Below are 144,179 nucleotides of genomic sequence, written 5' to 3' on the forward strand. Positions count from 1 at the left end.
CACTCCTTCTGCTGCCTGCGCTTGATTTCTGCATGCTCTCGGCGATGAGACTCGAGGTGCTCAGTGCCCTCCCGGATGCAATTTCCTCCAATTAGGGCGGTCTTTGGCCAGGGACTCCCAGGTGTCGGTGGGGATGTTGCACTTTATCAGGGAGGTTTTGAGGGTGTCCTTGTAACGTTTCCTCTGCCCACCTTTGGCTCGTTTGCCGTGAAGGAGTTCCGAGTAGAGCGCTTGCTTTGGGAGTCTTGTCTGGCATGCAGACAATGTGGCCTGCCCAATGGAGCTGATCAAGTCAACTGTAGAGCAAGTTTGGCTTCAAGCTGAGCCAGCAAAGTCTGCCAAAGAGCAGACTGTTGCGGCGAAAGAGGAAACTCGGGCTTTGAACACAGCAATGCCCAACGAAGATGCTGTAGCCATTGTGGCCGTGAGCCCCCAGAGCTTTCTGACGATCGCCATCGTGCCATCTCCGCAGGGAGTGCCAACTGCCCCTGGCCTTGGCCACGCTGACCAAATGAAGGCCTCTGCTTCGCCTGAGCAGAGGGTGGGGAATACAAGGGTCGAAGCAAATGCCTGCATGGGAGAACTCCAAGCTGTGGAGGATGAAGGTTCTGTTGAATCATCTGGCCAATCCGTTGAGGAAGATGAAGGGAAGCTGAATTATGGCCAGGAGTTAGAAGTCGTCTTGGGTTCAAACGGCAGTGAGGTGATGGAGGTGGAAAGAGAAAATGCAAGAGTTATTGATGGCAACGAACTTGATGCAGCCGAGGTAATCACCAGCAGGGATTCAAACCAAATCAAAGCTGTACTGATTAATATAAATGAAGAAGTTGCTGGTATTGATGGAAAGATGGACTTTAACAGTGGCCATCTAGACTTTCAGAGCCAACAACATCTACTTCATGAATCTACTTTGCCAGGCTCTGAAGAGACTGAGTTAAAACTGGATTGTGGGTCTCTGACTCCTGCCATGGATGGTGCACCCGCTGAATATGTAATCAAAGAGGACAATGTTGCCCTTGTACCAATGTTGGAGGATCTGGAAGATCCCATAGGGCCTACTTTGGGATGTTGTCTCGAAGATGGGAGTTCCTCGGAGACCAATAGTGATGTGTCTAGAGAAAGTTAAGCTAACTATGTACGACTATTCCGAAGAGGGGGCTACTGAGGAATCTCCTCCTGATGAGCTTTGCCCTGAAGCACTTCAAAGCCAAGATGGCCAAGATCTTGTCTTCAAGCCTCGGAACCTGCTGGTGGAGACTGTGTGTGTATCTTGCAAGTCGGAATGTCCGGTTGAAAATGGATTACTGGCCCCCTGGAGAGAAACTTGGAATTTCAATGGAAGATTCGCGTGAAGACCAGGGTGTGTCCAAGTCCAGCATGCTGAATGGTCCTGATCTGGCGGGGAAAGCAGCAGCACCACCAGCACTCCCGAGGAATTGATGGACTACGACAGTAGCTCGGCTGTGGAATCGACGTCTGACGAGAAAGCGGAACCTGTCCACCTCTGCCTCCCTCAGACGGATGAGCTGAGCCCACTGGATGATCACCTGGATCAGGATTTCGGGATTCACTTAGAAAGGGGCGATGAAGAACCGGAGACATGCGCGGCAGATGACCTACAAGGTGATCCTCCAACCGAACCCCTTGTGTCTTCGGAGGATGAAGATCCCTCGGAGGCCGGTCTTGAACGTGTGATGACTGCAGAGCCGGTCCAGTGTGGACTGGAAGGGATTGACAACCCAGTATTTGAGGACAAAGCCACAATTGAATCCAAATCCGATGGGTAGCCCCTGGCTGTGTGTTCTCCCCATTTCAAGCCCTTGACTCTGCATGCGGTGGACGCGAGGGAAGAACTAGCAACTACCGAGATCCCTCCTCCCCTTGGATTTGGCCAACCAGACCCCGCTACTTCTGTTCCTCCAAACCACTTGCTGTCGGGTGCTGGGTCCTCACTGGACGATCCTGCCACCAGATTGAAAGCCTTCCCGTCCTGATTGGCCAGCAGCCCCGCGAAGTGAGCCCTTCCACTCGGGTGCTCAAATGACGTTGTCCCTGAAGTGACTTTTAGTTTTACAGTAGACACCTCAAGTCGCTGGAGAAATACCACCAACGATGTCTCCGCAAGATCCTACAAATCCCCTGGGAGGACAGATGCACCAACATTAGCGTCCTCGACCGGGCCAACATCCCCAGCATCGAAACACTGACCACACTTGATCAGCTCCGCTGAGCAGGCCACATTGTCCGCATGCCAGACACGAGACTCCCAAAGCAAGCGCTCTACTCGGAACTCCGTCACGGCAAACGAGCCAAATGTGGGCAGAGGAAATGTTACAGGGACACCCTCAAAGCCTCCCTGATAAAGTGCAACATCCCCACTGACACCTGGGTGTCCCTGGCCCTAAGTGGATGAAGTGCATCCGGGAGGGCGCTGAGCACTTCGAGTCTCATCGCCGAGAGCATGCAGAAATCAAGTGCAGGCAGCGGAAAGAGCATGCGGCAAACCAGTCCCACCCACCCCTTCCCTCAACCACTGTCTGTCCCACCTGTGACAGGGACTGTGGTTCTCGTATTGGACTGTTCAGCCACCTAAGGACTCATTTTAAGAGTGGAAGCAAGTCTTCCTCGACTCCGAGGGACTGCCTATGATGGTGATGATTTACCCCACGCCGTGAGCATGGCCTGGCGGAAGATTACTCCAGGTCTGGTCACCAACAGAAGCCTTGCAATGTGGAGGAGCCTGTGGCAGATTATCCAAGAGACTGCCTCGCTGGGGTCTTGGCCAATGACCTCCAGAAGTTGAGCGATCCCACCACTGATGCAAATGGAGGTCACGAGCAGCAACAGTACTACTCTGTTTGTGAAAAGAATGATAGCATATTGACAGGTAATGTATAGAGCTTGGTTAAATGCTTTTTTAAAAAAAAGTAAACACACCAGCAAATCTTTAAGGGTGAAGTCGGTGTGCAATAGATATTAGTACTAGATGCATAAGCCTAAGACTTGGACTGGATGTAACAAAGATATTCTGCACTGATAACTTGGATCGCACATCTGTGAATTCTTTATTTTTACCATAATTCGATGAATCTGTCTTTTTTTTGTATTTGTGCCACTGGATTCTTGGTAATGAACTTGCAGAAAATGACTAGAATTTATGTAAACCTTCCCATTTATTTTGTTTAAAATTGACTAATAAAGTGTTGTGTAGAACATTTTGGAACTGGCCGTTTTCATACAGGGTTTTCTTCAGATCACTGCATTGTGGTGGGTGGGTGCAGGTTCGTGTCTTTCCTGAGCCATGTTTATTTCCCCCGCCCTACCCAACTCCACCCCCATGTACTTCATGTGGAACTGCAGCAAGTTGCTAAAATGCTGGTTTAGAATGGCTTTTCTACATCTGTTATTCCCAGGCGGTCTCCCACCCAAGTACTAAACAGGCCTGATTCTGCTTAGTTTCTGAGATCAGACAAGATCAGGCACTTTTCAACTATTGTGGTTGTATGTGGAACGCTGGCTGCCATGTGTAATAAATTGGTTTTGGTCTGAAGAATCACGAGCTGGCTGTTTTTCTCATTCTTTGTGAATGTAGTACAGGTAAATGCAACCTTTCGAAGGGGAATGGACAATCCATTTGAGCCAGTAACACCTAATATTTTGGGGGGAAGGAGAGAGACTGTTGTGAAAATATAGCTGCATGGACCTCCAGAGAAAGCTAAATCACAGAAATTTTCAGCACGGAAGGAGGCCATTTTGGCTCATCGTGTCCATGCCGGCCGACAAAGAGCTATCCGGCTTAATCCCACTTTCCAGCTCTTGGTCCATAGCCCTGTAGGTTATGGCACTTCAGGTGCACATCCAAGTACTTTTTAAATGTGGTGAGGGTTTCTGCCTCCACCACCCTTTTAGGCAGTGAGTTCCAGACCCCCACCACCCTCTGGGTGAAAACATGTCCCCTCCAACCAATTACTTTAAATCTATGCCCCCTGGTTGTTCACCCCTCTGCTAAGGGAAATAGGTCCTTTCTATCCACTATATCTAGGCCCCTCAATGAGGTCTCCCCTCAGCCTCCTCTGTTCCAAAGAAAACAACCCCAGCCTATCCAATCTTTCCTCATAGCTAAGATTCTCCAGTCCAGGCAACATCCTCGTAAATCTCCTCTGTACCCTCTCTCGGGCAATCACATCTTTCTTGTAATGCGGTGACCAGAACTGCACACAGTACTCTAGCTATGGCCTAACCAGTGTTTTATACAATTCAAGCACAACCTTCCTGCTCTTGTATTCTATTCCTTGGCCAATAAAGGCAAGTATTCCGTATGCCTTCTCAACCACCTTATCTACCCATGTAAATGTGTTGCATGCAACAAAGATTTTGCGACTATACTTCACTACAGCACTTCTCAACATGTTTCCCTGGTTGATAGACATCGAGGAATGATGGATTGTAAAATTGTAGCGGTGTTGTTAATTCATAGACTAGCAGCTCAGTAAGACCTGAAGTTAAATTCGTGGTTTATGGCTTTTTCGGTCAGTACGAATCACGTAAATTGCCTTCTCAATAACACGCTTTACGCCAGGGCAATGAATGGAATAACATATTTTGGTCCCTCCGTTAGTGTATACCCGCTCTGTGACACGATTTCTGGAGCAGTATATCGAGAAAATGTCCAGTTACCCAGCAGATATTCAGCATTGTCTGGTACAATACAATGGTTAATTCTGTGACACTTTATTAATATAACACTCATTGGTGACTACATTCAGAATGGAACAGAAATGCTGCGCGTACAATTAATGGGGCATTTCCCTGATTTTATATTCCACACGCTTTTACACAGTTTTAAACATTGACTCATCAGACTCTTCGGTGTGCTATTTTAACTAAATTAACTGACAAATGACAGAAGAATGGTGCCAATATGGAAAGCTGAGAATTTTCCTGATGGTGATGAGATTGAAGAATTATTGAGTGTTTCTCAGGCACATTATAATACCTGCCCATTTATTACACAGGACAGAAACAGGCCAATCGGTGCAACCAGTCCATGCCGGCGTTTATGCTCCACTCGAGTCTCCTCCTGTCTTTCCTCATCTAAATCTATCAGCATAACCCTCTATTCCCTTCTTCCTCAAATGCTTGTCTAGCCTCCCCTTAAATGCATCGATACTATTCGCTTCGAGTTCCACATTCTCACCACTCTCTGAGTAAAGAAGTTCCTTCTGAATTCCCCATTGGATTTCTTGGTGACTATCTTATATTGATGGCCTCTAGTTATGCTCTTCCCCACAAGTGGAAACATTCTCTCTGTATCCACTGCAGCAAAACTTTTCATAATTTTAAAGACCTCTATTAGGCAACCCCTCAGCCTTCTTAAAAAAAAAATTAAAATCGGATATTTATTCCCCTGCTATAGTAAAGACCAGCGTCTACATGGTATGTGCCTGTTGCGATATTGGGAACATATATTGAGTATTATATTCATATATTGCAGAGTATGTCTTTGGTTGGTCGGGCGGTGATGTGCTTTGCAGGTAATAATGGGGTTTAAATCTCAGGAGAAATTAACCTCATCTGTGCATCTTTCTGTAATGTCACTTATTAATGCAATTACTGGCTCGTAATAATTGGTGTGATTTCAATTTCCAATTGTCAAGTCTATTACGCTGGCTATACTGCGGGCTGAGACCTGTGATGCCTTCTGGTAAACGGCATCACAAACTAATAAAAGTTCTCCAGCCGAGCCTCGGGAAGCGCTTCTTTGTCCCGCGTGTTGGTGATAATTTCACTTGCTGGCTGAGGGCGGCAGTCACATCCGCGACTGAACGCGCCGCTGTGGCTGTCGGTGTTGCAACTCTCACACAGACACTCTTCTCCCAGCAACGCCAGCTGCCCGGGGAGCCAGTGGTGATGGATAATGCTGCTTACGGTAAAATACCAGGGTGTTTGGGGAGATAATGTTGCATCTAACAGCCGACAAGCGCGACCGTTTGCTCCAGTCCTGTTAAAAGATCGGGCCATTGTGCTGTGGTCGTGGTTGCAAGGGTGGAATTAAATTGAAATGAGGAATTTGGGATTGGTGCCGGGGGAGGGAGCGCCGCCCAGCCGGATTTTGGAAACGTTTCTTTTTTAATATTGTTTTCGGGTCGTCTCTGAATCGCTGAAGCTCTTTCTCAGGTTCTTTTTTTTTAATCAACTGTAATCTGAAAGGGCTCGGCCGTTTCCCGAGGCTCAACCATGCAAATAATGCGATTAGCCTTCAATCCATTTAGGGAGCCCATTGTAATGGGCCAGCGTTTGGAGATCCGGGCTCAAATTAGTTTCAAAGCCGTCTTAAATATGAGTAGAATTAAATGCAATTCAGATGTGGAAAACTTGGAATTCTTGAAATTAGGATGGGATTTCAAATCATTCGTTTGGTCTTTCGTTCCTGCTAGTTTATGAAGCGAGGATTTCCGTGCAAACACATTATAGTAAAGCAAAGCAGCCAGTCTTCAATATTAATAATCTGCTGGTTTATGCAGAAAACTATAGTTGAAAGAATAGAGAACATATATCCGCATTGGACATAGATTGCCAATTATATCTCCCATGTATGCACATATTTCCCACATTACAACAGTGACTACACTCCAAAAATACTTCATTGGCGGTAAAGCGCTTTGAGACGTTCGGTGGTTGTGAAAGGCGCTATATAAATGCAAGTCTTTCCAAGTCTTTATATGTGTATATCAAATATATACATTAATAAATGCAAATAATACATGTAACGCAAATATATATATTTGTATATGCAAATTACATATACAACGCTACTATATACATTAGTATATGCAAATTACATATACAACGCTAATATATAAGTATATGCAAATTACACATGTAACGCGAATATACACAGTGGTATATGCAAATTACACATGTAACGCGAACATTCACATTAGTATATGCAAATTATATGTAACGCGAATATATACATTCGGATATATTAGTTATGTATGTATAGCAAATATATACATTTGAGTGTTTGCAAGTCTACTCATATATGTGTCTGTTAGTCTGTGCCTTGTATCGATGTCTGTCTGTATATAGGTCAATCTATCTTCGTTTGTCTGAACGTCTGTCTACCTTTGTCGTGATGTTAGATCCCATGAATATAAGGCGGGTGATATTTGCCACTGATCTCTATTTTCAAACCCGGATACCTTCAGCTTATGTGCGAATTCGCTTCCTCTCAAGCGAATGGGTTCACATTAACTCCGGCTGTGATCTGGTGAGATGTAAATCAGCCTCTGCCAGATTACCTCGGTGCCTTTTCCTAGTGGGAGTTATTCTGTGATGTCTCCTTTTCCCTCCATCACTGCACACCTCACTGGTTATTTTATTACCAGTGCCGATGTCATATCTCTGATCCCCCTGCATTGATACCCAGCTCCGAACCCCCTTTTCCCCAGACCTGATCCCCTTTCCCCCCGGGCAGCGAGCCCCTTGTTCCGGCTCAGGCTGAGTCAGTCTTGGCCAGTGAGTGTCCCACTTCTCGCTCGATGGCGGTGAGATCCAAGCCTTGACTCTATTGCCTCTAAATCTTCACTGTCTCTGTTTCGTTCTCACTCCACTCTCAGTCCAAGTGACCAAGGTGGCAGGGCAGGTAGAGAAAGCAGTTAAAATGGCTTACGGGGTCCTGGGCTTCATAAATAGAGGCACAGAGGCACAGAGTACAAAAGTGTGGATGTTATGATGAACCTGTACAAAACACAGGTTCGGCCCCAACTGGAGAATTGTGTCCAATTCTGGGCACCGCACTGTAGGGAGGGTGTGAAGGCCTTAGAGAAGGTGCAGAAAAGGTTTAAGAGAGTGTTTCCAGGGATGAGGGACTTCAGTTACGTGGATAGACTGGAGAAGCTGGGGTTGAGAGGAGATTTGATGGAGGTGTTCAAAATCATGAGGGGTTCTGGACAGAGCAGATCGAGACAAACTGTTCCCATTGACAGAAGGGTCGGGAACCAGAGGACACAGATTTAAGGCGATTGGCAGAAGAACCAAAGGCGACAGGAGGGAAACCATTTTACGCAGCGAGTGGTTAGGATCTGGAATGCACGGCCTGAGAGGGTGGTGGAGGCAGACTCAATCTTATCATTAAGAAGGGAGTTGGATAAGAATCTGAAGGGAGAAACAAATTGTAGGGCTACGGGGAAAGGGCTGGGGGGGGGGGGGTGACTAGCTGAGAGTCGGTACGGGTTCGACGGGCCGAGTGGCCTCGTTCCGTGCCTATGATTCCACGCGGAGATGTTACCCCGATTAAACCCGTTGGTTTCTGCGAGAGGGACGGGGCTGGACGAGGCTGTGCGACAGGGAGCTGGCCCTAGTCTCTCCTGGACACAGAAGGGAGAGAGAGCGCGAGAGAGAATAAAAGCCCACCTCCCCAATCTTTGCGGGAGATGGGAGTCCACTGGTGAACTGAGCGGAACTGGAGAGAGAGCTGTGTGTGTGTGTGTGTGTGAGAGAGAGAGAGAGAGGCGCCGTGAGTTGGGAAACACAGAGAGAGAGAGGGAGGGAGAGAGAGAGAGAGTCTGGGTTTCTGCATCCCCAACTCTGCACTGCCAGCTGTCAGAGTCTGGAGATGGTATCCTTTACCGGAGCTCAACTCGGCCTGTTCTTCATTCTGCTGTGTCCCACAAACAGCATCAGTCTGTGGTGGTAAGTCCTGGAGAGGGGAGAATAGCTCCTCTGTGATATTAGAGAATTAAAAAAAGCCAGATCTGATCACTTTGGGGGGGGGGGGGCTCTGTACAAGAGAGCGCGGGAGGGGGTTTGTTTGAGAGAGGCAGAGAAGGAGACAGTGGCTGAGAAAGAGAGAGAGAGAGAGAGAGGGAAATTATTGTACTGACAGCCTCCGAGAGCTGGTAGCACCTGTAGCGGAGATCACCCACAGAGAGGGAGAGTTAAACTAACTTTTAAACCTTTAAACTAACTCAGCTCACTCAAAGCGTCTAACCCCCTGATTTAATCGGCTTCAGAAATCTTTGCCCGTGTAGTCATTCGCCGTGGCGGCAGGTCTCGTTAGCAGCCAGACTTGGGTCAGTCCCAGTCCCGTGTGCCCCACAGTTCGAGCTCCAATCGCCCTTTCAGTTCTGGCGAGCGGCGGCGCGGTCTGCGAGAAGCCTCTCTCAGAGCTGGGGTGACCTGGCTGTGTCCGGGCCGCTATCCTGTGCTGTTTTTTTTTGGGGGGGGAGAGGGAGAGGGGGCGAGGGAGGGGAAAGGGATGGTTCAGCGCGCTACAGCAGCACCATGTTCTGAATGTCCCAATGTGTTTCTTTCCGCTGGGCGGCAAAGGGCGGTGGGCAACCCCTTGGTCCTGGACCCCAACAGTATCTGCAGGAAGACCACCCGCCTGGCCGGCAAACAGGCCGAACTGTGCCAGACGCAACCCCAGATCGTCAGCGAGGTGGCGAAGGGAGCCAGGCTGGGCGTCCGCGAATGTCAGTTCCAGTTCCGAGCCCGCAGATGGAACTGCACCATCCACAATCGACACTTCGGCAAGATCCTGCGACAAGGTAGAGGCTCTGGGTATGCCCTGTCTACTCTGTCTTTCTCTCCCTCCCTCCTCCCCGCCCCGCCCCCCCTCTCTCAGTCCACTGTTATTCAAACCATTTTGAAGAGCATTTTGGAGTATTTTAGCCACAGGGGGGCAATTCTGGCGGTCTGTGTCTGTGCGAGCCGAGACAAGGACCGCAGGGAGTGGGGAGCGATCGGAATTTCTGACCTGGAGGACAGAGCCGAATTCTGTTGCAGGCTACCTTGTTATGCGAGTGGGACTGAGAGACATCGAGACAGACTGGCGGACAGGCAGAGAGAGAGAGAGAGAAAATCCGAGGCAAATAGAGAGCCAAACAGTCGAGTACTGACAGACAGAGAGAGCGAGAGATCTGAAATAAACAGAAATCAACCGAGACCGCCCAACAGACAGATCGACAGACAGACAGGAAAACAGACAGACAGGGAGACAGACAGGGACAGGTAAACACAGACAGCCAGGTAAACACAGACAGACAGGTCGACAGACAGACAGATAGACAGGCAGGGAGACATACAGACAGATAAACACAGACAGGCAGACAGACAGGTAAACAGAGACAGACAGGTCGACAGACAGACAGACAGGTAGACAGACAGGCAGGAGATTTACGAGGATGTGGCCTGGACGGGAGGACTTTAGCTATGAGGAAAGATTGGATAGACTGGGTTCTGTTTTTTTGGAACAGAGGAGGCTGAGGTGTATTAAATTATGAGACGTCTAGATAGAGTGGATAGGAAGGACCTATTTCCCTTAACAGAGAGGTCAACATCCAAGGGGAATAAATTTGAAGTATTTTGTAGAATGATGAGAGGGGATTTGAGGGGAAATTTCTTCACCCAGAGGGTGGTGGGGGTCTGGAACTCACTGCCTGAAAGGGTGGTAGAGGCAGAAACCCTCACCACTTTTAAAAAGTACTTGGATGTGCACTTGAAGTGCCGTAACCTGCAGGGCTACGGACCAAGAGCTGGAAAGTAGGATTAGGCTGGGTAGCTCTTTGTCAGCCGGCACGGACACGATGGGCCGAATGGCCTCCTTCCGTGCTGTAAATTTCTACGATTCTATGAGACAGACAGACAGGTAGGCAGGCAGGGAGATAGACAGGTATTCAGACAGGCAGGGAGACAGACAGATAGACAGTCAGGCAGGGAAACAGACAGACAGGGAGACAGGCAGGGAGACAGACAGGGAGACAGACAGGGACAAGGAGACAGACAGGCAGGGAGACAGACAGACAGAGAGACAGGGAGACGGGCAGGGACAGGGAGACAAACAGGCAGGGAGACAGACAGACAGGGAGACAGACAGGGACAAGGAGACAGACAGACAGGGAGACAGACAGGGACAAGGAGACAGACAGGCAGGGAGACAGACAGTGACAAGGAGACAGACAGGCAGGGAGATAGGGAGACAGGGAGACGGGCAGGGACAGGGAGACAAACAGGCAGGGAGACAGACAGACAGGGAGACAGACAGGGACAGGGAGACAGACAGGCAGGGAAACAGACAGGGACAAGGAGACAGACAGACAGGGAGACAGGGAGACGGACAGGGACAGGGAGACTGACAGGCAGGGAGACAGACAGACAGGGAGATAGACAGGGAAAGGGAGACAGACAGGAGACAGACAGGGACAGGTATTCAGACAGACAGGGAGACAGACAGGCAGGGAGACAAACAGACAGGGAGACAGACAGGGACAGGGAGACTGACAGGCAGGGAGACAGACAGACAGGGAGATAGACACGGAAAGTGAGACAGACAGGAGACAGACAGACGGGTATTCAGACAGGCAGGGAGACAGACAGGCAGGGAGACAAACAGACAGGGAGACAGACAGGCAGGGAGACAGACAGACAGGGAGACAGACAGGGACAAGGAGACAGACAGACAGGGAGACAGACAGACAGGGAGACAGACAGGGACAGGAAGACAGACAGGGACAGGGAGACTGACAGGCAGGGAGACAGACAGACAGGGAGATAGACACGGAAAGGGAGACAGACAGGAGACAGACAGACGGGTATTCAGACAGGCAGGGAGACAGACAGGCAGGGAGACAAACAGACAGGGAGACAGACAGGGACAGGGAGACAGACAGGCAGGGAAACAGACAGACAGATAGGTAGACAGGGAGATAGACAGACAGATAGGCAGGCAGGGAGATAGACAGGTATTCAGTCAGATGGGCATTCAGGCAGGCAGGGCGACAGACAGGCAGGGAGACAGATGGACAGCGTGACAGACAGACAGGTAAACAGACAGGCAGGTAGACAGACAGGTAGGGAAACAGACAGACAGGGAGACAGACAGACAGGGAGACAGTCAGGCAGGTAGACAGGCAGACAGGTTGACAGACAGGTAGACAAATAGGGAGACAGGGAGACAGACAGACATGGAGAGGCGAGAAACAATTGTATGAAGGAGAGACAAGATGCAGAAAGAGATGGAGGTGTGGACTGAAGACAGACAGGCGGGTGAAGATAAAACACTGTCAGATAGTCTTAGCTTTGGCCAAGCACTGGCCGATTCGGAAACTGAGTACAATAACATGTCTCCTAAATGAAGAAATTTGGCACGACTAGTTTTTTTCGTGAATCAATATTAAAGTATGAAATATCTTCACGGTCTATTCGGTTGCTTGTACTGGGGTTTTAGTCTCCAGTATTGTCCTTATGTTCTATCCCCATGTATCCTCAGTCCCTTTCACACCAGCCTGGTTCTCTGCTTCCCCAGTCGGGACCTGGTCTTCAGTCTGGTGTTTTATATTGCGTATTTAGCAATAGCAAGAAGCTGTCAGTATTTCACTTTTCTCAATGCCTGCAGACCGCTTGTTTCCATTTTTTTACGCTTAATAAATGCCAGGTTTGCCAAACCCAGACTTGATTTTTTTTAACGGCCTCTCACCCATTCCTAGAAACCCGTTGCCCACACGACAAGCGAACAGATCCCTTGCAGCAAAGTGAATCTGAACCACCAATGGTTTGGGTCAAGCGATCTCTCAAAGACTGGGAGTTTGGACAGCAAAAAAACGCAGCAAAAGTTGGCAAAATCTTTCGCGCCAGCCTTGTCTATATGTAGAAAGCGCATGTGGATAGGCAGTAGAGGTATGTGTATATACCTAAATACACCTAGGGAATTCAGGAGAAACGTTTTAACCCGGAGAGTGGTGAGAATATGGAACTCGCTACCACAGGGAGTGCTTGAGGCAAATAGCGTCGATTACATAGGATTACACAGGATATACGGCACAGAAACAGGCCATTCGGCCCAACCAGTCCATGCCGGCGTTTATGCTCCACTCGAGCCTCCTCCCGTCTTTCCTCATCTAAATCTATCAGCATAACCTTCTATTCCCTTCTCCCTCATATACTTGTCCAGCCTCCCCTTAAATGCATTGATACTATTCGCTTCAACCACTCCCTGTGGCAGCGAGTTCCACATTCTCACCACTCTCTGGGTAAAGAAGTTTCTTCTGAATTCCCCATTGGATTTCTTGGTGACAATCTTATATTGATGGCCTCTAGTTATGCTCTTCCCCACAAGTGGGAACATTCTCTCTGTATCCACTCTATCAAAACCTTTCATCATTTTAAAGACCTCTATTAGGTCACCCCTCAACCTTCTTTTTTTCAAGAGAAAAGAGACCCTGCCTGTTCATCCTTTCCTGATATGAATACCCTCGCATTTCTGGTATCATCCTTGTAAATCTTCTCTGCACCCTCTCCAGTGCCTCTATATCCGTTTTATGACATGGCAACCAGAAATGTACGCAATCCTCCAAGTGTGGCCTAACCAAGGTTCGCAGGAAAGCATTTAAGGGGAAGCTGGATAAACACATGAGGCAGAAAGGAATAGAAGGATATGTTGATGGGGTGAGATGAAGAGCGGTGGGAGGAGGCTCGTGTGGAGCATAAACTCCGGCATGGATCAGTTGGGTCGAATGGCTTGTTTCTGTGCTGTCCATTCTATGCATATGTATTTATATGTGTTCAGATATAATCCATACATTATGTGTTAACATATATTCATGTGCAATGTTTCACATTTGATATTGAGGTTCCCGATTGCCAAAGATTGTGTCATATGTTTATCTCCTTTCCGAGTCAGCTGTGTGGGTAGCACCCTCGCCTCTGAGTCAGAAGGTTGTGGGTTCAAGTCCCACTCCAAGGACTTGAGTGCATAAATCTAGGCTGACACTCCCAGTGCAGTGCTGAGGGAGCGCTGCACTGTCGGAGGTGCCGTCTTTTGGATGAGACGTTAAACCAAGGCCCCGTCTGCCCTCTTGGGTGGATGTAAAAGATCCCATGTCACTATTTCGAAGAAGAGCAGGGGAGTTCTCCCCGGGGTCCTGGCCAAAATCAATCCCTCAACCAGCATCACAAAAACATTATCTGGTCATTATCACATTGCTGTTTGTGGGACCTTGCTGTGCGCAAATTGGCTGCCGCGTTTCCCACATTACAACAGTGACTGCACTCCAAAAATACTTCATTGGCTGCAAAGCACTTTGGGATGTCCTGAGGTAATGAAAGGCGCTATATTAATGCAAGTCAGTCTTTCTTTATCATGTATTATCTTACCCTATAAGGAGAAGGCATGGAATGCACAGAGACGTATTGCTGTTTGTGGGAGCTTGCTGTGCGCAAATTGGATTCCTACATGACAACAGTGACTGCACTTCAGAAAGTACTTCGTTGGCTGTAAGGCACTTTGGGACGTCCTGAGGTTGTGAAAAGGCGCGGTAGAAATGCAAGTCTTTTCTTTGTCCCTGTCTGCAGATATCAGGGAGACGGCCTTCGTTTACGCCATCACCTCAGCCGGAGTGGCGTACGCGGTGACCCAGGCCTGCAGCATGGGCGAGCTGTTGCAGTGCGGCTGTGAGAACACCCTGAGGCGAGCGGCCGTGCCTCCAGCGGCCGGGCCGGGTGCAGGCGCAGCCACCTGGGAATGGGGAGGGTGCGGAGACGATGTGGAGTTCGGCTACGACAAGTCCAAGCAGTTCATGGACGCCGAGAGCAAAAAGGCCCAAAGTGACATCAAATCCCTGATCGACCTGCACAATAACGAGGCAGGGCGGCTGGTAGGTTTCAGCTGCGAGAGTTAAACAACAGAGCCATCATTTATGGGATGCAAATTATTTAACGGAAATATGTGGGGAGGGTGGCGGGGTTTCCTCTGTGTGCAACATGTAATACAGTCACAAACCCGAGGGAGAAATCGCCTCCTTTAGTCTTTGTAACATTGTAACCTTTACTGGGAACGGTAGCATAGTGGTTAAATTACGGAACTAGTAATAATCCAGAGACATGAGTTCAAATCCCACCACGGCAGCTGGGGAATTTAAATTCAGTTCATCAAATAAATCTGGAATAAAAAGCTAGTATCAGTAATGGTGAGCATGAAATGACCGGGTTGTTGTAAAAATTAATCTAGTTCACTAATGTCCTTTAGGGAAGGAAGTTTGCTGTCCTTACCCGGTCTGGCCTATATGTGATTCCAGACCCACAGTAGTGTGGTTGACTCTTAACTGCCTTCTAAAATGGCCTAGCAAGCCACTCAGTTGTACAAATAAGTAGTGCTGCAGTTCAAGAAGGTGACTCACTGCCACCTTCTCAAGGGCAATTAGGGATGGGCAATAAATGCTGGCCTTGTCAACGATGTCCACATTCTACCTGCTTAGTGTGGCATTGTTGGAGGTGCTGTCTTTTGGATGTGACGTTAAACCGAGGTCCCGTCTGCTCTCTCAGGTGGGTGTAAAAGATCCCATGGTACTGCATTGAAGAAGAGCAGGGGAGTTCTCCCTGGGGCCAATATTTATTCCTCAATCAACATAACAAAAACAGATTATCTGGTCATCATCACAATGCTGTTTGTGGGAGCTTGCTGTGCGCAAATTGGTGTGACTACACTCCAAAAAGTACTTCATTGGCTATAAAGCACTTTCAGACGTCCGGTGGTCATGAAATGCGCTATATAAATGCAAGTCTTTCTTTCTCTTTATTCACCCTATCAAATACCCTCACAATTTTATAAAACTTCTGTTTAATCACCTCTGCTGCAGTGGAAACAGTCCCAGTATCTCGCCTCTCTTCACAAAATAATTTCTCATCTGACAAAGTGACCTGTTTAATCCCAAAGGTCTATGAAAAATCTAACATGTTCACTTTAAACGTAAGTATGTTTTTAATAGATTCTGTGGATTTCATTTAGATATAATTTTGTATCACTAGCCAGAGTTAGAAATTCATACAAACTAGTTGCATGATAAATATTGAGTGCACAATTTGAACTCTGCAAGATTCAGTGAACGCTATTGGTCTAAAGCACAATTTGTAACTCGCATGGTGCGAGATAACAATACTAAACACGACAGTAAGAGGGAATTAATAGCATTTTGTTCTTATTCATTCCTGGGATGTGGGAGTCGCTGGCAAGGCCGGCATTTATTGCCCATCCCTAATTGCCCTTGAGAAGGTGGTGGTGAGCCGCCTTCTTGAACCGCTGCAGTCCGTGTGGTGAAGATACTCCCACAGTGCTGCTGGGAGGGAGTTCCAGGATTTTGACCCAGCGATGATGAAGGAACAGTGATATATTTCCAAGTCAGGATGGTGAGTAACTTGGAGGGGAACTTGGAGGTGGTGGTGTTCTCATGCGCCTGCTGCCCTTGTCCTTCTAGCTGGTAGAGGTCGTGGGTTTGGGAGGTGCTGCCGAAGAAGCCTTGGCGAGTTGCTACAGTGCATCTTGTAGATGGTACACACTGCAGCCACGGTGCGCCGGTGGTGGAGGGAGAGAATGCTTAAGGTGGTGGATGGGATGCCAATCAAGTGGGCTGCTTTGTCCTGGATGGTGTCAAGCTTCTTGTGTTGTTGGAGCTGCACTCAGCCAGGCAAGTGGAAAGTATTCCATCACACTCCTGACTTGTGCCTTGTAGACGGTGGAAAGGCTTTGGGGAGTCAGCAGGTGAGTCACTCGCTGCGGAATACCCACCCTCTGACCTTTTCTGTCGCGATGCACTAAATAGTAGCCAAGTTTGCTGATGATGCAAAGATGGGAGGAAAAGAAATGTGTGAGGAGGACACAAAAAACCTGCAAAAGGACATAGACAGGCTAAGTGAGTGGGCAAAAATTTGGCAGATGGAGTGTTAGATCTCTTAATTTCCAATGAAATACGAACTCCGATGGTAGTTTTAACTTTTTAATCTTGGCAGAGAGCAACAAACTGCTGGCTGATTGCCAGTTCCTTTGTCTTACTGAAACCACATGGTCAAAATGGCTGTATTTCTGCCTGGATCAATTTACAGAAAAGAACTCGCCTTCTTTGACCTTATTGGCTCACTACCCAAGGGTCCTAAAATGTCAAGTTGATTGATGCCTTAATGCAACATGCTGAAATGCATGTAGCGTCTCTGACTTGTTGTCTCTGAATTTTCACAGCCTGTCTAAATGCAGCCTGTTTGAATTCTCTATCAATCCCCCCTTTGATTCTTTCACAAACTGAATCATAAAACTTCAGATATCACTGGTTAAACATTCTACAAAATAATTTCATACATGTTAATAGAGTTTCCTTCTAAAATTTGTTGATGTATTTCACCACATGTCCGGACTAGTAGCTTCCACACAAATTTACACCAACCCGAGTTCCATCGTGGCCACAATGGAAGTCTGGTTTTAGTAGGTTAATTAACCTTATTCCAATTTAATCCAAATCAATATCTTAATTCAACCAGTAAACAACCTCTCCTTAAGCATAACAGACCCTGTGCCATGTACAGACGGTCTGCTGGGACCTGCAAGGTGTCTCACCTGCGGGACAGCAGCTACAGCCGCCTGGTCGCAACAACATTTAATCAACATAAACAAATAATATAAAAGTAAAACAATTACAACAAATAGAATTAAACCTTCCACCAATGAAGTTCCTATTGAACCTAGCCATTCAGTGGCTCCACTCCACAAAGTGAATGATGGGGGTTGCTGAAGTTTTTGTACCTCCTTTTGGATATGCTCCGCTAAGTGGGTAATTTCTTCGGAGCTATCTGGGATATATGTGCAACACTCAGTTCCGAGTAGGGTGCAAGTACCTCCCTTTTCAGCCAGGATGTAATCAAGGGCTAGTCTATTCTGTAGGGCTACTGTGCGGATTGCTACCATTTCTGCATTGATTTTAACTAGGGCCTCTGAGGTATCATTGGCTACTCGTTCCACAATGGATGCCATGTTAATGGATTCTCTTGCCAGTTTGGCGGTCCCATATCCAGGGATCAGAATGGCAAAGAACCTCTCTGTTTCTGTGATAGCTCTCTTAGGACGGTGTAAATGTTCCGACAGTGACTTTATATGATACATATAAGGCACAATGTAGGCTAAATAGCAGGATCCCGTCCAATTCTGGGGCAGCCAAGGGTAGGCCTTGTGGCCACACAGCCAATAGGTGCCATTATATGCAATGAATGTTAGCTGTTTCTTTGTCAGCAACACTCCGGGGCCTGTCCAGGCTTTTCCATCTGTTTTATTCAGAATCCCCGTTACGTTAAAAACTCCCACATCGGCCCAGTTTGGGCGGTTTCGTGGCTTGATTATATTGTAATTCCGGGAGCAGTTACTATACCCCATATTTTGGCCTCCTTTGATGTTTCTAATCAGACAGACCGATTCCCCCGGTCTTCCTATCCCCGTTATATTAGTGATAACAAAAAATGGGGGCCGTTTGTAATTATTGTAGCACGGTTGGTATCCCCCTTCAAAGGTAGTCAAATTGTAACCTGCTGACTTCCATTTACGTGCCCAGTTTTCCGTATCCTGAAACGCATTGCCTGTTTTGTTTTGATTAATTATCCACTCAGCCATTTCCGAGATATTCAAGGGAACTGGCCTCAAGGGAATCCCTCCCTTTGAGTGAATAGGAATATGCGCACACACCCAACAACTAGAAATGTTACCTTGTTTGGCATAAATGTATGACATATATAAAAAGGTATTTACATGTAATTCCCTTGCTACCCTACTATTTCCCTTTGGTGCAGAAGGTCGGCTAGTAAGAAGTAGGCCTATGCCTAGAATACCTACAATCAATAATACACTAAATTTATACATTTTTGCAAAATGTAATTGTCCTTATTAGATTTCAGCTTCAATTACGGGTGCTCGTTTAACGTGTGAAGCGTGGATCCAGGCTTTCTTTCCTTGGACTTTAACAGCTGCCTGGGTGGTCAATAACACTTGATAAGGTCCCTCCCACTTGGCACCCAAAGGTTCTTTATGCAACTTTTTCACATACACCCAGACTCCCGGGATGATGTCGTGTCCTCCTTCGGGTGGATTACCCCAAGCTGCCGATATCTGTCGGGAAACAGAACTAATAGCATTGGTTAAGTTCTGACAGTATGATAACAAAGTGTCACTCATTAAGTGAACATCAGCTTTCCGTAAATCGATAGTTCCTGGTAGCGACATGGGTCTTCCTGTTATAATTTCAAATGGGCTTAGACCTGTAGTTCTGTTCGGGGTTGCCCTAATGCTACATAGCACTATTGGTAGTGCCTAGGGCCATGGTGTTCGTTCAATTCTTCTTTCTTCAAAGTTCTAATTGTCACCCGACCATCCTCAAAATGCAACGATGAATCTACTTGGATTAGAACGTCCATTCCCAAAAGGGGTTGATCTACTGGGCCTATCCAGACCGGCGTGGTTAGTTCATGTGGACCCAGCCCTATAAGTACCGGTGTTGTCCTTTTAATTTCCATTTTATGGCCTCCAACTCCATAGGCTGTACATGCCCTACCATCCAACGGCAAAAATTCTCCATATTGTAGGGGTAAGCATGTTAATTCCGCCCCTGTGTCTAAAAGACAGTCCACATCCTTATCGCCCACCCTCACAGTTATATATAGCCCATCTCCCCTTTGTTGTATTAGTGCGAGGAGGGGGGGCCAGGGTGGGCTTTAATCGTTTTTTGCTATCCCAAGTAACTCCTTCTGTTGTTGTATTGTCAGTCGCTTAAATGCTTCTATGAGGTCGTTATCTTGTGACAAGCCTGGCTTGTTGGCTGAATTGTGTCCCTGGCTGCGTCCTCTTCCCCAGCCACGACCTTTCTGTTTGGCCCTGCACGTCTTGGCCCAGTGACCTTCTTTCCCACAATAATGACATTTTCCGGGTAATTTTCCTAATAACTGTTTATCGGAATCCTGGGATTTCCATCCCATAGCCTGTACAGCTCGGACTGTAGCTCCCATATCCCGATCTAATTGGTTACATCGATCCACCAATGCTGCAAAGGTAGTTCCTCTACCTTCCCAGTCCGGTAACACTACCTTAAGCATTTTGGACAGTTCTGGCTTTAGACCTGCCACGAAAGCTGCTTTCAGGGGTCCAAACACTTGTTCATCCATTTCCTCATCCGTATTATTCATACCCGAATGTTCTAGCCACGTGCATCACAACCGCTCTTCATACTCCAGGACCTCCTCTGTTCATTTCTGTTGGCAGGCTGCAATTTTTCCCCAGTCTGTCTTAGCTGGACGGAAGGCTTGCAGCCAGTGTTTAATCGCCTCCCATCCTGCGTCTAATTCTTGCTCATCCTGCCCCAAAGCTTCATCTACCTTGTCGTGCAATTTTCTTCCTTGTGTTTTTGGCACCATTATGGTCAAAATTTGCACTCCGTCCCAGGGATGAAGTTGATATATATTTCTTCAGCGGTCCAATTGGTCCCACGTTTTTACTCCCCCTTTCTTTGGATTGGGCAATTCCTTGGACCATGTATCAATTTTCTCTGGGTCTGCCGGAGCATGAACTAAGTATTCTTCGTACACCCTTCTCTTTGTTTTTTTGGTTACGCCCTCATCCACAGTCTCTTCTGATTTGACTACAACTCGTCTTTTTTTAAACGGGGCAAAGCGCACCCCTAATTCATCATCCTCTGACGCTGTATCATCGGAGGATTCAGAATTCGTATCTATTCCTCGGTCGTGTCTTCGGGTTTGCGCTTTTAATTTATCCAAACATGGGTACCCTGGGAATTGATCAATACATTTTCCTTTTCCTATTACTGTCTCTTGACCTAATGATTTTTTCCATTCTTTAATTTCACCTTTAAGATCTTTAACTTCCGCTTCTAGCTTTTCAAGTTCAAGCTTTTTCTGTCGCAGCTGTGCACAAACAGCTTGCAATTGATCCTTTGTACTGGTCAGTTCTCGATCATGTTGGGAACGCATTATAATTTCATTCCGGTTTCGAATCTGGCCCATAACCTAGGGACCATCTAGTTCGCTCTTTATTTTTCATACGGGTCGTTTTTCCCCAGACCCTTTTAATCTCGTCCAAGGACCATTGTCCTTTGGAGGTTCCGTACTTTTGTTCGATCTTAATACAGGTTTTAGATAAGTTGAATTGTTGCTCTATGTATTCTTTCAACTGTTCGAGGATTTCATCTAGCGAAACTTCAGATGGTGCCTGCCCACCTTTAACAGTTGTAGGCAATTCTTTGCTCTTATCTCCTGCTGCCATTATACTGAGTTCTTTACTGGGGTCTCGAGTCGTAGGCCTGCTAGCCGATCAATAGGTCGGTGATTAATTAACTAACACACCGCCGAAGTTTAGACGTCAATGGGACCTCGAGCCGACTACCAACCGGAGGTTTCGCAAACCGGAGGCTTTCGGAATCGTGTAGAAGGAGAGGCGAATTTAGACTTTTGACCGAGGACTTTTTTTTAAAAAAGAGGTGTCCTTACCTCAGTATGTAGGTCCGATGTCCAAAATTCAGTTTCTTTCCTCAGCGATCCTGTTCGCAGTGCCAAAATTGTTAGATCTCTTAATTTCCAATGAAATACGAACTCCGATGGTAGTTTTAACTTTTTAATCTTGGCAGAGAGCAACAAACTGCTGGCTGATTGCCAGTTCCTTTGTCTTACTGAAACCACATTGTCAAAATGGCTGTATTTATGCCTGGATCAATTTACAGAAAAGAGCTCGCCTTCTTTGACCTTATTGGCTCACTACCCAAGGGTCCTAAAATGTCAAGTTGATTGATGCCTTAATGCAACATGCTGAAATGCATGTAGCATCTCTGACTTGTTGTCTGTGAATTTTCACAGCCTGTCTAAATGCAGCCTGTTTGAATTCTCTATCATGGAGTATAATGTTGGAAAGTGTGAGGTCATGCACTTTGGCAGAAAAAAATCAAAGAGCAAGTTATTATCTAAATGGAGAAAGATTGACAAGTGCTGCAGTACAATGGAACCTGGGGGTACTGGTGCATGAAACACAAAAGGATAGTATGCAGGTACAGCAAGTGATCAGGAAGGTCAATGGAATCTTGGCCTTTATTGCAAAGGGGTTGGAGTATAAAAGCAGGGAAGTCTTGCTACAGTTATACAGGGTATTGGTGAGGCCACACCTGGAATACTGCATGCAGTTTTGGTTTCCATATTTACGAAAGGATATACTTGCTTTGGAGGCAGTTCTGAGAAGGTTCACTAGGTTGATTCCGGAGATGAGGGCGTTGACTTATGAGGAAAGGTTGAGTAGGTTGGGCCTCTACTCATTGGAATTCAGAAGACTGAGGGGTGATCTTATCGAAACGTATAAGATAATGAGGGGGCTTGACAAGGTGGATGCAGAGAGAATGTTTCCACTGATAGGGGAGACTAGAACTAGGGGGCATAATCTTAGAATAAGGGGCCGCCCATTTAAAACTGAGATGAGGAGAAATTTATTTTCTCAGATGGTTGTGGATCTGTGGAATTCACTGCCTCAGAGAGCTGTGGAAGCCAGGACATTGAATAAATTTAAGACAGAGATAGACAGTTTCTTAACCGATAAGGGAATAAGGGGTTATGGGGAGCAGGCAGGATCAGATCAGCCATGATCGTATTAAATGGCGGAGCAGGCTCGAGGGGCCGTATGGCCTACTCCTGCTCCTATTTCTTATGTTCTTATAATAGCCCAGAGATTAAGCATTTGGAGAGATTCCAGTGGATTGTTCTGGTCCAAAAACAATTTAGATAGATAACCAGTTCCTCCCCACAGTTGTTAATCTCTTATCCCTTATATGAAAAGCAGTTAACCTAATGCCGGTTGATGACCAATTGAGGCTGCCTAAATGAATTCGACTTCGAACCCCAAGTAGTTGCCACACACAGGAAGCTTTTAATCCCATCAGCCTGCCCTGTACTGGAAGTGTTGTAAAACACTGCCGTTCCTGGTTAATTTAGAGTTCTGTTAAAACTTTAATATATTCGTTACAATCTCATTTCTTCAAAAAAGATTGCCTGTGCACATCGGCGTGTTTTTCTATGTCAAACCCAAACTTCGGTTCTTTGTAAAGTATGATAATTCTGATAGGAAACAGATTATCTGATCATAATCACATCTCTGTTTGTGGGAGTTTGCTGTGCGCAAATTGGCTGCTGCGTTTCCCACATTACAACAGTGACTACACTCCAAAAGTACTTCATTGGCTGTAAAGCGCTGTGGGACATCCGGTGGTCATGAAAGGCGCTATATAAATGCAAGTGTTTCTTTCTCTTTATTCACTCTATCAAAAAGCCTCACAATTTTGTAAAACTTCTGATAAATTGCCTCTGCTCCCGCGAAAACTGTCCCAGTATCTTGCCTCTCTTCATAAAAATCTTTCTTTTTTTAAACAGTCACTCATTTAAAATAAATTGGTTCATTCCTGTATTAAAATGGCAGAGGACGTCATAAATGCAAGTGTTTCTTTCTCTTTATTCACTCTATCAAAAAGCCTCACAATTTTGTTAAACTTCTGATAAATTGCCTCTGCTCCCGTGGAAACTGTCCCAGTATCTTGCCTCTCTTCATAAAAATCTTTCTTTTGTGTTAAGTGTTGGTCTGAAGATAAAAGCAATAGTAATTTCTAGGTTCAGGACTTATTAGTACAGGGTAACACAATTACTGAACATGGCAAAGTTGTTTAAGAGGAGACAACAGAAACACAAAATATGGCATAACCAGTAGTTGTTTGTTTATTTGAAGCCTTGTAATAATCCAGCATCATGATGGTTAAACAGAGACTTGTAGTGCATTTATAATCAGCTACTTGTGGGAAATGCTAAACTTCCAGCACCCTTCATAAGTGGCTTAACATTTGGGACTTTTAATGTCCAATATGTAATTAAACCTCTACTTTTGCGAATATTTACAGAGCTGCAGAATTTATAGAAATCAGGTGCATACATGTTCACAACTAATGCCTTGAATATCCGTAACATGCTTACTAGCTAAGCTGTTTGGCAATAAAAATCCTCCTGAAATATTTTAATCAAGTAATTTTCAATGAAACAAAAATTCAATTACAGGTATAGCAAACCTAGGTAACCTCATTGCAAAATGAATAACAGGTCTGAATAGAAACAATTGAAGGATAGATTGAAGTTACTGATGGACCTGATATGTAGATTGGGACACAGAAAATTCATTGTCTCAGGTCAGTGCACATGTCTACAGAATGAGCCAGCACACAGAATTTATGATTCTCTCGATTGCTGAATACAGGTAAAGTAATTCGATATAAATATTTGCAATGTTGGACTTTAAAAAGAGCCGATTTCCTGTGCTTATCGAGAGCAATCTTTTGCTGTCAACTGTGAGTGTGTGGTTGTTAAGGTAGTCAGCTCGTGTGGGGGTACGAATTCCTGTGGGTGCGATGTGTAGCAACATTCTAAATGTGGTGGTAAAGATTTCCTTTGTTTGCTACTTCTAGTGAAATCAGAAACATATTTTTAGAGCGCATTATTTTAGAACACAAACACATTTTTGGAACATATAACTGTTCGTTTAGGACATATAAATATGTACTTTTAGACCACATAAACACAATCTTTTAAAACATAACAAATAACATTCTTTAAGAACACATTATTTTGAATACATTTCTCTTACACAATCTTTTTGAACACAGTTTCTAGAACAGTAAACATATTATTTCACAACACATGAGCATGTTCTTTGAGAACATATATTTTTGTAATTTTAAAGACTCTTATGATGAATAAACACGTTCAAACTTTTAGGACGTGTAAACATAATTTTTTTAGGACACATTCTTTTGGAACACACATTATTTGAGAATACACTTTTTGAACATGTAAACATTCTTTAAGCGCATGTCATTCCTTTCAAACACAATCGCATTATCAAACATATAAACAGCAATGTGATAATGACCAGATAAGCTGTTTTTTAGTGATGTTGTTTCAGGGATAAATATTGGCCAGGACACTAGGGATAACTCCCCTGTTCTTCATCAAAATAGTGCCATAAGATCGTTTACATCCACCTGAGAGCGCAGACAGGGCCTCAGTTTAACGTCTCATCCAAAAGACGGCACCTCCGACAGTGCAGCACTCCTTCAGCACTGCACTGGAGTGTCAGCCTGGATTTATGTGCTCAAGTCCCTGGAGTGGGACTTGAACCCACAATCTTCTGACTCAGAGGCGAGAGTGCTGCCCACTGAGTCACAGCTGACACAGTGATTGATAGTTTCCATTATAAATCTGGATATAGGAAGTTTTAATTGGAAAAACGTTGACAGGAGGTGCACACAGACAATTAAAAATTATCTGTGTTATTAGTCGATCTTCCAGGGCACTGCACATGGGGTGTGCTGGCCAAGTGTAGTCTTTAGATGGAGCAGAGATAGAGAGTGGGGGTAATTGGACCAGGGTAGGCAGATGTAATTCCGCCCCATTGTAAAGTCATAGGTACTATTCTTATTTTTATATTTCATTATAAATTCATATGTCCTTGTTGACCTACATTGGCTTCTGGTTAAGCAGCACCTCAATTTCAAAATTCTCATCCTTATTTTCAAATCCCTCCATGGCCTCTGTCCTCCCGATCTCTGTAATCTCCTCCAGCCCTACAACACTCTGAGATAACTGCACTCCTCTAATTCTGCCCTCCTGAGCATCCCTGATTATAATCGCTCCACCACTGGTGGCCGTGCCTTCAGCTGCCTGGGCCCCAAGCTCTGGAACTCCCTGTCTAAACCTCTCTACCTCTCTACCTCTCTTTCCTCCTTCAAGACGTTCCTTAAAACCCACCTCTTTGACCAAGCTTTTGGTCACCTGCGTTAATTTCTACTTATGCGGCTCGGTGTCAAATTTCTTATATCATAATACTCCTGTGAAGCGCCTTGGGGCGTTTCATTATGTTAAAGGCGCTATTTAAATCCAGTTGTTGTTGTTGGAATGCCAATATAAACTTGTCATGCTGCAATTACACTCTCACACCAGTGGTACCATTGTAGCATCTGCACTGGTGGGGGGAGGGGGGGGGTACAATTTCAGGGACAAACTTAAGTAAGCAGTTTCCATTACAAATGTGGATATAGGAATTCATACTGAAAAAGTTGTAAGGAAGTGTGCACAGACTCAAAGTATTTAATATCAATAGGCAGGTATATTTGTGTGAGTTTGCACTTATGAATATGTGTGCCTCTATCTCCAAGCACGGGTGCTTGTACATATCAATATCTATATTTGTATGTGTGTCGGGGAACCATGTATGTTTTTTTTCTTTCTTAAATGGAAGCTCGTACCTGGCCCAACCTTTCCGTCGCCGGGTAACAATGTTCTCAACTACACATTCGGATCTGCTGTGTTTACAAAACAGATTCTAAAGCACTTCCAGTTGGCCAAGAGGATAGTGACGGTGATGCAGAAGTCAACTGTCTTCATCAACTGAGAGTTGAGCTGATGAAATAAAATCCAGGGTTATCCGCCAACCCACTGGCAAAAAGACACTTTTATTGAACATAAACTTAATTAATGGAATGCAAACTTTGAGAGCGTTACTTCCTTATTCACCTCTTCCAAGATCACCTTCCTCTTAAGTTGACCGTTTACATAGAACGACATAGATTTATAGCATAGAAAAAGGTGGGAGGAGGCTGTTGTGCAGCATAAATGCCAGCATCAACCTTTTGGGCCAAATGGAACTGAGTCTATGATCAGATCAGCCATGATCTTATTAAATGGCGGAGCAGGCTCGAGAAGTCAAATGGCCTGCTCCTGCTCCTATTTCTTGTGTTTTTGTGAATGGCCTGTTTCTGTGCTGTAGACACGATGTAATTCGGCCCAACATATCTATGCCAGCGTTTATGCTGCTCACGAGCCTCCTCCCACCTTAACTCTATCAGCATATCCTTCTGTTCCGTCCGACCTCGAACTGACCTAACTTTTACCACATCCTTTCTTTTAATGGAATTTCATCCTTGACAATTACCAGAATGTCAATACTACAGTCTGCTAACTGATGTATAAGATCAATTTCTTGCACGGATCAAGCTTAGACTGTCAGCCAGTGGCTCTGTGGGTAGCACACTCATCTCTGAGTCAGAAGGTTGTGGGTTCTAAGTCCCACTCCAGGGACTTGAGCACATAAATCTAGGCTGACACTCCAGTGCAGTGCTGAGGGACTGCTGCACTGTTGGAGTGTGTCGTCTTTCGGATGGGACATTAAACTGAGGCCCTGTCTGCTCTCTCAGGTGGATGTAAAAGATCCCATGGCACTATTTCGAAGAAGAGCAGGGCAGTTCTCCCTGGTGTAGGGGCCAATATTTATCGCTCAATCAACATAACAAAATAGATCATCTGCTCTTTGCTACTTATTGAATGCAAATTGGCTGCCATGTTTCCTACATTACAACAATGACTGCACTCCAAAAAGTACTTCATTGGCTGTAAAGCACTTTGGGACATCCGGTGGTCATGAAAGGTGCTATATAAATGCAAGTCTTTCTTTATCCTTTCCAATCAGTTAGTTAAATGCAGTGTGTATCTCAGTGACAGTAACCGTGTATTATCCCCATAGTGGTTATGTTACTGGACTAGTAATCCGGAGACATGAATTAAAATCCACCACAGCAGCTGGGGAATTTAATTTGAATTAATTAAATAAATCTGGAAGAGGAAACAAAAAAGCTAGTGTCTGTAATGAAACTACCGGATTGTTGCAAGAACCCATCTGGTTCACTAATATCCTTTAGGGAAGGAAATCTGCCACCCTTACCCGGTCTGGCCTATATGTGACTCTAGACCCACAGCAACGTGGTTGACAATTAACTGCCCTCTGAAATGGTGGCTCACCACCCCCTTATCAAGGGCAATTAGGGATGGGCAATAAATGCTTGTCTTGCCAACGATGCCCACATCCTGTGAATAAATAAATAAAGACTTGCATTTATATAGCGCCTTTCACGAACGCCAAACATCTCAAAGCACTTTACAGCCAATTAAGTACTTTTTGGAATGTAATCACTGTTGCAATATGCGCACAGCAAGCTCCCACAAACAGCAAGGTAATCTGTTTTAGTGATGTTGATTGAGGGATAAATATTGGCCCCAGGACACCGGGGAGCACTCCCCTGCTCTTCTTCGAAATAGTGCCATGGGATCTTTTACATCCACCTGAGAGAACAGACGGGGCCTCAGTTTAACGTCTCATCCAAAAGACGGCATCTCCAACAGGGCAGCACTCCACTGGAGCGTCAGCCTAGATTTTTGTGCTCAAGATCCTGGACTGGAAGTTGAACCCACAACCTTCTGACTCGGAGGCGAGGGTGCTGCCCACTGAGCCATGGCTGACACAGAAACAAATGAAGGTATACCTTTTTAAAGTGTTGTCTCTGTCTCTCGTCACTTTTCTGTTTAATTGCAGACGGTGAAGAATTACATGAGGACCGAGTGTAAATGCCACGGCTTGTCCGGCTCCTGTGCGGTCAAGACGTGCTGGAAGAAGATGCCGCATTTCCGCGAGGTCGGTGACCGCCTCTTGGACCGTTTCAACGGCGCCTTCAAGGTGATGGGTGGCAACGACGGCAAGACGCTGATCCCAGTGGGGCACAACATCAAGCAACCGGACAAGCAGGACCTGATTTACTCTGCGGAGTCTCCCGATTTCTGTCTGCCCAACAGGCGGACAGGCTCGCCGGGGACGCGGGGCAGGGTGTGTAACGGTACGGCGATGGACGTCAGCGGCTGTGACCTGCTTTGCTGTGGCCGGGGACACCGGGACCAGACCGTGAGCTTCCAGGAGAACTGTCAGTGTCGCTTCCATTGGTGTTGTGTGGTGCAGTGCAATCAATGTACTGTTCGAAAGGAGCTCAGCATCTGCGTGTAGCCGGAACGCAAGCCCAACCACAAAACAAGATGTACCTGGAACTTATGTCGGACTTAAACAAATAAAAACATGTATTATCCAAAGAGCAAAACATTTTGGATGGGAGGAGGAGGAACTTACAGCTCGTTATCTGCAGGAAATTCCCATCTCTGTGCAAAGATCCCAGGCAGAAATATGGACTCACAACAATGGGAGAGATCCTGGCGAATCCCTCCTATATTGAAGGATTACAAAGAGTCTGAAAAGGAATGACTGAGATCAATAACGAGAACATTCATCAATTTTGCAGAGTATAAACTATTGTGTCATAGAATCATAGAAATTTACAGCACGGAAGGAGGCCATTCGGCCCATCGTGTCCGCGCCGGCCAACAAAGAGCTATCCAACCCAATCTCACTTTCCAGCTCTTGGTCCATAGCTCTGCAGGTTACGGCACTTCAAGTGCACATCCAAGCACTTTTTAAATGTGGTGAGGGTTTCTGCCTCTACCATCCTTTCAAATAGTGAGTTCCAGACCCCCACCACCCTCTGGATGAAAAATCTCTAATCTACTTCGAATCCTTCTACTAATTACTTTAAATCTATGCCCCCTGGTTATTGACCTCTCTGCTAAGGGAAACGGGTCCTTCCTATCCATTCTATCCAGGCCCCTCATAATTTTATACACCTCAATTAAGTCTCCCCTCAGCCTCCTCTGTTCCAAAGAAAACAACCCCAGCCTATCCAATCTTTCCCCATAGCTAAAATTCTCCAATCCTGGCAACATCCTCGTAAATGTCCTGTGTACCCTCTCTAGTGCAATCACACCTTTCCTGTAATGTGGTGACCAGAACTGCACACAGTACTCCAGCTGTGGCCTAACCAGTGTTTTACACAGTTCAAGCATAACCTCCCTGCTCTTGTATTCTATGCCTCGGCTAATAAAGGCAAGCATTCCGTATGCCTTCTTAACCTTGTGGGGAGGGGAGGGGGGTTGGAGGTGCATATTACTTATAGCATAGAAGAACTATAAACAATTAAAGGAAATCATATATCATTTCTGACAACACATATAGAACTATTTTTGTATTATCGTAAAATGTCGAAAGGTTTTGCCAACCCGGCCCTGCGGGTTATTAGAAAGCGCTGCCCAGCTCAGTAAGTGCAGAGGAGGTCGAGTTGAGCATTGCAGCATGGCTTTCTAATGTTCGTAGAGCTCATGCTAAATAGCATTAGGTGTGAAAATGGGTTATTTAAAAAAATGTTTACTTTTTAGATCAACTGGTTTATTTTTCATTTATCCGGTATTTGTACAGGAAATATAGAAAATACTGCATAATAAATGGAATAGAAAATATTTCCGTGTTGCCCACCTTGTTGGGTGTGTCTGCGCAGAGTTTCTGTGTCTGCATGCACGAGCCCTGAGTGGGTACGAGAGTGAGCATGTGCACACGAGAATGTGTAATTTTGTGTGGCTGCATGCTTGTATGTATGGATGTGTGTATGTATCCATGAAGGTGTATAGATGTGTGTATGGTCTGCATGTGTGTATGAACGTGTGTATGGATGTATGGAGGTGTGTATGTATGTGTGCAGGGATGTGTATGGATGTGGGTGTGTGTGTGTGGATGTGTGTGGATGGATGTGTGTGTGTGTGTGTGTGTGTGTGTATGGATGTGTGTGTGTATATGTATGGTTGTGTGTGTGTATGGTTGTGTGTGTGTATGGTTGTGTGTGTGTGGATTGTGTGTGTGCATGTCGAGTGTGTGTCGATTGTGTGTTGATTGTGTTTGTATGTGTGTGTGTCGATTGTGTGTGTGTGTGGATTGTGTGTGTGTGTGTGTATCTGTGTATCGATTATGTTTGTGTGTGTTGATTGTGTGTATGTGTGTGTGTCGATTGTGTGAGTGTGTGTGTCGATTGTGTGTGTGGATTGTGTGTGTGTTTGTGTGTGTGTATGTCGAGTGTGTGTGTGTCGAATGGGTGTCGATTGTGTTATTGTGTGTGTGTCGATTGTGCATGTGTGTGTGGATTGTGTGTGTGTGGATTGTGTGTGTGTATCGATTGTGTGTGTGTGTGTATGTGTGTCGATTGTGTTTGTGTGTGTGTGTGTCGATTGTGTTTGTGTGTGTGTGTGTCGAGTGTGTGTGTGTGGATTGTGTGTGTCGAGTGTGTGTGGATTATGTGTGTGTGTGGATTGTGTGTGTGTGTGTGGATTGTGTGTGTATGTCGAGTGTGAGTGTGTGTGTTTGTGTGTGTCGATTGTGTGTGCGTGTATTGATTGTGTTTGTGTGTGTGTGTGTCGATTGTGTCTGTGTGTGTATGTGTCGATTGTGTTTGTGTGTGTGTGTGTCGATTGTGTTTGTGTGTGTGTATCGATTGTGTTTGTGTTTGTGTGTGTGGCGATTGTGATTGTGTTTGTGTGTGTGGCGATTGTGATTGTGTTTGTGTGTGTGTCGATTATGATTGTGTTTGTGTGTGTGTCGATTGTGTTTGTGTGTGTGTATCGATTGTGTTTGTGTGTGTGTGTTGAGTGTGTTTGTGTGTGTGTGGCGATTGTGATTGTGTTTGTGTGTGTGTCAATTATGTTTGTGTTTGTGTGTGTGGATTGTGTGTGTGTGTATGTCGAGTGTGTGTGTCAATTGTGTGTGTTTGTGTGTGTCGATTGTGTGTGCGTGTATTGATTGTGTTTGTGTGTATGTGTCGATTGTGTTTGTGTGTGTGTGTGTCGATTGTGTTTGTGTGTGTGTGTCGATTGTGTGTGTGTCGATTGTGTTTGTGTGTGTGTGTGTGTGTGTCGAGTGTGTGTGTGTGTGTGGATTGTGTGTGTGTGTTGATTGTGTGTGTGTGTCGATTTTGAGTGTGTGTGTGTGGATTGTGTTTGTATATGTCGATTGTGTGTGTGTGTATCGATTGTGTGTGTATATGTCGATTGTGTGTGTGTGTATCGATTGTGTGTGTGTGTGTGTGGATTGTGTGTGTGTGCGTCGATTGTGTGTGTGTGGATGTGTGTGTGTGTGGATGTGTGTGTATGTGGGTGGGTGTAAGGGTGTGGGTGGGTGTGGGGTTGTGTATGTGGATGTTTGTGTGCATATTTATATTGCACAGTAAACTCTCGAGTTCCCACTTTGTCGAAACCACAATAAGAAAAGTTGACGGTGGCGATGGCTCGCTAATCTGGGGACACCTTGAGTTGGGGGCGGTTGACTGTGGGGCTGGTCTCCAGTGTTTAGAGTGAAGGCTGTCTGACTGGGAACCTTAGGCATACTTGGAGCATTAAGATTAGAGATCGGTTTTCAATGATGATGGATAGCTCATTACTTTGGTATGGTGGTCCTCAACAGGTATTTCAGACTTAACAAGTAAGTACAGCTCTTTCGGATTAAGTGCGAGAGCCTTCCAGAGTTCTGACATTCTGTGTGCGCGCAGCACTCTCCCTGGCCCTGTAACTATCGTGGATTCAGTATTTGTGTCAAGTTGAATTGTTTGCACGCATGTCTATAACTAGGTGTGCATTTCCACTTGGGTTTAATGTTGGGGGAGGGGGGGGGCTGTGCATGCCCGGTCATCTGAGTTGGAGTTGATATATGTGCGAACAGCTCTCAAGCCTGTATATGTCTGCACCGATCTGTAGATCTCGGCATTTTGTCAGCAGGCCAGATAGGTGTTTGAAAGACTTTCACCTGCTTAAAGGACATTCACGAAAATTCACATTCTCACTTTGTTTGCTGCATTTGGCTAAAACATTGAGCCCAAATCAAGCCAGACCCGTCAAAATAAATCATTGGTTCTGGTTTATTTACTTGGGGACTTTAATTTGCACAAACTCCGCTCCTGAGTGCTGGCCTCCTGTGTGTGTGTTGGGGAAGGAGAGGATGCCCAATTCCATCATCTGTGCAACACAGCACACGTGGGTAGACCTTACCGTGAGCCCTGTTTATGGTGCACATGTGTAACACGCTCTTACCAAGTTCCTCTGTCCGATATTTGAGTGGCGGCATGAATCCATTTAGAAAGAAAGACTTGCATTTCTATAGCGCCTTTCACGACCACCGGACGTCTCAAAGCACCTTACAGCCAATGAAATACTTTTTGGAGTGTAGTCACTGTTGTAATGTGGGAAATGCGGCAGCCAATTTGCGCACAGCAAGCTCCCACAAACAGCAATGTGATAATGACCAGATAATCTGTTTTAGTGATGTTGGTTGATTAATAGTGGCCCCAGGACACCGGGGAGAACTCCCCTGCTCTTCTTCGAAATAGTGCCATGGGATCTTTTACGTCCACCTGCGAGAGCAGACGGAGCCTCGGTTTAACGTCTCATCTGAAAGACGGCACCTCCGACAGTGCAGCGTTCCCTCAGCGCTGCACTGGAGTGTCAGCCTAGATTTTTGGGCTCAAGTCTCTAGAGTGGGACTTGAACACACAACCTTCTGACTCCGAGATGAAAGTGCTACCCACTGAGCCACTGATGTCTACAAAGTTATGCCTCCATTAAAATAGTGGAGGGAGTAGTCTGATCAAAGCGTGTTAAGAGGTTGAATCATAAAAACCCCTAACAGTGATTTAGTTCTATAGTGAGCAAAGGAATGCTTACCCCTTGGGTTGTTTGTTGGTGCTGTGTGGTAAACGCCACCAATAGGTCAATGGACCGTGGATGTGTTACCATGTGAGAGACACATTGGGATTCTAAGGCGTCTCCGACAACGCCATAAAAAACTAGGCTAATGCACCATATTACATCATTGAAATGACTTAAAAATATGTTACCTTAATAACGCTTTGAACTTTGCTTTGAGCTCATCCAGCTGAGGGCTGTCAGTGCTGGGGAATTTCCACTACCTGGGGGCAACACAGGGAGCGTGCAGTGAATGTACAAAATAATTCCGGGCTGAAACAGTATTTCGCTTTTGGGAGTGGAAGTTTTGACCTCTTAGGCTCTTAAATTGGGCTTGAAATTCATCTCCAGCGGTGGCCTAAGCGAGCAGTGTCGGATCAAGTTCCCGTTATACCCAGCTCAGTGCCATTGACTACAATGGAGGCGTGCATGTGTTTGGAGTGTATGCATTGTGTATGTGAATGGTGGGCATAAAGGGGTATGTGCATCGAGTTTGTGTATATGTAAGGGGTGTATATGTAAAAGAAAGAAAGACTTGCATTTCTACAGCGCCTTTCACGACCACCGGACATCTCAAAGCGCTTTACAGCCAATGAAGTACTTTTGGAGTGTAGTCACTGTTGTAATGTGGGAAACATGGCAGCCAATTTGTGCACAGCAAGCTCCCACAAACAGCAATGTGATAATGACCAGATAATATGCTTTTTTGTTATGTTAATTGAGGGATAAATATTGGCCCCAGGAGAACTCCCCTGCTCCTCTTCGAAATAATGCCATGGAATCTTTTACATCCACCTGAGAGAGCAGACGGGGCCTCGGTTTAACATCTCATCCGAAAGACAGCACCTCCGACAGTGCAGCACTCCCTCAGCACCACACTGGAGTGTCAGCCTAGATTTTTATGCTCAAGTCCCTGGAGTGGGACTTGAAACCCACAACCTTCTGACCCCGAAGTGAGTGTGCTACCCACTGAGCCATGGCTGACATGTATGAAGGTATGTGTATGTGCAGGGGTTGTGCATGCTTATGGGGAGTGTTTTTGTGCATGTATGTGTGTGTGGGGGGGTGGGGGGTTGCACTTGTATTTATATGGCATGTTAGTGGGTGTTCGTGCATATGAGTGTGCGTGCATGTGAGGGAGGTTCTGCACCTGGGTGGGTGTGTTGTATGGGGCTGTGTAAGGGTTTCTCTGACTACGTGAATGGGTGTGTGCATATATGTGTTTACCTGCAAGAACACGTTCCCAGTTTAAAAGACAGTAGGGTCATTTTACTTTTGGCGATAGGTGGCCTCTCGTTATACACTTCTTTTGCAGTCAAAGGAAATCGGGAAAGATGTATACCGGGGCGCCTGGTCCGGTAGCACTCGTTTTACCCTCGCGCCAAAAGTTGAAATTGCCCCCATGTGTTGTATAATGCAGGAATCCAGAGCGTTGTCTGTGCGCAGAATACGTTGCAGTGAGGACCCGATCTGGGGGTGGGAAGACCCCCGGTCCAAGATCAAATTGCAATAGGAGGGGGAGATAAGTTCTGAATTTAACGAGGAGTCCGGCGCGACTCTTTGCGCTCTTTGGCGCTGGTCAATTTCCAATCAGTTTCAGTGCCCTTTCTACCCAAGGTCCTCATGGCCTGGGGAACTTCGCTGTTCTCCAGTCACAAAGGAGGACACGCACGAAACATGTGATCAGAGCTACTTGTATCGAAATGAAACAGGCACACTTTGCAAGAAAGACATTTATCACTTTGTGGTTCATATCAACTGCTTTCGGCTTAATGTCCCCAATGCAAATGGCAGGGACCACGTTGTGTTTGTCCTGTAATCGATCCGACTAATGGGTCCATGAATTGGCAATGATTTGTGGATCTCAATGCTGGAATCTAAAGCTTGCCATTGGTCATTTTACTTCGGCACTTGGATTTGAGTGCCAGCCGTGGGTCAGTGGGCAGCACTCTCGCCTCTGAGTCAGAAGGTCGTGGGTTCATAGTCCCACTCCAGGGACTTGAGCACATAAATCTAGGCTGACACTCCAGTGCAATCTCCATCACAGAAAGTTGTTGAGGTCAGTTTGTTAGATATGTTGAAAAGGGAGTTAGATGTGGCCCTTACGGCTAAAGGGATCAAGGGGTATGGAAAGAAAGCAGGAATGGGGTACTGAAGTTGCATGATCAGCCATGATCATATTGAATGGTGGTGCAGGCTCGAAGGGCTGAATGGCCTGCTCCTGCACCAATTTTCTATGTTTCTATGTAATGCTGAGTGAGTGCCGTCTTTCGGATGAGACGTTAAACCGAGGCCCCGTCTGCTCTTTCAGGTGGATGTAAAAGATCCCAGGCCAGTATTGCGAAGAAGAGCAGGGGAGTTATCCCCGGTGCCCTGGGCCAATATTTATCCCTCAATCAACATCACTAAAACAGATTATCTGGGTTCTTATCACGTTGCTGTTTGTGGGAGCTTGCTGTGCGGAAACTGCCGTATTTCCCACACCCAATCCACCTGAGTGGACACTGCACACCTTTCAGAATGAATGAGAACATTTGTACACACTTCCAAAGTGTGTTTTGTATGGAAGCATGTTGTGTGTGACCCCGCACTCCCTCTCATTCTCCATATTGTAACTTCAGGCATTATGGTGAAGCAGGTATATTTCTGCACAGCATAAAAGATTCCCGAGCTATCAAAGCCTTCGCAGAATGTGAACAAAGTTTTTCTTGTTGTGACCCATCAAGTGATGTAATTCGGAATTTCCCATTTATTTCAGTGACAAAAAGCAAGACATGCATTTATATAGCGCCTTTCACGACCACCAGACATCCCAGTGCACTTTACAGCCAATGAATTACTTTTTGGAGTGTAGTCACTGTTGTAATGTAGGAAACACGGCAGCCAATCTGCGCACAGCAAGCTCCCACAAACGGTAATGACCAGATAATCTGTTTTAGTGATGTTGATTGAGGGATAAATATTGGCCAGGGCACCGGGGAGAACTCCCCTGCTCTTCTTCGATAGAGTGCCGTGCGATCTTTTACGTCCACCTGAGAGAGCAGACGGGGTCTTAGTTTAATGTCTCATCCAAAAGACGGTACCTCTGACAGTGTGGCACTCCCTCAGCACTGCATTGGAGTGTCAGCCTAGATTTATGTGTTCAAGTCTCTGGAGTTGGGCTTGTACCCACAACTTTCTGGGTCATTTAAGACTAAAATTTCTAAATTTCCGGGTATTTACGCCAGAAAGCATCTGCCACAATGCAGAGATGCATATCGCAACAGAAACGGGCGTATCATTTATATTTTCTGAACCCGCTAAGATTTTGAATGTTTTGTGGAGAAGTCCCAGAACACCTCCCAAACACTGAGTCCTGCCACAACATTAGTGAGGCTGCTCACATGTTGAGGAGACATGGCACATCGGTGAACGCATCGATCGCGAGTCCCCAACGCAGATCTACAAAGCATTAAAACAAGCCTCTATAATAATACCACAATCTATTGTTTGTTCAGTCCGCTATACCCCAAAGTGTGTTTCATTCCTTCTGCACCTTGTTATCATTGCACTGAACAATATTCAGCATTGGAGCTTTAATGTGGCCATTGACAACAATCTCAAAATGACACATTGCTGGGCACCGCTGTTTAGACCGCCAGTGTCAAAATCACAAGCTACCCACCAATCCAATCTCTCTGCCTTGGCATCTGCAGGGGGGTAGCGGGGTACTTTTTCTGTCAACCTTGGTCGGCAAAGTTTGCTTTGTTCTGACACGCCATTCAAGGCAGAGCCAGACCGATATTAAACAGAAAGGTGTTGGATACTGGGTGAAGGACCATTCGGGAGAAGGTCAGTCAGCCAGCATAAGAGGCATGTGGACTGGAAAACTACACTCTGTCTGGGCGTTCTTTTCCTCATTTCTGAACCATAGCTATGTAAGGAATATATTTAAGGTGGGGATAGACAGATTTTTGAGCGATAAGGGAGTCAAGGGCTATGGAGAGCGGGCAGGGAAGTGGAGTTGAGGCCAAGATCAGATCAGCCATGATTTTATTGAATGGCGGAGCAGGCTCGAGGGGCTGAATGGCCTACTCCTGCTCCTATTTCTTGTGTAATACAGGGGGGGGGGGGGCGCGGTGAAATCTCACAGGTGTGGTAATAATCCCCCCTCCCCTCCCAAAACTGGGCTGAAGCCACGTTGCTGGGCATTTGCTTAGTATATGGCATGTGTTCTTCTAACCCAGTGGTGCTGACACTCGGTGCCAACAGTGGGAATAAAAGCTCCATCTGCCCCCCTCCCCTCCAAAAAAGAACAGCCATCAATCAACAAAAACAAATAGTTTTATTCATATAAATATCAAATGGATTTCGACTGTTAATGACTTTACATCGAGAACTTCCAGAAGCCAAATACTTGATTCACTTCAGAATAAAAAGTTTGCCAAAATCAATATTTGAATATAATTTGTGTTCGTGACTGATGATCCGAATGGCGATGTCCAACGTTGCAACCCTTCACGAGTTGTTACATTCTGGGAAGGTTGAGAGTAGTTAGGTTCGCTCTCAATCAAGATTTGCAAGGATGATACCAGAAATGCATGGGTATGCATATCAGGAAAGGATGATCAGGCTGGGTCTCTTTTCACTTGGAAGAAAGAAAGCTGGGGGGTGACCTAATAGAGATCTTTAAAATGATGAAAGATTTTGAGTGGATACAGAGAGAGTGTTTCCACTTGTGGGGAAGAGCATCACTAGAGGCCATCAATATAAGATAGTCACCAAGAAATCCAATGGGGAATTCAGAAGCAACTTCTTTACCCAGAGAGTGGTGAGAATGTGGAACTCGCTGCCACAGGGAGTGGTTGACGCGAATAGTGTAGATATATTTAAGGGGAGGCTAGACAAGTATATGAGGGAGAAGGGAATAGAGGGTTATGCTGATAGATTTAGACGAGGAAAGACGGGAGGCGGCTCGAGTGGAGCATAAACACCGGCATGGACTGGTTGGGCCGAATGGCCTGTTTCTGTGCCGTATATCCTGTGTAAGTAATCATGGGATCAAGTGGCCCCAGGAAGAAACAATAATCAAGCTCCTTCTACCCAGTCCAGCAAGGTGTCTCAACTCCCAACTTCAGAGGAATTTCTCACCGCCACGGCATCACTGCCAATCCTCACATTTACCAAATTTGTCAATTTGCTTTAAGCTGTGAAGGCCCCCTCCCCCGACCCCCCCCCCCCCCCCCCCGCCCCCCACGACCACTCCCTGGTGTTGAAATGAATCACAATCATTTCACATACACTGCTCACAGCCAGCAGAGAGAGAGAGAGAGAGATTATCATGCGATCAGTCTGGGCCTGTTTCACACCCAGGTTGCACAGACGAAAGGCCAGCAATTCCCAGGCAACTGCAGTACTGGCCCTCCCAGTTCAGTGCATTCTTGATACGACCGAATAAGATCATGTTAATAGAATCATAGAAAAATTACGACACAGAAGGAGGCAATTCGGCCCATCACGTCCGTGCCTGTCGAAAGAGAGTTACCCAGCCTAACCCCACCTTCCAGCACTAGGTCTGTAGCCCTGTATGTCTTTAAGTGCACATCCAAGTATTTTTTTTAATGTGGTGAGGGTTTCTGCCTCAACCACCCTTTCAGGCAGTGAGTTCCAGACCCCACCACCCTCTAGGTATTTTTTTTCCTCATCTCCTCTCTAAACCTCCCACCAACTACTTTAAATCTATGCCCGCCAGTTGTTGAACTCTCTGCTAAGAGACATATGTCCTTCCTATCCACTCTATCCAGGCCCCTCATAATTTTATACACCTCAATTAAATCTCCCCTCAGCCTCCTCTGTTCCAAAGAAAACAACCCCAACCTCTCCAATCTTTCCCCAGAGCTCAAATGTGTTAAATGCTGCCCGTTATCACATCTGTGGAACGGCCCTGGAATTCATTAGTGGGTACTGGTACTGATCGGGGCGGAGGAGCGGTGAGAGTCCGGGGCCCAGGAGCATTGTGATCGGGGCCCAGGAGAGGCGAGGGTTCGGGGCCCAGGAGAGGTGAGGGCCCAGGGGCAGCATGGCCAGCCCACACTGCGATCTATGGATAGTAGGAGCATGCGTGTGCACTAGGTCTGTGCAGCAGAGCTCGTCTCCAGTCGTGTTGGTTAACCCTTGCCACAGGACCAAGACCTAGCTCTGTCAAGCCCGTGTGGTGGCTGGTGTGCAACGGTCACCACATGTTAAAAAAAATCCACGCACAGGCATCTTCCACCCTTCAACATGTAGTTCGGGACCTAGAATGTCAGGTCCTTCATTGAAACACCTGTGAACTCATCCCTTTTTGGTGTGGAAGCAAGTCATCCTCGATACGAGGCACTGCATAATACTACACTATACTCGTTCTCATACTTTACTATAAAGCCCTCCCTCCTACACCAACTCTCCTATCTGGTCTTTGCCTCTCCCAGGAGATCACATGGCCCCGGTTGGGGTGGAGTGTAGAATGTTTCAGTGGAAGGGATGTCGCAGTTGTGTGGGGCGGACTGGTTGGGCTGGGTGCTCTTCGCCTTTCCGCCATTGTTCATTGTTCATCGGTTTAGATGTAACCTTCAGGGCTGCTGACCGAGGGTCGTGCGGCTCTTTGTCGGGCGGCGCGAACACGATGGGCCTCCTTCCGCGCTGTAAATTTCTAGGTTTCTACGTTGTGTGTGAAATCAGCCAGGAGTAGGTTTAGTGGGTGCAAATGCACACAGCACAAATCTGCCTCAGATCTGATCATGAAGGCACGAGGAGAACATCTGTATCTGTCTGTGTACCAAAAAGCAAGCCGAATTCACCAACACTGGCACCCCTAACTTTTATACAATGCACACACACACAATCAGTCTTCAAATACAATACCTTGCGTGTATGCAGACCATTTAGCTAAAGATAGGAGAGGGATGCTTGCAAGAACTGTTCACTGGCGAGCGGAGACGTCGGGACAGGAGCAAGGCTGATTTTATTCTGCTTCAGCCGGTTGAGCCATCTCTTAAACTCCCCGTGCCCCCACCCAAGTAGCAAATGCTTCGGGTGTTGCCCATCACAGCGAAGCCCCACTATTCCAATCACCTCCACCTCGACTTTAACTGGTCGATTGTTCGCCGCCGACATCGAAATAATTTTTTAAAAAGCATTTTGTGCGGCGCCTTGCTCGTCTCTCTGGGCGAAGAATCTCAAAGGGCTTGGCGTGTAATGAATTGCTTTGATTTGCAGCGGCTGTCAAGAAAGCAATAGGTGTCCTATGTTACGTTTTTTTCATGTGTTTTGAAACATGCAGCTTAAATAATGGAATCGGTACAAAGAAACAGGAGTGGGGTAAATTGAAATGCGAAGCGCATCCTATACGAGATACACTTCAGACGAAAGACACTTCTGAATTGATAGATACTTAGCTGGCAAATGCGCAAGGGAAGTCCAACGCTGTATTGCTGTTAATGGTTGGCTTGTCATGTCAACTGCTATGTTCCAAGATATATTTCAATAGGTGCATTGAATTTTGTGGTTAAACATGACCGAGAGTTGAGAGGGGAGGCCGTCCCATTACCGGCGGTCACTACGCCTGATCTTGGCGGTCGGTTAAGTGCCAAGTTTACGGTGCGTTTTTGATTGGCTCCTCTCTCTTGTCCGCCCGATATCTGGCCAAGTCCTCGTTTCCTCCAGGCATGCGCCAAGACAGCCAGCAGCAGAAGCCGGGCTGCATCGTCACAATTTGAGTTATGAAGTTTCATTTAAAACAAATGGTTAATTTACAGTACTTAAAAAGGAGGCACCTGCTGTACTTTTTAACTGGCAATTGGCAGTATTGAACAGAGCCAGCCAGAAGCAGAGGCGGGCGAATATGCGAACGTGTATGGAGGGCGAGGAGGAGATAGGGACAGTGAGGCACCCAGGCAGGGGCATGGAGACGGCCCAGGGATACCCAGGCGCGCACACTCCCAACACCGCAAACCACCAACATCGCTTGGCCAGCCCCACAGCCTCCTTTCAACTGAAGCACTTCAATTCACTTTTCTTCCCAACGGTCACCTGAACATTTATGATGCGCTTACCAGGATCAAAGATTGACAATCGGTTTGGTTCACCTGCGCTGGGAGGGAGGGGAGGAGAGGGAGAGAGAGAGCGAGAAGTAAAGGAGGGAGTGACGGAGAGTGAGAGAGAGGGGAGGAGAGGGAGCTGGACGGGAGAGAGAGAGGGGGGGAAGAGAGAGAGAGAGAGGAAGAGGGAGAAATAGAGGAAGGAGTGAGAGAGAGGGGAGGAGAGAGAGAGAGAGCGAGAAATAAAGGAGGGAGTGACGGAGAGTAAGAGAGAGGGAAGGAGAGGGGGCTGGAGGGGAGAGAGGGAGAAGAGAGAGAGAGAGGAAGAGAGAGAAATAGAGGAGGGGTGAAGGAGAGTGAGAGAGAGAGAGAGAGGGGAGGAGAGGGAGCTGGAGGAGAAAGAGAGGAGAGAGAGAAATAGAGAAGGAGGGAGTGAAGGAGAAAGAGAGGGGATGGGAGAGAGATGGAGAGGGAAAGAAAAGACAGGATGGGAGGGAGAGAAAGACAGAAGGGGGTGGAGGTTAAAGGGTGTGGAAGAGGGAAAGCTGGAAATACAGTACAAAGATAGAGGGAGATAGAGAGTGACAGAGATAGCGTCAGTGATCTGGCAAAATAAGACTGACTGATCTATCTGCAGTCAATCTGCCTTTGAACTGACTGGGGGCTTTTCTCTCTCTCCTTTCTGTGACTGTTTCTAAATCCTGACTGACTCAATCTAGCGGCTATAAAGAGGAGATGAAAGATGAGACTGAGGACGAGCTTGGAGTGATCCGGACACTCTCGCTGCCAGACCTGGTTTGGGAGATCATCCCGCGTGCCTTCCAATAGTCCCTCGCACCGACCTCTCTTAGCGTCGATCCGATCTCCTGCCATGGCAGCCTCCTCAAACTCGGGATGTGTCTCTCTGCTTCTCACCATCTCACTCGCCGTCTACCGGTAAAAAACCGTTCGCAGCGCAAGTCTCGCCAATGCGTGGCCGCCTTATCTCGTTCATGCGTAAAATTGCATTTCATTCTTGAAATAGCGCCGAGGACGCGTCTCATTTATAAAACCTGCTTTGCAATTTTTTTTTCGTGTGCAAGAAAGAGAGCCTGGCATTTATATAGCGCCTTTCACGGCCACCGGACGTCCCAAAGCGCGTTACAGCCAATGATGTACCCTTTGGAGTGCAGCCACTGTTGTAATGTGGGGAACATGAGCGCATTAATTTGAATCTTTATGTTATTATTACTAACCAGGCTGCTTGCCCCCACTTGTGTGTTATTTCCTTGTGGTTTTAGTGTTGCTGGGAATGAGATTTTGGGATTGAAGATCCCAGCAGACCCGATCCTCACCGCAAACACCGTGTGCCTGACACTCCCGGGACTGAGCAGGCGTCAATTGGGTCTGTGCGTCCGGAGCCCCGATGTGACCGCCGCCGCAGTTCAAGGCATTCAGATCGCCATCCATGAATGTCAGCACCAGCTCTGGGACCAGAGGTGGAACTGCTCGACCCTGGAGAACGGCGGCAAAATCCTGCAAGACACCGTCATCTTGAGCAGAGGTACGTGCACGCAGGGGACCGAGAGGGGCTCGCCGCCCCTGCCACCCAGGGAGGGGACACGCCACTGTGGGGCTTGGAGTAGAGGGAGGCGCCTGACCCTCTCTCAGCTAATCCAGAGGGATTTTCCCCAGCAACGCGTTGAGGCAATTGGATGTGCAGGTGCAAGGGGAGCAGCACAGGGAGGGAGAGAGGAACAGCATGGTAGGAAATCCCCCAACATAAACAGGGAGACAGAGAGAGAGAGAGAGAGAAAGAGATGTTTGCATTTACATAGCGCCTTTCATCACTACCCGCCCTCGACGTTTCAAAGCGCTTTGCCCCAATGAAGTACTTTTGGCGTGTAGTCACTGTTGTAATGTGGGAAACGCAGCAGCCAATTTGCGCATAGCAAGCTCCCACAAACAGCAATGTGATAATGACCAGATAATCTGTTTTTGTGATGTTAATTGCCAAGACACCGGGGAGAACTCCCCTGCCCTCCTTCCAACTAGTGCCCTGGCATCTTTTACATCCACCTGAGAGAGCAGACGGGGCCTCGGTTTAACGTCGCGTCTGAAAGACGGCACCTCCGACAGTGCGGCGCTCCCTCAGCACCGCACTGGGAGTGTCAGCCTGGACTTTTGCGCTTAAGTCCCTGGAGTGGGACTTGAACCCACGACCTTCTGATCCAGGAGAGAGTGCTGCCCACTGAGCCACGGCTGACGCTTCAGAGACAGGATAGATTGCAGGCTAGAATTGGGAAAGGGACACGCGCCATGTAAACAGGGGAGATGCGAAAGATGTGCGAGAGATAAACGAGGCGATTTCGACTGCGAGTTGTTTTTTGGAAGGTTTTGCATTTGAAAGTTGCGGCACTTTGCTAAATTACAGGAATGCATCCCCGAGTGTAGATGACAGGCAGCGGGTCCCGCCCGCCCGCCTGGGATTAATGCTGATGATCGCAGGTGAGAGGCTGAAGCACTGGGAGCCAGCCCACCGCTGCAGGAGCCTGATCTGACCTACTTTAGCGAGTTTTGACGCAACCCTAGTTATTGAGTGATAAAAAAAAAATTAAACACCCATGGTGACATTTCTATTCCTGTTTGATGTGAGTTTCTCGCTCAGAGGCGAGTTAATCACAGACTGCAGGGACCCGACTCTAATATTCACAGCTCACACTCTGATCAAAGTGAACTTCTCACTATTGGGAATTGCTGGAACAGCTGGAAGGAACTATATTGCTATAGCGCCTTTCACGACCACCGGACGGCTTAAAGCGCTTTACAGCCAATGAAGTGCTTTTTTGGGAGTGTAGTCACTGTTGTAATGTGGGAAACGCGGCAGCCAATTTGCGCACAGCAAGCTCCCACACACAGCAATGTGATAATGACCAGATGTTTTAGTGATGTTGATTGAGGGATAAATATTGTCCAAGACACCGGGGAGAACTCCCCTGCTCTTCTTCAAAATAGTGCCCTGGGATCTTTTACGTCCACCTGAGAGAGCAGATGGGGCCTCGGTTTAACGTCTCATCTGTTAGACGGACCCTCCGACAGTGCAACGCTTCCTCAGTACTGCCCCTCCGACAGTGCGGCGCTCCCTCAGTATCGCCCCTCCGACAGTGCGGCACTCCCTCAGTACTGCCCCTCCGTCAGTGCAGCGTTCCCTCAGTATTGCCCCTCCGACAGTGCAGCGTTCCCTCAGTACTACCCCTCCGACAGTGCAGCGCTCTCTCAGTACTGCCCCTCCGACGGTGCAGCACTCTCTCAGTACTGCCCCTCCAACAGTGCAGCACTCTCTCAGTACTGCCCCTCCGACAGAGCAGCATTCCCTCAGTACTGCCCCTCCGACAGTGCGGCGCTCCCTCAGTACTGCCCCTCCGACAGTGCAGCACTCTCTCAGTACTGCCCCTCCGACAGAGCAGCGCTCCCTCAGTACTGCCCCTCCGACAGTGCAGTGCTCCCTCAGTACTGCCCCTTCGACAGTGCAGTGCTCCCTCAGTACTGCCCCTTCGACAGTGCAGTGCTCCCTCAGTACTGCCCCTTCGACAGTGCAGTGCTCCCTCAGTACTGCCCCTCCGACAGTGCAGCACTCTCTCAGTATTGCCCCTTCGACAGTGCGTCGCTCCCTCAGCACTACCCCTCCGACTGTGCACCATTCCCTCAGTACTGCCCCTCCGACAGTGCGGCACTCCCTCAGTACTGCCCCCCCGACAATGCAGCGCTACCTCAGTACTGCCCCTTCAACAGTGCGTCGCTCCCTCAGTACTGCCTCTCCGACAGTGCAGTGCTCCCTCAAAGCTGCCCCTCTAACAGTGCAGCGCTCCCTCAGCACTGCTCCTCCAACAGTGCAGCACTCCCTCAGTAATGACCCTCCGACAGTGCAGCACTCCCTCAGTACTGCACTGGAGTGTCAGCCTAGATGTTTGTGCTCAAGTCCCTGGAGTGGGACGTGGAACCACAGCTTGTTGACTCAGAGGCGAGAGTGCTACCACTGAGCCACAGCTGACACTCTGATTGTTAATGCAGGCAGTTTCCCCGGAATGATGATGCTTCCCCCTGCCGAATATCAATTGCACTTTACAAGTAACCAGTTTTTTTCTGCACTGGGTGTGTGAGCATGAACTCACTCACTCGCCACCCATTCAACCCCCGCTTCCCCCAGAAAGACGCAGAAGTGCCCCCAGTGGCAGCCGGAGTATTTCAGGATCGTCTCCCTACCGCTTAATTACGACAATCCCCAGTGTTTGTTTTTCTTGGCAGACCGAATGAGCTTTCCTGCATCAAAATGCAGAACACAACGTGCGTCGATTTTTTTAAAAAAATGAAAAAGCTAAATATTTAAGACCCCCTCCGGACACTCCTGCGGCGTTCACATGAGTTCAGCATCTCCGCTCGATGCCTGATGGAACCATGCAGAGCTACAAGATGTTTCGGTACTGCTTACATAGGAAAGCGTGCATAGTATAAGCACGTCTTAACTCTGGGATTTGAAGGAGTCGGGGTTCTATTTCTCTGGCTTGTGGTGTACAGATGCCTTGATCGCAACTGAATAAACGGCGTGCTATTTGATATCTGGGGTGCAATGAGCCACACTGGACGGTAGTTTAGTGCTGTATCCAATTCTAGCGACCAAACAGATTGGTTACACAGAATACACACGTTTGGATAAAATGGGCGGAATTGGCAGCGTTATTTGCACACGTGACGATGATATACAACAAGTGCTTCACCCTGTGACAATCGGATTGGGACGTTTAACCAGGCGTCTGCTCTCTCAGGTGGACGTAAAAGATCCCATGGCACTATCTCGAAGAAGAGCAGGGGAGTTCTCCCCGGTGTCCTGGCCAATATTTATCCCTCAATCAACATCATTTTTCTTTCAACTCGACACAACCTGCAGTACGGTTACAGATTCTGTCCGCTCCAACCTGGATTGTGTCTGGAGAAAGTAATTTCAACTTTAACATAGAAACATAGAAACATAGAAAATAGGTGCAGGAGTAGGCCATTCGGCCCTTCGAGCCTGCACCGCCATTCAATAAGATCATGGCTGATCATTCCCTCAGTACTCCTTTCCCGCTTTCTCTCCATACCCCTTGATCTCTTTAGCCGTAAGGGCCATATCTAACTCCCTCTTGAATATATCCAATGAACTGGCCTCAACAACTCTCTGCGGCAGGGAATTCCACAGGTTAACAACTCTCTGAGTGAAGAAGTTTCTCCTCTGAGATTACAAAAGAACCACATTGATATAACCTCAAAGTGCAACAGAATCATTTTTCCTTTAGCATATTAGTAGCCTTACGACATCACTGGCTTATCAGATAAGTGCATATGAACCTTTAACAATCCTGATTTAGTATATGTGGACTCCACATGCCCCTCTGAGTCAGGAGGTTGTGGGTTCAAATCCCACTCCTGAGACCTCAGACTCCGAGGGTCGTGAATCTATGGAATTCTCTGCCCCAGGGAGCTGTGGAAGCTGGGTCATTGAATATACTTAAGGTGGAGATAGACAGATTTTTGAGCAATAAGGGAATAAAGGGTAATGGGGAGCGCGCAGGGAAATGGAGCTGAGCCCAAAATCAGATCAGCCATGATCTTATTGAATGGCGGAGCAGGCTCGAGGGGCCAAATGGCCTACTCCTGCACCTGTTTCTTATGTTATGTTGAGCACAAAAATCTCGGCTGACACTCCAGTGCAGCACTGAGGGAGTGCTGCACTGTTGGAGGTGACATCTTTCTGCCCCCTTGGGTGGATGTAAATAATTGCACAGCAGTATTTCGAAGATGAGCAGGGGAGTTCGCCTCGGTGTCCTGGGGCCAATATTTACCCCTCAATCAACATCACAAAAACAGATTATCTGGTCATTTATCACATTGCTGTTTGTGGGAGCTTGCTGTGCACAGATTGGAACAGTGCAACAGTGACTGCACTTCAGGATGTACTTCATTGGCTGTAAAGCACTTTTGGAGGTCCTGAGGTTGGTGGAAAGTGCTCTCGAAATGCAAGTCTTTTATACAGGATGCAGCTGTGTCGCAGTGTATCTTGTTATGCAATATCACGTCACGTATTGACTGCATCCTTCCCCAGAAAAGTTTCAACCACATGATTTCTTGGTCCCGTAAACACTGATTTTGTAACATGGCTCCGGATAAGACCATCGATACAGATAAACCTGCAGTGCATTTAAACCAATTATGGTTTCATATAGATGGTATCAACCATTTAATGGGAACCATTTCCTCGAAGCAGTATCTTTAAATGGGCTGTGAGGTATACACGGTGTGTTATTCTCCTGCACTTTCAGAAAATCTGCAGATTACATTCCTATAACCTCAGGCACCAACTCCATGCCCTGGCCTATGCAGTCACTCCGCCCCGATTCTATGCTGGACATTGGCAAGATGAGAGGGGAAAAGTCCTTGCATAAAAAAAATATACAAAATAACAGATGTTCGGGATGAATTACAGATGTGCGTGGGGCTGCTGGTTAGTTTGGGGCTTGATTGTGTATTGTGGCTGAATCACTCCTGCACGTAATGACCCCAAACCAGCTCAGCACCACAGAAACATCTGCAATTAACTCATACCAAGTGAATATTCATTATTCCATGCATGATACAATCTCCGTAATGTCAATCAGGGATGTTATGAATAATTGTAGCCAGTTCAGGCAATGTTCTCGGACTAGATTTCTCAATGTTTCTTTATTTCAAGACGTTATTTTGCAAAGAGTCATCGCTCGATGATTAAGTGAGTGGGAAAAACTGTGGCAGATGAAGTTCAGTGTAGGGAAGTGTGAAATCATACACTTCGGACCCAAGAGGGATAGATCAGAATATTTTCTAAATGGTGAGAAGCTAGGAACTGAGGCAGAGCAGAGTGATTTAGGGGTCCATGTATAGGAATTACTAAAAACTGGCAGACAAGTAAAAAATATAATTGAAAGGGCAAATGGAATGTTTGCTATCTCAAGGGCTGGAATACCCAAAGGGGTAGACGAAGCAAAGAAAGACTTGCATTTATATGGTGTCTTTCACAATCACTGGACGTCTCAAAGAGCTTTACAGCCAATGAAGTACTTTTGAAGTGTAGTCACTGTTGTAATGTGGGAAATGCGGCAGCCTATTTGTGCACAGCAAGCTCCCACAAACAGCAATGTGATAATGACCAGATCATCTGATTTAGTGACATTGACTGAGAGATAAATATTGGCCAGGCCCAGGGTTAACTCCCCTGCTCTTCTTCAAAGTAGTGCCATGGGATCTTTTACATCCACTTGAGAGAGCAGGCAGGGCCTCAATTTAACATCTCATCCTAAAGACAGTGCCTCACTCCCTCAGCACTGCACTGGGAGTGTTGGCCTGGGTTTATGTGCTCAAGTCCCTGGAGTGGGACTTGAAACCACAACCTTGTGACTCGAAGGCAAGGGTGCTGCCCACTGAACCACAGCTGACACTTGTACATTGCAGTTTTATAAAGCTCTGGTCAGACCCCATCTGCAGCACTACATTCAGTTCTGGGATCCGTACCTCAGGGAGCATATATTTGCCTTGGAGAGGGTGCAGTGCAGATTCACCAGAATAATACGGGGGCTAAAAGGGTTAAATTATGAGAACCGATTGCACAAACTGAACTTGTATTCCTTAATAGAAGATCAAGGGGTGATCTAATTGAGGTGTTTATTATTATTAAAGGAGTTGATAGGGTAGATTGAGAAACTATTTGCTCTGGTGGAGGGAGTGCAGAACAAGGGGGCGTAACTTTACAATTAGAGCCAGACCGTTCAGGAGTGATGTCAGGAAGCATTTCTACATACAAAGGGCAGTGGGCATCTACACAAATTTCAGTCCCATCCAAACGGTTGTGGATGCTGGGGCTCAATTGAAAATTTCAAAACTGAGATTGCCAGATGTTTGTAAGGTAAGGGTATTGAGGGATATGGAACCAAGGCGAGAAATGGTGTTAAGATACAGATCAGCCATGATCTAACTTAAAAGGAAAGAAAGACTTGCATTTATATAGCACCTTTCTCGACCACCGGACGTCTCCAGGCACTTTCCAGCCAATGAAGTACTTTTAGAGTGTAGTCATTGTTGTAATGTGGGAACAGGTTCGATGGGCTGAATGGCCTAGCCCTGTTCCTATGTTATTTGATTTTTGTTAAAGGGATGGATGAGATTCTGAAGTAACGTTTCAGAACTAGCCCAATAAAGTGTGTGAACAATGATTTAATTTTGTGGTTGAATGGTGGGGTGTCTTGTTAGGCAATAATCTCACAGCGATAAATCATCACATTGAACAATGATGGCACTGTCTGTTACAAGCAGGCTGATATAATGTGAGTTCCCCTTTATTGCAATCTGTGTGTGTTTACCATTCTGTAAGAAGCTTCTCTGCAGTATAACAATAACAACTTGCATTTATATAGCACCTTTATCGTAGTAAAACATCCCAAGGCTCTTCACAGGAGTATTTTTTAGACAAAAAAAATTGACACCAAGCCACATAAAAAGATATTGGGCCAGGTGACAAAAGCTTGGTCAAGGAGGTAGGTATTAAGGAGCGTCTTAAAGGAGGAAAGAGAGGTGGAGAGGTTTAGGGAGGGAGTTCCAGAGCTTAGGGCCAAGTCAACAGAAGGCACGGCCACCAATGGTTGAGCGATTATAATCAGGGATGCTCAAGAGAACAGAATTAGAGGAACGCAGACATCTCGGGGGGTGGGTGTTGTGGGGCTGGAGGAGATTACAGAGATGGGGAGGGATTTGAAAACAAGGATGAGAATTTTGAAATTGAGTCATTGCTTAACCGGGAGCCAGTGTAGGTCATTGAGCACAGGAATGATGGGTGAACGGAACTTGGTGCGAGTTAGGACACAGGCAGCCGAATTTTGGATGACCTCAAGTTTACATAGTGTAGAATGTGGGAGGCCAGCCAGGAGTGTGTTGGAATAGTCAAGTCTAGAGGTAACAAAGGCATGGATGAGGGTTTCAGCAGCGGATGAGTTGAGGCAGGGGTCAGAGACGGGCGATGTTACCGAGGTGGAATTGGCGGTTTTGGTTATGCCGTGGGTGTGTGGTTGGAAGCTCAATTTCAGGGTCAAATATGACACCAAGGTTACGAAGAGTCTGGTTCAGCCTCAGACAGGAGTTGGGGAGAGGGATGGAGTCAGTGTCTGGGGAACGGAGGTTGTGGCGGGGACTGAAAACAATGGCTTCGGTCTTCCCAATATTCAATTGGAGAAAGTTTCTGCTCACCCAGAACTGGATGTCGGACAAGCTGTCTGATTGTAATGCACCAACGTAAGACTGTAATGCACCCTTGAATTGCCAGCTGGTAACCCCCATCTCCTTGTTCCCGTGCAGGGTTCCGGGAAAGTGCATTCATGTTCTCCCTGCTGGCCGCGGGTGTCACCCACTCTGTGGCTACTGCCTGCAGCTTGGGCAAGCTGAACGGCTGTGGATGCGACCAGAAGCGGCGAGGCGAAGACGATCAGAACCTACGCTTCAAGTTCCGCCAGCTGCAGATGCAGGCCCTGCATCAGAGGCTCCCTGTCTCCATCCCCGAGCCCGAGGAGCGTTTCCCCGGGATCCAGGACTCCTGGGAATGGGGGGACTGCAACCACGACATCGAATTCGGCGAGAAATTCTCCAGGGACTTTCTGGATTCCCGGGAGACATCGAGAGACATCCACGGGAGAATGAGACTCCATAACAACAAGTTGGGGAGGCAGGTAAGCAACCCATTGTGAGCACGTCTGTTGGCCGTCCATTGTAAGCCTGACGCTCCGCACTTTCGCAAGAACACAAACAGGTGTCTATAAAAGGGATTTTCTCAGTACTTTGTACGTTATACTTTACAGAGGATTACATGGGATATACAGGCCATTCGGCCCAACCAGTCCATGCCGGCGTTTATGCTCCACTTGAGCCTCACTTAACTCCATCAGCATAATCCGCATGCTTTTATCTAGGCACCCTTTAAATGTATCCATACTATTCGCTTCAACCACTCCCTGTGGCAGTGAGTTCCACACTCTCACCACTCTCTGGGTAAAGAAGTTTCTTCTGTTTTCTTGGTGACTATCTTATATTGATGGCCTCTAGTTTTGCTCTTTCCCGCAAGTGGAAACACACGCTCTCTGTCGACTTCTATCATAATTTTAAAGACCTCTATTAGGCCACCCCTCGGTCTTTCCTTTTCAAGCAAAAAGAGACCCAGCCTGTTCATCCTTTCCTGAGAGGTGTACCCTCACATTTCTGGTATCATCCTTGTAAATTTTCTCTGCGCCCTCTCCAATGCCTCTATATCCGTTTTATAATATGGCGACTTTGGGAGAGGAAGGTTTAGGTGAAAGAGCAATATACTCTTTTTATTCTGATGGAAAGAGCTGTGAATTTTGGAACCTCTCCAACTCTGCAGGAATCAATATCCCACTCGCTTACAATAGAGCAATGGGCCTGTCTATACTGCATGCTTGTAGCTAACCGTGCGGATTAGCGGCGCTAACCTGTACGTAAATGGCGCTAAATTGTACGTTAATGGCGTTAAATTGTATGTTGGCGCTAAATTGTACGCTAGCGGCGCTAAATTGTACGTTGGCGGCGCTAAATTGTACGTTAGCGGCGCTAAATTGTCTATCTATGGGGAGATCGTTCTTGTTCTTGCTGTATTTATGATATGAGGATTTAAGAAAGAAAAACAAAGGGCCCAGAAAGTTGTAGCATCAGCAGTTCAGTTCCTCTGGCTAGGCATTAGGCGTTGAACACCAGGTGCAGGTGTGTCTTGGCTTGTTGCAGCTGTGACCGCGATCCTGATGTGGTTGCAATCTTCATTGAGTCAATGTCCGTAATTATAGTTGGGCTGTAATCCAGGCAGCAAGCTATCCTATTCACAAGAGCAAACGGCAAACCATGATTTATGTACCCGAGTGAGCAGGATGTGTAGAGGCGGAAAAATGTTGCGGGTCTTTGATTTCTGGTCACTTCACGCACTCCCAACTGAACCACTTTGTAGCAAAGAAATGACGGGCGAGAAATTCGTCTTGGGCACTGCTGCGATCAGATGGGCCGATACCGCCCTGCGTGTAACGGGCAGCCCAGCCAATTCCGCCCATTTTGCGCCACTGCCCGAGACGAACTTCTCGGCCAACATTATCGAATCCCCACAAAAAGCGCAGTTATCAGAAGTATTGCGATCAGTGCTTCTGTATACTGCAGGTGGACAGAATTTTAAGGGGCCGAAATTCCATTTCTACCACCACCCGTTACTGCCAGCGGCTAACGGGCAGCAACGGCCTACCTTTGACGTTAAGCGGCGTCCACGCCTGCGTAGAAATTCAGTCGGCTCTTTGGCAGAGGCGCCAAAAGCTAACGCTGCCCTGGCTAATACCACCCGTGTGCTGATGGCATCCAGCGTGCAACGCCCCCCTGTAGCTGCTCTCGCGATATTTAGTTTGAACGTCGGCCTTCCCGGCAGGCATTCTTACAGCCTGGAAAAAGTGGTGAGTAAACAGTGGAACTCGGGCGGAATCGGCAGGTAAGTTTATTTATTTATTTTATTTATTCATTTTTCATTAGTTTGTGTGTGGATCGGAGAAGTTTGAGGTTTTTTTTCATTCCTCCCGCTTCCCAGCTAGCATTGCGGCAACCTCCCGTGGGGAAATTCAGTCGGCCTCCTGCGCTCCTGCCCAAGGATGAGTGTGCAATGCCGCTTTTTCGCGACGCCAGGCGAAAAAACTGAATTTGGCAGTTTGCGCCTGTGCCGAACGGCTGGCGGTAAAATCAGCATTCAGGCGGTGACACCGCCTCAAAAACGGCGGGATCGAATTTCGATCCCTTGTATGCCAGGACTCCCGGCATAGTATGGCAAAGTATTCAATATTAACCTTTAACAATTTACACACCCGCGTTACAGCGAAAGCACACTAAAATAGCTATTGGTTTGTAAAGTGCCAGTAAGGTGGAAACATGACCCTACTGTAGCAATACAGTGAAAACCTGGAATATTCCCATTTTGACACAAGAGTGCAGTCATGCCCGGGTGACCATGTGGTGTCCATTGGTTTGCCTGAAGTCTCTCCAGTGGGAACTGCGGGATATTGGTTGCTTCATTGACCAAACTGTGCAAATTGTTGGTTACATTTACTGCCACACATTTTTAATTTGAAGAGGTTGTGTGATTTGCATTGTGTGATCCTTTTAGCTGTCCCGGTTACATTGGGCCTCTGAAGGAGGGCACACCTTTACGACACATCTGGGGGGCCATGAACTATGACCATGCAATGTCCACTGATTCACCTGAAGCCTTCTGTGACTGGTGGGCACTGCAAATGGGTAACTGTCTGACTGGAATCCATACTGCAGCATTTCTTCTTTAGAGGCATTCTTTATTGCTTGCACGTAGCATATGATTCTTTACTACTGAAACAATCCATTTAATTATTCATTTTCACAGGGGGTTATCAGTAAAATAGGAACATAGAACAGGAGGCGGCCATTCAGCCTCTCGAGCCTGTTCCGCCATTCAATGAGATCATGGCAGATCTGTGACCTAACTCCATATACCCGCTTTTGGCCCATATCCTTTAATACCTTTGGTTAACAAAAAGCTATCAATTTCTGATTTAAAATTAATTGATCGAGCATCAATTGCCATTTGTGGAAGAGAGTTCCAAACCTCTACCACCCTTTGTGTGTAGAAGTGTTTCCTAATTTCACTCCTGAAAGGCCTGGCTCTAATGTTTAGACTATGCCGCCTAGTCCTAGACTCCCCAACCAGCGGGAATACTTTCTCTCTATCTACCCTATCTGTTCCTCTTAATATCCTGAAAACTTCCATCAGATCACCCCTTAACCGTCTAAATTCCAGGGAATACAACCTTAGTTTGTGTAATCTCTCCTCGTAACTTAACCCTTGAATGCGGGTATCATTCTACAAAGAAACAGCTTTCGGACAACTTTTTGGCTGGCTCTTGTGACATTACTTCCTTCACTGAACAGAATGGAATAGCCCATTGTAATGTCACATAACAACATAAGAAATAGGAGTAGGAGTAGGCCATAAGCCCCCTCGAGCCTGCTCCGCCATTCAATAAGATCATGGCTGATCCAATCATGGACTCAGCTCCACTTCCCTGCCCGCTCCCCATAACCCTTTATCCCCTTATCGTTTAAGAAACTGTCTATTTCGGTCTTAAATTTATTCAATGACCCACCTTCCACAGCTCTCTGAGGCAGCGAATTCCACAGATTCACAACCCTCTGAGAGATGAAATTTCTCCACATCTCAGTTTTAAATGGGCGGCCCCTTATTCTAAGATCATGCCCTCTAGTTCTAGTCTCCCCCATCAGTGGAAACATCCTCTCTGCATCCACCTTGTCAAGCCCCCTCATAATCTTATACGTTTCTATAAGATCACCTCTCAATCTTCTGAATTCCAATGAGTAGAGGCCCAACTTACTCAACCTTTCCTCATAAGTCAACCCCCTCATCCCCGGAATCAACCGAGTGAACCTTCTCTGAACTGCCTCCACAACAAGTATATCCTTTCGTAAATATGGAAAACAAAACTGCACGCAGTATTCCAGGTGTGACCTCACCAATACTCTGTATAACTGAAGCAAGACTTCCCTGCTTTTATACTCCATCCCCTTTGCAATAAAGGCCAAGATTCCATTGGCCTTCCTGATCACTTGCTGTACCTGCATACTATCCTTTTGTGTTTCATGCACAAGTACCCCCAGGTCCGGCTGTACTGCAGCACTTTGCAATCTTTCTCCATTTAAATAATAACTTGCTCTTTGATTTTTTTCTGCCAAAGTGTATGACCTCACACTTTCCAACATTATACTCCACCTGCCAAATTTTTGCCCACTCACTTAGCCTGTCTAGGTCCTCCTGCAGCCTCTTTATGTCCTCCTCACACATCATCCTTCCTCCCATCTTTGTATCATCAGCAAACTTGGCTACATTACACACTGTCCCCTCTTCCAAGTCGTTAATATAGATTGTAAATAGTTGGGGTCCCAGCACTGATCCCTGCGGCACCCCACTAGTTACTGATTGCCAACCAGAGAATGAACCATTTATCCCTACTCTCTGTTTTCTGCTAGTTAGCCAATCCTCTATCTATGCTAATATATTACCCCCAACCCCGTGAACTTTTATCTTGTGCAGTAACCTTTTTTGTGGCACCTTGTCAAATGCCTTCTGGAAGTCCAAATACACCACATCCACTGGTTCCCCTTTATCCACCCTGTTCGTTACACAGATTTACAACCCTCAGAGAAGAAATTCCATATGAGAGATAATTACACAATGGCCCAACAAGCTTACCACACTCACTTAAACTGGCACCACAGAGGCAGGATTCAACTCTTTTTGCAATAGGACCTGGATGCACACATTTCAAGCTTTAACTAGCACGTTGAGAAATGTCCCCAATGCAACAGAAAATCACATCTAGCTTTCTTAAGGAAAGATTTCCATTCATAAGTTCTTCTGTCAACTCTTTCCGAGAGCACACAGCCTTTATACTGCTAACAGTTCAAGGGTTTTCATGTCATTTATAGCTCATTCAAATTATAGTGCAAATTGAGAATTGCTGGCTCATTTCTGATACTTTCGTGCATAATATTCTCACGGAATATACTCATTGGAATTCAGAAGAATGAGCGGTGATCTTATCAAAACGTATAAGATTATTAGGGGGCTTGACAAGGTGGATGCAGAGAGGATGTTTCCACTGATAGGGGAGACTAGAACTATGGGGCATAATCTTAGAATAAGGGGCCGTCCATTTAAAACTGAGATGAGGAGGAATTTCTTCTCTGAGGGTTGTAAATCTGTGGAATTCGCTGCCTCAGAGAGCTATGGAAGCTGGGTCATTGAATACATTTAAGACAGAGATAGACAGTTTCTTAAGCGATAAGGGGTTATGGGGAGCGGGCAGGGAAGTGGACCTGAGTCCATGATCAGATCAGCCATGATCTTATTGAATGGCGGAGCAGGCTCGAGGGGTTGTATGGCCGACTCCTGCTCCTAATTCTTATGTTTTGTTCTTGTATTCAATAATACAGAACCATAGAAATCACAGCACATGAAGCTCACCACACCTGATAATTGTCCCCATCATTCATTGAGTCTATCTATAATATTTCAAAATCAGTGCATGGGTTGCACATTCCACGTAATACTACAATGTAAACATTTCCTCCGAGGATTCCCATGTTAAGACGCCCACACTTGCCTGTTTGCCTGTGACGTTGGTGCCACTAGAAGAGGAGTTACAATGTGAGTTCTGACATGGCTGTCACATCACTCTCAATGCCCTGGAGCCTGCTGATCTGTTCTCACAGCTTCTATAGAACTCGGTCTCCTGTGAGTGAATTGTTTGTTTTTTTTCCTTTAAATTTTTTCTCACCATTGTTTTCGGTCCCCACCACAAACCCTGTTCCCTAGCCACTGACTCCATCCCTCACCCCGACTTCTGCCTGAGGCTGAACCAGACTGTTCACAACGTTGGGGTCATATTTGACCCTGAAATGAGTTTTTGTCCACATATCCGCAGCATAACTAAGACCGCCTATTTCCACCTCCGTAACGTCGCCTGTCTCCGCCCTTGCCTCAGCTCATCCGCTGCTGAAGCCCTCATCCATGCCTTTGTTACCTCCAGACTTGACTATTCCAACACATTCCTGGCTGGCCTCCCACATTCTACCCTACGTAAACTAGAGGTGATCCAAAACTCAGCTGCCCGTGTCCTAACTCACCCATCACCCCATGTGCTCGTTGACCTACATTGGCTTCTGGTTAAGCAATGCCTCGATTTCAAAATTCCCATCCCTATTTTCATATCCCTCCATGGCCTCGTCCCTCCCTGTTTCTGTAACATCCTCCAGCCCCACAACCCCCCCCCCCCCCGGGATCTCTGCGCTCCTCTAATTCTGCCCCCTTGAGCATCCTTGATTATAATCGCTCAATCATTGGTGGCCGTGCCTTCTGTTGCCTGGGGCCCAATCTCTGGAACTCCCTGCCTAAACCTCTTCGCCTCTCTACCTCTCTTTCCTCCTTCAAGACACAGCTTAAAACTGACCTCTTTGACCAAGCTTTTGGTCACCTGCGCTAATCTCTATTTATGCAGCTCGGTGTCATTTTTTAAAAATCTCATAACACTCCTGTTAAAGGCGCTATGTAAATACAAGTTGTTGTTACTTTAAATTCATTTCAATATTTTGTTGGCTTTCAAACATTCCTCCTCTTTGCTCCCAGCAAGTAATATTTTTAGTTGTGTTTTTAATTTTATCGATTTCATTGAATATTCTGCCATTAATTTCACCTTTAATGTATTTGCTTCACGGGTTCTTTGCTTAAGAATGCATAGCAACACATTGCTATTTAGAACTTGTTGGTTTATTAGCAAAAGGTTTAACAATCACACTATACATTACCAGTTCATCCACCTGCCTCATCATGGATCCCCCGAACCCAATTGGCTGGGGTTTTATTGAGTCTTGTGAACATCACATGACTGGCTAAGCCACTCACAACTCAACAGCTCTACAAACCGGTGAGCATCCTCACTGGTACATACATTACAACCTTCATTTCATTTCATTGTTTCCACTGCACCTCACTCTCCATGAACTTTACCCCACCTGTGTCTTTGTCACCCCACTGGCTCCAGACAGACCTTTCCACCATTAACCGACTCTTTTTCTTTTCTGATGTTCCTGTCCTATCCCCACCATTGCTCTCCGCCTTCACCACCTACCCAGCTTCCATCTCTTCCTCCACCACAATTCCCCTCGAACCCTGCAATCCTCGCTCCTCCGCAGCTACTCACCGTGATTTATCTGTAGTCCTTTCTTCTCGGCCACTTGCAACCCATCCTACCAGAATTTCCCTTCCACTCAACATAACAACATAAGAACATAAGAAATAGGAGCAGGAGTCGGCCATTTGGCCCCTCGAGCCTTCTCCACCATTCAATAAGATCATGGCGGATCTGATCATGGACTCAGCTCCACTTCCCTGCCCGCTCCCTATAACCCTTTATTCCCTTATTGCTCAAAAATCTGTCTATCTCCACCTTAAATATATTCAATGACCCAGCTTCCACAGCTCTCTGGGGCAGAGAATTCCATAGATTTACAAGCCTCTAAGAGAAGAAATTTCTCCTCATCTCAGTTTTAAATGGGTAGCCCCTTATTCTAAGACTATGTCCCCTAGTTTTAGTTTCCCCTATGAGTGGAAATATCCTCTCTGCATCCACCTTGTCGAGCCCCCTCATTATCTTATATGTTTCGATGAGATCATCTCTCATTTTTCTGAACTCCAATGAGTAAAGGCCCAACCTACTCAACCTATATTTATAAATCAAGGCCCTCATCTCTGGAATCAACCTAGTGAACCTTCTCTGAACAGCCTCCAATGCAAGTATATCTTTCCTTAAATACGGAGACCAAAACTGTACGCAGTACTCCAGGTGTGGCCTTACTAATACCCTGTACAGTTGTAGCAGGACTTCTCTGCTTTTATACTCTATCCCCCTTGCAATAAAGACCAACATTCCATTGGCCTTCCTAATCACTTGCTGTACCTGCATACTCACTTTTTGTGTTTCATGCACAAGGACCCCCAGGTCCCTCTGTACTGCTTCTTCTCGCCCTATTTAATTTTTTCCCCATTTGCCTTTTTTCACCTTCATCTCTCCCTCTCCTTTACCGCCCCCCCATTTTTTTTCTGGCTTTCACAATCTATGTCTCGCCCTACTTCATTTGTTCACTGCCCATTCACCTCCACCCCTCTTTCCCCAATTATGTTTTACAGCTCAGAAGATGATTTTTAAAAAATCAGACAATACACAAAAACAAATCATCATATGCAAAACCATTTATTGCAGCAACAACTTACATTTATATAGCTCCTTTAGCATAGTAGAATGTCCCAAGGCACTTCACAGGAACGTTATCAAATAAAATTTGACACCGAGCCACATAAGGAGATATTAGGCCAGGTGAACAAAAGCTTGGTCAAAGAGGTAGGTTTTAAGGAGCGTCTTAAAGGAGGGGAGCGAGGCGGAGGAGGGAATTCCAGATCTTAGGGCCCAGGCAACAGAAGGCACGGGCATCGATGGTGGAGCGATTAAAACCGGGGATATGCAAGAGACCGGAATTGGAGGGGCGCAGAGATCTACAGCGGAGAGGGGGGGGGGGCAGAAACTGGAGGGGTGGGGAGAGTGGAGGCGACTGGGGGGGGGGGAATTGGAGGGGACTGGGGGGGGGGAAGTGGAGGGGACTGGGGACTGGGGGAAAGTGGAGGGGACTGGGGACTGGGGAAAGTGGAGGGGACTGGGGGGGGGAAGTGGAGGGGAGGGGCGAAGTGGAGGGGACTGGGGGGGGGTGGGGGAAGAGGGGGGGTGGGGGAAGAGGAGGGTGGGGGAAGAGGAGGAGGGGACCGGGGGGAGGGGGGAAGTGGAGGGGACTGGGGGGGGGAAGTGGAGGGGGGCGGGGGAAGTGGAGGGGACTGGGGGGGTGGGAAGTGGAGGGGACTGGGGGGAGGGGGGAAGTGGAGGGGACCGGGGGGAGGGGGGAAGTGGACGGGACTGGGGGGGTGGGGAAAGTGGAGGGGACCGGGGGGGTGAAGGGGGAGAGGCGGAGACCCGGGGGTCCGGGGGTGGGGGAAGAGGCGGCGATCAGGGGACAGAGGTGGAAGAGGAGGAGACTGGGGGGGAAGGAGAGGAGACCGCGGTGGGGTGGGGGGGGGGGGAGAGGCAGAGACCCGGTGGGGGGAGAGGCGGGGATCAGGGGGGGTGGAGGGGGAAGAGGAGGAGACCGGGGAGGGGGGGTGGGGGGGCGGGGCAAGGAGCGAGATCATGGAGGGATTTGAAAACCAGGATGAGAGTTGTAACATTGAGTCAATGTAGGTCAGCGAGCACAGGGGGTTATGGATGCACGGGACTTGGTGCGATGACATAAATCGCATGTGCACATACAGAAAAAAAATCAACTAAAAACAGACACACAAAAGAAATCAGTAGCACAGCTGCAGACAATCATAACAAATATCATTTAACACATAGAAAGCTTCCGCGCAAACATTGTACAGCTAAGTCTACAAGTCCATACAAATTACTGTAGATAAATACACAAGGCACAATGAAAACATAAGATACAAATATCATGACAAAAATACACACCAGCTGAAAACAAAACTCCTAGCACAACAACAACAACAACTTGTTATATAGCCCCTTTAATGTGGTACAATGTTCCAAGGCGCTTCACAGGAGCATTATCAAACAAAATTTGACACCGAGCCACATGAGATATTAGGACAGGTGACCAAAAGCTTGGTCAAAGAGGTAGGTTTTAAGGAGCGTCGAAAAGGAGGAGAGGTAGAGAGGCGGAGAGGTTTAGGGAGGGAGTTCCAGAACGTGGGGCCCAGGCAGCTGAAGGCACGGCCGCCAATGGTGGAGCGATTATAATCAGGGATGCTCAAGAGGGCAGAATTGGAGGAGCGCAGAGATCTTGGCGGGTTGTAGGGCAGGGAGAGGTTTCAGAGATAGGGAGGGAGGAGGCCATGGAGGGATTTCAAAACCAGGATGAGAACTTTTAAATTGAGGTGTTGCTTAACTGGGAGCCTATGCACATTGTGACACAAGGCAAAGAGGCACCGAGAAATCACAATCTAGAATCTGAAAGTGACAACAATCGTACGGTGAGGTGATCCACTGCAAGCAACACCACAGATCTGCTAGTACTATATTAAAACCCTTGCATTGGTAACACTATAATGCCCCCAGTCCATTGAAATCAATGGGTGTGTCTGGAAGTATAATGCATGTTGTTCTTTGTTGCACCATAGGTGGCGCTGTAACCATTCGTAGCCTGTTACAACAAACACAGCTAAAAGACAAAAACAAAGATGGCTGCACGCCACAGACCTTATCCTGCCTTTTTCAATTATAGATGTGGACTGAACTGCGTATTTCCAGCTTTGGGGTTCTTTGCTCCATTTTTCCAACATTTTGGCAGTTCTCACTTTTTTAATGTCTTTTAGCTGGAAAATATCATGCCCCCCGCCCGCCCCACCCCCGGCTAACTCTGAGCATGACCACCGGAGATTTACAAGTACATCATAGATTGGACAGCTCCAAGAGACATTCAGTACTGGAAAGGATAGGTTTTAACCTGATAACTGAGGTCTGATCAGATCTTAAATATGGCTCCTTTTTAATTTGACTATTGTGTGATTTGACTGAAGGTGCTGGAGAGGGGTTAGTAGGTCTGTTCATCGTTCCAGTGCTTCCTTTGGTTTTTCTGTTTGATTGCTTTTCTTCTACTGAGGGAGCGCTGCACAGTCGGAGGTGCTGTCTTTCGGTTGAGATGTTAAACCGAGGCCCCGTCTGCTCTTTGCCTGTTGTAATGTATTTGCTTCATGGGTTCTTTGCTTAAGAATTCATAGCAACACATTGCTATTAAGAACTAGTTGGTGGATTAACAAAAGTTTAGCAATCACACTACACATTACCAGTTCATCCACCAGGCTCACAATCACCTGCCTCATTATGGATCCCCCGAACCCAACTGGTTGGGGTTTTATTGAGTCTTGTGAACATCTTGTAAGCCACTCCCAACTCAACAGCTACTCACAGGTGCATACATTACGCATGTAAAAGATCCCATGCCACTATTTCAAAGAAGTGCAGGGGAGTTCTGCCCGGTGACCTGGCCAATATTTATCCCTCAATCAACATAACTAAAAAAACAACCACATTATCTGGTCATTATGACATTGCTGTTTGTGGGAGCTTGCTATGCGCAAATTAGCTGCCACGTTGCCCACATTATATCAGTGACTACACTCCAAAAGTACTTCATTGGCTGTAAAGCGCTTTGAGATGTGTGGTGGTCGTGAAAGGCGCTATGTAAATGCAAGTCTTTCTTTTTTTTCTAAATTTCAGGCTGTGATTGACAACATGAAACGCAAGTGTAAATGTCACGGCACGTCTGGCAGTTGCCAGGTTAAAACCTGCTGGCGGGTGACCCCGGACTTCCGACGGGTCGGGGCTGTGTTAAAGGAGCGGTTCCAGAACGCGGTCCTCATCAAAACGCACAACAAAAACACCGGCCAGTTCAGCCTGAAGCCCAGCCGGAGGCGGATTTACAAGGACATGGTGTACTTCGAGAAATCGCCCGACTTCTGCGAGAGGGACGTGGGCGCGGACTCGCCCGGGACCCGGGGACGGGTCTGCAATAAAACGAGCCGAGGGATGGACAACTGTGACAGCCTGTGCTGCGGGAGAGGGCACAACATCCTCAAGCAGAGCCGCAGTGAGCGGTGCCACTGTCGTTTCCATTGGTGCTGCTACGTACTGTGCGATGAGTGTCGGGTCAGCGAGTGGGTCAACGTGTGCAAGTAATGGCCCGCAAACAGCAACTGGGACCACCTTTCATTCTTATGCAATGTAGATTTCTTTGTGTCGACATTTCTTTTTTTGTTACTGCATATTTTGATGGACAGGATGCACACTGAAGGGTAACACGACTTGGGCTCTGTGTTTATTTTTTGTAGCAGGGATTCTCATCTGATTGATTTACAGGAATCAGCTTGAAGTTCGAGGGGGCGGAGGGGAGGAGGAGGGGGGGGGGGGCGTGAAATAAAACACCAGTACGTTTGATGATGGTCCCTCCCACTTCAAATGACATCACCCAATCCTTCCAGCAACTGGTTGAGAATAGGAAATGCTCAGGAGGAGAAATGCTGGTCGTCTCAAATGCCTCGGGTTGACCTTAGCTGTGCTTGGAGGAGGGAATGTGGGGTGGGGATAGAGAATACGGCCTTTCTAAACTGCCAACCTTTGGATCTGTTCTCTAACTGCGCCTGTTGTTATCAGCACCAGCCCTCCCAAAGGCAAACGGGAACTCGGGCATGCCCCTGGTAATTCAGATTCTGCTCCCACACGCGGATGATCAGTGCCTGCTCCGGGTGGCACTGCCACTCTGCATGTTCTCTTGCCAGTGGCTGCTTCAGGTTAGGCCGGGCAGCGTGACCTCGCTGGCAAACCGGACGGCTAAAATTAAGATCTGTAGGTCTTCTCACTGCGTGGGCCCAGGATTGTTACTCTTGGGAGCTAATGGATGTCCATGTATTCCCACAGCAAGGATGAGATCAACAGAGACCTCGGCTACATTCACTGTCAACAACCACCATTAACGGATGTGAGGCAACAAATTATACTTGTGTAGTGTCCCTCACGTCAAAGAGCATCTCTTCGCACTTAACAGTGGGGCCAGGTGGGCACCCAGCAGGAGAGCAAAAAGGGCTACTGGCTGGAATGTCTAGAACTAGCGGCACAGTCTCAGGATAAGGGACCGGCCATTTAGGACTGAGATGAGGAGGAATTTCTTCATTCAAGGTGGTGAACCTTTGGAATTCTCTGCCCCAGATGGCTGTGGCTGCTGAATCATTGAGTATATTCAAGGCTGAGATCGCTAGATTTTTGGAGTCAGGAAATATGGGGATCGGGCGGGAAAGTGGAGTTGAGGTCGAAGAGCAGCCATGATCTTTATTGAATGGCGGAGCAGGCTCGAGGGGCCGAATGGCCGCCTCCTGCTCCTATTTTTTGTGTTACGGGGCAGGGATGAGGGGAGGTGGGAACCGAAGGCATCTTGCAAGAGAGATGGTTTTGAAGGGAAATAGCAACGTGGAGTGGTTTTGGAAGAGAGTTCCAAAGACCAGAGGCAGAGTGGCTGAATGATCAGCCTCCAGTGGTTGAGCGGACAGAGTGGTGGGACAAGCAGCGATCGAGAGCCAGGGGAACAGAAGGGCCTGAGTTGGGCCATTTTCTGGAGAAGGTCGCTCAAATCGGTTGGGGGAGAGGCCACGGAGGGATTAAACAAAAAACGCGGGTGAACTTGATTCCTGGGCCTCCGGGAGTTGGGTGCGGACAAAGGTGACGGCTTAGTGGCGGGGGAGAACTTGAGCAAAAGATGATCTGAGGATTGAAGGATGGAGGCGAGGGAGAGATGAGGAGAACGTTTGAGAAATCCATTCTCCAGGTCATCATCATAGGCAGTCCCTCGGAATCGAGGAAGACTTGCTTCCACTCTTAAAATGAGTCCTTAGGTGGCTGTACATTCCAATACGAAAACCACAGTCCCTGTCACAGGTGGGACAGATAGTCGTTGAGGGAAGGGATGGGTGGGACAGGTTTGCCGCACGCTCCTTCCGCTGCCTGCGCTTGGTTTCTGCAAGCTCTCGGCGACGAGACTCGAGGTGCTCAGCGCCCTCCCGGATGCTCTTCCTCCACTTAGGGCGGTCTGGTCTTGGGCCAGGGACTCCCAGGTGTCGGTGGGGATGTTGCACTTTATCAGGGAGGCTTTGAGGGTGTCCCTGTAACGTTCCCTCTGCCCACCTTTGGCTCGTTTGCCGTGAAGGAGTTCCGAGTAGAGCGCTTGCTTTGGGAGTCTCGTGTCATCATCTCCAGGTCACCATCATAGGCAGTCTCCAGGTACTGAAATTGTGGATAGGCAGAGAAGAAAGCGAGGTAAGCTGATAACGTTTTGGAAGCCGACGAAGGTGGTATTGGCCGTGGACGCTGGGTGTAGAAGGTTCAGCTCCGGGTCACGGTGCTTCACTGGGTTCAGCCTGAACAAGCAGCCAGGGAGGTTGCTAGAAGTCGGCACCAGAGGCACGTAAGCACTGGCGAAAGACGGACACGCTGGCTTTAATTTTGATAGAACAGTATATACGGAATAAAGCAAAGTGTAGCTGCATGGACAGGGCATTGCAACGTGAAAAGGGAAAGAAAAGATTGTTGGGGTGGATTTTTACTTTAGCCAAAGCCATCCCAAGTTCTCACATTAACAGTGGGAGCGGATCAAATACCAGTTGACATCAAACAATGACACTCGTGGGGGTTGTTTGAAATACACTGTTGGCAATGTTAGCATGAAAGCAACCCAAAGACTGTCTGTTCTACGCGGAGTTTTAATTTTAAATTCACTTTGATACATGGAGTACAAAGGATTTCCTACCAAATTACATATCGCTTGTTATTTAACCGATGTTGTTCCCCCATTATTAACTCGCATTCCAGCCCAGGAGACTCAGATGTTAAATTCTTCTTTACAAAGTGTTCACCAGAAAGGGAAGTGGTGGGTTGGCAGACCTGTGGCATGCAGTTCCTTGTTCGCCGTCAAGCGGAGGGGAGAAACAAAGGCAGCACTTGAACTTTTGAGAGGGAAAAAAAAGCTGTTTAAAGCAGTGCCTTGCGCTGAGGAGCCTGTGCCAGTACCTGTGAACTATTCCCAACTGGCCTAAATATTCCCCACCCCGAGAAGCGCTCTTTGAAATGGAAATTGTCTGGAACCGATGAAGAAAGAGGTTCCGTCTTCAAAGTCAGGTGTTCAAACTGTTCAGTGAACGACCTTAATTAACTTATTTACCAGCCCGGGGCCTAAGTCTTCGCAACCACATGGCAAACTCCAACGTGGTCAGCATACGCTAAGTGCATGTAAATGCTGCATCTTAAGAATTTGTGGGCCGGATTTTCGGTTCTGCTCATTTCGGGGCGGTAATGGCGGCGGGGCGGTAACGTTTGCGCCCGGGAACAGTTTGCGCCTCAGTCAGCAAAATTCGTCAGCCGGGCCGTGAGTTTGGGGCGGAGCGCTACGGGAGGCATTACACACTGCTTTTAGGCCGCAAGGCCGGCTGAGCAAGTGAAAATCCCGAGCTAAACAGCCGGCCTCGGAGCGCCCTGAGAGAGGCCTGGGGGTTGTGGAAAAACCTGAAAATAAACATTCCCAATACATAACTCACCCCCACAACATAAATCGCAAAAAAAAAAAGGAAAACAACCACACTTACCCGAGGTTGACATTACTTACCTCACTGCAGTCGCTGCAGCTCGGCCCGCCCGCTTTCACCGGCGGACCCACCAGGGGGCGCTCTAAGGGTCGGGCGTCGGGGAAAAAAAAAGGGTCGGGCGGCAGCCAAAAATCGAGCTGGTGTCGCAACCAGGGGTGTTGCACACCGGCTCGCCTCTCCCGAGCGGTAATGCTCCGCGCCCCCTCGAAACTGGCCCCGAATGTTCCGGCGGGGCGCAGGAAGCTGGCCGCTCGCCTGGAAGTGCGTACTGCCGCCATTGCCGCCCCTCCGGGGCGCAACCAGGGGCGGCAGAAGACCGAAAATCCAACCCTGTATGTTTAAAAAATATTACCGGCAGGCTTTTGGCAGTGACGTTGGAAATTATATTTGTGGTAATTAATTGTCGACATCCTCTTCCTCAACCATTCTATTTTCTTGTATTGTGCTCATTTCATCTGGAATATACGTTCATATTTTTAACATTTAAATTCATTGTGTGATTCCTTACGTGCTTCCATCTGCGCATGCGCATTGCTGCACAGCCAGTTGGACAGTGTCCACAATGCCATGTGCGGGCATCTCGACGGGCGAGGCGCCGAGTGAAAACGATGCCATCCGGACTGCGGGCGAGCAGCAGACGGCCAACACTCGATTGCAATTTTCTTTTCTTTCAGGATGCAATGACTATCGTACTCTGAACAGCACAGTATTCGCACACCGACACCAACAACAGGCCAAAGTAAGGCATACACCAGAGCTTCTCAAATTCTTGGGCGTGGCATATCCCCGTAGACTGTGAAGGCTGACTATTGTGGGGATACTACGTACCTCGAGATATGGTGCCATCCGAGACCTCTGCGTTCTTCCAACTTTGGCCTCTTGTACATCCCCGATTTCCATCGCCCCACCATTGGTGGTCGTTCCTTCACCTGCCAAGGCCCTAAGCTCTGGAATTCCCTCCATAATATCCACATCGCTACCTCGCTCCACTCCTTTTAAGAGGCTCCTTTGTCTTGGCTTTTGCTCACCCGTCCGAGGAGGCCAAATTGCCCCGTGCCCCGATTGGGGGCGATAATCTTTCGGTGCGGGGGCTTTTAGCGTCCGGCGCGGCAGTGCTGCCCCGCCACTGAATTGGGCGTACCGCCTCGCAAAGGGAGCGGCGCGCTATCTCCGGCGCTCCACTTGCTTTGGGGGCGGGTCCCGTGGCGCCACTGGGGCGAAGTGTTCAGCGCTACGCGGATGCTCCGCATGGCACTGACGCGCTTCAACGCCCCTTTGATTAAAGGGGAGGGCCGCTGCGCACTCTGCAAGGCCCAGGGCAGCGTGCGACCAGGCCAGGATGATGGCGCGGAACACGTTAGGGCCGCCATGATCGAGCCGACGCAAGAGTCGGCCGACAAAAAGATGCCGGTCCCCTGGCACCCTCCCCTTTAATCACCGCCCCGAGAGCGGATGTCCGCCAGCCTCGCGGCCTGCGGGGCAAGTTCCCCCCGTGGGGTGTTACGGGGTCGCCACGCATGGCGATGACGTCATCGGCGGTCCGAGGCGCTAATCACAGGGCGCGGCGCTGCAATGCCAGCGCCTCCACAAACTCCCGGGCAATTTCCCGGGAGGCAGTAGTGCCCCGCCTCCCCCGGCCGAAAACTGTCTTGCGCCCTGTTAGCGCCCCCTAGAGGTGCTAACTAAAGGCGCCTTGGGACAGTTTTACTATGTTAAAAGCGCTGTATAAATGTACATTTTTGTTGTCTAAGGACTGCGGCAGAGCTTTTGAGACTTGTTGGTGTCCGGGCCAAACAAAGATTCCGATGCAGCTAATTAGCCACAGGCCTAATTGCATTTATTCCGTATATTTAGTGCTAGGCCGAGAAATTCAAGGCATAGTCCCCACCACTGGCTTATATTTACAGAGGTATAGGTGAAATACGGTGTGAGAATTTGATTTGAATATATCATTCTCCAACTAATCGATGTAATCCTTTTGAGTATTTAGTGTTTTTATAAGTCTAAAATATGATTGCTTTCCATCATTTACAAATTCATTTCCCATAAATATATAATGTTGCATATTATTAATGTGGAAATAAAAGAAGTGGGTTGACATCCTCCACTCCCACCTCACCCCACCCTGATTTAGCTTTTACAAAGCAAATGGCGTGTGCCAAAAGGACAGGATCCACAAAAGTGAAAGATGCCCATTGCTATATGATGCCATTTCTGTTCTATGTGTGTGTGCACAGGGAGGTGGAGATTGGAGTTCCAGTAACATAGATGCAGAAAGAAAGACTTGCATTTATATAGCACCTTTCACGTCCACTGGACGTCTTGAAGCGCTTTACAGCCAATGAAGTACTTTTGGAGTGCAGTCACTGTTGTAATGTGGGAAACGCGGCAGCCACTATGCGCACAGCAAGCTCCCACAAACAGCAATGTAATAATGACCAGATAATCTGTTTTTTGTGATGTTGGTTGAGGGATAAATATTGGCCTCAGGACACTGGTGAGAACTCCCCTGCTCTTCTTCAAAATAGTACCATGGGATCTTTTACATCCACCTGAGAGAGCAGACAGGGCCTCAGTTTAATGTCTCATCTGAAAGATGGCACCTCTGACAGTGCAGCACTCCCTCAGCACTGCACTGGAGTGTCGGCCTAGATTTTGTGATCAAGTGCCTGGAGTGGGATTTGAACCCACAACCTTCTGACCCAGAGAGACTAAGAAAGGTTCAAAACAGTACATGGAACATGTCTAATTTAAATCAAAATAGTGGCTATATTTTTGGAATGGGGCAATGATTTAGTTTCTGATCACAGTCCAACAGAGCGCAATTAGGATTTTATAATTAACGTGGCTTTTTTTTTTATAAGGTATACTATTGTACCTGTGTATATGGTGTAGAAATATACAGCCTCCAATGTGGTATGAGGGACATGCATCTGATCTATATACTCCGCTATAGCCTCATTGTGCCTCTTCCAACCGGACTCATTTGTGTCCCTGTACTGCAGCCACAGAGTTAAAAGGAACATTTAAGAAACCCTATTCTTGCTTTCATTTTGCCATCCAAATTTGCTCTTGAAACGTGAAGGGTTTCAAAGGATTCTATATCGCTGGTGTTGTGTTTCGAGGTTCACTTGGTGGTCTGTGGGTCAGAGGAAGAGCATTACTAGGGTTGTGATTCTACTGTTTGCTGAGATCTAATCTGTACTAGTCATCTCTGACTTAAGTAGCAACTGGGAGGATCACATACATAGGATTACACAGGATATACGGCACAGAAACAGGCCATTCGGCCCAACCAGTCCATGCCGGCGTTTATGTCCCACTCGAGCCTCCTCCCGTCTTTCCTCATCTAACTCTATCAGCATAACCCTCTATTCCATTCTCCCTCATATGTTTGTCCAGCCTCCCCTTAAATGCATCGATACTATTCGCCTCAACCCCTCCCTGTGGTAGCAAATTCCACATTCTCACCACTCTCTGGGTAAAGAAGTTTCTCCTGAATTCCCCATGTGATTTCTTGGTGACTATCTTATATTGATGGCCTCTAATTATGCTCTACCCCACAAGTGGAAACATTCTCTCTGCACCACCCTTTCAAAATTTTAAAGACCTCTATTAGGTCACCCCTCAGCCTTCTCTTTTCAAGTGGCATGGCTACATGACCAATTCCTAAAAAACATGGAGGTATTCAACTTGGTTGGATGATCTGGTTGTGTGCAAGCCAAATTTTACGTGGAGATGTAAACATAGAAGACAGAGCCCTTGTGTATTGAAGGACGGGTCCATGACGCACTTTTACATTGGGTAACTCCAAAACTCGGCTGCCTGTGTCCTAACTTGCACCAAGTCTCGTTCACCCATCTCCCCTGTGCTCGCTGACCTACATTGGCTCCCAGTTAAGCAACGCCTCGATTTCAAAATTCTCATCCTTATTTTCAGATCCCTCCATGGCCTCGCCCCTCCCTATCTCTGTAATCTCCTCCAGCCCCACAACCCCCCGAGATGTCTGCGCGCCTCAAATTCTGCCCTCCTGAGCATCCCTGATTATAATCGCTCAACCATTGGTGGCCGTGCCTTCTGTTGCCTGGGTCCCAAGCTCTGGAACTCCCTCCCTAAACCTCTTCGCCTCTTGTTCCTCCATCAAATACATAAGAACATAAGAATTAGTAGCAGGAGTAGGCCATTCGGCTCCTCGAGCCTGCTCTCCCATTCAATAACATCATGGCTGATCTTCTACCTCAACTCCACTATCCTCATATCCCTTCATTCCCTTAATATCCAAAAATCTATCGATCTCTGTCTTGAATATACTCAAAGACTGAGCTTCCACAGCTCTTTGAGGTAGAGAATTCCAGAGATTCACCACTGAGTGAAGAAGTTTCTCATCTCAGTCCTAAATGGCCAACCCCTTATTCTGAGACTGTGACCCCTGGTTCTAGACTCCTCAGCCAGAGGAAACATCTACCCTGTCAATCCCTGTAAGAATTTTGTATGTTTCAATGAAATCACCTCTCATTCTTCTAAACTCAAGAGAATATAGGCCTTGTCTACTCAATCTCTCCTCATAGGACAATCCCCCCATCCCAGGAATCAGTCTGGTGAACCTTCATTGCACTCCCTCAATGACAAGTATATCCTTCCTTAGGTAAGGAGACCAAAACTGTACACAATACTCCAGGTGTGGTCTCACCAGGGCCCTGTATAATTGCAGTAAGACGTCTTCACTTTTATACTCAAATCCTCTTGAAATAAAGGCCAACATACCATTTGCTTTCTTAATTGCTTGCTATACCTGCAGGTTAACTTTAAGTAATTTATGCACAAGGACACCCAGGTCCCTCTGAACACCAACATTTCCCAATCTTTCACCATTTAAAAAAATACTCTGCTTTTCTATTTTACCTCCCAAAGTGGATAACTTCACATTTCTCCACATTATATTCCATTTGCCATGTTCTTGCCCGCTCACTTAACCTGTCTATTTCCCCTTGAAGCCTCTTTCCATCCTCCTCACAACTTACATTCCCATCTAGCTTTGCATCAAATCTTGGATACATTACAAATGAGGGTACGGAGCCCAGGAGAGGCGAGGGCCCAGGGGCAGCACGGGCCAGCCCACACTTCGATCTGTGTGCGCACTGGGTCCGTGCAGCAGAGCTGGTCTCCAGTCATCCTGGTTAACCCTTGCCACTGGATAAAGACCTAGCTCTGTCAAGCTCGTGTGGTGGCTGATGTGCAACGGTCACCACACGTTTAAAAAATCCACGCACAGGCATCTTCCACCCCCTCAATTGGAGTTCAGGACTGGAACATCGGGTCCTTCATTGAAACATCTGTGAACTCTTGTGGAAGCAAGTCATCCTCGTTCGAGAGACCGCCTCTGATGATTACATTTGGTCCCCTCATCCAAATCATTGATATAGATTGTGAATAGCTGGGGCCCCAGCACTGATCCTTGTGGTGCCCCACTAGTTACAGCCTGCCAACCCGGAAATGACCCATTTATTCCTACTCTCTGTTTTCTGTTCGTTAACCAATCCTCAATCTATGCTAGTATATTACCCCCAATCCCATGAGCCCTAATTTTGTTTAATAACCTCTTGTGTGGCACTTTATTAAATGCCTTCTGAAAATCAAATACACCACATCCACTGGACGCTCCTTAAAACCTAACTCTTTTGACAATTCGGAAGAACAGAGAGAAAGGAAAAGGAGGTGGGGTAGCACTGTTAATAAAGGATGAGATCAGTGCGTTAGTGAGAAACGATATTGGCTCAGAAGATTAAAATGTTGAGTCAGTTTGGGTGGAGATAAGGAATAATAAGAGGAAAAAGTCACTGGTGGGCATAGTCTATAGGCCCCCTAACAGTAGCTACACTGTTGGACGGAGTATAAATCAAGAAATAATGGAAGCTTGTAATAAAGGAACGACAATAGTCACGGGCGATTTCAACCTTCATATTGATTGGACAAAGCAAATTGGCCAGGGTAGAACATAAGAACATAAGAACTTAAGAAATAGGAGCAGGAGTAGGCCATTCGGCCCCTCGAGCCTGCTCCACCATTTAATACGATCATGGCTGATCCGATTATGGACTCGGGTCCATTTCCCTGCCCGTTCCCCATTACCCCTTATTCCCTTATCGGTTAAGAAATTGTCTATCTCTGTCTTAAATGTATTCAATGACCCAGCTTCCACAGTTCTCTGAGGCAGCGAATTCCACAGATTTATAACTCGCTGAGAGAAGAAATTCCTCCTCATCTCAGTTTTAAATGGGCGGCCCCTTATTCTAAGATTATGCCCTCTAGTTCTAGTCTCCCCCATCAGTGGAAACATCCTCTCTGCATCCACCTTGTCAAGCCCCCTCATAATCTTATACATTTCGATAAGATCACCTCTTATTCTTCTGAATTTCAGTGAGTAGAGGCCCAACCTACTCAACCTTTCCTCATAAGTCAACCCCCTCATCTCCGGAATCAACCTTCTCTGAACTGCCTCCAAAGTAAGTATATCTTTTCTTAAATATGGAAACCAAAACTGCACACAGTAGCCTTGAGGAAGAGTTCACATAGTGTATCCGGGATAGTTTCCTTGAACAGTACGTTGCGGAACCAACCAGGGAGCAGGCTACCTTAGATCTAGTACTGTGTAATGAGACAGGATTAATAAACGATCTCGTAGTGAAGGATCCTCTTGAAATGAGTGACCATAATATGGTTGAATTTCAAATTCAGTTGGAGGGTGAGAAAGTTGGTTCTCAAACCAGTGTCCTAAGCTTAAATAAAGGAGACTACAAAGGTATGAGGGCAGAGTTGGCTAAAGTGGACTGGGAAAATAGATTCAAGTATGGGACGGTTGATGAGCAGTGACAGATGTTTAAGGAGATATTTCACAACGCGCAACAAAAATATATCCCAATGAGAAGGAAAGGCTGTAAGAGAAGGGATAACCATCCGTGGTTAACTAAGGAAATAAGGGGTGGTATCAAATTGAAAACAAGGGCATACAATGTGGCCAAGACTAATGGGAGGCCAGAGGATTGGGAAACTTTTAAAAGCCAGCAAAGAACGACCAAAAAAATGATAGAGAGAGGGAAGATAGATTATGAAAATAAACTAGCACAAAATATAAAAACAGATAGTAAGAGTTTCTACAGGTACATAAAAAGGAAAAGAGTGACTAAAGTAAATGTTGGTCCCCTGGAGGATGAGATTGAGGAATTAATAATGGAGAACAGGGAAATGGCAGAGATGTTGAACAAATATTTTGTATCGGTCTTCACGGTGGAAGAAACTAAAAACATCCCAATAGTGGATAATCAAGGGGTTATAGGGAGGGAGGAACTTAATACAATCACTATCACTAATGAAGTAGTACTCGGTAAAATAATGGGACTAAAAGCGGACAAGTCCCCTGGACCTGATGGCTTACATCCTAGGGTCTTGAGAGAGGTGGCTGTAGAGATAGTGGATGCATTGGTTATAATCTACCAAAATTCCCTGGATTCTGGGGCGGTCCCAGCAGATTGGAAAATCACAAATGGAACACCCCTATTTAAAAAAGGAGGCAGACAAAAAGCAGGAAACGATAGACCAGTTAGTGTAACATCTGTCGTTGGGAAAATGCTGGAGTCCATTATTAAGGAAGCAGTAGCAGGACATTTGGAAAAGCATGATTCAATCAAACAGAGTCAGCATGGTTTTATGAAAGGGAAATCATGTTTGACAAATTTGCTGGAGTTCTTTGAGGATGTAATGAGTAGGGTTGATAAGGGGGTACCAGTGGATGTGGTGTATTTGGATTTCCAAAAGGCATTCGATAAGGTGCCACATAAAAGTTTACTGCACAAGATAAAAGTTCACGGGGTTGGGGGTAATATATTAGCATGGATAGAGGATTGGCTAACTAACAGAAAACAAAGAGTAGGGATAAATGGGTCATTTTCCGGTTGGCACACAGTAACTAGTGGGGTGTCGCAGGGATCAGTGCTGGGTCCTCAACTATTTACAATCTATATTAATTACTTGGATGAAGACCGAGTGTAATGTAGCCAAGTTTGCTAATGGTACAAAGATGGGTGAGAAAGCAAATTGTGAGGAAGACACAAAAAATCTGCAAAGGGATATAGACAGGCTAAGTGAGTGGGCAAAAATTTGGCAGATGGAGTATAATGTGGCAAAATGTGAGATTATCCACTTTGGCAGAAAAAATAGAAAAGCGAATTATAATTTAAATAGAGAAAAATTGCAAAGTGCTGCAGTACAGAGCGACCTGGGGGTCCTTGTGCATGAAACATAAAAAGTTAGTATGCAGGTACAGCAAGTAATCAGGAAGGCAAATGGAATGTTGGCCTTTATTGCAAGGGGATAGAGTATAAAAGCAGAGAAGTCCTGTTACAACTGTATATGGTATTGGTGAGGCCACACCTAGAGTACTGCATACAGTTTTGGTCTCCGTATTTAAGGAAGGATATACTTGCATTGGAGGCAGTTCAGAGAAGGTTCACTAGGTTCATTCTGGAGATGAGGAGGTTGACGTATGAAGATAGGTTGAGTAGGTTGGGCCTATACTCATTGGAGTTCAGAAGAATGAGAGGTGATCTTATTGAAACATACAAGATAATGAGGGGGCTCGACAAGGTGGAGGCAGAGAGGATATTTCCACTCAGGGAAAACATAGAAAATAGGTGCAGGAGTTGGCCATTCGGCCATTCGAGCCTGCACCACCATTCAATTTGATCATGGCTGATCATGCAACTTCAGTACCCCATTCCTGCTTTCTCTCCATACCCCTTGATCCCTTTAGCCGTAAGGGCCACATCTAACTTTTGAATATATCTAACGAACTGGCCTCAACAACTTTCTGTGGTAGAGAATTCCACAGGTTCACAATTCCGTGAGTGAAGAATTTTCTCCTCATCTCGGTCCTAAATGGCTTACCCCTTATCCTTAGACTGTGACCCCTGGTTCTGGACTTCCCCAACATCGGGAACATTCTTCCTGCATCTAACCTGTCCAATCCCGTCAGAATTTTAAAACTAAGGGACATAGTCTCAGACTGAGGGGCCGCCCATTTAAAACTGAGATGAGGAGGAATTTCTTCTCTCTGAGGGTTGTAAATCTGTGAAATTCTCTGCCCCAGAGAGCTGTGGAGACTGGGTCATTGAATATATTTAAGGCGAAGATGGACAGATTTTTAAGCGATAAGGGAGTAAAGGGTTATGGGGAGCGGGCAGGGAAGTGGAGCTGAGTCCATGATCAGATCAGCCATGATCTCATTGAATGGTGGAGCAGGCTCGAGGGGCCAGGTGGCCTACTCCTGCTCCTATTTCTTATGTTCTCTTTGACCAAGCTTTTGATCATCTGCTGTAATTTCTTCTGATGTTGCGCGGTGTCATATTTTTGTCTGATAACACTCCTGTGAGAAGTGCCTTGCGACGTTTTATATTCTATCCCCCTTGCAATAAAGACCAACATTCCATTTGCCTTCCTGATCATTTGCTGTACCTGCATACTAACTTTATATCATCATCATCATAGGCGGTCCCTTGAACGAGGATGACTTGTTTCCACACAAGTTCACAGATGTTTCAATGAAGGACCCGATGTTCCAGTCCTGAACTCCAGTTGACGGGTGGAAGATGCCTGTGCGTGGATTTTTTTTAACGTGTGGTGACCGTTGCACATCAGCCAGCACTCGGGCTTGACAGAGCTAGGTCTTGGTCCAGTGGCAAATGTTAACCAGGACGACTGGAGACCTGCTCTGCTGCACGGACCCAGTGCGCTCACATATCGCAGTGTGGGCTGGGCCCGTGCTGCCCCCGGGGCCCTCGGCTCTTCTGGGCCCCGTACCCTCATTCGCCGCACCTCCGCCCACGATGTCCCAGGGCCCAGCGCTCCAGCTCTATTTATAGCCCCGACCTGCAGTGGTATTCTCACACAGGTCGGGGTGGCCCACTAACTTCATATAGGCGATATAGAAATATAAGTTGTTGTTGGGTTGTTTTTCCATCTTTGCCTTCATTCCCCCGCTCCCTCATTCTCCATCAAAGGTTAAGCATCGTAAAGCACGATTTGTGTTTATATTATAACTTTTAGTCATGAAGTTATGGCATTGCTGCGCCCCAGCTTAATGGCAGCCCAACTTTATAATTAAAGCAGTCTGATCAGCTTTGCTTGCATTGTGAAAAGAAAATGAGAGGTTCTCCAAAACCATCTTCGATTTAATCACCACATTCGACAAACTCACCCTTAAACCAGATGCAGTCTGGAATAGTCGGCAAGACAAATCCCAGTGTACAGACACACGCAAAGGGTATTCCGCAGAACTCTCTGAGGTTACACCTTCCTGCAGATCAGAAATGTTAAATACACATTGCACATCCTGGCATTTCCTGATTACATTTGTTATTGCAGAATAGAATGACACAGAGCCGGAAGGAGTTTGTGGGTTACGGAATCATGCAACCTCCCACTCATGTCAACATTACAGTGCCTTCCAATCGAATTTTCCAAAATCTGGGGAGCGTATGACCCCGTCGACCACACAACTGCATCTTCTGCCAACAGAACCCGAGTACCATTCGCAGCTGGGTTGAGTTGTAAATAAATTCTGTTCACTTATGGTCTGCCATGACTTGCAAAGAGACACTTAACATGAGTTTTGATTGTTTAAAATGAAGATCTCATTTGCCACTGCACTTTTCCTCTTTTTGTGGGGGTGGGGGCTCTTTTGCACAACTGGCCCATGGCTGTGGAGGTTACGGGCTGAATGGGCCAAAAGGCCTTTTCTTCTTCCATTCTTTCTTATTGACTTGTTGCTGGTATATCATTTACCAAACTCATCCCTCACACTAACTACCCTCCCTCACACTAACTACCACCCTCCCTCACACTAACTACCACCCTCCCTCACACTAACTACCCTCCCTCACACTAACTACCCTCCCTCACACTAACTACCACCCTCCCTCACACTAACTACCCTCCCTCACACTAACTACCACCCTCCCTCACACTAACCACCCTCCCTCACACTAACTACCACCCTCCCTCACACTAACTACCCTCCCTCACACTAACTACCACCCTCCCTCACACTAACTACCACCTTCCCTCACACTAACTACCCTCCCTCACACTAACTACCCTCCCTCACACTAACTACCACCCTCCCTCACACTAACTACCACCCTCCCTCACACTAACTACCCTCCCTCACACTAACTACCACCCTCCCTCACACTAACCACCCTCCCTCACACTAACTACCACCCTCCCTCACACTAACTACCACCCTCCCTCACACTAACCACCCTCCCTCACACTAACCACCCTCCCTCACACTAACTACCCTCCCTCACACTAACCATCCTCCCTCACACTAACTACCCTCCCTCACACTAACTACCACCCTCCCTCACACTAACCACCCTCCCTCACATTAACCACCCTCCTCCCTCACATTAACCACCCTCCCTCACACTAACCACCCTCCCTCACACTAACTACCACCCTCCCTCACACTAACTACCCTCCCTCACACTAACCACCCTCCCTCACACTAACTACCACCCTCCCTCACACTAACTACCCTCCCTCACACTAACCACCCTCCCTCACACTAACTACCACCCTCCCTCACACTAACCATCCTCCCTCACACTAACTACCCTCCCTCACACTAACCACCCTCCCTCACACTAACTACCACCCTCCCTCACACTAACCATCCTCACACTAACCACCCTCCCTCACACTAACTACCACCCTCCCTCACACTAACCATCCTCACACTAACCACCCTCCCTCACACTAACTACCACCCTCCCTCACACTAACTACCCTCCCTCACACTAACCATCCTCCCTCACACTAACTACCACCCTCCCTCACACTAACCACCCTCCCTCACACTAGCCACCCTCCCTCACACTAACTACCACCCTCCCTCACACTAACCACCCTCCCTCACACTAACCACCCTCCCTCACACTAGCCACCCTCCCTCACACTAACTACCACCCTCCCTCACACTAACCACCCTCCCTCACACTAACCATCCTCCCTCACACTAACTACCCTCCCTCACACTAACCACCCTCCTCCCTCACACTAACTACCACCCTCCCTCACACTAACCACCCTCCCTCACACTAGCCACCCTCCCTCACACTAACTACCACCCTCCCTCACACTAACCACCCTCCCTCACACTAACCACTCTCCCTCACACTAACTACCACCCTCCCTCACACTAACCACCCTCCCTCACACTAACCACCCTCCCTCACACTAACTACCACCCTCCCTCACACTAACCATCCTCCCTCACACTAACCACCCTCCCTCACACTAACCACCCACCCTCACACTAACTACCCTCCCTCACACTAACCACACTCCTCCCTCACACTAACCACCCTCCCTCACACTAACTACCCTCCCTCACACTAACTACCACCCTCCCTCACACTAACCACCCTCCATCACACTAACTACCCTCCCTCACATTAACCACCCTCCTCCCTCACACTAACTACCCTCCCTCACACTAACCATCCTCCCTCACACTAACTACCCTCCCTCACATTAACCACACTCCTCCATCACACTAACTACCCTCCCTCATACTAACTACCACCCTCTCTCACACTAACCATCCTCCCTCACACTAACTACCCTCCCTCACATTAACCACCCTCCTCCCTCACACTAACTACCCTCCCTCACACTAACCACCCTCCCTCACACTAACTACTACCCTCCCTCACACTAACTACCCTCCCTCACACTAACCATCCTCCCTCACACTAACTACCCTCCCCCATACTAACCACCCCCCCTCACACTAACTACCACCCTCCCTCACACTAACTACCATCCTCCCTCACACTAACTACCCTCCCTCACACTAACCATCCTCCCTCACACTAACCACCCTCCCTCACACTAACCACCCTCCTCCCTCACACTAACTACCCTCCCTCACACTAACCACCCTCCCTCATACTAATAACCACCCTCCCTCATACTAACTACCACCCTCCCTCACACTAACCAACCTCCCTCACACTAACCACCCTCCCTCACACTAACTACCCTCCCTCACACTAACTACCACCCTCCCTCACACTAACCACCCTCCCTCACACTAACTACCCTCCCTCACACTAACCATCCTCCCTCACACTAACTACCCTCCCTCATACTAACCACCCTCCCTCACACTAACTACCATCCTCCCTCACACTAACTACCATCCTCCCTCACACTAACTACCCTCCCTCACACTAACCATCCTCCCTCATACTAACCACCCTCCCTCACACTAACCACCCTCCTCCCTCACACTAACTACCCTCCCTCACACTAACCACCCTCCCTCATACTAACTACCACCCTCCCTCACACTAACCAACCTCCCTCACACTAACCACCCTCCCTCACACTAACTACCCTCCCTCACACTAACCACCCTCCCTCACACTAACTACCACCCTCCCTCACACTAACCACCCTCCCTCACACTAACCACCCTCCTCCCTCACACTAACCACCCTCCCTCACACTAACTACCACCCTCCCTCACACTAACTACCCTCCCTCACACTAACCACCCTCCTCCCTCACACTAACCACCCTCCCTCACACTAACCACCCTCCCTCACACTAACCACCCTCCTCCCTCACACTAACTACCCTCCCTCACACTAACCACCCTCCCTCACACTAACTACCCTCCCTCACACTAACCACCCTCCCTCACACTAACCACCCTCCCTCACACTAACCACCCTCCCTCACATTAACCACCCTCCCTCACACTAACCACCCTCCCTCACACTAACCATCCTCCCTCACACTAACCACCCTCCCTCACACTAACTACCCTCCCTCACACTAACTACCCTCCCTCATACTAACCACTCTCCTCCCTCACACTAACCACCCTCCCTCACACTAACCACCCTCCCTCACACTAACCATCCTCCCTCACACTAACCACCCTCCCTCACACTAACTACCCTCCCTCACACTAACCACCCTCCCTCACATTAACCACCCTCCTCCCTCACATTAACCACCCTCCTCCTTCACACTAACCACCCTCCCTCTCATTAACCACCCTCCTCCCTCACATTAACCACCCTCCTCCCTCACACTAACCACCCTCCTCCCTCACACTAACCACCCTCCCTCACATTAACCACCCTCCTCCCTCACATTAACCACCCTCCTCCCTCACATTAACCACCCTCCCTCACACTAACCACTCTCCCTCACACTAACCACCCTCCCTCACACTAACCACCCTCCCTCACACTAACCACCCTCCCTCACACTAACCATCCTCCCTCACACTAACCACCCTCCCTCACACTAACCACCCTCCCTCACACTAACCATCCTCCCTCACACTAACTACCCTCCCTCACACTAACCACCCTCCCTCACACTAACTACCCTCCCTCACACTAACCACCCTCCCTCACACTAACCACCCTCCCTCACACTAACTACCACCCTCCCTCACACTAACTACCCTCCCTCACACTAACCATCCTCCCTCACACTAACTACCACCCTCCCTCACACTAACTACCCTCCCTCACACTAACCACCCTCCCTCACACTAACCATCCTCCCTCACACTAACTACCCTCCCTTACACTAACCATCCTACCTCACTCTAACTACCCTCCCTCACACTAACCACCCTCCCTCACACTAACCACCCTCCCTCACACTAACCACCCTCCCTCACACTAACTACCCTCCCTCACACTAACTACCCTCCCTCACACTAACCACCCTCCTCCCTCACACTAACTACCCTCCCTCACACTAACTACCCTCCTCCCTCACACTAACTACCCTCCCTCACACTAACCACCCTGCCTCACACTAACTACCCTCCCTCACACTAACTACCCTCCTCCCTCACACTAACTACCCTCCCTCACACTAACTACCCTCCTCCCTCACACTAACTACCCTCCCTCACATTATCCACTCTCCCTCACACTAACTACCCTCCCTCACACTAACTACCCTCCCTCACACTAACCACCCTGCCTCACACTAACTACCCTCCTCCCTCACACTAACTACCCTCCCTCACACTAACCACCCTCCCTCACACTAACCACCCTGCCTCACACTAACTACCCTCCCTCACACTAACTACCCTCCTCCCTCACACTAACTACCCTCCCTCACACTAACCACCCTCCTCCCTCACACTAACCATCCTCCCTCACACTAACTACCCTCCCTCACACTAACCACCCTCCCTCACACTAACTACCACCCTCCCTCACACTAACCACCCTCCCTCACGCTAACCACCCTCCCTCACACTAACCACTCTCCCTTATACTAACCACCCTCTTCTCTCACACTAACTACCCTCCTCCCTCACACTAACTATCCTCCTCCCTCACACTAACTACCCTCCCTCACACTAACTTCCCTCCCTCACACTAAGCACCCTCCTCCCTCACTCTAACTACCCTCCTCACGCTAACTACCCTCCCTCACGCTAACTACCCTCCCTCACACTAACCACCCTCCCTCACACTAACCACCATCCCTCACACTAACTACCCTCCCTCACACTATCTCCCCTCCTCCCTCACACTAACCACCCTCCCTCACACTAACTACCCTCCTCCCTCACACTAACTACCCTCCTCCCTCACACTAACTACCCTCCTCCCTCACGCTAACTACCCTCCCTCACACTAACTACCCTCATCCCTCACACTAACTACCCTCCTCCCTCACACTAACTACCCTCCTCCCTCACACTAACTACCCTCCTCCCTCACACTAACTACCCTCCTCCCGCACGCTAACTACCCTCCCTCACACTAACTACCCTCATCCCTCACACTAACTACCCTCCTCCCTCACACTAACTACCCTCCTCCCTCACACTAACTACCCTCCCTCATGCTAACTACCCTCCCTCACACTAACTACCCTCCCTCAAGCTAACTACCCTCCTCCCTCACGCTAACTACCCTCCTCCCTCACGTTAACTACCCTCCTCCCTCACACTAACTACCCTCCTCCCTCACACTAACTATCCTCCTCCCTCACGCTAAACACCCTCCCTCACACTGACTACCCTCCCTCACACTAACCACCCTCCCTCACGCTAACCACCCTCCCTCAAACTAACTACCCTCCCTCACAGTAACTTAACCACGATGCTACCATACCTGATAATTTGCAATTTGCTTTCACCGTTGTGCTTCAACACAAGAAAGTTGGGGTTAAATGCCGTGGGAGAAGAATGGTTGTTAATTGGCTTTAGGAGATAATTAACATGTCGGTTAATACTCACTGACTCCAAGCTAAACAGGATAACCGAGTATAAACTACAGAAAGAAGTCTGCCATTTGACATCAACTACCACACGAGTCATTTGTTCAAATGATAATTGTATGTATGGATTGGAAAACTGCAAATGTAACGCCCCTATTTAAAAAAGGAGGCAGACAAAAAGCAGGAAACTATAGACCAGTTAGTGTAACATCTGTGGTTGAGAAAATGCTGGAGTCCATTATTAAGGAAACAGTAGTGGGACATTTGGAAAAGCATGATTCAATCAAGCAGAGTCAGCATGGTTTTATGAAAGGGAAATCACGTTTGACAAATTTGCTGGAGTTCTTTGAGGATGTAACGAGCAGGGTGGATAAGGGGGAACCAGTGGATGTGATGTATTTGGATTTCCAGAAGGCATTCGATAAGGTGCCACATAAAAGGTTACTGCACAAGATAAAAGTTCACGATGTTGGGGATAATATTGGCTAACTAACAGAAAACAGAGAGTCGGGATAAATGGGTCATTTTCCGGTTGGCAAACAGTGACTAGTGGGGTGCTGCAGGGATCGGTGCTGGGGCCTCAACTATTTACAATCTATTTAAAGACTTGGATGAAGGGACCGAGTGTAATGTAGCCAAGTTTGCTGATGATACAAAGATGGGTGAGAAAGCAATGTGTGAGGAGGGTACAAAAAATCTGCAAAGGGATATAGACAGGCTAAGTGAGTGGGCAAAAATTTGGCAGATGGAGTTGAATGTGGGAAAATGTGAGGTTATCCACTTTGGCAGAAAAAATAGAAAATAGAAATTTAAATGGAGAAAAATTGCAAAGTGCTGCAGTACACAGCGACCTGGGGGTCCTTGTGCATGAAACACAAAAAGTTAGTATGCAGGTACAGCAAGTGATCAGGAAGGCAAATGGAATGTTGGCCTTTATTGCAAGCGGATAGAGTATAAAAGCAGAGAAGTCCTGCTACAACTCAGGGCATTGGTGAGGCCAATCCTAGAGTACTGCGTACAGTTTTGGTCTCCGTATTTAAGGAAGGATATAATTACATTGGAGGCTGTTCAGAGAAGGTTCACTCGGTTGATTCCGGAGATGAGGGGGTTGACTTATGAGGATAGGTTGAGTAGGTTGGACCCATACACATTGGAGTTCAGAAGAATGAAAAGTGATCTTATCGAAACATACAAGATAATGAGGGGGCTCGACAAGGTGGATGCAGAGAGGATATTTCCACTCATAGGGAAAAGTAAAACTCGGGGACATCGGGCTAGAACCTCCATATTTGTGCCCAAAAATGGGCGTTATTTCGGGCGTAGGCGTTAAAAAAAGGTTTTCTAATCGCCGGCTTCTCGCCCATTCTCAAAGCACCTAGTTTCCAGTTTTTGAAAATGGCCGTTACCGCGAGCGATATCAAATGGGCGGTTGCGTTAAATCTTTTTTACCTTCTGCCGTAAAGTGTGGCCGTCCTTAGCAACGGCATGGCAACATTCAATTCCCGTGATTCAGGAGGTCAAGGGTCGTCACGACATGCGCAGAAGAGGAGACAGAGAGAGAGGGATCTCAGAGGGACTGAAGGCGTATGTGGGTGTGGTGTGTGCTTGTCTGGCTGTTGTGGGAGGCACGAGGGAGATTAACCAACAGCAAAAATCCCACTAAGCACCAAGAACATAGTTGGCACTGAGTTTTTGTCCAACAAATAAGATATAACATGGAAGGGATGGAGGAGGCCCTGGAGCTGGTAGCCAGGAACACTTGTGGCAGAGGGCTCCCAGTGGTCCCGGAACACCACACTGCACCCCAAGGTGCTGCACCCCCATTGCCAACCACACGAGAGCCAGTAGCAACATCTTGCTTCTGGCTCGGAGCAGGTTCCCACCTCGGGACCGTCCTCTCCTGTATCCATCCAAGCAGCGTTTCAGCCGTCATTCCCCCCCCCCCCCCAATGAAGGATCGCCTGAGGAGCTCCTCGGCCAGGCGCGGCTTGGAGTCAGGAGGGGAAGGAGAAGGGGTAGAGGTGGGGAGGAGAAGCGGGGGAGGGGGGGCAGAAAGGGTTGGTTTGTACAGAAATACTGATGATTTCAGACTAATGTTGGGTTTAAATGTTTTCGATTTAACAAAACCTTGTAGCACATTGGCTCAGTTGGCTGCACCATTACATGATGGTGAATCCTTAACATCAAAGGGTATAATGACACTTAACTTCAATCAACTTAAACTTTAACTGTCACCAGGGTGATGGCCACCATTGATATATCACCTGCACACCCAGCAGTGTGTCAGCCTTGTAAATAATACCAACATTCTTTCAGGCAAAGCGATCATTGATGAGCTCCTGACGTAAGGCTCTTGCAGCTATCATGCCACCATGGGCCCTTTCATGCGGTCTGCAGGGGGGTGGGGGCATGGCTTCAGCGTCAGCCTGATTGTCTGGGCCGAAGTCGGCGTCCACCTCCTCATCCTCCTCTTCCTCTCTCTGGTGAGGTGGACTGTCAGACTCATCAGGCAATTCTTGTCCCCTCCTGATAGCCAAGTTGTGTAGCATGGAGCACACCACCATAAATTGAGCTACTTGCTCAGGGTGGTATTGGAGCTCGCCTCCTGAGTGGTCCAGGCATCTAAAGCACTGCTTCAGCACTCCAATGGTTTTCTCCACAATATTGCGAGTTGCTCTGTGGCTCTCGTTGTATCGCCTCTCGGCCTCGGTGTGGGTGTCACGCAGGGGGGTCATCAGCCAGGTGGTGAGGCCTTATCCTTTGTCACCAAGCATCCAGCATTCACCTTGTGGCTGATTGTTAAACAAGTCAGATACAGTGCTCTCACTCAGGAGGTGAGCATCATGGATCATATATAAAACGGAAGAGAGTGACTAAAGTAAGTGTTGGTCCCTTAGAAGATGAGAAGGGGGATTTAATAATGGGAAATGTGGAAATGGCTGAGACCTTAAACAATTATTTTGCTTCGGTCTTCACAGTGGAAGACACAAAAACCATGCCAAAAATTGCTGGTCACGGGAATGTGGGAAGGGAGGACCTTGAGACAATCACTATCATGAGGGAGGTAGTGCTGGACAGGCTAATGGGACTCAAGGTAGACAAGTCCCCTGGTCCTGATGAAATGCATCCCAGGGTATTAAAAGAGATGGCGGAAGTTATAGCAGATGCATTCGTTATAATCTACCAAAATTCTCTGGACTCTGGGGAGGTACCAGCGGATTGGAAAGCAGCTAATGTAACGCCTCTGTTTAAAAAAGGGGGCAGACAAAAGGCAGGTAACTATAGGCCGGTTAGTTTAACATTTGTAGTGGGGAAAATGCTTGAAGCTATCATTAAGGAAGAAATAGCGGGACATCTAGATAGGAACAGTGCAATCAAGCAGACGCAACATGGATTCATGAAGGGGAAATCATGTTTAACTAATTTACTGGAATTCTTTGAGGATATAACGAGCATGGTGGATAGAGGTGTACCGATGGATGTGGTGTATTTAGATTTCCAAAAGGCATTCGATAAGGTGCCACACAAAAGGTTACTGCAGAAGATAAAGTTACGCGGAGTCAGAGGAAATGTATTAGCATGGATAGAGAATTGGCTGGCTAACAGAAAGCAGAGAGTCGGGATAAATGGGTCCTTTTCGGGTTGGAAATCGGTGGTTAGTGGTGTGCCACAGGGATCGGTGCTGGGACCATAACTGTTTACAATATACAAAGATGACCTGGAAGAGGGGACAGAGTGTAGTGTAACAAAATTTGCAGATGGCACAAAGATTAGTGGGAAAGCGGGTTGTATAGATGACACAGAGAGGCTGCAAAGAGATTTAGATAGGTTAAGCGAATGGGCTAAGGTTTGGCAGATGGAATACAATGTTGGAAAATGTGAGGTCATCCACCTTGGGAAAAAAAACAGTAAAAGGGAATATTATTTGAATGGGGAGAAATTACAACATGCTGCGGTGCAGAGGGACCTGGGGGTCCTTGTGCATGAATCCCAAAAAGTTAGTTTGCAGGTGCAGCAGGTAATCAGGAAGGCGAATGGAATGTTGGCCTTCATTGCGAGAGGGATGGAGTACAAAAGCAGGGAGGTCCTGCTGCAACTGTACAGGGTGTTGGTGAGGCCGCACCTGGAGTACTGCGTGCAGTTTTGGTCACCTTACTTAAGGAAGGATATACTAGCCTTGGAGGGGGTACAGAGACGATTCACTAGGCTGATTCCGGAGATGAGGGGGTTACCTTATGATGATAGATTGAATAGACAAGGTCTTTACTCGTTGGAGTTCAGAAGGATGAGGAGTGATCTTATAGAAACATTTAAAATAATGAAAGGGATAGACAAGATGGAGGCAGAGAGGTTGTTTCCACTGGTCGGGGAGACTAGAACTAGGGGGCACAGCCTCAAAATACGGGGGAGTCAATTTAAAACCGAGTTGAGAAGGAATTTCTTCTCCCAGAGGGTTGTGAATCTGTGGAATTCTCTGCCCAAGGAAGCAGTTGAGGCTAGTTCATTGAATGTATTCAAATCACAGATAGATAGATTTTTAACCAATAAGGGAATTAAGGGTTATGGGGAGTGGGCGGGTAAGTGGAGCTGAGTCCACGGCCAGATCAGCCATGATCTTTTTGAATGGCGGAGCAGGCTCGAGGGGCTAGATGGCCTACTCCTGTTCCTAATTCTTATGTTCTTATGTTCTTATGCTGCCTGAAATTGAGCATTCACTGCCAGTATAATTTGCTGGTGGTCGACAACCAGTTATACATTCAGGGAGTGGAACCCCTTGCGGTTCCTGAAAATCTCAGCATCCTGAAAAGGTGCCCGCATCGCGATGTGCGTACAGTCTATTACTCCCTGCACCTTGGGGAAGTTTGCAATTCTAGAGAATCCTAGAGCCCTCTCACTCTGTGCCTCCCTGGTCATAGGGAAGCTGATCAAGTCCCTCCTGCATGCGTACAGGGCTTCAGTGACCTGTCTAATGCAGCAATGTGTGGCATGCTAAGAAAGTCCGCAAATGTCGGCAGCTGTGGCCTGAAAAGAACCCGAGGCATAGAACGACAGTGCCGCGGTGACTTTGACCTTGACGGACAGTGCAGTTCTGATGGTGCTGGCAGGCTGCAGGTCTGCCCTTAACAGCTGGCATACCTCAGTGATAACCTCTTTGTGGAAGCGCAGTCTCCGAAGTCAGGTGGTGTCGGGCAAGTCGAGGTAAGAATGCTTCTCCTTGTACTTGCGGGAGGTGTAATGTCTGGTCCTCCTCATCTGTCTGTCACTTCGTACATTGAGAACATAATGCAGTGCAGCGTTCCTTCGGCGATGTCGAGTCTGCTGCATGTATTTGGTCACCAAGAGAGGGTGAGAAAGGACAGGCCCCATTGCAGTAGCTCTCTGTTTTCCACCGATTGGTCACAAACAAGGAATGTCCCAACGAAGACACCTATTAAATTCCAATCGGTCACAGTATGGTTAAGATGTTTTTACAGATGTTCACATCAACTCCAACAATCTGCAGAGTACATCTGAACTCCCCCGAGGTTGAAGCACAGCAGCCTTTTAAACGCTTCGACATGTGATGTAGAACATGGCGACCATCACGCTGTGATTAGTTCCGGTTAGTTCCACTTTTTGTGGGTGGTTTTTTGGGCGAGCGATATTGTGGGCGATATGTGTGGGAGGTGGTGAAATTGACGATGGGCGATCCCCATGACCACTAGTTTGGGTAAATATGCTCTTTACGACAAAAAAAGGTGGGCGGGCGTTAATATTGAATCTCGCCGTTAATTCCATGTGGAAAGTAACGCTGGGCGATAATATGGGCATTGAATTCGCCCATTCTGCTGATTCCGCCCATAAAAAGTGGGCGGGCGATAATATTTTTTCTCGGCGTTAAGCACATGGGGAAAGTAACGCTCGGCGATAAGTTTCCTAAAAATGCTCGCCAGTTTCCATTTTGTGTCAAAATGGCCGCTATCTGGGCGTTATACGTCATTTCAGAGGTAAAATGGGCGTTAAGTGGGATTCTAGCCCCATAGTCTCAGAATAAGGGGCTGCCCATTTAAAACTGTGATGAGGAGGAATTTCTTCTCTCTGAGGGTTGTAAATCTATGGAATTCTCTGCCCCAGAGAGCTGTGGAGGCTGGGTCATTGAATATATTTAAGGCAGAGATAGACAGATTTTTGAGCGATAAGGGAATAAAGGGTTATGGGGAGCGGGCAGGGAAGTGGAACTGAGTCCATGATCAGGTCAGCCATGATCATATTGAATGGTGGAGCGCAAATGGCCTAATCCTGCTCCTATTTCTTATGTTCTTATGTTCTTATGTATATGCTAATTCTAGAAGTCTACCATTCTTACCTGGCAGTACCTCCGTAACATCGCCCGTCTCCGCCCTTGCCTCAGTTCATCCGCTGCTGAAACCCTCATCCATGCCTTTGTTACCTCTAGGCTTGACTATTCCAACACACTCCTGGCTGGCCTCCCACATTCTACCCTATGTAAACTAGAGGTGATCCAAAACTCAGCTGCTCCGTGTCCTAACTCGCACCAAGTCCCGCTCACCCATCACCCCCTGTGCTCGCTGACCTTCATTGGCTCCTGGCTAAGCAACACCTCGATTTCAAAATTCTCATCCTTGTTTACAAATCCCTCCATGGCCTCGCCCCTCCATATCTCTGTAATCTCCTTCAGTCCCACAAGCACCCCCCCCTCCAGATGTTTGCGCTCCTCTAATTCTGCCCTCTTGAGCATCCCTGATTATAATCGCTCAACCATCGGTGGCCGTGCCTTCTGTTGCCTGGGCCCCAAGCTTTGGAACTCCCTCCATAAACCTCTCTGCCTCTCTACCTCTCTTTCCTCCTTCAAGACGCTCCTTAAAACCGACCTCTGACCAAGCTTTTGGTCACCTGCCCTAATTTCTCCTTATGCAGCTCGGTGTTACATTTTTGTCTTATAACGCTCCTATGAAGAGCCTTGGGATGTTTCACTATGTTAAAGGCGCAATATAAACACAAATACAGGTAACTCTCGATTATCTGGGTCCCTCGGGGATTGGGCTATGCCGGGTAAACGATTTCTCCGTTAGAGCGAATTGACATTACAGTTAATGCAGGTGTGCTCTAACCAATCGCTGGAGCGTATCTTCTAATCCTTGAATTCTAGTCCTCTAGATCTAAAGATCATTAGGCTTGTTGATTACTTCCTGTAACTGTTCGTGGCATTTTAATGAATTATAAGAGGCAGTGGACCTGTGTGCGAGCGGCAGCGGGAGCCGAGGCAAGGCAAAGCGCTTAAAAGCAAGGCTCAACAGGCAACATTCGAAAGGAACATCAGAGTTTCAAAGTGACGTCACATACACACGGAATTTTAAATGCTGTTACAACGGTTTCCCGTTGCATCCGTGTGCGGATAATCGAGAGTTGCCTGCACATATAAATACAAGCTGCAGAGCTGGTCTCCAGTCGTCCTGGTTAACCCTTGCCACTGGACCAAGACCTAGCTCTGTCAAGCCCGTGTGGTGGCTGGTGTGCAACGGCCACCCCGCGTTAAAAAAATCCACGCACAGGCATCTTCCACCCTTCAGGATGTAGTTCAGGACCTGACGGTGTCATCTCCCTTGAGGACTGGAACAATTGGACTGGCCCACTCGTTGAATTCGATCGGCGAAATGATGCCTTCTCGTTGCAGCCTGTCCAGTTCGATCTCCACCCTCTCTCTCATCATGTAAGGTACCCCTCTCGCCTTGTGATGGATGGGTCACGCCCCCGGAATCAAATGGATCTGCATTTTTGCTCCTTGGAACTTCCCGATGCCTGGTTCGAAGGGAGGGGAACTTGCTTAGGACCTGGGCACACGAAGTGTCATCGACGGATGAAAGCGCTCAGACGTCGTCCCAGTTCCAGCATATTTTTCCCAGCCAGCTCCTGCCGAACAGCGTGGGGCCATTGCCCGGTGCCACTCCATCGTAGGAGACCTTTACGGTAGCACTACAACTTACGGGAATCAGTTCCTTTGTGTACGTTCTGAGTTTGGTACGAATGGGAGTCAGGACTGGCCTTGAAGCCTTGTTGCACCACAACTTATCGAAAGTCTTTTTACTCATTATGGGCTGGCTTGCGCCCTTGTCCAGCTCTATGGACATCGGGAGTCCATTTAATTCAACCTTCAGCATTATCAGGGGACACTTTGTGGTAAATGTGTGCACCCCATATGCCTCCTCGGTCTGAGGCTCTGGTTCATCATGATCCACCGTGGATCTGTCCTCCTCTGTTACATGGTGGTTTGCAGGATTAGCAGGGTTTGCAGCTCGCCTGCACATGCGTTGGAGATGTCCCATTGTACCACAGCCCTTGCAAACATATCCTTTGAAGCGGCATGAATGGAATCAATGATTACCCCCGCAGCGCCAACAAGGTGTTAATTGCCTTGTATTCATCACCCTTGATGGCGGACTCTGAGTCATCTGCAGACGTACAGCTACAGGTGTGTAAGTCCTGCCATGTATGTTTTGATTCGAAAACAACGTTACTTTGTTCACAGTACTTGCAGCAGCTGCTGAGAGATTTGTTTGGTATTGTCACTGGTGGAGATAAACACCTGGGCTATCGCTATGGCTTTACTCAAGGTTGGGGTCTCTACAGTCAGAAGTTTGTGAAGTATTACTTCATGGCCAATGCCAAATACAAAGAAGTCCCTGAGCATGTGCTCCAAGTGTCCTTCAAATTCACAATGTCCTGCAAGGCGCCTTAGCTCGGCGACGTAGCTCACCACTTCCTGCCCTTCAGACCTCCTGTACATGTAGAACTGATACCTTGCCATCAGAACGCTTTCCTTCGGGTTGAGATGCTCCCGGACCAATGTGCACAACTTATTGTATGACTTGTCTGTGGGTTTTGCTGGAGCGAGCAGATTTTTCATGAGGCCATACGTTGGTGCCCCGCAAACGGTGAGGAAGATCGCCCTTCGTTTGGCAGCGTTCCCTTCTCCTTCCAGCTCATTGGCCACGAAGTATTGGCCAAGTCGCTCCACGAAGGTTTCCCAATCATCTCCCTCCGAAAATTTCTCCAGGATGCCCATGGTTCTCTGCATTGTTGCGGTGGGGTTCGTTATCTGTATCTCGTCGCCAGTTGTTATGTCTTGGATAACGAGTCAGACTGGATACTACAAGCTCAAAGTAAGTGTGACGTAGTCCTTTATTGCAGATCTCAGAGTACCTCTCCAGCCTGTGAGGCCTCCTTATATACCTCCTTATATACAGGTGCTCCCAAGGGATTGTGGGATCCCTTGGGACTCCAGGGGATAAGCCCTCTGGTGGTTAGACATGGTAATTACAGGTTTACATAAATAACAGGGTCAAATTCCATGTTTAATGGTTTTTACCTTAAAACTATTCTGTTAATAGTGCGAGTTTTATAATAACTTATTAGAAGTTAATTTTATTGTCGAATCACTTCGAATGTAGTGTGAGCCACTGCAAATGCAGAGATCACTTTAATGGCTTTTTTCTATTTTTATAAGATGTAGATTTGACCTGGCTATAGAAGGGTTTTTCTCTTGCCATCTTGTAAATCATGTTAGCGGAGATTGAAGTTAAAAATTCTGGGCAACTATATATTTGAATAACTTGTCGTGGAGCTGATTAAAACTTAGCCATGATGCAGTAGGTAGCACTCTCCCCTCTGAGTCAGAAGTTTGTGGGTTCAAGTCCCACTCCAGAGACTTGACCACAAAAATCCAGGCTGACACTCCAGTGCAGTGCTGAGGGAGCGCCGCACTGTTGGAGGTGCCGTCTTTCAGACAAGATGTTAAACCGAGGCCCCGTCTGCTCTCTCAGGTGGACATAAAAAATCCCATGGCACTATTTTCAAGAAGAGCAGGGGAGTTCTCCCCAGTGTCCTGGCCAATATTTATCCCTCAACCTGTTTCAAAATATTGGGACTGTACAATATGGGATTGTTACCAAAGAAGGCAAATGGCCAAAGGACAAATAATGCAAGATGTAAGGCTAGTTGGTATGCTGGAGTTCTGGTTGATTTACCTTTGGGAGCCAGGGAGCAACTCACAGAACCTTTCCTTGGGAGATGAAATGTGTTGGGCAGAGTCCAGGTTGGAGCGGATTGTGAAGGGAATAAGTTTGATGAGCCAAATGGCCTTTTCCCATCCCATGCTTTTTTCTATTCTTCTGATCTTTGGGCTAAAATGCTTCACATGATTGCGTTCCTGATTTCAGTTCTCCTGTCAGTGGAAAGCACTGAGTCAAGTCAGTTCATTTCCCAGTAGGAAAGGGGGAAATATGGCAGGTGAGTGACCCTGCCTTGCTCTTATTCATCTCCTGATTACAAAATAGCGTAGACAAAGCTTGCAAACTAGTTCCCTGCCTACTTTCTCAGCTGGGAAATGCTACATGCCATCAGGGAGATTATATATATATATTTTTTAAAAGCTTTATCGGCAGATTTCCATTGATCAGGAGCCAAAAAATTTACTAACTATTCCAGAATGTTAGCCATTATCCTACATTACTAAAGTGTACGTTTGAGAAATCATTACGCTAACACGGGCTGGGGAAGATTTCCTCGTTACGCTCGATTAGCAAAATTGAAACTGTTCTCTATATACATTTTTTTGTGATTTTGCCAAATGTAGTACATAAAGGATTTCTTCCCCCATTGTGACTCAGTGGGTAGCACTCTCGCCTCTGAGTCAGAAGGTTGTGGGTTCAAGTCCCACTCCAGGGACTTGAGCGCATAAATCTAGGCTGACACTCCAGTGCAGTACTGAGGGAGGCGCTGCACTGTCAGAGGGGCAGTACTGAGGGAGGCGCTGCACTGTCAGAGGGGCAGTACTGAGGGAGCGCTGCATTGTCAGAGGTGCCGTCTTTCAGATGAGACGTTAAACTGAGGTCCCGTCTGCTCTCTCAGGTGGGCGTAAAAGATCCCAGGGCACTATTTTGAAGAAGTGCAGGGGAGTTATCCCCGGTGTCCTGGGGCCAATATTTATCCCTCAATCAACATAACAAAAACAGATTATCTGGTCATTATTACATTGCTGTATGTGGGAGCTTGCTGTGCGCAAATTGGCTGCTGCATTTCCCACATTACAACAGTGACTACACTCCAAAAAGTACTTCATTGGCTGTAAAGCGCTTTGGGACGTCCTGAGGTCGTGAAAGGCGCTATAGAAATGCAAGTAATTCTTTCTTTCAGTGCTGTTAGGGAGCGAGTTCCAGGGTTTTGATCCAGCGACGCTGAAGGAACAGCCGATATATTTCCAAGTCAGGATGGTGTGTGACTTGGAGGGGAACGTGGAGGTGATGGTGTTCCCATGCACCTGCTGCCCTTGTCCTTCTAGGTGATAGAGGTCGCAGGTTTGGGAGGTGCTGCCGAAGAAGCCTTGGCGAGTTGCTGCAGTGCATCTTGTAGATGGTACACACTGCAGCCACGGTGCGCCGGTGGTGGAGGGAGTGAATGTTGAAGGTGGTGGATGGGGTGCTGATCAAGTGGGCTGCTTTGTCCTGGATGGTGTCGAGCTTCCTAGTTCTACTCCCACGATTTTTTTGTAAATTTTCTATTTGTTCTTGGGTTGTGGGTGACGCTGGCAAGGTCGTCAATTACTGCTCATGCCCAGTTGCCCCGAGAAGGTGGTGGTGAGTTCTCCCCTTTCAGTCTGTGTGGGGGCTGGTGCTCCCATGATAGTGTTAGGTGAAGAACGTCTAGATATTGACTGAGCGATGATGGAGGAATGGTGATGTATGTCCAAGTCCGGATGGTATGTGACTTGGAGAGAAACTTGGAGAGGATGGTGTTCCCACATCATTGCTACTTGGCCTTCTCGGTGGTAGAGGTCGCAGGGGACTGAGGTGCTGTCGGAGTAACCTTGGTGAGTTGCTGCAGTACATGCTGTCGATCATACACACTGCAGCCACAGTGCTGCAGTGATGGAGGGAGTGGATATCGAGTCCAGTTGCAGATTGCTCTGTCCTACTATGAAGAGGAGCAGGGGAGTTATCCCCGGTGTCCTGGGATCAATATTTATCCCTCAATCAACAGCGCTAAAACAGATTGTCTGACCATTATCACATTGCTGTTTGTGGGAGCTTGCTGTGCGCAAATTGCCAGTCGCGTTTCCCACATTACAACAGTGACCGCACTTCAAAGGTACTTCATTGGCTGTAAAGCGCCTTGGGACATCCTGAGGTCCTGAAAGGTGCTGTATAAATGCAAGTCTTTCTTTTTGGGATGGTGTGAAGCTTCTTGAGTGTTGTTGGAGCTGCGCCCATCCAGGCCAGTGGTGAGTATTCCATCACGCTCCTGATTTAAGCCTTGTCGATATTGGAGAGTCTTTGAATAACAGCCTCGTGGAGTATCTGGCCTCTACCCTGCTCTTGTTGCCACGGGGTTGAAATGGCTGGTCCAAATAAGCAACTGGTCAATGGTGACCCTCAAGACGTTGATGGTGGGAGACATGCCAATAAGAACATAAGAACAAAAGAAATAGGAGCAGGAGTAGGCCATACGGCCCCTCGAGCCTGCTCCGCCATTTAATAAGATCATGGCTGATCCGACCATGGACTCAGCTCCACTTCCCTGTCCGCTCCCCATAACCCTTTATTCCCTTATCGCTCAAAAATCTGTCTATCTCCGCCTTAAATGTATTCCATGACCCAGTCTCCACAGCTCTCTGAGGCAGAGAATTCCACAGATTTACAACCCTCTGTGAGAAGAAATTCCTCCTCATCTCAGTTTTAAATAGGTGGCCCCTTATTCTGAGACTATGTCCCCTAATTTTAGTTCCCCTATGAGTGGAAATATCCTCTCTGCATCCACCTTGTCGAGCCCCTTCATTATCTTATCTGTTTCGATAAGATTACCTCTCATTCTTCTGAACTCCAATGTGTATAGGCCCAACCTACTCAATCTTTCCTCATGAGTCAACCCCCTCATCTCCGGAATCAACCCAGTGAACCTTCTCTGAACAGCCTCCAATGCAAGTATATCCTTTCATTAATATGGAAACCAAAACTGTACGCAGTACTCCAGGTGTGGTAACATTGAAGGACAAGGTTGATGGCTGACTGTGCTCTTGTTCGAGATGGTCATGGCCTGGCACTTGTGGTGGAAATGTTACCTGCCAGTTGTCAGCCCAATCCTGGAGGTTATCCAGGTCCTGCTGTAGGCTGGCATGGACGACTCCATTATCTGAGGAATTGTGAATTGAGCTGGACACTGAGCAACCATCAGTGAACAGCCCCATTCCTGAGCTTATCATGGCAGGAGTGTCATTGAAGCAGCTGAAGATGGTGGGCCAGTTTAACCTTTTCTATACACTGAGCAATCTTATAAACCTCTGTACGATTACCTCTCAGTCACCTCCTTCCCCAGCTGAAAAACCACAGTCTCTCCAGTCTTTCCTCATAACTCAGACCCCTGACACTGAGGGTCAGCCTTGTGGCTCTTCTGTGCTTGCATATCTCCCTTGGTGACCAGAAATGCATGCAGCATTCAGGGTGCCATCAGGCCAGCGCATTATAGTTTGATGCTCCTCTGACATATTCTACTGTTTTAGTCGTGTTGTTTAACATTCATAATGCTTTATGCGGAGCTCCGTCATGGTAAACGAGCCAAAGGTGGGCAGCGGAAGCATTACAAGGACCCCCTCTTCGAGTCTCAACGCAAAGAGCGTGAAGAGGTCAGACGCAGGCAGCGGAAGGAGCACGCAGCAAACCAGCCCCACCCACCCCTTCCCTCGACGAATATCTGTCCCACCTGTGACCGGGTCTGTGGCTCTCGTATCGGACTGTTCAGCCACCAAAGAACTCACTTTGGGAGTGGAAGCAAGTCTTCCTCGATTGCGAGGGCCTGCCTATGATGATGATGATGATGGCCTTGTTGCTTGCTGCTTGACATTGCTCACGCATGTTTTGCATCGAGTCGATAAGACTGCTCAGTCTCTTTCAGCTTCACCCTGAGCTATTTCGACACCATTCACGGATTCAGAACAACATGACGGAATGACAAATCGGCGCACGGAAATGTCACTCGAAGACAAAACACATTCCTCAAATTAGTCTCCGATGTCCCTCGGCTAAACTGCTGGAAGTTTGCTTCTTTGCGTTTGTCAGGAAAAATAATACCGCCCGCCTTCCATCCCTGGCACCTCTGCTCAGATTAAAATTGTCTGAGAAAGGATTGTTCAGTAATATTCATTCGGGATAGTTCATCTTTACTGTGGCTTCTGTATCGATTCTGTGGTATATTTTAGACCTCTCTTTAGGGGGGTGGTAGTGTAGTGGCTATGTTACTGGACTACTAATCTGGAGACACAGGTTCAAATCCCACCACAGCAGCTAAGGAAATTTAAATTCAGTTAATTAAATAAATCTGGAATTGGTGACCATGAAACTACTGGATTGTCATTAAAAATAACATCTGGTTCACTAATGTCCTTTTTGGGAAGGAAATCTGCCCTCCTTACTCAGCCTGGTCCAGGAGTGACTCCAGACCCACAGCAATGTAGTTGACTCTTAATGGTCTAGCAAGTCACTCAGTTGTACCAAATGGCTATGGCAAAGTCAGCACTGTGGGAGGACATTCACCACATGGACTGCAGTGGACACCACCTTCTCAAGGGCAATTAGGGATGGGCAATAAATACTGGCCTTGCCAGCGATGCCCACATCCCATGAACGAATAAATAAATAACACATTTCTCTTCCTCCACACCTTCCCAAATACTGGGTCAGACAGGGTTAGACAGCTTTATGACTAGACGCCCTGTGGCTAGAGTTTGAAACTCATCTGTGGTCATTTTGCTCACTGTAATTACTCATTAAAAATGACCCTGTTTACTGCAAATTTCTTCTGAATAATGGCTTGATGGTTTTGCTCTAACTAAAGCCAATTTTCTTGATTTGATCATTGCTATTGAAAAGCAAGTTACCGTGGCAACTTTAGGTTAGAATTAACAAGTTGAAAGCATCATGCAAACTGCACCGGCTATTTCCAGTCTTAATCTTGATATGTTTATTTTTATATGTGAATTAGGGGTAAGTTATCGCCAAAAAGATTTAAGCCCTAATTGATGATCTTGTTTCAGATATTATTTAGTTCTCCCCAGTGTCCTGGCCAATACTTATCTCTCAATCAACATCACTAAAACAGATTAAAGAAAGAAAGAAAGACTTGCATTTATATAGCGCCTTTCACGACCACCAGATGTCTCAAAGCGCTTTACAGCCAATGAAGTACTTTTTAAAAAGTGTTGTAATGTGGGAAACACGGCAGACAATTTGCGCACAGCATGCTCCCACAAACAGCAATGAGATAATGACCAGATAATCTGTTTTAGTGTTGTTGATTGAGGGATAAATATTGGCCCCAGGACACCGGGGATAACTCCCCCGATCTTCTTCAAAATAGTGCCATAGGATCTTTCATGTCCACCTGAGAGGGCAGATGGGACCTCGATTTAACGTATCATCCGAAATAAGGTCTTTATCACATTGCTGTTTGTGGGAGCTTGCTGTGCGCAAATTGGCTGCCGCTTTTCCCACATTACAACAGTGACTACATTTCAAAAAGTACTTCATTGGCTGTAAAGCGCTTTGGGACCTCCGGTGGTCATGAAAGGCGCTATAGAAATGCAAGTCTTTCTTTTATTTGTAATACACGCACACTTTTTCAACAAATTAACTGATCATTCTTCAATAGATGTGGAGTGGCAGTTCTTAACCTGTCATCACACATGAATTGTATAGAGCATACTGGCTTTCAATGTCGCCCATCACCAGTAAAGTAACTGAAAATTGAATCCCCCACAACTCAATGATACAGATCTATACATATATCCATAATCTATTAAAAAATCACTAGCATACACTTCTGGTCAACGTTTTCCATCATAAATCTCAATGTCCACATTTATAGTGGAAATATCCTATGTAAACTTGTCACACTGTGAGCAGCGCCTCCACTGGAGCACGGTGTAATTACAACGTGACGAATTTACATATGCTTTTTCTATTATAAATGTGGACATAGGGATATATAATGGAAATCTAAAAATAAGGACGGAATTATGTTGGCTGCCCTGATCCAATTATCCTCTGGCCTCTAATCTCACTTCACTGCAAGACTACATTTTGTCTTGACTCGTTCTTTGTTTTTCTTTATTCGTTCCTGGGATGTGGGCGTCGTTGGCAAGGCCAGCAGTTATTGCCCATCCCCAATTGCCCTTGAGAAGAACGTCACTGGAGACTGACTATGTTTGGGCAAACATAAACATACTTCGAGGCAGTAATTGTATCTCTTTTCAAATGGCAGTCGTAAATTGCCCATGCATTCATGGCTCGGGATGTCATCTGAACCTCTCAATGAGATTACTACCATGTAATCGCCCCCATGTACCCATAATTCTCTTTGTAAACCTATTTGACATTTCACATGCACAACAGCAAAGCCTGTGTATTATGTGCTCTGCATGTTAAGCCTATGATCAAGAAATTTATCAACTCATAGGCAAAGCAGCTGATTTGAATTGGAACACACTCGCAGTGTTGTACAACACAAGGCCCAAAAGCTGAATCGTACCCAGATGTTTCTTCCAAGGAACCCACCTGACACTTAGAACCTGAACAATCAGCCTCCACTTGCTCCTCAACCAACGCCACTAAAACAGATTAATTGGCCATTATCACATTGCGGTTTGTGGGATCTTGCTGTGAGCAGATTGGCTGCCGCGTTTCCCACATTACAACAGTGACTACACTTCAAAAAAAGTACTTCGTTGGCTGTAAAGCGCTTTGGGAGGTCCTGAGGTCGTGACAGGCGCTATAGAAATGCAAGTTCTTTCTTTTATTGACCAGTTTTTCCTTCGCCCCGACTCAGTTGGCCGGAATTGGTAAGCTCACGCTCCACAGTAAAGGTCAAGAGTGAATTACACCTGTAATTTTGTGCAACATTTATACAGGTTTAAGTTCAGCACCAAATTGGTAATAAGACAACAAATAATATGTCAACAATAAATGTGAGGTATTACATTTTGGAAGGAAGAATAGGGAGGACACTTATTACTCGGAGGGTGCGAGTCTGGGTGGGGTAGAGGAACAAAGGGATCTCGGAGTACAGACACACAAATCACTAAAAGTTGCAACACAGGTTAGCAAGGCCATAAAAAAGCAAACCAAGAACTAGGGTTTATTTCTAGAGGGATAGAATTGAAAAGTTATGATAAACTTGTATCGAACCTTGGTTAGACCACACTTGGAGTACTGCGTACAGTTCTGGTCACCATATTATAAAAAGGATATAGAGGCACTAGAGAGGGTGCAGAGCAGATTTACAAGGATGATACCAGAAATGCGAGGGTATTCATATCGGGAAAGGATGAACAGGCTGGGTCTCTTTTTGCTTCAAAAAAGAAGGCTGAGGGGTGACCTAATAGAGGTCTTTAAAATTATGAAAGGTTTTGATAGAGTGGATACAGAGAGAATGTTTTCACTTGTGGGGAAGAGTTTAACTAAAGGCCATCAATATAAGATAGTCACCAAGAAATCCAATGGGGAATTCAGAAGAAACTTCTTTACCCAGAGAGTGGTGAGAATGTGGAACTCGCTGCCACAGGGAGTGGTTGAAGCGAATAGTATCGATGCATTTTAGGGAAGGCATATGAGGGAGAAGGGAATAGAGGGTTATGCTGATAGATTTAGATGAGGAATGACGGGAGGAGGCTCGAGTGGAGCATAAACACCGGCATGGACTGTGATAAGCTCATGATAAAGGATGAAACTGAGTACTGTGGTACAATGAGCAAGTGTGACCTTAGCTCCTTTAATGCGACTCCAGAGTGCAGGTACCTCGTGGGTGGCCTGCTTATATACCGTGTTCCCAAGGGATGTTGGGATCCCTTGGGACTCCAACAGGTTTGCCCTCTGGTGGTCAGGTGTCATACAGGTTACAAGGGGTTAAATACATAACTTCACTCCCCCGTGAAGTCAACAGTACACTTATTTACAAGGTGAGATGATCTGGGGCTTTACGCTCCCTTGTCAAACGTCTCGGTACAAATGCAGGTGTGGGTGGGTTGGTCAGTTCTTCACTGGGCTGTTGGGTTGCCGGGCTGCTGGGGATGCGGAGTTCGGTTTCGTGATCAACTGTGATGTCAGTTGCCACTTGTGTGTGTGTTGGAGGGTCAAAGTTGGTGGTGTCCTCTTCGGGTTGTTCGTAACTGTTGGTGAACCGCAATTTGATTTGGTCCAAATGTTTTCTGTGCGTTTGCCCATTGGTCAGTTTGACCTGAAACACCCTACTCCCCTCTTTGGCTGTGACCGTGCCAGCGAGCCATTTGGGACCATGTCCATAATTGAGCACAAACACAGGATCATTGATCTCAATATCACGTGACAAATTTGTGCGGTCATGGTACACACTTTGTTGATGCCTCTTACCCTACACGTGATCATGGAGATCAGGGTGTACAAGAGAGAGCCTTGTTTTAAGCGCCCTTTTCATGAGCAGCTCGGCTGGGGGAGTCCCGGTGAGTGAGTGGGGTCTGGTGCAGTAGCTGAGCAGCACTTGGGACAGCCGGGTCTGCAGGGAGCCTTCCGACACACGTTTCAAGCTTTGCTTGATGGTCTGAACTGCCCGTTCTGCCTGGCCGTTGGATGTGGGCTTGAACGGGGCAGATGTGACGTGCTTGATCCCATTGCGGGTCATGAATTCCTTGAATTCAGCATTGGTGAAGCACGGCCCATTGTCGCTGACCAGGACATCAGGCAGGCCGTGCGTGGCAAACATGGCTCGTAGGCTTTCAATAGTGGCCGTGGACGTGCTTACAGACATTATCGCACATTCAATCCATTTTGAGTAAGCGTCCACGGCAACCAAAAACATTTTGCTGAGAAATAGGCCCGCATAGTCCATGGATCCTCGACCACCGTTTGGAGAGCCATGACCACAAACTTAGCGGTGCCTCTCTGGGTGCATTGCTCAGCTGAGAGCAAGTGTTGCACTGGCGCACACATGACTCTAAATCTGAGTCGATGCCGGGCCACCACACATGGGATCTGGCTATGGCTTTCATCATTACAATGCCTGGGTGGGTGCTGTGCAGTTCACAAATGAACGTATCTCTGCCTTTCTTGGGCAAGATTGCCCCACAACAGACAGTCCGCCCTCAGGGACACTTCGTCTTTGCGCCTGTGGAACGGCTTAATCGCCTCCTGCATCTCCGCTGGGACACTGGACCAGCTCCCAGGGAGGACACTGTTTTTTACTAAGGACAGTAAAGGATCCTGGCTGGTCCAGGTCCTGATCTGGCGGGCCGTGACGGGGGACTTTTCGTTCTCGAATGCATCCATTACCATGAGCACGTCTGCTGGCTGTGCCATTTCCACCCCGGTGGTGGGCAATGGTAGCCGACTGAGAGCATCTGTGCAGTTCTCTGTGCCCGGTCTGTGGCCGACAGCGTGAGCGCCCATCTTTGGATGCGGGCAGAGGCATTGGTGTTAATCCCTTTGCTCTCGGAGAACAGCGATATGAGCAGCTTGTGGTAATTTTCAAGCTCAAACTTGAGGACAAATAAGTACTGGTGCATTTTTTTTACCCCGTAAACGCACACCAGAGCCTCTTTTTCAATCATGCTGTCGGCCCTTTCGGCCTTGGACAAACTCCTGGACGCATAAGCGACCGGTTGCAAAATCCTCGATTCATTAACCTGTTGTAACACAAACCCGACCCCGTATGACGATGAATCACAAGCCAGCACTAATCTTTTACAAGGATTATACAGGACAAGCAGTTCGTTTTGAACACAACAGATTTCTGGCTTTCTTAAAGGCAGCCTCTTGTGAATTCCCCCATACCCAGTCGTCTCCCTTGCGCAGTAGCGTATGTAGGGGTTCTAGCAGGGTGCTTAACCCAGGTAGGAAATTACCGAAATAGTTAAGGAGTCCCAGGAACGACTGCAGCTCCGTCACGTTCTGTGGTCGCAGCGCGTTCCTGATGGCCTCCGTCTTGGTGTCGGTGGGTCTGATGCCGTCTGCTGCGATTCTTCTTCTCAAGAACTTGACCTCCTGTGCCAGGAAAACACACTTCGAGCGATTCAACCTGAGCTCCACGCGATCCAACCGACTAAGAACCTCTTCCAGGTTCTGCAAGTGTTCAATGGTGTCCCGGCCTGTAACCAGTATGTCGTCCTGGAAAACCACGGTGCGAGGAACCGACTTTAGCAGGTTCTCCATGTTCCTTTGAAAAATAGCCGCGGCCGACCGAATCCCGAACGGGCACCGGTTATAGATAAACAGACCTTTGTGCGTGTTGATGCAGGTGAGGCCTTTCGAAGACTCCTCCAGCTCCTGCGTCATGTAGGCCGAGGTCAGGTCCAGCTTGGTGAACGTCTTCCCTCCAGCCAGGGTTGCAAATAGATCGTCTGCCTTGGGTAGCGGGTACTGGTCCTGTAGCGAAAAACGGTTAATCATTACTTTGTAGTCCCCACAAATTCTGACTGTGCTGTCCTCTTTAAGTACCGGGACAATTGGACTGCCCACTCGTTGAATTCCACCGGCGCGATGATGCCTTCTCGCTGCAGCCTGTCCAGCTCAATTTCCACTTTCTCACACATCATGTACGGTACCGCCCGTGCCTTGTGGTGGATGGGTCGCGTACTGGGAACCAAATGGATCTGCACTTTCACCCCCGAGAAGCTTCCAATGTCTGGCTCGAATAATGATGGGAACTTGCTCAGAACCTGGGTACATGAGGCCTCATCGACAGACGAAAGCACTCGGATGTCGTCCCAGTTCCAGCGGATTTTTCCCAGCCAGCTTCTGCCAAACAACGTGGGGCTATCCCCTGGTACAATCCACAGCGGGAGTTCGTGTACTGCTCCATCATAGGAGACTTTGACTTCTGCACTGCCAATTACAGGGATTAGTTCCTTGGTGTAAGTCCTTAGTTTGGTGTGAATGGGGCTGAGCTTGGGCCTGTGTGCCTTTTTGCCCCACAGCCTGATGAGGGCCTTTCTACTCATTATGGACTGACTCGCACCCGTGTCCAGTTCATAGATATTGGAATACCGTTCAGTTCAACTTTCAACATTATTGGTGGACATTTCTTTTTTTTTTAATTCGTAGCCAATCTTTCCAATTCTTTGTCAAATCACAAACACCAGAGGTCACCTTGCACACATCAAGGATCACTCTGCACCAATGCTCATAGCCAAAAGGCCAAGAGCCACTGCACCGTTCCTGGAAGTACTGCAATACCAGGTTCGTGCCATGGAGGTGGATGGGTCAAGCCACCCCACCCACCTCCTATTTCCAAAAAGCATAGGAGAACCACCTTCCTGATCCAGGGACAACCACTTTGGGGTCATGGTTACTCCCCTGTCAGGTCAGTTACGCATGATCTTAGCCAAAAGGCCGAGAAGCGGACATTTCGTAGTGAATGTGTGTACCCCGTACACTTCTGCCTCCTCGGTACGAGTCTCCGATTCCGTCTGATCCACAGTGGATCGATCTTCCTCTGCAACGTGGTGGTTTGCAGGGTTTGCAGCTCACCTGCACACTCATTGGAGGTGTCCCATTGTTATGCAACCATTGCACGCATCGTGCTTGAAGCGGCATTGATGGGGCCGATGATCACCTCCACAACACCAACAAGGTGTTAACTGCCTCGCGTTAACGATTGATGGCGGACTCTGGGTCAACTGAGATCGGGCAGCAGCAGCCGGCTGCCATGTACATTTCTGCTCAAAACTGACGTTACTTTATGCACAGTACTGGCTGAAGCTTCTTTACTCTGCAAAATCTGTTTGGTGTTGTCGCTGGTGGACATAAATGCCTGGGCTATGGTTATGGCTTTACTTAGATTCGGAGTTTCAACGGTTAACAGTTTGCGAAGGATTACCTCATGGCCATTGTCCAGTACAAAAAAGTCTCTAAGCATTTGTTCTAGGAATCCCTCAAATTCACAATGTCCTGCAAGGCACCTTAGTTCAGCGACATAGCTCGCCACTTCCTGGTCCTCCAACTGTTGACACATGTAGAACCGATATCTCACATTAAAATGCTTTCCTTAGGATTTAGATGCTCCCGGACCAGCGTACACAATTCTTCATAGGATTTCTCTGTTGGTTTTGCCGGGGCCAGGAGATTCTTCATGAGGCCATAGGTTGGTGCCCCCCAGACAGTTAGGAGGATCGCCCTTCGTTTGGCAGCGTTCTCGTCCCCTTCCAGCTCGTTGGCCACAAAGTATTGGTCGAGTCTCTCCACGAAGGCCTCCCAATCATCCCCTTCTGAGAACTTCTCCAGGACACCGACTGCTCTTTGCATTTTCGCGCAGTTGTTCGTTACCTCGTCGCCAATTGATAAGTTCACGATCAAGGATGAAACTGAGTACTGTGAACAATGAGCAAGTGTAACCTTAGCTCCTTTAATAAGACTCCAGAGTGCAGGTACCTCGTGGGTGGCCTGCTTATATACCGTGCTCCCAAAGGATGCTGGGATCCCTTGGGACTCCAACAGGTAGGCCCTCTGGTGGTAGTGTAATACAGGTTGCAAGGGGTTAAATACATGATAGACTGGTTGGGCCGGGTGACCTGTTTCTGTGCCATATATCCTGTGTAACAGCATGAATCAATAATTTGAAAACTGGTAGCTTGAAAGCACTTCTGATCAGACATTTAAAAGGTGGAATCTTTATTCATAATATGTCAGCTCGAGTATAAGAGCCAGAGTAAACACATTGTCCTAGAAGTTGATGTGCTGCATGTTGTCATGGCCACATAGATACTAGTCAATCTACTCAATTGGCAGTTTGACCCCCTGAGGCCTGTAGTAAGTCGATGTCAGTGTGTCTTATGTCTCAACCTGCAGCGTGTTGAAAGATTGGAATTCAGGCTAGGGTGGGAGCAAGGGTTCTCCGAACTCAGGTGGGAGCATTATTTCTCACAGAAGCAGCCAATCAGCTGATTTTGCCGGACTGGGAGCCTTACGTCCATTACGATTTGATTTCTTTAGCTATGGTGTTTAATGTGAGAATGTCTCAATTAAAGTACGTCGGTTGAGAGGTTTGTAGTCTTACAGGGTATTTACAGCACAGAAACAGGCCATTCAGCCCAACTGCTCTGTGCCGGTGTTTATGCTCCACACGAGCCTCCTCCCCTCTTCATCTCATCCCCATCACCATATCCTTCTATTCCTTTCTGTAGTGACTCAAGAGTCTGGTTACTGTAAACTCACTTAGGTGCAACCTGATCCATCTTTATTCCAGCCCAAGAGTGCCTGTGCGACAAAGACACCCAGCTTATATACAGGTGACCAAGCACACATGCCACATGCGTACAGCCTGATGACCTCCGACCTCTGGTGTCTGGTGACCCCCAAGCATTAACACTTTCTCCCTCATGTGTTTATCTCGCTTCCCCTTAAATGTATCTATACTATTCACCTCAACCATGAGGTGAATACCCCTGTGGTAGCGAGTTCCACATTCTCACCACTCTCTGGGTAAAGAAGTTTCTCCTGAATTCCCCATTGGATTTCTTGGTGATGTGATGTATTTGCAGCTATGCTCTGGACCATACATTGTACCATGTAATTACATGTAGTAGCCAACAGATGGGGAAAGCCCGGGAGGCACACGTTACAGCACCTCGTGCTGCCTCCCTATATAAAGCAGGCTCCCCCTGCAGTGCTCACTTTTGGAGTTGACATTAAACCTAAAGGTCACAAGGTGATCAGCTCCAGCATGGGCCACGTGTGATTTATTGTAGTGATAAGCGTACAGTATCAGTAACTATCTTATATTGATGGCCCCTCGTCTTGGGTCTCTCTTCACAAGTGCAAACACCTTCTCTATGTCTACCCTACCAAAACCCTTCATAATTTTAAGGATCTCTATCAGGTCACCCCTCGGCTCTCTCTTTTCTAGAGAAAAGAGCCCCGGGCTATTCAGCCTTTCCCAATAGCTATGCTGTTGGGTGCATGGGATGTGCACCATGGACATTCCAGCTACTTTTAAAATTCAGGGCATCATTGCCCGTGTGGAGAGATGGTTCGCTCCTAGGCACGTGCAGTGGCACTCCGACTTTCAAAGGGAACCAGGGCATCTTTGATATATTTTATTGCAAGTAATCCTGGCTGCTCTTCACCATTACCCTCCTCAAGGCTGCCATTACATTCCATGAGCCACCCTTTGTGAGGCTGCAGTTATCCTTTTCTACACATATGGTCGATGTCTAAAATCATCGGAAACTCTGTGGGAGTTCCTGATGTTTTATGAGATGCTCTCACACCAAGCTATGATACATGAGATTGTTATGCCCATATAAAAGCTGCTGAAAAACCCCAAAAAAGCAGAACAGTTTCATGACTAAACGTTCCTGTTTCATATGGCAGATTGGAAGACAATAACCACAGACCCACACATTCTGGATTGTGTGAAGTTGCTGATATAGACATATCCAGCATGTAAGACAGGTTTCGTGCATTCCCTCCCTAACAGCACTGTGGGAGCACCTTCACCACACGGACTGCAGCGGTTCAAGGCGGCGGCTCACCACCACCTTCTCAAGGGGCAATTAGGGACGGGCAATAAACGCCGGCCTTGCCAGCGATGCCCACATCCCGTGAATGAGTAAAAAAAAAGCATGCCAATTAACACAGCAGGCATATGTTTTTACACTTTCTGCCTGAATTTAACATTTATTTTGTTTAATGTTTATCTATGGGATAATAGATAGCTGGCAGTGAGTTATATAAAGCATATAACAGCCTGGCGGCCCCAACCTGCGAGAGACCATCAGCGGCAGGTCGGGGCCATAACAGGAGCGGCGGCCATGGGCAGCGAGGAAGTGTACCACAGCAAGGAACAGCGCGAGCTGGTGCAGGAGGGTGACGGCAGTGAAGAGGGACATCATCAAGGTCCAGGTCGGTGATTGGAGCGTGGGCAGATACAGCAGGAGCGACGAGGTCGGGGCGAAGGAGCGGCGAGAGATTGTCGAGCGATGTGATCGGGACCCAGGAGAGGCGTGAGTTCGAGGCCCAGAAGAGGCGAGGGCCCAGGGGCAGCACGGGCCCAGCCCACACTGCGATATGAGTGCGCACTCGGTCCGTGCAGCAGAGCTGGTCTCCAGTCGTCCTGGTTAACCCTTGCCACTGGACCAAGACCTAGCTCTGTCAAGCCCGTGTGGTGGCTGGTGTGCAACGGCCACCACATGTTAAAAAAATCCGCACACAGGCATCTTCCACCCTTCAGGATGTAGTTCGGGATCTGGAATATCAGGTCCTTCATTGAAACACCTGTGAACTCATCCCATTTTGGCGTGGAAGCAAGTCATCCTCATTTCGAGGGACTGCCTATGATGATGATAATAGCAACTGGGTGTGCAGTGCGTTAACACACTATTTCTTTCACATCCTGGGCCTGGGTGCAAATGCAGCCCAGACTGATGGGATAAAAACCTTTGCCCTTGACAGCGGCAAGGGTTCTGTGGCCCAGAAATTGAGGTCGGAGGCTTCCTGCAGGCGGATGCCTTCGACCGAAATGTTTTTAATGCAAGTTCCTGGCGGTCCCGGAGGAACGAGCACTTGTGCTACGAGGCCTAGATGCACAGCCCAGCGCAGAGGCCCACGTATTCCAGGAGCGTATGGGCATTCTGGGATCACATGGGCCTGGACCAACCAATGAAAATGGCGTGTCCCCATTCACAATATTGGTGAGTTCCGTTTGTACGGTGATCACCATTACTATGAATGGGGATACCCCCAAAAACTCAAACATTTTAAATAAATAAGAAAAACACTTCACATATTTAAACTTAATTGAAATTGAATGTCATTAACTGGTTTAGACAAAAGATTATTTTTTTGAAATTATTTTAATATGTTTTAATAGGCGTAAAAATAAACTTACCTGATATATATTTTAGATTTGATTTCAATAAGAGATTGTGAAGCTTTAGCAACCAGGGAAGGGTTTGGATGTTGGCTTAAAATTTGAAGGAAGGAAGGGAGGGAGGAAGAGAGAGAGAGAGAGAGAGAAAGAGAGAAAGAAAGAAAAATCTAGACAGACAGGCAGGGTGGGAGAGAGATGGACAGAAAGATATCAATAAACAAAGTGAGAAAAAAAATCGCAATCTCACAAACAGACAAGTTCAAAGCACCTCCAATAAGGAATCATTTACAACTGTCCAGTACTGGGTGATGGACTATTTGAGAACACTATTTATACAAGGCTGTCTCTGGGAACGACACAAAAATAATGTTTAAATTAAAGATCTTATTCCATAGAGTGTATTTTGTACAGTTCCTTTGTTGCTGATGGATTCCTAAGGAATGTGTTTTAGCGATAATTTGTACTTTTATGCCAATTACTTTTCAACTATGACATTTACTTATTATTCCAGAAGAATTGAAGCTAAATTTTAATCATGAGTAGGTCAAACGATCGCTTACAATTCAAGTCAAGCACAGACAATTAGAGTCAATTTTTGGCTTTATTTTTATTAGTTGACTAATATTATTGGCCCTGAGGGTTGCCAATCTCTCGGGAATGTCCTGGAATCGCCAGGAATTAGAGATTAATCTCCGGTTCACTGCTATGAGCAAAGCCTGGGAGAAAAATTACAGGGCCGTTAAAGAAATCGTGTTTTTTTTTTTCATTTTCTTTGAACACTTTGGTTTATTAGTTCTAAAAATATTAAAAATGGGGAAAAGAGGCTGTTTGACTGGATGGGCCTGTTGGAGGTGGGAGGTCATGTGATAAAACCTACAGAAATACTTCCACACAGAGTTGGCGACCCTTATTGTCACTGCATGCAGCTCACCCTGCATTTTGATGAAAATGAGGCCGCTGCCAAATATAGAGAGGATTATGTAGCGGGGAAGAAATTCCTGCTACATAATCACTTCCTGTAGCAGACCGGAAGTCTTGTTCCAATGACGTCCCCCCCCTTACTTTGTCAAGACATGGCAAACAAAATCCCTCAGACGTCTGGGTTTCTTATTCCGATCGCGTTGCCATGGAAAACCAGCACACTGCCCTCTTGGCCATGCAGGTTGAAAGGAGATGCAAATGGAACAAAGGGCTTTTTATGCCCCCAAACGTTCTCTCCTCCTCTCCTGAAGGCTTTGATTCATGTTGAAGTGTTGCAGGTACATCAGCACCTCTGTCGAGTGGCCCTTCTTCACAATTTTTTAATGTTTTGTTTTCTGTGCTGTTCAAATTAGAAACAAAAACTGGTACTGGCACGAGACGTAGTCAGCATCGTTTCTATCGTAAATCAAATATACTCAGTAACTAGTCAGGCAGAATGGTGCCGCAGTGGATTGCAAAGTTACCACTTCTTACAGAAAAGAAAGGCTTGCATTTATATAGTGCCTTTCACGACCTCAGGACGTCACAATATTTTTTTATTCCTTCCTGGGATGTGGACGTCGCTGGCAAGGCCGGCATTTATTGCCCGTCCCTAATTGCCCCTTGAGAAAATGGTGGTGAGCCGCCTTCTTGAACCGCTGCAGTCCGTGTGGTGAAGGTGCTCCCACAGTGCTGTTAGGGAGGGAGTTCCAGGATTGTGACCCAGCGACGATGAAGGAACGGCCGATATATTTCCAAGTCAGGATGGTGTGTGACTGGGAGGGGAACGTGGAGGTGGTGGTGTTCCCATGCGCCTGCTGCCCTTGTCCTTCTAGGCGGTAGAGGTCGCAGGTTTGGGAGGTGCTGCCGAAGAAGCCTTGGCGAGTTGCTGCAGTGCATCTTGTAGATGGTGCACACTGCAGCCACGGTGCACCGGTGGTGGAGTGAGTGAATGTTGAAGGTGGTGGACGGGGTGCCGATCAAGCGGCCTGCTTTGTCCTGGATGGTGTCGAACTTCTTGAGTGTTGTTGGAGCTGCACTCATCCAAGCAAGTGGAAAGTATTCCATCACACTCCTGACTTGTGCCTTGTAGATTGTGCAAAAACTTTGGGGAGTCAGGAGGTGAGACACTTGCCGCAGAATACCCAGCCTCTGACCTGCTCTTGTTGCCACAGTATTTATGTGGTTGGTCCAGTTACAGCCAATAAAGTACTTCTGAAGTGTAGTCATTGTTGTATTGTAGGAGCATAAAGGGGCATGATAGAAATTGGGCATGTGGTGGATACAGGCTTGAATTCTGATGCTTGCTTCATAATAATGACGACTGCCTTCATATCATCTGAAAATGAAATAAATACGCTGTTATATATGCAGATTATAGATATACTCTCTGTGTAGTCACTGTATAGTTGCATAAGATGGAGACATGTTACCTGATGTACTATCAATAAGATTTACGCTGTGTATATACTATACTGGCACCACTAGAGGGTGCAACTGGTGGAGACGTGGCGTTCTGTCCCTGTGGCAGAGACTGTCCACCAGAGGGCACTGCAGTGGGAAACCTGAGGGTCACCTGTATAGGTGTGCAGGGCCCAGTATAAAAGGCTGCTCACCATGCTTGTGTCTCACTCTGGAGTTATGAATAAAGGAGCAAGGTCACTACAGTTTGAGTACAACACATTGCCCCGTGGAGTCATTCATAAGTGCATTACAGACATAACGTACACCTTATTTTAAAATCTGTGCTGCAGCTCGGTGAGAGGCATGTTTGTTCTCTTGATTCCCGCAAAAATTCCCATTCTCAACTGGGCTGTCGAGCAAACCGAGCTACATTTCCAGTGGGAGAAAAGAAAAGCCAGAGCATATCTCCTGCCAGCTAGTTCCAGTGGGCAATGGCAGGCACCTCGGAGCAGGATGCCCACCTGGGGGGGGGGGGAACTATATGCATAGACAAAAAGCAAATACAAAAGGCCCGAAAACAAGACAATAAAGATTGCATCAGTGAGAAGCTTTTATATATGCATCGGATATACAACACAGAAACAGGCCATTCGGCCCAACCAGTCCATTCCGGCGTTTATGCTCCACTCGAGCCTCCTCCCGTCTTTCCTCATCTAACTCTATCAGCATAACCTTCTATTCCCTTCTCCCCCATATGCTTGTCTAGCCTCCCCTTAAATGCATCTATACTATTCGCTTCAACCACTCCCTGTGGTAGTGAGTTCCACATTCTCACCGCTCTTTGGGGAAAGAAGTTTCTCGTGAATTCCCCATTGGATTTCTTGGTGACTACCTTATATTGATGGCCTCTAGTTATGCTCTTCCCCACAACTGGAAATGTTCTCTCTGTGTCCACTCTATCAAAACCCTTCATCATTTTAAAGACCTCTATTAGGTCACACCTTTTTTCACGAGACCTCTTCTTTTTTCAAGAGTACAGCATTTCCTTCCAGTAGCACAAGACAATTCATGTCGAATATAATTTCCATATGCTGAGCAGAATGTTCCTCATGAGTTAATAATGTGTTTCTTTGATGTTTGGTTGGTTTGATATTTGTCCGGCATATTATCGAGGTCTGTATGTGATTTGGTGGCTTGTGACAGGAGATGGTGCAAAGCAATTCCGGACACTAACACTCCTTTTGAAAGTGCCCAACGAGAAGAAGCTAACAGGAGTGGGTGTTAGGAAGCCAGCAACTTGGAGATGATCTTCCTGTGAGTTCTACTGCAGTGCTGTTTTTAATTAGATCCATTTGGAAATTGTTTTTGAATCCAGTGATATTTCGGGACAGAGGACAGATTTGCAGGAAATGAACACCATTGTGACTCAAACCCTGAGAATGAAAAAACAGCGGACGATTAGCTGAAGGTTTATTCAACATGTGCGAGGTTAATCGCTCTGTAACAAAACAGTATCATCAATAACTGCTCCCATCTGGCTTGTTGCGATGTTATGTGTCCTGACATGAAAAGCAGTAAGGACAGGATCAGTTTCAGACTGTATTAATCATCCTCTTGGTCTGTTCCAAGGAGATCTATAAATCATGCAGCATAAATCATGAGCGCTTCTTTTAAGAAAGTCTAAGATAAGGAGAACCAAAGGATTTTGATTTGCATGTGTATTTCATAGAGATGCAACGACAAGCGTTGTCCACTTTCGAGGAAGACGAGCTGAGAGAATACACAAAACCACATGAAGCCAACTAAACCCACACGAAAAATGGTCATTAATCTCGAATTTGTAGAGAATTTTACTTCCATTAATGCTGAATAGAAAACAACCGGTTGTGATTAATCCATGTGTTATTTATTTACACCCTATCACTCAGTTCATATCTGACTGGCTCGAAGTGTGGCTGGTTGGCACAACGAAAGAGGCTCCAATGGTTGTATTAAACTGGGAAGTCAGTATTAAAATGCAAAGCCAGGTTTAGGTCGCTTATGGCCAAGTGGCTGAGCACTTTGCTGCAAACCAAAAGGTGGGTTCAGGTCCAAGGGTTTACTTGTCACTTGGTCTTTCCTGACTCGGTTAAATGTCTACCCTGATATCGGTCATGAGATGGAGCGCAACATAAGTGTTATATATGCAGACTATAGATATACTCTCTGTGTAGTCACTGTATAGTTGCATAAGATGGAGACTTGTTACCTGATGTACTGTCAATAAGGTTTACACTGTGTATATATCATGCTGGCACCACTAGAGGCACCACTGGCAACTGGTGGAGACCGGGGTTTCCTGCCCCTGTGGCAGAGGCTGTCCACCAGAGGGCACTGCGGTGGTAAACCTGAGGGTCACCTGTATAGGTGTGCAGGGCCCAGTGTAAAAGGCTGCTCACCATGCATGTGCCTCACTCCGGAGTTATGAATAAAGGACCAAGGTTACTACAGTTTGAGTACAACACATTGCCTCGTGGAGTCATTCATAAGTGCATTACAGACATAACAATAAGAACATAAGAAATAGGAGCAGGAGTAGGCCACCTGGCCCCTCGAGCCTGCTCCGCCATTTAATAAGATCATGGCTGATCTGATCATGGTCTCAGCTCCACTTCCCTGCCCGCTCCCCATAATCCTTTACTCCCTTATCGCTCAAAAATCTGTCTATCTCTGCCTTAAATATATTCAATGACCCAGTTTCCACAGCTCTCTAGGGCAGAGAATTCCACAGATTTATAACCGTCTGAGAGAAGAAATTCCTCCTCATCTCAGTTTTAAATGGCCTGCCCCATATTCTGAGATTATGTCCCCTAGTTTTAGTTTCCCCTATGAGTGGAAATATCCTCTCTGCATCCACCTTGTCGAGCCCCCTCATTATCTTATATGTTTCAATAAGATCACCTCTCATTCTTCTGAACTCCAATGTGTATAGACCCAACCTACTCAACCTATCTTCATAAGTCAACCCCCTCTTCTTCGGAATCAGCCTAGTGAACCTTCTCTGAACAGCTCCAATGCAAATATATCGTTCCTTAAATACGGAGACCAAAACTGTACGCAGTACTCCAGGTGTGGCCTCACCAATACCCAATAGTTGTTGCAGGACTTCTCTGCTTTTATACTCTATCCCCCTTGCAATAAAGGCCAAGATTCCATTTGCCTTCCTGATCACTTGCTGTACCTGCATGCTAACCTTTTGTGTTTCATGCACAAGGACCCCCAGGTCCCTCTGTGCTGCAGCACTTTGCAATTTTTCTCCATTTAAATTATAATTTGCTTTTCTATTTTTTCTGCCAAAGTGGATAACCTCACATTTTCCCACATTATACTCCATCTGCCAAATATTTCCCCACTCACTTAGCCTGTCTATATCCCATTGTAGATTATTTGTGTCCTCCTCACAATTTGCTTTCCCACCCATCTTTGTACCATCAGCAAACTTGGCTACATTACACTTGGTCCATTCATCCAAGTCACTGGCGGAAGGGAATGGGTGTGCGTCTTGCACCAATGCTGGGGGCGTTCAAACTGCAGCCCATGGGCCGTCAGCAGCCTGTCAACCCCACAAAGCCCCAAGCATCTCAGTTTCTATATGTACTCATTTCTTACTCACTGGTTTGGCCTGTTTGAATCTTGCGGGCTGGAGGTTTGGAGAAGGCTGTTTGTACGACTGTTGCTTTATTGATGAATACATTCTAAATCAGAAAACACCAAAATCTGCTCATATCAGCAACTGGAGATATGTGCAAATGAATGGAAACCTGGTTTTAAACTTTCGATGTAGCCAGTGAGGCTCCTTGTATGTGGCCCGCTGAGACATAAAGCTTGGGTACAAAGCATACAGAGATAAGTACAGATGAAGATGACGATTTGCCCCATGGAGCGAATTCCTCCATAGAAACCTATAAGACACCTCAGATACTCTGGAATTCCAATTGATGAATCATGTTGATGGTGGTTGCAAAGATTGTTCAGCTGCCTTCGCTGTAGAAGATTAAATTGCACCGAGACTAACTTTGGGAACAAGTTGACATATTTAACCCCGAATAAAGCAATGGGTATGATTAAGGTACCTAAACTATTAAACTGATGTGTCTGGTTTAGGGATTTCCTGTTAAGATCATCAGCCAGTTTTACAGTCTGCTATTAAACTGAAAGGCGTGGCTTAGAAACAACTTGAAAATCTTGGCCTTGAAATTCGGGTCATCCTGCGCTCTCTGCCAATCATAACTAACCTTTGGAGCGGAAGTTCCATGACAGCCGGGGCACATCGCTTTAAGTATCTCCCCGCCAGCCAGCTGGTTCACACCTCCGCTCCCTGGCGCAGTCGGGGTAAGGCGGGGGGGGGGGGGGGTGCTACTGAGGTTTACAGATCGGGCGCCCAGCGAGCGTTACCCACTCACTGACGTCACGATCTGCATGGCGAAAGGTGGCGAGGTGTTAACTGTTATCGCCGACGAATTTGCCGTGCGATGCGGGATTTGCCCCGCCGCGGTGCTACTGCCTGAGCGCTCGGTTAGCGCCCCCGCCAGGCGCTAACTGGGGGCGCTAACATGCCGAATTTCTCTCCCTTAATGTCTCATTATGTTAAGAGATTTTGAACCCTGGAAATTTGTGTGAAAGAAAAATGGCATGTGAAAGGTTTTGAAAACCCATTTTGGCAATTTGATTGGCTGTTTTCTTTCGGATTGGTACATTTCCTTCATTTCTCATAGTTACAGACTTCTAATTTGTTGTGGTTGGAAGGATTTTGATTATTTTTGGATGTGCAGTTTCTGCATTTTGGTTTGTTCAATTGATGTGCAGATTGGTAGGTTTTATCAGTTCTCATAGTTAGAGTTCTGTTTTGTTGCTGTTTTCGAAATGTAAAATTTGAGCCCCCAGAGTGTGATGACTCAAGTCTAATGGACAGGAAGTGTACGCAGATTGCCTGTTTTGAATGTATTACTCGTGGATCTCCTATGTCACTGCTTATGGTAAGTTAGATGATGCATTGTTTTATGAGGACTGGAAGGCTTTACTGTAGTGTATTTCCTTCATGGGTTCTTTGCTTAAGAATTCACAGCAACACATTTGCTGCAAGGAACTAGCTGGTTTATTAGCAAAGGTTTAACAATCAAACTGAACCCCACCAGTTCATCCACCAGGCTCACAACTGTATGCCTCATCGTGGAGAACCTGAACTCAATTAACGGGCATTTTATTGAGTCTTGTGAATATCACGTGACTGGCTAAGCCACTCACAGTGCAACAGCTCCACAGGCTTATGAGCATGCTCACAGGAGCATACATTACATTTACCATATAATGCACAATGGTAATGGAGTCTACTACTACTGTGTTCCTTCAAGGCTGCAACGGCTGACTGTTGTTAAGTAAATACTGGGTGAGTTCACAGAGAGTTCAATTGCTCTTTAAGCTGCAGTGGAGCACCCTGGCTCTGTTTCTTTTTTAACAAAGTGACTATGCACACCACTGTGTCAGCCAATGAATTGGAGGTGGGTGGGACTTATGGCAGGACTTAAAGCAAACAGTGTCTATTTAAAAAGAGTCTCTACCAACCTCCTCCTGACATCTAACCCATATCTGGCCTCATACAACTTCAAATTGTGACCCCTGAACCTCCCTAGCCTATTAATTGGAACAAATTGTCAACTGGAACACAATCTACCCCCGTCATCATCTTATAAACCTCAATCAGACCACCTCTAAGTCTACGCTTCTCTAAAGTGTAGAGTCTCAACTCTTTTAGCCTAACTTGATAGCTAAGATACTGGAAATTAGTCAAGTGGCCATTTTGAGGCTTCAAAACATGTTATCGAGGTCCTTGCCCCTTAATCCAGTCTCAGTACTTGAAGAGTGCTGATGGATCTCAGCGCCCATATAAAATGGTTGCTGTATGGTTGGACCATTTAGCCATCATGGGTACTGTTCCTTTAACTGGACTCTACTGCGCACTTGTACCCAGTACTTTGGCGCATGGATTTCAATGTTTATTTCATGATGTCCTCGGGATTCACTACTGCAGCTGTTCACATCGTCCTAAAGCCGCAGCATATAAGAACATAAGAACATAAGAAATAGGAGCAGGAGTAGGCCATTTGCCCCCTCGAGCCTGCTCCGCCATTTAATACGATCATGGCTGATCCGATCATGGACTGAGGTCCACTTCCCTGCCCGCTCCCTGTAACCCCTTATTCCCTTATCGGTTAAGAAACTGTCTATCTCTGTCAAGCACCTTAAGAATTTTGTATGTTTCAATTAGATCACCTCGCATTCTTCTACACTCTAGAGAATATAGGCCTAGTCTACTCAATCTCTCCTCATAGGACAATCCCCCCATCCCAGGAACCTGTCTAGTGAACCTTCGTTGCATTCCCTCGAAGGCAAGTATATCCTTCCTTAGGTAAGGAGACCAAAACTGTACACAGTACTCCAGGTGTGGCCTCACCAATTGTTATGTATGCAATAAAGATTCAAACTGAGTACTGTTTAACTAAGCAAGGTACAACCTTGCTTCAGCTTTATTTTGGCCCAAAGTGCTTAACTCACAAAATGGCTGGCCTTTTATACCAGAGCAGCACCATGTGCGTGCTGCTCAGTGGCCTCCAGCAATGATGCCATCTGGTGACTACAAACAGCATGTACATACATGACACCAATGCACTGTAGTTATACAGTGAGCCGAGGGCCCAGAGGCAGCACGGTCCAGCCCACACTGCAATATGTGTGCGCACTAGGTCCGTGCAGCAGAGCAGGTCTCCAGTCGTCCTGGTTAACCCTTGCCACTGGATAAAGACCTAGCTCTGTCAAGCCCGTGTGCTGGCTGATGTGCAATGGTCACCAGACGTTAAAAAAATCCACGCACAGGCATCTTCCACCCCTCAATTGGAGTTCAGGACTGGAATATCGGGTCCTTCATTGAAACATCTGCGAACTCTTGTGGAAGCAAGTCATCCTCGTTCGAGGGACCACCTCTGATGTATAACTGTAGTAACACTTCTTCTTATACTCTAATCCCTTTGTAACTAAAGCTAACATACCATTTGCTTTCCTAATTGCTTGCTGTACCTGCAATATAAATGAGGTAATATTGCATCATAACAAACTGTCAGCTTTCAGCACTGTGTGGACACCACATCATTATCGCCATAGATAGATATAAAATAAACAGAGTGGGAGAGAGGAGGTAACCATTGTTATGTCTCAAATAAAGCAACGTGACTGAGTACTGTAGACTTGAGTAAGTGTGACCTTAGTCTCTTTATTCTGACTCCAGAGTGCCTGCACAGCATGGGAGGCCTGCTTATATGCAGTGCTCCCAAGGGATGCTGGGATCCCTTGGGACTCCAACAGATGCGCCCTCTGGTGGCGGTAGAATGCTGGTTACAAGGTGTTGCATACATAACAACCATCATAACTAAGACAATAGCAACTGACAACGAGCCAGAAAATGAAAGTGAGTGCATCGTAGACCAACATTTTCGGGAACTTGTATGATACAATAATGTATTGCGTGTCAACACAGTGTTCAAAAAAATATGTCAAGTGAGGCAGCGAGTGGATTTTGTAATTGACATACTCTGCGGATATTGTGCAATTGACAAAGGGAACATGTGGATTTGCGTGATTTCAGTGTCTGATACCAGTTTCTCTTGGAGGGTTGTTGAACACCGAATTCTTGTCATTTACCAACATCATAACTAACCTTGAAGTTTAAGACGTTCAACTGAATTGTCACATAATCTTAAATAATACAATGGCAATAACTGTACACTGCTCTGTGTTTCCCAGCTCTCCCATGCCCGTATGCTTTATACTTGGGAGTTGCTGATGAAACACAGACGTTTTGTGTAGGACCCCTCTCTAGTGGCACCACAAACAGGAATAGAGGGCATATTCCGAACTTGCGCCCCACACAACATTCTGATTCTTTGCGGAATATAGGCTGGTTTGTATTTGCAGACGTATCCCAATGCATTGACAATCCCAACACACCGGAATGCCCAGGCTTGGCTCATCTAGGAGGTATGATGTGTTATGATGGGAAGAACTTTAAAATAAATGGGTTAGTGCTTGCATTGGAATAGTGGACACAGGAACGCATTTGAGTGTTTGTCCGCTCAGATCACAAAACAGTTATTTCTACGCCTGTAATTTTATGGAGGAAGAGAAAATTCATAATAAGGCGCACGATACTAAAATATATACAACAACTTACACAGGATTACACAGGATATACAGCACAGAAAGAGACCATTTAGCCCAACCAGTCCATGCCGGTGTTTATGCTCCACTCGAGCCTCCTCCCATCTTGCCTCATCTAAATCTATCAGCATAACCCTCTATTCCCTTCTCCCTCATATACTTGTCTAGCCTCCCCTTAAATGCATTGATACTATTCGCTTCAACCACTCCCTGTGGTAGCGAGTTCCACATTTTCACCACTCTCTGGGTAAAGAAGTTTCTTCTGAATTCCCCATTGGATTTCTTGGTGACGATCTTATATTGATGGCCTCCAGTTATGCTCTTCCCCACAAGTGGAAACACTTTCTCTGTATCCACGCTATCAAAATCTTTCATAATTTTAAAGACCTCTATTAGGTCACCCATCAATCTTCTTTTTTCAAGGGAAAAGAGACCCAGCCTGCTCATCCTTTCCTGATATGAATACCCTCGCATTTCTGGTATCATCCTTGTAAATCTTCTCTGCACCCTCTCCAGTGCCTCTATATCCTTTTTATAATATGGCGACCAGAACTGTAAGCAGTACTGTAAGTGTGGTCTAACCAAGGTTCGATACAAGTTTAGCATAACTTTCTTACTTTTCAAATCTATACCTCTAGAAATAAAGACTAAACTTGCATTTATATAGCTCCTTTAAAGTAGCAAAATGTCCCAAGACGCTTCACAGGAGCGTTATCAAAGTTGCACATCGAGCCACATGAGGAGAATTTAGGGCAGGTGACCACAAGCTTGGTCAAAGAGGTAGGTTTTAAGGAGCATCTTAAAAGGAGGAGAGAGAGGCGGAGAGGTTTAGGGAGGGAGTTCCAGAGCTTAGGGCTCAGGTAGCTGAAGGCACGGCCGCCAATGGTTGAGCGATTATAATCGTAAATGCTGAAGAGGGCAGAATTGGAGAAGCGCAGATATCTCAGGGGGGTTGTAAAAGAAAGAAAGACTTGCATTTCTATAGCGCCTTTCACGACCACCAGATGTCCCACAGCGCTTTACAGCCAATGAAGTACTTTTGGAGTGTAGTCACTGTTGTAATGTGGGAAACGTGGCAGCCAAATTGCGCACAGCAAGCTCCCAGAAGCAGCAATCTGATAATGACCAGATAATCTGTTTTTGTTATGTTGATTGAGGGATAAATATTGGCCCCAGGACACCGGGGAAAACTCCCATGCTCTTCTTCAAAATAGTGCCGTGGGATCTTTTATTTCCACCTGAGAGGGAAAACAGGGCCTCGGTTTAACGTCTCATCCGAAAGACGGCACCTCGGACAGTGCAGCCCTCCCTCAGCACTGCACTGGAGTGTCAGTCTGGATTTCGAGCTGGAGGGGGTTACCGAGATAGGAAGGGGGCGAGGCCAACTGACATTCGCGACAGTTTGGTTGTCAACTTGTCTGTGCACTTCCACGCATAAGAAGTAGTTCGCTTGATGGATACCCAATTGGGATTAACCAAAAATATCCCTGGAATTCCGGCCACATCGAGGTAGAACACAAGCCTCTGGAACACAAGGCAGGTAGGGAAAAAGCAACAGCATTTGTTTGCTGGTAATTAATTTTATTTATCTTCCCTTTATTCCATTTGGACCTCTTCCATAACCTGGGCTGAAGACTGCCTCATGTGCCTTTGTCAATAAGCTGTCTATTGAAGTGGTTCTCTCTTCTTTCTCAGTGTGGGGGACTCCTGCAAAGTTCGATGCACTCCTGGTGGCCTGCTGCCTTAACTTCTGCAAAGGAAGTCAATGCTCTCATTATCATATAGCAACAGATACCTGCGAGTCAACAGGAAGATAAAGCAATCGCTAACGAGGCAGGCCCTTGAAGGGCCGCTATCGTCCGAGGACTCCGGGGATGCAGCCAACCACGTGAAGGAGGGGGTCCGCGGTTGTCCCCTTCTGCTCCCCGTGGGGGAAAATGCCGAGCCTTTGCTTGGCATTTATCGCCGCAGCGGCACAACTGGGAGCATTCACCGCGCGGAGTACCTGAAACGTGCATCTGCATCCTGCCACACGATGGTAAATCACATTGGAAGCACCAAAACAAAGTAATGTTGGCTTGCAATTAAAGGAAAGCTTGCTCAAGCGCTGGCTTGGCTCACTAAATCAATATCTACTTTTGGAGTGCACAGCTTGCGAATGTCCTGTGGGATGGGTAGTACAAAATAGAATTCGCCAACAAAAATATAGACGCTGCCAAATAAATTTCCATTTTGTACAACACCTTAATAAATGATTAGGGCCACACTATACGAACCTGTATTCGCTCTCTGGTTAATGCTAGTTGAACGAAACAAACACTGATGAGTCTTAACACCTGGACAAGTGACAAATTCGCCTTAAGTGAGGTGAGGAAAAGGGCTCATGCAGGTAAAAGGGCACTTAGTCCTTCTCTCAAGGGAGAGCTCTTTCAGAAAACCTGGCCAGGTAAGGCCTCACCTAGTACTAACAGTTGGATGGTTGTGAGGGTTAAAAGCTGGTCAGAGGTCAAAATCCATCCTGCTGTTGGTGTGGCTAATCTATCTGAATCCTCAAAGGTCCTCGGCCAAAAGCACCTTTTAGTACTCTCTGAGCACGGGCTCGGAAGCAGACATGTTTCCTGCTACCTATATGGATTCCATTTATGGGTCTAGGAAGACCAGGCCTGTGTGCTATCTTTTCTTCTGCTCAAGCTTTTCAAACCATACATTCCGAGGGAAGGTGGGAAAGGACATTTTATTCCAGGAGCGGACAGATATGAATGACATTTTGCCTTTCAAACTTTTTTTATTTGTTCCTGGGATGTGGGCGTCGCTGGCAAAGCCGGCATTTATTGCCCATCCCTAATTGCCCCTCGAGAAGGTGGTGGTGAGCCACCTTCTTGAACCACTGCAGTCCGTGTGGTGAAGGTGCTCCCACAGTGCTGTTAGGGAGGGAGTTCCAGGATTGTGACCCAGCGGCGATGAAGGAACAGCCAATAAATTTCCAAATCAGGATGGTGAGTGACTGGGAGGGGAACGTGGAGGTGATGGTGTTCCCAGGCGCCTGCTGCCCTTGTCCTTCTAGGTGGTAGAGGTCGCGGGTTTGGGAGGTGCTGCCGAAGAAGCCTTGGCGCGTTGCTGCAGTGCATCTTGTAGATGGTACACACTGCAGCCACAGTGCGCCGGTGGTGGAGGGAGTGAATGTTGAGGGTGGTGGATGGGGTGCCGATCAAGCGGCCTGCTTTGTCCTGGATGGTGTCGAGCTCCATCGTGTTTTGCGTCGAGAAAAGGCTTTGAGAAAACGATAGCTGCACCAGTGACACTTCACGAACTCCCTCGGGAAGAGTCCACAACGGTGCAGTTTGTACACTGCTGGCTGGAAGGAGTGAGCTGGATGGGTGAAGTGGCCTTTTATCACTCTGAACGAATCTCCTACGCTTTTCTTCAGGGTGATTGAACTGATGGGTTCACTTAAGAAACAAAAATCTGACTTCACCCCATTGCAACCGGGTGCACAAGAACATTGGAGCTCAAGATGCCGAACTGAAAGCAAAGTATTTATTGATGCGTACGTAACCTTTGCTAAAAAGTGTTTTTACACTCTTTTTCTGTTTTATTCAATTCTAATGCCACCATTCCCCAGACCACAAAAAGTGTTCAGACAGATGCAGTTATTCATGTTTCGCAGTCAGATAAATCTTGCCCCACCCACACATCAAATAAGCTTCACGTTTAAAACCTGTTGGATTTGTTATGTCCCAAAGCCAGGCCTAGAGCGGCACTTTTCATTGAAAGTGACATTCAACTGCATTGTGCTGTCTGAAAGCGAGCTGACTTAAAAGTCAACTCTTAAAATCCTTTCACCCCAGAGGGAGAGGAAAATCCCTTTGCTGGAACAGTGGTAAAGATTATTGCACGAGGGACATGACTGGGAAAAAGATCACTTAGATCTTTTTCAAACCTCTTACCCGCCAGAGAAAACAAGTAAAGCACAACTACAACTTTGCAGTCGATTGAAAAAAAAGTGTTTATCGTGTTCGATATCAGGACTTCTTATTTTTCCGAGAGAGAGCCCGTCTCTGGGATGTATATTTTTTTCTTCAATTTGCCTCTTCCTTCGTGCAATGGTCTCCCTACATCAGGGGCCATCCGTGGCTCAGAGGTCATCACACAAGGAGCCCGCTGATGGATCTCCTCGAGTGGCACTCTCAAACCAGCCGCTGGGCATTCCTCCTTCCCCGCGAGGGCGTCCCTGGTCTCCATGTTGTGCCGCTGCACAGCTAGGATTAAAGGGCCGCTGCTGCCAACATTCCTCCTGAACATCCGCCCAGTGCCACGTTCGAGGTGGGCCGGAGCGGGCGGGAACCGCCGGGAAACACCCGCCGGAGCGGACAGCCGAGTGGCGCAAGTGACCTCCCGCCCGCCGAGCTGCCAGATTGGTGCAGGCGGGAGTCGGCGGGAGCCGGCGGCAGAATGGGGGCGGGCCGCTGGCTGGAGGCTGGTCTGTCCCCGACAGCAGGTCGGAAGACCCTGAAAAAAAGGTGGGTGAGCTTTTTTTTCATGTTTTTTTTTCGCAGCGACTTACCTGGATGGGGGTCCCCTGAAGGTTGGGTTTTTTTTTTGGATGCTTTTTTATTTTTCAGCTCTTCGACCCTCCGTGGGCCCGGCTCCATCCGCGGCGGCACTTGGGCGGCAAGCGCCTCCGCCGCCGAGAATGAGAGCTCCCGCCCGCTGCCCGCCAAGATTGGTGGCGTACGTCCCTCATGTGCCGCCCGCTGACCTTCGAGGGACCTCTCCGATGAAAACCCCGCTCAAAGAACGGTCAAGTACCTCGGCGGCCATCAGCGGCCCTTTGGGTGGCACTTGGGCGGGCGGAGGCTCTCATCAAATTCGGGCCCTAAGAATTCAACATGGAGGGGGAGGTGATGGAGGGGAGGGGTGGGGGTGAGGGGAGGAAGGGGGAGGTGAGGGAGGGGAGAGGGAGGTGATGGAGGGGAGGAAGGTGGAGGTGAGGGAGGGGGAGGTGATGGAGGGGAGGGGTGGGGGTGAGGGGAGGAAGGTGGAGTTGATGGAGGGGAGGGGCAGGTGATGGAGGGGAGGGGGGTGAGGGAGGAGGGGTGGGGGGAGTAAGGTGGAGGTGAGGGAGGGGAGGGGGAGGTGATGGAGGGGAGGGAGAGGTGATGGAGGGGAGGGGTGGGGGTGAGGGGAGGAAGGGGGAGGTGAGGGAGGGGAGGGGCAGGTGATGGAGGGGAGGGGGGTGAGGGAGGAGGGGTGGGGGGAGTAAGGTGCAGGTGAGGGAGGGGAGTGGGAGGGGAGGGGGAGGTGATGGAGGGGAGGGGAGGGGTGGGGGTGAGGGGAGGAAGGGGGAGGTGAGGGAGGGGAGGGGGAGGTGATGGAGGGGAGGGGAGGGGTGGGGGTGAGGGGAGGAAGGTGGAGGTGAGGGAGGGGAGGGGGAGGTGATGGAGGGGGAGGTGATGGAGGGGAGGGGAGGGGGAGGTGATGGAGGGGGAGGTGATGGAGGGGAGGGGTGGGGGAGGTGAGGGAGGGGAGGGGGAGGTGATGGAGGGGAGGGGGGTGAGGGAGGAGGGGTGGGGGTGAGGGGAGGAAGGGGGAGGTGAGGGAGGTGAGGGGGAGGTGATGGAGGGGAGGGGTGGGGGTGAGGGGATGAAGGGGGAGGTGAGGGAGGGGAGGGGGAGGTGATGGAGGGGAAGGGTGGGGGTGAGGGGAGGAAGTTGGAGGTGAGGGAGGGGAGGGGGAGGTGATAGAGGGGAGGGGTGGGGGTGAGGGGAGGAAGGGGAGGTGAGGGAGGGGAGGGGAAGGTAATGGAGGGGAGGGGGGTGATGGAGGAGGGGTGGGGGGGGGAGTAAGGTGGAGGTGAGGGAGGGGAGGGGGAGGTGATGGAGGGGAGGGGTGGGGGTGAGGGGAGGAAGGGGGAGGTGAGGGAGGGGAGGGGGAGTTGATGGAGGGGAGGGGTGGGGGTGAGGGGAGGAAGGGGGAGGTGATGGAGGGGAGGGGGAGGTGATGGAGGGGAGGGGTGGGGGTGGGGGGAGTAAGGTGGAGGTGAGGGAGGGGAGGGGGAGTTGATGGAGGGGAGGGGTGGGGGTGAGGGGAGGAAGGGGGAGGTGAGGGAGGGGAGGGGGAGGTGATGGAGGGGAGGGGTGGGGGTGAGGAAGGGGAAGGTGGGGGTGGGGGAGGGGGTGGAGGGGAGGGGTGGGGTGCGGGGGAAGGAAGGTGGAGGTGAGGGAGGGGAGGGGTTGATGATGGAGGGGAGGGGGGTGAGGGAGGAGGGGTGGGGGTGGGGGGAGTAAGGTAGAGGTGAGGGAGGGGAGGGGGAGGTGATGGAGGGGAGGGGTGGGGGTGAGGGGAGGAAGGGGGAGGTGAGGGAGGGGAGGGGGAGATGATGGAGGGGAGGGGTGGGGGTGAGGGGAGGAAGGGGGGGTGCGGGAGGGGAGGGGGAGGTGATGGAGGGGAGGGGTGGGGGTGAGAGGAGGAAGGGGGAGGTGAGGGAGGGGAGGGGTGGGGGTGAGGGGAGGAAGGGGGAGGTGAGAGAGGGGAGGGGTGGGGGTGAGGGGAGGAAGGGGGAGGTGAGGGAGGGGAGGGGGAGGTGATGGAGGGGAGGGGTGGGGGTGAGGGGAGGAAGGGGGGGTGCGGGAGGGGAGGGGGAGGTGATGGAGGGGAGGGGTGGGGGTGAGAGGAGGAAGGGGGAGGTGAGGGAGGGGAGGGGTGGGGGTGAGGGGAGGAAGGGGGAGGTGAGAGAGGGGAGGGGTGGGGGTGAGGGGAGGAAGGGGGAGGTGAGGGAGGGGAGGGGGAGGTGATGGAGGGGAGGGGTGGGGGTGAGGGGAGGAAGGGGAGGTGGGGGAGGGGAGGGGGAGGTGATGGAGGGGAGGGGTGGGGGTGAGGGGAGGAAGGGGGGTGGGGGAGGGGAGGGGGAGGTGATGGAGGGGAGGGGTGGGGGTGAGGGGAGGAAGGGGGAGGTGAGGGAGGGGAGGGGGAGGTGATGGAGGGAAGGGGTGGGGGTGAGGGGAGGAAGGGGGGTGGGGGAGGGGAGGGGGAGGTGATGGAGGGAAGGGGTGGGGGTGAGGGGAGGAAGGGGGGGTGGGGGAGGGGAGGGGGAGGTGATGGAGGGAAGGGGTGGGGGTGAGGGGAGGAAGGGGGGTGGGGGAGGGGGTGGTGGCGAGGATCACACACTCCTTGCAGAACCTTAAACTCAATGGAAAGAAAACGGGGCGGCGTCTGTTAGCAGCGTGATTGTCCTTTCGTCACTGCGGTCGAGGCAATATATTTAACGGCCAGGGGGTGAAGACGGAGCTCTCGACTGGGCCAACACCCCACTTGCCTCTTAACATAATGATGTTGTTCATTAGAGGAACAAGATTATTGGAGATAGTAAGACAAATAATCAGCTTTGTAAAGAAGTAGCCCCATTGGGAGCAAACGTTGGATGAACTATCTGTTGGAATGAATTTTCATTGTTCCTTCTAATAACATAAAACAACATATATTTCTAAGCCTTAATAATATGTTCACATGTGTTGTAACTACTTTGCTTTCTTGCTCTCTCACTCGAGTTAACTCGAAAAGCATCGACCACTCTAGATAGGCTTTGCCCTGTGTAAGCTGATGAACACCACCCATTTTACCCCTTTTAGAGGAGGGGCCTAACCCTCACCATTGTTCATTACTGTGTCAGCCAATGGCTCAATGGGTAGCACACTTGCCTCGGAGTCAGAAGGTCGTGGGTTCAAGTCCCACTCCAGGGACTTGAGCACATAAATCCAGGCTGACAGTCCGAGTGCTGCACTGTCGGAGGTGCCGTCTTTCAGATGAGACGTTAAACCGAGGCCCCTCTATGGCGTATATTCTATGCAAAATGTCCCAAAGGCATTTCACAGGTCGTGATTATGAAACAAAATTTGGTACTGAGCCATAGGAGGAAATAAAAACAGATAACTGCTGGAAATAGTTACCAGGTCAGACAGCAACTTGGTTAACGTTTCAGGTCTGGGACCCTTTGTCAAAACTGGAAAAAGTTAGAGATATAGCAGGGAAAGAGGGGGAGGGGAGTAAAGTGGAAGGTCTGTGATGCGGTGGAAGGCAGGAGAGATTAGAAAGACAAAAGGGATGATGGTGCGAGGTAATGGGACAAGTTAAGAAACAAAAGATGAGTCTAGATAGGGTGTGAATGGAGATGGCAGAATTATCGGCAGCTGCCGTGGGAAAGAGGAAAAAAATAGGGGGAATAGGTTATTAAGAAGATATTCAGACAGACGAGCAAAAGCTTGGTCAAATAGGTCAGTTTTAATGAAGGAGGTGAAATTTAGGGAGGGAGTTCCAGAGTTTAGGGCCCAGGCAGCTGAAGGCACGGCCACCGATGGTGGAGCGACGGAAATCGGAGGGTTGTACTCAGGCATTTTCTCAAAGTGCCGTGTAGGAGGGAGCCAGCTGCCAAAAGTGCTACCTTGCAACAACAACAAACATTTATACATTTGTGCATTACTAGTGTGGCATTGCAGAGTGAGTCCGAGGGTAGACAACAATTCAACAATCGCAAAGAATTTAAACAGGTGGGACTCACTCTCAGTCCCACCTTTTAGGGTCAAACAGTTACCAAATGATGCTTAAGTTTAACATATCTTTTTGAGAAGCTATATTTGTGCTACTTTATTTCTTTTGCTTAAAACAGCGAGTGCTGACGGCATTATCATGCGAACTGATTAGGGCAAGTTATTGATGCCAACATTATAACGGGGCTAAATGAAAATACTTACAACTGAAATGATAAAGACCCTGAGGTGCACTGGGTTAATTCTACGTGTCTACTGATGTTACAATCAAACAACTCCTTCAACTACAAATAAAAACAGAAAATGCTGCAAATATTCAGCGGGTCAGGCAGCATCTGTGGAGAGAAACAGAGTTAACGTTTCAGGTCGGTGACCCTTCGTCAGAACTCCTTCAACTAGTTACCCCAATGATATCGGTACTGAGCAATTAAACTATTCAAATAAAAATCAAAAGGAATAAAGACAAAGTTAAAATTCAACATAGTTATTTCTTGATCTTATTGAAACATATAAGATACTGAGGGGGCTTGACAGGGTGGATGCAGAGAGGATGTTTCCCCTCGTGGGGGAATCTAGAACGAGGGGCCATAGTTTCAGAATAAGGGGCCGCCCATTTAAGACGGAGATGAGGAGGAATTTCTTCTCTCAGAGAGTTGTAAACCTGTGGAATTCTCTGCCCCAGAGAGCTGTGGAGGCTGGGTCATTGAATATATTTAAAGTGGAGATAGACAGATTTTTGAGTGATAAGGGAGTAAAGGGTTATGGGGAGCGGGCGGGGAAGTGGAGCTGAGTCCATGATCAGATCAGCCATGATCTTATTGAATGGTGGAGCAGGCTCGAGGGGCCGAATGGCCGACTCCTGCTCCTATTTCTTATGTTCTTCTGTAACTGAGGCCAGAGCAGGGAGCAGCCATTGACCAAAGGGATGTTACTGCAGGGAAGAACGTTGATGCTCATCCCAGATTGATTTCGCTGAGTTCCCCCCTTTGAGGAATTCCGCTGTAGGCTGCTGACCCATGAACCGCTTGCCCGCAGAGCTTAGCGTGTAGAACAGTTGCCTGGGGGTCGGGCATAGAATCTGACCAGGCAGCAGCTTTTAAAGGGTGGCAGCTCGCCCTTATAGGGGGGTTGATGTGTCGCAAGATTGCTCACCGTGGTCCCAGAATTGTGGGCTTCACTGGTGTTACACTCATAATAAAGGATGAAACTGAGTACTGTGTGCAATGAGCATGTGTGGCCTTAGCTCCTTTAATAAGACTCCAGAGTGCCGGTACCTCGTGGGTGGCCTGCTTATATACTTTGCTCCTAAGGGATGCTGGGATCCCTTGGGACTCCAATAGTTAGGCCCCCTGGTAGTCAGGTGTGATGCAGGTTACAAGGGGTTAAATACATAACATCACACCCCGTGAAGTCAACAGTACACTTATTTACAAGGTGAGATGATCTGGGGCTTTGCGCTCCCTTGTCGATCGTCTCGGTACAAATGCCGGGCTGCTGGGGATGGTGAGTTCGGCTTCGAGGTCAACCATGATGTCAGTTGCCACTTGTGTGTGTGTGTTGGAGGGTCAAAGTTGGTGGTGTCCTCTTCAGGTTGTTCGTAACTGTTGGTGAACCGCAATTTGATTTGGTACAAATGTTTTCTGTGCGTTTGTCCATTGGTCAGTTTGACCTGAAACACCCTACTCCCCTCTTTGGCTGTGACCGTGCCAGCGAGCCATTTGGGACCATGTCCATAATTGAGCACAAACACAGGATCATTGATCTCAATATCGTGTGACAAATTTGCGCGGTCATGGTACACACTTTGTTGATGCCGCTTACCCTACACGTGATCATGGAGATCAGGGTGTACAAGAGAGAGCCTTGTTTTTAGCGCCCTTTTCATGAGCAGCTCAGCTGGGAGAACCCCGGTGAGTGAGTGGAGTCTGGTGCAGTAGCTGAGCAGCACTTGGGACAGCCGGGTCTGCAGGGAGCCTTCCGACACATGTTTCAAGCTTTGCTTGATGGTCTGAACTGCCCGTTCTGCCTGGCCGTTGGATGTGGGCTTGAACGGGGCAGATGTGACGTGTTTGATCCCATTGCGGGTCATGAGTTCCTTGAATTCAGCACTGGTGAAGCACGGCCCATTGTCGCTGACTAGGACATCTGGCAGGCCGTGCGTGGCAAACATGGCTCGTAGGTTTTCAATAGTGGCCGTGGACGTGCTTACAGACATTATTGCACATTCAATCCATTTTGAGTAAGCCTCCATGACAATCAAAAACATTTTGCCTAGAAATGGGCCCGCATAGTCCATGGATCCTCGACCACCGTTTGGAGAGCCACGACCACAAACTTAGCGGTGCCTCTCTGGGTGCATTGCTCAGCTGAGAGCAAGTGTTGCACTGGCGCACGCATGACTCTAAATCTGAGTCGATGCCGGGCCACCACACATGGGATCTGGCTATGGCTTTCATCATTACAATGCCTGGGTGGGTGCTGTGCAGTTCACATATGAACCTATCTCTGCCTTTCTTGGGCAAGACCACGCGATTGTTCCACAACAGACAGTCCGCCCTCAGGGACATTTCGTCTTTGCGTCTGTGGAACGGCTTAATCGCCTCCTGCATCTCCGCTGGGACACTGGACCAGCTCCCATGGAGGACAGTTTTTTACCAAGGACAGTAAAGGATCCTGGCTGGTCCAGGTCCTGATCTGGCGGGCTGTGACGGGGGACTTCTCTTTCTCAAATGCCTCCATGACCATGAGCAAGTCCGCTGGCTGTGCCATTTCCACCCCGGTGGTGGGCAATGGCAGCCGACTGAGAGCATCTGCGCAGTTCTCTGCGCCCGCTCTGTGGTGGATTACATAGTTGTATGCCGACAGCGTGAGCGCCCATCTTTGGATGCGGGCAGAGGCATTGGTATTAATCCCTTTGCTCTCAGAGAACAGCGATATGAGTGGCTTGTGGTCAGTTTCAAGATCAAACTTGAGGCCAAATAAGTACTGGTGCATTTTTTTTTACCCTGTAAACGCACGCCAGAGTCTCTTTTTCAACCATGCTGTAGGCCCTTTCGGCCTTGGACAAACTCCTGAACGCATAAGCGACCGGTTGCAAAATCCCCAATTCATTGGCCTGTTGTAACACACACCCGACCCCGTATGATGACGCATTGCAACCCAGCACTAATCGTTTACAATGGTTATACAGGACAAGCAGTTTGTTTGAACACAACAGATTTCTGGCTTTCTTAAAAACAGCCTCTTGTGAATTCCCCCATACCCAGTCGTCTCCCTTGCGCAGCAGCACACGTAGGGGTTCTAGCAGGGTGCTTAACCCAGGTAGGAAATTACCAAAATAGTTAAGGAGTCCCAGGAACGACCGCAGCTCCGTCACATTCTGTGGTCTCGGTGCGTTCTTGATGGCCTCCGTCTTGGTGTCGGTGGGTCTGATGCCGTCTGCTGCGATTCTTCTTCCTAAGAATTCGAACGTTTCAACCTGAGCCCCACGCGATCCAACCGACTTAGAACCTCTTCCAGATTCTTCAAGTGCTCAATGGTGACCCAACCTGTAACCAGTATTTCATCCTGGAAAACCACGGTGCAAGGAACCGACTTTAGCAGGCTCTCCATGTTCCGCTGGAAGATAGCCGCGGCCGACCGAATCCCGAACGGGCACCGGTTATAGATGAACAGACCTTTGTGCGTGTTGATGTAGGTGAGGCCTTTCGAAGACTCCTCCAGCTCCTGCGTCATGTAGGCCGAGGTCAGGTCCAGCTTGGTGAACATCTTCCCTCCAGCCAGTGTCGTAAATAGGTCATCTGCCTTGGGTAGCGGGTACTGGTCCTGCAGCGAAAAAAGGTTAATTGTTACTTTATAGCCCCGTGCCGTCCTCCTTGAGTACCAGGACAATCGGACTAGCCCAGTCGTTGAATTCCACCGACGTGATGATGCCTTCTCGCTGCAGCCTGTCCAGCTCAATTTCCACTTTCTCACGCATCATGTACGGTACCGCCCGTGCCTTGTGGTGGATGGGTCGCGTACCGGGAACTAAAGGGATCTGCACTTTCGGCCCCGAGAAGCTTCCAATGCCTGGCTCGAACAACAATGGGAACTTGCTCAGAACCTGGGCACATGAGGCGTCGTCGACAGACGAAAGCGCTCGGATGTCGTCCCAGTTCCAGCGGATTTTTCCCAGCCAGCTTCTGCCAAACAGTGTGGGGCCATCCTCTGGCACAATCCACAGCGGGAGTTCGTGTACTGCTCCGTCATAGGAGACTTTGACTTCTGCACTGCCAATTACAGGGATTAGTTCCTTGGTGTAAGTCCTTAGTTTGGTGTGAATGGGGCTGAGCTTGGGCCTGTGTGCCTTTTTGCCCCACAACCTTTCAAAGGCCTTTTTACTCATTATGGACTGGCTTGCCCCCATGTCCAGTTCCATAGATATTGGAATACTGTTCAGTTCAACTTTCAACATTATTGGTAAACATTTCGTGGTGAATGTGTGTACCCCGTACACTTCTGCCTCCTCAGTACGAGTCTCCAATTCAGCCTAATCCACAGTGGATCGATCTTCCTCTGCAACGTGGTGATTTGCAGGGTTTTCAGCTCGCCCATTGTTCTGCAGCCATTGCACGCATAGTGCTTGAAGCGGCATTGATGGGGCCGATGATCACCTCCACAGCGCCAACAAGGTGTTAACTGCCTCACATTAACGATTGATGGCGGACTCTGGGTCAACTGAGGTCGGGCAGCAGCAGTCGGCGTGTACGTTCTGCCATGTGTATTTCTGCTCGAAACTGACATTACTTTATGCACAGTACTGGCCGAAACTTCTTTACTCTGCGAAATCTGCTTGGTGTTGTCACTGGTGGACATAAATGCCTGGGCTATCGTTAAGGCTTTACTTAGATTCAGAGTTTCTACAGTCAACAGTTTGCGAAGGATTGCCTCATGTCCAATACCCAGTACAAAAAAGTTTCTGAGCATTTGTTCTAGGAATCCTTCAAAATCACAATGTCCTGCGAGGCGCCTTAGTTCGGCGACAGAGCTTGCCACTTCCTGGCCCTCCGATCGTTGACACGTGCAGAACTGATATCTCGCCATCAAAACGCTTTCTTTAAGATTTAGGTGCTCCCGGACCAGCGTACACAATTCTTCGTAGGATTTCTCTGTTGGTTTTGCCGGGGCCAGGAGATTCTTCATGAGGCCATAGGTTGGTGTCCCCCAGACAGTTAGGAGGATCGCCCTTCGTTTGGCAGCGTTCTCGTCCCCTTCCAGCTCGTTGGCCACAAAGTATTGGTCGAGTCTCTCCACGAAGGCCTCCCAATCATCCCCTTCTGAGAACTTCTCCAGGATACTGACTGTTCTTTGCATTTTCGCGCGGTTGTTCGTTACCTCGTCGCCAATTGGTACGCTCATAATAAAGGATGAAACTGAGTACTGTGTGCAATGAGAAAGTGTGACCTTAGCTCCTTTAATAAGATTCCAGAATGCAGGTACCTCGTGGGTGGCCTGCTTATATACTGTGCTCTCAAGGGATGCTGGGATCCCTTGGGATTCCAACAGGTAGGCCCTCTGGTGGTCAGGTGTCATGCAGGTTATAAAGGGTTAAATACTTAACAACTGGTACACTTGACATTGGAGCTCCTGCTACAGGAGGTGCACTAAGGGAGGATGGCCCTCTTTGGAGAGTTGAGGGTCCACCTTCCAGTGCAAGCACAAATTCTAGCTTCACGGAGGGAGATGGCCAACAGCGCCAGTCTCGTGCCCGGCCTCAAATGGGGAAGTTGGGTGGTATCCTGAGGAAAGCTGAAGATAACCCTATCCGTAGTGGTCACATTTCTTGTAGGGCTCACCTCCTGTATGGCTCAGAGACGTGGACCGTATACAGCAGACACCTCAAGTCGCTGGAGAAATACCACCAACGATGTCTCTGCAAGTTCCTGCAAATCCCCTGGGAGGACAGACGCACCAACGTTAGCGTCCTCGACCAGGCCAGCATCGAAGCACTGACCACACTCGACCAGCTCCGTTGGGCAGGCCACATTGTCCGCATGCCTTACACAAGACTCCCAAAGCAAACGCTCTACTCGGAACTCCTTCACGGCAAACGAGCCAAAGGTGGGCAGAGGAAACGTTTCAAGGGCACCCGCAAAGCCTCCCTGATAAAATACAACATCCCCATTGACACCTGGACGCCAAAGACCAGTCCGCCCTAAGTGGAGGAAGTGTATCCGGGAGGGCGCTGAGCACCTCGAGTCTCGTCGCCGAGAGCGTGCAGAAAGTAAGCGCAGGCAGCGGAAGGAGCGTGCGTCAAACCTGTCCCACCCACCCTTTCCTTTAACCACTGTCTGTCCCACCTGTGACAGAGACTGTAATTCCCATATTGAACTGTTCAGCCAGCTGAGAACTCACTTTTGGAGTGGAAGCAAGTCTTCCTCGACTTCGAGGGACTGTCTGTGATGATGATGAGGGCTCACCAACCAGGGCAGAAACCTAAGTTTGGCACTGCTACACCTTTCGTGGTCATCCGCAGCATTGCGCACCTCCATTGCCCTTTTGCACACCCTCTTTCGTTGTGCCACCTTTTTCTTGAGGCTGGAGGTGGCCTCCGAGGAACGGCAAGTTGGATGCTAAGACGCCCAGGCCGAGTTGCTGTTATTGAGGTTCTCAGTAGGGTCAGCAGAGAGCCGTGGATGCAGAGGATAGTCCTGTGCTTTTAAAGGCACCCATCCAGTGTTCCCTCTCTTTCAAATAATGCAGCCAACATGGGCCGCTGCACAGTCAGCCATGGTGTATGTCAGCCAGTGGCTCAGTGGGCCGCACCCTCGCCTCTGGGTCAGAAGGTTGTGGGTTCAAGTCCCACTCCAGGGACTTGAGCACATAAATCTAGGCTGATACTCCAGTGCAGTGCTGAGGGAGTGCTGCACTGTCGGAGGTGCCGTCTTTTGGATGAGACGTTAAACTGAGGCCCCGTCTGCTCTCTCGGGTGGATGTAAAAGATCCCATGGAAGTTCTCCCCGGTGACCTGGCCAATATTTATCCCTCAATCCACATCACTAAAACAGACGATCTGGTCGTTATCACACTGCTGTTTGTGGGAGCTTGCTTGTGTGCAAATTGGCTGCTGCGTTTCCCACATTACAGCAGTGACTGTGCTCCAAAAAGTACTTCATTGGCTGTAAAGCGCTTTGAGACGTCCGGTGGTCGTGAAAGTCTTTCTTTCTTTCCTGGAAAATAGCCGCTGATGTGCAGCACGATGTTTCTGCAGTCATTGTTTGAGCACAAAAAACCCTTTCTGTTCACGTCAGCCAGCGAATCCTGCTCACAACATGGGTGTCATCTGCACAGCCCAACACGTGGGTGACCTTGGCAAGCGATAAAAGGGTTGCCCCTTACACAGCCGCTCTTTGCCATTTTGTGTGGTGCAGGTGTGCCCTGCGAGCTGCCTGATGTGGCAGATGTTGTCTGTGGAGGATCGGAAGGATGTGATAGCACGAACACTTCATACCATGGTAATCTTCTCTTCCATGGGAAGGGTTCCAAATGTTCCCGCTTCCAGATGTTGCCTGCAGATGATCCCGCAGTAGACCTTGCAAAAATAGTTGGTCTCTTTTTAAAAAAAATTCGTTCCAGGATGTGGGCGTCGCTGGCAAAGCCGGCATTTATTGCCCATCCCTAATTGCCCCTTGAGAAGGTGGTGGTGAGCCGCCTTCTTGAACCGCTGCAGTCCGTGTGGTGAAGGTACTCCCAGAGAGTTGTTAAGGAGGGAGTTCCAGGATTTTGACCCAGTGACGATGAAGGAACGGCCGATATATTTCCAAGTCAGGATGGTGTGTGACTTGGAGGGAAACGTGGAGGTGGTGGTGTTCCCATGCACCTGCTGCCCTTGTCCTTCTAGGCGGTAGAGGTCGCGGGTTTGGGAGGTGCTGCCGAAGAAGCCTTGGCGAGTTGCTGCAGTGCGTCTTGTAGATGGTACACACTGCAGCCACGGTGCGCCGGTGGTGGAGGGAGTGAATGTTGAAGGTCTGCTTTGTCCTGGATGGTGTCGAGCTTCCTGAGTGTTGTTGGAGCTGCACTCATCCAGGCAAGTGGGGAGTGTTCCATCACACTCCTGACTTGTAGATGGTGGAAAGTCTTTTGGGAGTCAGGAATGTTACCTCTGGAATTCAGCTCTTTTGGCCATGTTCGGACCAAGGCTGTAACGAGGTCTGGAGCCGAGTGGTACTGGCGGAACCCAAACTAAGCATCGGTGAGCAGGTTATTGGTGAGTAAGTGTCGCTTGATAGCACTGTCAACGACACCTTCCAGACTTTGCTGATGATTGAGAGTAGGCTGAGGGAGCAGTAATTGGCCAAGTTAGATTTGTCCTGCTTTTTGTGGATAGGACATACCTGGGCAGTTTTCCACATTGTCGGGTAGATGCCAGTGTTGTAGCTGTACTGGAACAGCTTGGCTAGAGGCGCGGCTAGTTCTGGAGTACAAGCCTTCAGTATGACAGCCGGGATGTTGTCAGGGCTAATAGTCTTTGCGCTCAGCCGTTTCTTGATATCACGCGGAGGGAACTGAATTGGCTGAATGCTGGCTTCTGTGATGGTGGGGACCTCAGGAGGAGGCCGAGATGGATTGTCCACTCGGCACCTCTGGCTGAAGGTGGTTGTAAACGGTTCAGCCTTGTCTTTTGCACTCACGTGCCGGGCTCCGCCATCATTGAGGATGGGGATGTCCATGGAGCCTCCTCCCAGGCTCCATAAACACAAATCCCGGGATAGAGCTGGGTGTTGTCAACACACATGTGGTGTCACATCTGCATTTCATTGCCCACCGCCCGTCTCCTGGTCTGCCTTGCCCTAGGGGGAGAAAAAAGCATCTGGATCCCTGCCTGACACCCTCCAGCCCCCACCCTCCTCCGAGTCACTACCTCCCAGGACCCTCGAGCTGCCTCTGGGGCACAGAAATGGTTCCAAAACACAACAAAGAGAAATGTTCTGATCCGAACTTCGTGCCTCGAGCCCTTATTGTGCTCTCCATTTGTACAGTGTTGCCTGCGTCCACTCGAATTCATCTCCCTTTACAATTGAAACACAAGAACATAAGAATTAGGAGCAGGAGTCGGCCATTCGGCCCCTCGAGCCTGCTCCGCCATTCAATAAGATCATGGCTGATTTTCGACCTCAACTCCACTTTCAACATCAACAAAAACAACAACTTGTATTTATATAGCGCCTTTAACGTTAGTGAAACGTCCCAAGGCGCTTTACAGGAAATAAAACAATTTATGCATCATCCCCATATTCCTTCATTTCCTTAATACTCAAAAATCTATCGATCTCAGCCTTGAATATATTCAGAGACTGAGCCTCCACAGCCCTCTGGGGCAGAGAATTCCAAAGATTCACCACCCTCCGAGTGAAGAAGTTTCTCCTCATCTCCGTCCTAAATGGCCGACCCCTTCTTCTGAAACCTGATAAATGCACACATAACTTGCCAGGAACTTTTAGCCTTGGATCAAGATTATGCTTGGATCAGGAATTCTGCAAAAACTGCAGAGAAAGATAGCCAATTTGCAAATCTTTGTACCACAGCCCATTTAATCATTCAGCTATTCAATCTAAACAAAAACAATAAGAATACTTAACAAAAACATATTTTACACAAAAGTGATTAGACTCTTGAACTGTGCTGCTGTTTCTGGGTAACATTTGGCAGTGGACGGACTGCATTTAGTCTGCTGAGCATTAAAAGCATATGATTAAGCAACAATTTTTGCCTGGTCAGGAATTGTACTCTGCAAGGGTAATGGGGACGTGGTTTTGGTATATTGGAATTCTGTGCTTCGGTTAGATATGTGCAGAACTGAATTCAGTAGTCATTCTGTGAATCAGTGTGCAGCACTTTCACTGATAGCCTGAGGTGAACTGAGAGACTTTTGTTATCATAGAACTAAACCTATATCCACCACATCGAATCAAGTCCCACTCCAGAGACTCGAGCACAAAAATCTAGGCTGACACTCCAGTGCAGTGCTGAGGGAGCGCTGCACTGTCGGAGGTGCCGTCTTTCAGATGAGACGTTAAACCGTCTGCTCTCACAGGTAAAAGACCCCACGGCACTATTTGAGTATAGGAGCAGGGAGGTCTTACTGCAGTTGTACAGGGCCTTGGTGAGGCCTCACCTGGAATATTGTGTTCAGTTTTGGTCTCCTAATCTGAGGAAGGACATTCTTGCTATAGAGGGAGTGCAGCGAAGGTTCACCAGACTGATTCCCGGGATGGCAGGACTGACATATGAAGAAAGACTGGATCGACTAGGCTTATATTCACTGGAATTTAGAAGAATGAGAGGGGATCTCATAGAAACATATAAAATTCTGACGGGACTGGACAGGTTAGATGCAGGAAGAATGTTCCCAATGTTGGGGAAGTCCAGAACCAGAGGTCGCAGTCTAAGGATAAGGGGTAAGCCATTTAGGACCGAGATGAGGAGAAACTTCTTCACTCAGAGAATTGTGAACCTGTGGAATTCTCTACTGCAGAAAGTTGTTGAGGCCAATTCACTAAATATATTCAAGAGGGAATTAGATGTGGCCCTTACGGCTAAAGGGATCAAGGGGTATGGAGAGAAAGCAGGAAAGGGGTACAAAAGTTGCATGATCAGTCATGATCATATTGAATGGTGGTGCAGGTTCGAAGGGCCGAATGGCCTACTCCTGCACCTAATTTTTATTGTTTCTATGTTAAGAACAGGGGAGTTATCCCCGGTTCCCTGGCCAATATTTATCCCTCAATCATCGCCTTGAAAAATTCTCCTCCTCTCCCCGCCCTGGTTCATTTGCCAAATACTTTAAATCTGTGGTCTTCTGAAGGAAGGGTATTGAGAAAACGAATGTCTGGGTCATTTATCGCATTGCTGTGTGTGGGAGCTTGCTGTGCGCAAATTGGCTGCAGCGTTTCCCACATTACATCAGTGACGACACTTCAAGAAGTACATTGGCCCACTACCGCCACCCAGTGGGAGTCAATGCTCAGCAAAATCTTCGCTCAAAATAGCAGTGAGGAATATTTCACTCTGTCAGGGTTTTGGAGGGTCAGGGTTCCTGCACACACATCAGTCTGCCCTTCAATATATTTTAAACTGGTCAAAACTGCTGCGTATGAAGCATAGAATCATAGAGTACAGGGGGAGGCCATTCGGCCCATTGTGTCTGAGTTGGTAGAGTGATCCATTTCGTCCCACTCCCTCCGCCCTTACCCCATATCCCTGCAATTTCTTTCTCTTCAAATATATATCCAATTCCCTTTTGAAAGTTATTATTGAATCTGCTTCCACCGTTCGTTCAGGCAGTGCGTTCCTGATCACAACTCGCTGCGTAAAAAAAATTCTCCTCATCTTCCCCCTGGTAATCATTTGCCAAATACTTTAAATCTCTTTCTTCTGAAGCAAGGTTATTGAGAAAACGAATGTATTCAGCTAATAGAAAATCATTTCGGTGCATTCCTTTCCTCATAAACTACCTACAGGGGAAAAACCAAATGTGATGACTAACTATCATGCTGTGCTGTGGTTCCTGCCTCTGAATCCCCACAAAGGAGTTCTCGTTCCCTGCACCAGATATCAGCTGCGATTGTGGGTAGCGATGATGCACTCACCCACAAGGTCAAAGGGAACAAGCATCATGTGACCCTGTGCCACCCTTGATCGGCAGTTGCAGAATGGCCCCAACAGCAGACCTTTCGGCCACGGGTTTGTGACAGAGGTGGTGGAAAAATCATTGAGAAATGAGGGGAGCAACACAGGATTACACAGGATATACAGCACAGAAACAGGCCAATCAGTCCATGCCGGCGTTTATGCTCCACTCGAGCCTCCTCCCGTCTTTCCACATCTAACTCTATCAGCATAACCCTCTATTCCCTTCTCCCCCATATGCTTGTCTAGCCTCCCCTTAAATGCATCGATACTATTCGCTTCAACCACTCCCTGTGGCAGCGAGTTCCACATTCTCACCACTCTCTGGGTAAACATAGAAACATAGAAAATAGGTGCAGGAGCAGGCCATTCAGCCCTTCTAGCCTGCACCGCCATTCAATGAGTTCATGGCTGAACATGAAACTTCAGTACCCCCTTCCTGCTTTCTCGCCATAATCCATGATCCCCCTAGTAGTAAGGACTTCATCTAACTCCCTTTTGAATATATTTAGTGAACTGGCCTCAACTACTTTCTGTGGTAGAGAATTCCACAGGTTCACCACTCTCTGGGTGAAGAAGTTTCTCCTCATCTCGGTCCTAAATGGCTTACCCCTTATCCTCAGACTGTGACCCCTGGTTCTGGACTTCCCCAACATTGGGAACATTCTTCCTGCATCTAACCTGTCTAAACCCGTCAGAATTTTAAACGTTTCCATGAGGTCCCCTCTCATTCTTCTGAACTCCAGTGAATACAAGCCCAGTTGATCCAGTCTTTCTTGATAGGTCAGTTCCACCATCCCGGGAATCAGTCTGGTGAATCTTCGCTGCACTCCCTCAATAGCAAGAATGTCCTTCCTCAAGTTAGGAGACCAAAACTGTACACAATACTCCAGGTGTGGCCTCACCAAGGCCCTGTACAACTGTAGCAACACCTCCCTGCCCCTGTACTCAAATCCCCTCGCTATGAAGGCCAACATGCTATTTGCTTTCTTAACTGCTTGCTGTACCTGCATGCCAACCTTCAATGACTGATGTACCATGACACCCAGGTCTCGTTGCACCTTCCCTTTTCCTAATCTGTCACCATTCAGATAATAGTCTGTCTCTCTGTTTTTACCACCAAAGTGGATAACCTCACATTTATCCACATTATACTTCATCTGCCATGCATTTGCCCACTCACCTAACCTATCCAAGTCACTCTGCAGCCTAATAGCATCCTCCTCGCAGCTCACACTGCCACCCAACTTAATGTCATCCGCAAATTTGGAGATACTGCATTTAATCCCCTCGTCTAAATCATTAATGTACAATGTAAACAGCTGGGGCCCCAGCACAGAACCTTGCGGCACCCCACTAGTCACTGCCTGCCATTCTGAAAAGTACCCGTTTACTCCTACTCTTTGCTTCCTGTCTGACAACCAGTTCTCAATCCACGTCAGCACACTACCCCCAATCCCATGGTTTAACTTTGCACATTAATCTCTTGTGTGGGACCTTGTCGAAAGCCTTCTGAAAGTCCAAATATACCACATCAACTGGTTCTCCTTTGTCCACTTTACTGGAAACATCCTCAAAAAATTCCAGAAGATTTGTCAAGTATGATTTCCCTTTCACAAATCCATGCTGACTTGGACCTATCATGTCACCATTTTCCAAATGCGCTGCTATGACATCCTTAATAATTGATTCCATCATTTTACCCACTACTGAGGTCAGGCTGACCGGTCTATAATTCCCTGTTTTCTCTCTCCCTCCTTTTTTAAAAAGTGGGGTTACATTGGCTACCCTCCACTCGATAGGAACTGATCCAGAGTCAATGGAATGTTGGAAAATGACTGTCAATGCATCCGCTATTTCCAAGGCCACCTCCTTAAGTACTCTGGGATGCAGTCCATCAGGCCCTGGGGATTTATCGGCCTTCAATCCCATCAAGAGGGTAAAGAAGTTTCTTCTGAATTCCCTATTGGATTTCTTGGTGACGATCTTATATTGATGGCCTCTAGTTATGCTCTTCCCCACAAGTGGAAACACTCTCTCTGTATCCACTCTATCAAAACCTTTCATCATTTTAAAGACTTCTATTAGGTCACCCCTCAACCTTTTTTCAAGAGAAAAGAGACCCAGCCTGTTCATCCTTGCCCGATATGTATACCCTCGCATTTCTGGTATCATCCTTGTAAATCTTCTCTACACCCTCTCCAGTGCCTCTATATCCTGTTTATAATATGGCGACCAGAACTGTACGCAGCACTCCAAGTGTGGTCTAACCAAGGTTCGATACAGGTTTAGCATAACTTCACTACTTTTCAATTGCTGATTTTAAGAAAAGAAACAACTTATATCAGCGTCTTGGTGAAAATACATACAATACTAAAGGGGAAGAAAAGTCAAGAGGGAGGGATATTCTGCTCAAAGTACTCTCCCAAGCGCTCTCTGGAAAAGTAGGTGCAAAAAACGGCCATTGTCAAGTGAATATTGCCTCAGTTTTAGGCCTGGCAAGAGACCCACCTTCCTCAACATAGATTTTTGAGCACAAAGGGAATCAAGGGACATATGGGGATCGGGCGGGAAAGTGGAGTTGAGGTCGGAGATCAGCCATGATCTTATTGAATGGTGGAGCAGGCTCGAGGGAACCTGTGGCCTAGTCCTGTTCCTAATTCTGATGTTCTCAGCCACGCTGATGATACCAGTGACAGGGAAATGAGCCTGCTATGACTCCAGTCCTTTTACTGGCGGACTCAATTTGGGACTGGATTGACTCGGTGCCCAAGCTGAAGCCTCACGACCCCGGAAACACATATATCTGCCGAGTACTGCTGCTCGCTCTGCCAGTAGCACGGTTTTATTGTTCAAACTTTAAACTGGCAATCATTAAAGTTGCAAATATGTTACAGATAAAAAAAACTCCATCCACTGCAACTGGAATAAAGATGTTTGGTTTTCTAAAATTCCATTCCACATGACTAAAAATGTTCACAATGTCAATCATATTTTTAATGCTTTCATTGCTTAAAATACACCTCGTGGCAAACTTTATTCCGTGATTTTTCTTTTGTAAATCTACGCAAGTTTAAAGTACCGAATAAATGCATATTTTCTCAGTTTTACCTCTTGTGTGTCAGCCGGTTACAGCTTCAGGCTCCCGCCAGTTCAGTGCAGTCTTGAGGGAGTGCTGCCTTGTCAGAGGTACCGTCTTTTAGATAAGAACATAAGAACTAGGAGCAGGAGTAGGCCATTCGGCCCCTCGAGCCTGCTCCGCCATTCAATAAGATCATGGCTGATCATCGACCTCAACTCAGCAGGTTAGGCCTGTACTCATTGGAGTTTAGAAGAATGAGAGGTGATCTTATTGAAACGTATAAGATTCTGAGGGGGCTGGACAGGGTAGATGCAGAGAGGATGTTTCCCCTCGTGGGGGAATCTAGAACTAAGGGGCATAGTTTCAGAATAAGGGGTTGGTCAGTTAAGACTGAGATGAGGAGAAAATATCTTCATTCAGAGGGTCGTGAATCTTTGGAATTCTCTACATAGAAACATAGAAACATATTTTCTCAGTTTTACCTCTTGTGTGTCAGCCGGTTACAGCTTCAGGCCCCCGCCAGTTCAGTGCAGTCTTGAGGGAGTGCTGCCTTGTCAGAGGTACCGTCTTTTAGATAAGAACATAAGAACTAGGAGCAAGAGTGGGCCATTCGGCCCCTCGAGCCTGCACCACCATTCAATAAGATCATGGCTGATCATTCACCTCAGTACCCCTTTCCCACTTTCTCTCCATACCCGTTGATCCCTTTAGCCGTAAGGGCCATATATAACTCCCTCTTGAATATATCCAATGAACTGGCCTCAACAACTCTGCGGTAGGGAATTCCACAGGTTAACAACTCTCTGAGTGAAAAAGTTTCTCCTCATCTCAGTCCTAAATGGCTTACCCCTTATCCTTAAACTATGTCCCCTGGTTCTGGACTTCCCCAACATCGGGAACATTCTTCCTGCATCTAATCTGTCCAGTCCCATCAGAATTTTATATGTTTCTATGCGATCCCCTCTCATCCTTCTAAACTCCAGTGAATACAGGCCCAGTTGATCCAGTCTCTCCTCATATGTCAGTCCTGCCATCCCAGGATTCAGTCTGGAGAACCTTCGCTGCACTCCCTCAATAGCAAGAACATACTTCCTCAGATTAGGAGACCAAAACTGAACACAATATTCCAGATAAGGCCTCACTAAGGCCCTGTACAACTGCAGTAAGACCTTCCTGCTCCTATTCTCAAATTTCCTAGCTATGAGGTTGGGTCATTGAATATATTCAAGGCTGAGAGAGACAGAGCTTTGAACTACAGGGAAGACAAGAATTATGCGTAACAGGCAGGAAAGTGGAGTTGAGGCCAAGATCAGATCAGCCACGATCTTATTGAATGGCGGAGCAGGCTCGAGGGACCATATGGCCTACTCCTGCTCCTATTTCCTATGTTCTTATGTTCTTAACTCCACTTTCCCTCCCGATCCCCATATCCCTTGATTCTCCGAATATCCAAAAATCTATCGATCTCTGTCTTGAGCCTCCACAGCTCTCTGGGGTAGAGAATTCGAAAAACTCACTGCCCTCTAAGTGAAGAAATTTCTCCTCATCTCAGTCCTAAATGGCCATGTGACGTTAAACCAAGGCCCTGTCTGTTCAGATGAACACAAAAGATCCAGTGGCACTATTTGAAGAGGACAAGGGAGTTCACCTTGTCTCGTGCCCACCAGAAGAAATGAACTGTTCATTTATCTCACTGCTGTGTGTGGGACCTTGCTGTGTGCAAATTAGCTGCCACATTTGCCTGCATCTTAATAGTTCAACGTCAATTAATTAGTTGT

The 144,179-nt window shown here is 47.7% G+C and overlaps 2 protein-coding genes and 1 pseudogene across 2 annotated transcripts; 2 read left to right on the forward strand and 1 right to left on the reverse strand.

Moving 5' to 3' along the window:
• The first annotated feature begins 1,007 nt into the window (after positions 1-1,007).
• Positions 1,008-28,720, forward strand: LOC139240858 (protein Wnt-6-like). The gene is made up of 5 exons (XM_070869346.1): positions 1,008-1,026; positions 8,640-8,697; positions 9,334-9,554; positions 14,356-14,657; positions 28,259-28,720. Exons 1-5 carry the CDS (start codon positions 1,008-1,010, stop codon positions 28,718-28,720), a joined length of 1,062 nt encoding a protein of 353 aa, XP_070725447.1.
• A 13,327-nt stretch (positions 28,721-42,047) lies between these two features.
• On the forward strand, positions 42,048-63,003 carry wnt10b (wingless-type MMTV integration site family, member 10b). The gene is made up of 4 exons (XM_070869347.1): positions 42,048-42,311; positions 42,656-42,918; positions 50,769-51,136; positions 62,372-63,003. Exons 1-4 carry the CDS (start codon positions 42,247-42,249, stop codon positions 62,828-62,830), a joined length of 1,155 nt encoding a protein of 384 aa, XP_070725448.1. The 5' UTR covers positions 42,048-42,246; the 3' UTR covers positions 62,831-63,003.
• Positions 63,004-103,828: 40,825 nt separating this feature from the next.
• LOC139241047 (U2 spliceosomal RNA) lies at positions 103,829-104,030 on the reverse strand (annotated as a pseudogene).
• Between the last annotated feature and the right edge of the window lie 40,149 nt (positions 104,031-144,179).

This window comes from Pristiophorus japonicus, chromosome X (genome assembly GCF_044704955.1).
Source record: "Pristiophorus japonicus isolate sPriJap1 chromosome X, sPriJap1.hap1, whole genome shotgun sequence".
In the NCBI taxonomy this organism is placed as follows: Eukaryota; Metazoa; Chordata; class Chondrichthyes; family Pristiophoridae; genus Pristiophorus; species Pristiophorus japonicus.

Excerpts from the sequence above, each read along its gene's own strand:
- LOC139240858 (XM_070869346.1), top strand. Across the intron at positions 9,555-14,355 it reads CGGCAAGATCCTGCGACAAG|ATATCAGGGAGACGGCCTTC; the intron begins GTAGAGGCTCTG and ends CCCTGTCTGCAG. Across the intron at positions 14,658-28,258 it reads ATAACGAGGCAGGGCGGCTG|ACGGTGAAGAATTACATGAG; the intron begins GTAGGTTTCAGC and ends GTTTAATTGCAG.
- wnt10b (XM_070869347.1), top strand. The coding sequence starts at position 42,247 with ATGGCAGCCTCCTCAAACTCGGGATGTGTCTCTCTGCTTCTCACCATC. Across the intron at positions 42,919-50,768 it reads CACCGTCATCTTGAGCAGAG|GGTTCCGGGAAAGTGCATTC; the intron begins GTACGTGCACGC and ends GTTCCCGTGCAG. Across the intron at positions 51,137-62,371 it reads ACAACAAGTTGGGGAGGCAG|GCTGTGATTGACAACATGAA; the intron begins GTAAGCAACCCA and ends TCTAAATTTCAG.